Below are 101,153 nucleotides of genomic sequence, written 5' to 3' on the forward strand. Positions count from 1 at the left end.
TTCAGTTTGATAATTTTATTCTTAAATTACCTGTGGTTAAAATAGAGATATTTTACTTATCAACCTACCAAAACTACCAGCTAACTTGTATCAAAAATCAATGCAACCAGTTATGGCTGGTCTCAACATATTTAGAGAAGTAATTTAATTTAATCTTTCTTCAGTAGTTTTGGGGTTCTTCTTCAAAATCAGATGATATGGTGATATGGAAATGATGATAATAAGATTTGTGGTTTTTGAGATGATCTTATTCTTTAGTATTATAAATTTGTTTCTAATATCTTATCTAAACCTATCCTCCTTCAACTTAATTCAACTTTTCACAATTCCCCTTTGTGAAAAATTTCTCTCCAGCCTTTTTACAAGCCCCCTTCAGGTACTAGAAAGCAGCAATGATGTCTCCCTGGAGCTTCTTTTTCTCCAGGTTGAACAACCCCAGCTCTCTCATCCTGTCACCACAGAAGAAGTCTTTCATCTTTGTGATCAGTTTCATGGCTATTCTCTGGATTTGTTCCAACACAACCACATATTTCTTGTGTTGTAGACTCCAGATTTGGGCAGAGTTCTCCAGGTGGGGTCTCATGAGAGCAGTGTAAATGGGTAGAATCACCTCCTTTGACCTGCTGGTCAGGCTCCTGGATAAAACCCAAGATGTTTCTGGGTTACATGCAGGTGTTGTCCTGTCATATAAAGCTTTTTGACCACAAGCATGTCCAAGTATTTTTCTCCTGGGTGAGTCTTGATACATTCTCTGCCCTGTCTGTACTTGTGCAGGATCTGGCACTTGGCCTTGTTGAACTCCCTGAGGTTTGCATGGCCCCACCTCTCAAGCTTGTCCAGGTCCCCTGTGGATGCCATCCCTTCTCTCCCCTGTTGACTACCTCACCCAACTCAGTGCCATCAGCAAACTTGCTGAGACTGCCTTGATCCCACTGTCCACATCACTGACAAAGGTGTTAAAATGCGGTGGTCCTGATATGGACTTCTCTCCACAACACTATTGCAACTGTGCCACATTTTTTTTCTGCTGGGGAGGCTATTTCTCAAATCCACATCTCATCAGTTTACAGACAAAAACATTTTCTTCTAAAATATTTTGTTTCCAACAGTGAACACAGAATTGCAGCCAGAGGGATTAGCAGAAGAATGAAGAAATTTTACAGTATTTCCTTAAAGTGCACTTCCAAAGTCCAGCACTAAGAAACTCAAGTACTCTTTGGGCCAAAACTGTGTGTCTAGTATTAAACACCGTCAGTGGACAAGCTCATATGAACTCATACATGCTCACTGTCTGAATCTTACTGATATTCTTTATAACAAAATAAATGATAAGTTTGAGGAAAATCTAATACAAGTAAGTCGTAAAACTAAGCATAACACCCGTCAAAGTGCTGAGGACTAGTCTGCTGTTATATCCAGTCCTGTGTGTCACAGGCAGGTTTCAGCAATGGCTGTGTTTGCAAGGTTCTACCTGAGGGTTTTAATTGGATTTTCTTCACAAATTAATTTCCATTTTTAGTTGGTATAGGTAGGACATGTTTTTAGAAACCTCATGCTGTACTGCATTTCATCTGCAATAAGGAAAAACTGTGTCAGGCCTCTGACAAAAGTCCAATGAAAATGTTAAAATGTTACAGAGTGGAGGGGAAGAAACAAAAGATTGCTGCAGGTGACTTAAACTCAGTCGCTGTCACCTTCTGGCTCTCAATGGAATTGGCTTCACATTCTACACCTCTAATGTAATCAGATTAAAGTTTGTTGTGACTTTGATGTGAAGAATAGTTGAGACACTACACCAGTCAGGGGAGTAAAGGGCCAACCAGAGCTTCTGTATAAATTACTTCCTCAGTCATGAGGCCCAGGCATTCATCTGCAACTTGGTGGCTTTCAGTGTGAACATATGCTGAACCTTGCTGCAGGATTTTGTATTAAAGCACTTTAACAATTCTGACACTGTACCTTCCTACTGCATCTCTGAATTAACATATTAATTTAATAATTATGGCTATCAGCAAGACTTTTCTCTCACACTATATCGTTCACTTAATAACATTTAAGAAGCAATCAGTTAAATAAATAAGTGGATTAAATCTTATCTGTCTCTGTCAGGCAAAGGATACAGTATTCATTTAACATGATAAACAGAGCCATATCTCTTCTTCCAAAGCTGGAATCTTATAGCTTAAGTTATATTTAAGTGAGCATAAACTGTGTGCTAAATCAGTAGCACTCAGTAAGTTGTATTGCCTGACCATAAGGAAGAGACGGATCCTTTTTCTGACAAGATTGCTTATATCTCTATCCTATTCCATCACTGAAGCAAGATTCAGTCACAGACCAGGATAGGTCATGTATTGGCTGCCAATTAATAAGAGCAATGAAGATTGTAGTAGTAGTAGTAGTAAAAATAACAACAACAATAATACTAATGTCATCCTTTCCTTGAGTGCACCATGGAAAAGGAAGGAACGAGGTAAATATGTTTTCATTTGCAACATATCTTGTGAATAGTTGTTGTTAAAGTTACCAAGTTACTTAACTTTTGAGCTTAATTAGTAGCTTTACTAGTGTTTGTGCAGTTTCAGGGGAGACAAGGTTTATCGTAGGGATCACAGGCTCTCTGTGTCATGTCCTACATGGAACCAGAAACGAGAGCTGTCTGTCTGTGATTTTGATGACAATGTGCTGCTGACATCAGTACTGTAATTTTCCTCAGTGAACTATTTATGAATTTTTCTGCTACATGTAAAACAAGGAAAATTACCATAACTGGACAAGAAATATATTGCACATAGCAGTACAAGAGTGATGCACATTTTTGAAAACAAGAGCAAGAGAAACTTCAAGAGTATTTCTAATTGTAGTAAAGTATAAAAATTATCTTGGCATCATGTAAACAGTAGAAAAAAGATATCACAATTTTCATTCCACTCACTGAATCACCCAGATATGTGCACTCACAGCCCACAAAACCAACGGAATCCTGGGTTGCATCCAGGGCAGTGTGGCCAGCAAGTTGAGGGAGTGGATTCTGCCCCTCCGCTCTGCTCTGAGGTGCTCTGAAGTTGAAACCTCACCTGGAGCGCTGTGTCCAGCTGTAAGGATCCCAACATAAGAAGGACATGGAATTGGTGGAGCAAGTCAAGAGGAGGCCATAAAGCTGATAAGAGGACTGCAGCACCTCTCCTATGAGAATGAGCTGAGTAAGTTGGGGTTGTTCAGCTTGGAGAAGAGATAGTTGTGTGGAGACCTACTGGCAACCTGCCAGTATCTGAAAGGGAAGCTGGAGAGGGACACTTTGACATGAGCTACAGTGATAGGTCAGGGAACAATGGGAACAAGCTGAAAGATGGTAAATTTAGGTTAAATATATGGAAGAAATCCTTTACTGTGAGTGTGGTGGAACAAGTTACTCAGGGAGGCTGTGGATTGCCCCAGTAGTAGAAGAGTTCAAAGCCAGCTGAGCAGCCTGGTCTAGTGGGATGTGTCCCTCCCCATGGCAGAGGTGCTTGGGCCTAGATGATCTTTACAATCCATTCCAACCCTTAACATTCTATGATTCTATTCTGCATTACTGAAATAGCAGACAGTGACATCACTAAAGGTCCTGGTGAGGTATTTCAGGAGTGGAAATTATTTTAATTTGTACTGCAGTAGCTCCTAAATCATTACTCCCTTATCAATTACATGATATTTAGTCATGGTTTGTTTATTTTGCCTGTTTATAACATTTTTATAAACAGTTGCCTTAGACAAAGGACATATTAACTGTTGCTTTCTGGAATTAAGAAGTGAAAACACATAAATCAGGTAAAAGATGAATTGTGCTTCATTAAAAAATCCTAAACTTATTCCAAGATAGCTTCCAATTGGTTAAACATGAGATTCAAAAAGTTTGGGAGGTAAGGGTAACTATGAATCATAATTTATAGGTTGAAAGCAAATTAACTTTTCATATTCTATTTTTTGCTAACAATGCCATGGGAAAAACTTTTCTTTGCTTCTGTTACTTGAAGTTGCATTGAAATTGTTTCAGTCAAGGATCTTTTTCTGAAAAATATCATCAGTATCAATACATTGACTAGCTGGAGCAGAAAGTGTTTGTTGCATGTTATGCTATTCTTTCTTCAATTTAATAGGAAAATAGGAAGAATTTGGTCCCACTGTCTAATTTAACGGAGTAAATAATGATACTTGATACTTCAAAAGAAGGGTTGTTTTCATATATTAGTCTCAAGATCACTCCTTGAAACAGTTACTGTTTTTCTGAATACAGACAACAAGTTACAGGAGGGGCATGAACAAAGCTGTGCTCCTCTTTCTAAAGCTTGCCAAACTTTGGTGAACTTCATAACCTGAAATGTCTTGAATAAAGTCTTATACAAAATGTAACTATTTTTCCACATCTAAAGTGTACTTTAAAATTATTAGTACATGCTCTTCTTCATAAACCTATCTTTCATCAAACATGCTTCCTCTATATTAATTGCTTTATTCCACTGTATGAAACTAGGTGGATTCAAATACAATAAAAATCTGAAGCATTTGGTTGTTATTAGTGTGGAGATAATGGCCTCATATATACAAAATATTAAAAATACTTAGAAATGTTCAAATTTTTTTTTGTCTGGGGAGTATACAGCATGAAATCACAGCTCGTAATACAACAGATCTTTTTCTTTTTTAATTTTATTGTGCAGTACAATTTCAGGTTAATAAAACAAACAAAGACAATACTTTTATTCTCTAATCCCCACATTTTATTATTTTTATTTAAATATAACGTACTATACATTGTTGCTCAGTGATTTTTGTATCCCTTTTATTTTCTAAACCCCTCCCCCTGTTTTCCTTTTACTCAGGAGACTGTTATGCTCAGGGTGACAGAAAACAGAGCTTATGGTTGAGGACTTGGGATACTCTAATATCTGCAGTTTGTTCCCACTATAGTGGGTGTTACAGTATACCAAACACACAGGAATCATTGATTCCTTCAAGGGTTTTTTATTTTTGTTAATTTTCAGAAACCACTTGTCACATCACAAATGGCTCCTGGCTCACTTTGGGAAAGTGGTATTTCCTGATCTTGTCATTTGAGCAGCATGGTGTTTTGAGTACTATGATAATATTTATGCATAATCCTCCCCTGACCAAGTCATCTAGGTAAGTCTGTAAGAAGAGAATTTCATTTGTACCCTAAATGTTCTTAAGTCGTCATTCAATACTGCATTCATCCAAATCATACTGAAGGTTCAGTATGGGTGGCCCATTATGTCTTGTCAGTTTTAATTACTGATTACAAATTTAAACAACAGAAACTCACTTTTATCATGATAGTTAAATTTTACTGTGAGCTGCAACTACATTTAAAATCTGAAATTCTTAGGCTTCTTTCTACAAAAATGTCATTTGTGAAGAAGAAAACTGGAGATAAAGTACCATGAAAAAACACAACATCAGCTATCAACTAAAAATACGTTGTCTCTCAGTGAATTCCTAGTTTTAAAACAGCTGACTTATTTAAGGACAGGAAATATAATCTGACCATTTTGAATTTAATGGGAAAGCTTTTTTTTTTTTTTTCTTTTTTTTTTTAAACAGCTAATATTTAAATAACAGATTAAGATTGAAGTGCTGGTTAAACATTGACTTAAATAAGTTATAGAAGATTCCAACAACACCAGCCTTTATAGAGGTTAAACATTCTCAAAAAGACACATTAAGCAAGGCTCTCCTTTGTACCAAAATACAGTCTCCAAACAATAAAAATAAAACCAACTTTTTCACAATGAGAAATATTGAAGATAAACTGCAGCATCAATATAATCTTATAGTTATCAGTTAAAGTATTTAAAACAAAATAATATTATACTACTTTTGTTTCTTACTAAAGACACTGCAAAGGCTTATTTATTTATTTAGTGGAATACAATGTGAAGACAGTGGTACAAATTGTTTGATGTACTGTTTTCTATTTATCTGCTCTAACAAAATGAGTCTCAATATGGTTACACTGGTGAGCTATCCAGAGCTCTCTAAAATTACTGAGTAAAGCAAAATATAAAAGAAACCTTATGTACCTTTAATTGAACAGACTTCATATTATGCTTAACTTTATTATACTGCAGTTGCTTGAGTTAAGCCACGGGACAAGTAACACTTCATAAAATGTGCTGGATATTATGTATTTTGAGCCTTTAGTTACTGTGATGGTTATGAAAGGCATGCTAAAGCTGGAAACCAGCACAGCTTTTCAGTTGGCTCTCATATATGATATACACATGAGTAATAATCTCTGAAAAATGCATGAGCATGATTTTGGATCTCATGAGGATAATTTTGGTCTTGCAGCCCTTAGCTAGATATCACTCCCACTATATGCCTGTAATTATTCACGTTGGTACCAAAGGCAAATGGGTTGAATGAGAGTATCAATTGAAAGAGGTGTGCAGGACTGTGTTGCCTTCTTGCTTACCTTTCAGTGGCCAAACATTACACTTAGGAATTACACACTACTGTTTTATTTTAACACTCACAGTCTCAGTGGTTTTAACAGGGCTGACCACATCAGGGTTCCAGCCCAGTCTGTGTGTAGAATATCACACTGATAGCTGTGTGTTAGATCCTAGCTCCAAACTGAAATCAAAGTCAGATGAATATACACACAGATGCATTGACACCCAAGTACAGATGTGTCTCCTTCTTTCAATTTCAAAATAGTAGAAAGACCCTTTTAACAAAGTATTTCTTGCAGGTTTTTCTTGAGTGCTGATAAGTACAAAAATTTCTCCAATATAAAGACACCCAATACCATAAATCCAAGCACTGCTTGTTTGGTCTTATGCTTAAGTGCAAGACAGTTTAGGAAAAAATGGAGTATACACTCTAAATTCTGCCTTTAAAGCCTTGTCTAATTCTCTGAGTACTTCTGAGGTTCTGACATTTTAATCTATCAACCTCTGGGTGAAGTACTAAGAAAAAGGGAAAAATAAGAAAGAAGTAAATGAGGAAATATTTCAAATAAAAAAAGATATTTAACATCCTATTAAATAAATAACTTAGAGAGAAATAAAAAGAAATGAATTTAGGACATACAAGCAAACCATACTATTCATTTTGTTAGAACAGTTATACACTACTTTGCTTATCCTATCCATTCGTCCACAAGGCTTCTTCAGAAATGTCATTATTTGTGCATATGACCCAAGTGCTTCCAGTAAATGCTTGTGTGTCTAACTGTTCATAAAATCATTAGGCTTGAATGAGCAATTAAGGACTTTGAAAGAGTTAGTATTCCATAAATAGCATTCCCCATGAAGATCACGCAACAGATTGTCTTATGTCCATCAAGGTCTGTTGCAGTGATTAAAAAAAAAAAAAAGTTCACACTGGCAATAAATTCCATCCCCTTTGATCCAGCTTCATTTTGATTATAAGATATGACAACAAACTAAATAAAGGTATTTCATGTGCCAGCAATAAGTACAAAACTTTCAAAGGCTTCCCCTGCTCTCATTTCAAACATGCAGATGTCTGTGCTACTTCTCAGCATCTACCTTTTAAGAGAATTACCAAATATTCTTGACATAACAGCCTTTGGTTCAACTGCGTCAAAAAAAGTTTGTTCATCTACGACATGACTACCATAGGAAGAAAGTGAGCTGAAGTGTTTTTCCTTCTTGTTTTCTGTCCTCTCTTTGTGGTTCCCCTCCCATTCAGGGCCACAAACATTTGCCTTCCATTGTGCTTCCAATTTAAGGACGCGTATGTGTTATATCCATTTTCTTCTATTCTTTCCTTCAATTTGCAATCGCTATTAAACTCCTTCTGTTAAAAGAAGAAAAAACGCACAGATTTAGAACAAACATAATATTTCATCATACTGAAGACAAATACTTTTAAAAAATGTTTCAAAACATTGTAGTCTTTGCATGTGACACTCTTTTACAGCGTATTTAAATAAAAGTTTCACTGTGTCCACAGCAGATAAAGCTTCATCAGTTAGACTGCAAAAAGTGAAATTAACAGAATATATAATTAATAATTCAATGCATAGACATAGCAATTAAATTATATTATTCATTAAGAACTGAAAATCAAATTCCCAGTGTTGGTATACGGCAAGAATCAAGTTCTCAGTCATAAACTCAAAAACATGAGAAAGCAATCTTATAAATAAATCACATTTCAGTTCTAACAAACATAACTCTTAGATATCTAAATGAGATTATTGATACCATACATTAAACAAATATTGATGTAATAGGACTTTCTTATTTAAAGTAAGAATCTTTAGATCACACTGGTAATAAAAGGGGCTTTTTTTGGATATATGAAAATCACTTTTATGCTGCTATCACAACTGATGTGAGGCCTATTCACTTGGCTGACCTGAAAAGAAGCTTAGCCTAAAAAGGTGTTGTGTATGATCCCATATCTTATTGACTAAACAAGATTGGAACTAATATTATGGCATCAGAGATTACGGTTTTCTATTTTTAAAGGAGAACCACCTGTCAGGCTGTTAGAAGGAATCAAAAATACAAGTCAGTGGAAGAATGTAGGGTAGTCTACTCTTTTCCTGTATTGTTAAATGTAATTTTACCTAAATACACTTTTTGTATAGAAGCCAAGAATAGTTCTTTTCATAAACAAGTAATTCCTATACATAAAGCAATCAAATTTTAACAAACTACTTATATTGCATTTAGAAGGTTTTTAAGAGTTGGGTATTTGAAACATAATTAAATTAAAAATCAGCATTTTGTTCCTGCATTTCAGAAAATCAGATGTCACTGCACAGCTCGGGGAGAAACAGGTTAGAATGTCAGACTATGATATACTAACTACATGCACTATTTTTAATGTGATCATGAACAACACAAGAAAAACGTCTGAATACTAAATCAAGTTTCATGTCAATGAAATCAAGGGAAATATATTTTCCTTATCTATTAATTTAAATTAGAATTTTTATACTAGTTGATGCTAAGTACTTTGACCCAGTGAGAATTTTGTGTGAACAGTTTATGTTTCCCATAGTTGTTTCTACAACCGTTGAAGAGCTTCTTGATGGAATTGCATACATTCAAATTCAGTTTGGCTCTCAAAGTGCTCTTTAATTTCAGGATTAGTAGTTATTTGAACAATGAGCAGTGGGGAAGACACCAGCAAGGCAAGACTCTTTACAAGACCACTATTGACACTGTCTACACTCACAATGTCACCATACAGATAATTTACTAGTTATTTTCTGTAATATGTCACCTCTGGCATCAAGGTATTAAAAAATAAGGTGCTCATCAATCACATTCTAAACCACAGTAGCTTCTCCTACCTGCCAATTTGTTAAAGAAGCTTAAAGAAGCTAATTTTGTTAAAGAAACCAAAGAGTGAGTCTTTTTTTCCTCATTTTAACAAAAATAGGTCAAATAGAAAAGCATTTGATTAAACCAGAAAGAGCTTTTCTTGTTTTTCTAGATGCAGAATTGTACTCAAATCCAACTTTTACTTCTATTCTTGGATAACAGAAAAGATGATGTTTTGATGTGCTTAAGAAGTCTTACTGGCAGAAGTCTGAGTGTTATACTGGACTGTTTTGCTCATTTTAAAAAAATTTCAGCACAAGTGTTCATCAATGTCTATTGTGCATGTGCTCAAGGGTGTTTTTACAATTTTTTAGTGGTTCTGGTTTTGGTATTCATATCCATCTGCAAGCTGCCAGACTGTAGTAATATGAAGCTAACTGCAAGTCCTGGGATTATGGGAAAAATAATAACAGAAGCATTCTTGAAATTGCTAAAGTATTATGGAATAGGTTTTGATAAATCATTATGTTGTGATTTTATGATGTGAATATTGAAAAATTATCTCAGCTGGAATTAAAAAAAAGGCTTCCCACATTCGTATCTTCCTGTCAACGCTACTTCTAATACACTATGAATTACCAAATCTTATGGCAGTAATTTCCATCTATGGTATATGAAAGCTGCTTCAATGTCATTTGTACATATATTGTGTTGGGATAGACTCTAAACAGACTCTTATCACACCAGGCAAGGCTGACAACTGGGCTAAGAGTGTCTGTCTTAGGCTTTGGGATAGACCATCACAAATGACTGAAGTACACAACTGAGATGTGTGAACTGAAGGTGGTGATTTATGCTAAAACCTTCACCTACGTACAGAAGCATACCTATGATCAATGACTGTACTGCATAACTCAGTACACAGTTTTCTTTCTCAATAAACACTGATCATCCTGTATTTCTGACCAGTTAAATCTAGAAGTTAAATCTACATTTACAGGAATACAAGAAAAATGTCTTTGTTCTTGTCTTTCCTTAATGTGATTCTTTGACATTATCACAGAGTTTAGAAAACCAGAAGTATGTTGCTGAATGAGGAGTGACTAGCCACAGTGCAGGTAAGGGAGGACAGTTTATATAGTTTTCATGAACTAAACACACTCTGTAGAAATGTTTCCTTAAGAAAGAGGGCCAAATGACTAGAGGCCCCTTGAGTCTCACTTGAAATTACCATTACTTCATTGTTTTCAGCAGAAATTGGAGGCCTAGCTGCACTGCTCTACCATAAACTCAGTCCCTATATGTGACCTCCTTTCTATAAAGCATATGGATGATCTGAACATTAAGCAACCTGCAGAATGGCTCATAACCTTTCCAGAAACTGGAACAACATTGTAAAACTGCAAATCAACCAGATGTAATACCAGAACAATCTGGTGTTTGTGTAATCATAAGGATGTGTGAAGATATATTTTAGTTGTTAGATTTATAGATCATATCACTTTCTAGTAAAAATATTTGGATTGTTTCTGAGTTTCCTTGGTTTGTTTGTTTGTTTTTTTTGGGTTTTTTTTTAGCTGATTATTTTTGAGTTTTGGCATTTGGATTTTTTTCCCCTGAAAATATTTGTAACCCCAAACTTATACAAATACAAATTAAGTATATATGGACAACTTTCAAGTGTTACCTGAATTCTATTCAAATAAATCTTAGCTGCTGATTTTTCAGTTCTTGTCTCTCTCTACTGTCCATAATATTAATCAGTAGTCAATATAGTCAATTTAAAGCCTGCTAATGATTGGTGTGTTTACTCCATCAGCTCAAGTTTTCAAGATTTCAGGCACCTTTATTCCTCTCTCCCCCACCCTCAAATTTCTGCTAAGTGTGATTGCACTGTAGAAAAAAAAAAAACAAACAGGGAAAACAAGCTTTAAAGATTACATTTTGTGAGACCCTCTCTACTGAACGCTCCTTAATAAGTGTGACTGAGGCAGTAAGCATGATAGATCCCAGCAGCTATGCTGGTATGAACTTAGCAAACAACAGGACGCTTGTGGATCCTGGTTTATCAGAGGATGAAATTTGGATGAACAGCTCATTTCAGGTCTAATTACTAGCAATACACAGACAAGCAGTGTTTCAATAGGCAAGACAGGGAACTGTGCTGACTCCTGAAATCCATTTGGAATGTAAAAAGGTACTTACAGAGCCGTAGACTTTTCCTTTTTTGTTCATGGCTAAATAGTAGTTGCTCTTAATAGACTTAACTGCCACAACTCCAATTTCTACAGATGTTATCTCCAATATGCCTAAAAAATAAAAATTGAGCTATTTAATTACTTTATTACAGGATTTTCTCACTAAAGAAAAGACAACAAACCTTAAAAAAACAAAACTTGTAATATTTAGGACCAACTGACCAAAAAATTCAGAAGTATTCTTTAAACCAGTGCAAGAATATGCACAAAGATTTTTTCAATTAACATTTTTCCTAACCCTGAATTTTACACCCCAGACATACTGAAACAACTTCATTTTTCCTAGCAAAGATTTTACTATAACTTATCAGAAGAGGCATTAAAACCACAGCATCAAATTAAATATATAGCATGTGTCAGTAGAATACTGGATTTTCCCCAACCTTTAAAAACCTTGGTAAACAATTTATTCGTTGTAGAACATTTAGATAAACTAAATCTCTTGGTTACACTGAGCTGATAAATTCACTTTTGGCAAGTGTGTTGACAATGTGAGAAGTAGTAAGACCAATAATGATGGCCACACCATCTTTGTCTTCCAGATACCAGAAACACTTTGGTCTGTTTGTAATAAATATTATCCCACCCCCCCCCCTTCCCCCCTGCCTTAAAACACTCTCTTTCTGGGACACTGGATAGTTCAAGGGACCTGTATTGGGAGATACACCTTTTCACCTCTGTTTTCTGCCCAGGAACATACTGATTTGGGAGTAGGAGACTGCATGCTTGGCTCCAACATTTCTCGTGTTCTCCTGACATTTATGTAGCAATAGTTAGATCAATATCCTGGCTAACTCAGTGTGGTACACTAAAGCTGTACCAGTAGAGAAATTACATTAGGGGCAAAACTGTACTCCTTGATTAGGTTGTGATAGCTTACATATACCAGGGCCATGCCACTGATAGATCAGTGAGTCCATATTTGCAGGGCTCTAATCTGTATTATTCTTAAAATGTTGCCCATTTTCACAACAAAGAAAAGCCAAAGTTGCTTTCTTGATCTTCTGAAAGAGCATTGTTATGGAGGACTGAGCAGATCTCCCATGGAATATCTGCTCAAAATCGTGCTCAAAATCAGAATAAAGTGGACTAAGTTGTGGATAGCAAACTAATAGAGGGCAAGAATGTGATGCAAAAACTGCACAACACCATGAGTGATGCTTTTTTTTTTTGTATTTTCCATGCCAAAAAGTGATGAGAAGAATTCAGTTAATTCTTTCTATGGAATTGTATTCTGAACTGTGCCTGGGTCCATTTCTAACACCAGTAACAAGACAAAAAAACCAAACCAAACCAAAACACAAACAAAGAAGCAAGAAAAATACTGACATAACATGTGCCATTATAAATTTTGATGTTGAAAGTAATTAAACTGATTTAGATTTTGCCATACTTTCCTTGTAACAATAACATCATATTAGGCTTTTCAATTAACTATTTCACTAAGAGCTGAAAGAGAACAGTGCCTAAATGAGAAACTTCTACAGAATTAAGTGTCATGCACTTGAATGATGGACATTCATACTGCTTTTCAGAAAAATACTTAAATAAAAACAACACATGTATAATTAATGAAAATATAGTCTGTTTTTTCTGGTAAAGTTTGTTTGCAATTTCATACTCCATTATATTTCTGGTGGAGCAACTGTAAGGCGGTGATGAGGAGGAATGTTCCTACATTTATTATATCCACAAAAACTAGCTTTTAGCTGGTCAAGCTATTTAATTGTAGCCAAATACAGCAGAATTGTTCCAAATTATTATCAGGTTGATAATATTATCACTAATGATCCTGGATTTCTTCTCACTGTGTTTTGTGTACTTGAAAGTTGAAAAATGTATAATTGTCATTGACAATTTTGCATATTCTATCCTCTAAAGTATTTCATTTGGGAGACATGGATATTTTAATGGATATTTTTCTTTCAGATCAATTTAATCTTGATCTAGTTACCCTTAACCAATATGGATTTAGTTTGATACTTTACTACTCTCTGTAGTCCCCAAGAGTTACCTGCTACTTACAAGCAGAGTTACAATCCAGATTTCATCTAGATTGCAAATTATTCACTGCTCTTTACAGATCTTCCCAAGAGAAGAATTTCTAATTTGATAGAAATCTTTTGAGGGCAATAGGAGCATTTTATTGGTTTCAGTGATGTAGACAAATTTCAAACGTCAGTAGAAGATCATCTACTTGTCTGACATGAATCTGTAAGAAAGCCTAAGATTTTCTAGAACTTTGAAATAATTTAATTTGAATAAAATAAGTACAATTCATTGGATGTAAGTGTGAAAATATACATTTGATTATTCTTCAAGTGTTATTAAATTCAGCAGGATTATATTAAAAAAAATTGAGATATACAGTATGAAGCTTAAAACTACAGTATTTTCCCTTTTCCCTATCCCTTTCTTTATTTTTGTTTTAATTTCTTATTCTATTCCCATCAATATTAACTTTTCATTGAAACTCTTTTGTCTCTTCTGTCACTCTGAAACAAAAATGGCATTTCAACATGCTTCCTTGAGTGCTTCTTGTATCTGATTTTATACCTTTGCTTGGGCTTAGATATTTCCATGCCTTAAGACTTAGGTGCAAGAAGATCTGTAAAGTAAATAATTTCCATGATATAATGTGACTTGTAATTATTCTTAGTAACAACCAGTACAAAAAAAATATTGTTATTGGGGTAAAAGTGTTAGGAGTTATTTATTCTGGTTTCATGCTTCTTAGGAACTTGGAAATGAAAATGAATTAATTAAAAAAAAAAAATCAAAATGCTCTGGCCTCTGTTATTGCTTTAAACCAGACAGCATACTGTTATTTTACAGCCATAAGTTTATAAAACCTAACAATTACAACTAATCCCCATTGACCATATCCACTGTAAAATCATAGCTTTCTATACCCAAACAATTTCCAATGCATTATAATTAAAAGATTTCAAATATCAACATGAGATGTACCCTGTAGCTACGCATATGCTCTCTTTACAGGTCCCAAAGGCTATAAACATATTCCCAAAAGAATCCAAATGTATTTACCTTAAATAAACTGTATTTTTATAGTTTATAAAAGTCATCATTATATATATGACAAGGCAACAGAAACCTGGCTATTTGTCATCTTGCTTTGCACAGAGGGTCTGTAAAAACTACAAGGTAAAATTGCACTTCCTTGGTTATATGTTAATTAAAAATGTCCTATGTTTTATAAAAATGCTGACAATATGAAGCAAAAAAACTACAAAGTATCCTGGAAACAGAATGAAATTATGTCAAGCAATTCTTAGGAAGGGCAATTTGACAGAATATCAGATCTGTTGTCAAGACAGAAGTGCAGTGGATATACTCATGGTCTGCAACAAGACACGCTTGATTCTGGGACCAAGTTCAACTTTGCAGTGTGAGATAGTGGTCATTTTCCTGTAGTTGCATCATTTGTGTAAGGAGTTCCTACAAACACATTTGGAACATCTCCAACACTATTTGCAGTCATATCTATGCTGAAGAACAGAACCACCATGCATCTTCCTACACCTTTCAAAGATTCTCCTGAATATGTAGCAATCCACAAACAATCCCTCCCCACTTCAGGTTTTCTTCTGTTTACAAAAATATCATAGATGAAGAAGGAGTTCAGTTGGATAGAATGTGATAATGACTGAGAACTAGTGAAACCTTTTGATTTCCCAAATGATGACAAGAAGCTGTTGGACCCATGAAGGAAGCTGCAGCTCTTGGAAGATAGCTGGAGAAGACAGGGCTTGGTGTGACTGCAGATGAGACTAAACTGACTTTTCAGAACTTTGGCTTTTGTGGTCAACAGGGAGTTTGTCTGAAGGGGCGCCTTTGACTGCCACTGGCTTAAGTCAAAACAAGTTGATGTTCAAGCATAATGTTGAAGACGTGGTAGTTCAAAAAGCTATTCTTAGTAGGTGGCTTGAAAAAAAGTGGTTTGAAGCAAACAGATTTGTTGGATGTAGTCATGGAAGAGTGAAGTGCTAAGGTATATGAGGATACTGCCTCTGTTTCCATTCTGTTTCACTAATTACACCTGTGCAAAGCAAGATGAAAATATCCCCAAATTACAAATTATATGGATATTCCTAGATTTACCTGTATTTTGTGATAGCAGAAAAAGGAATATGTTGGATTAATAGATCAAAAGAACATAGAAAACTGAAATGGCAAGCAAGTCTTGCCTTTGAAAGCATTTTCAATTATCAAAAGTAGTTCCACTGAATGACAGTCTTACAGACTTTGTGCTTGACTTTGAAAGGGAGCTTGAAGTTTAACCAGTTTTGTGGATTTTATTAACACTTGATTTTTTTGAGTCTGCTGTCATTCCTATACTATATCAGAAGTTAAAGTACAGAAAGACCACAAAGCAATCTTCTAATGTGTCATATTTAGATCAACCATAGTGAAAAAACGTTCCATGAACTTTTCTATCCAATGCCTACATCTAATACATTTGGATAAGCCTGAGATATGTATCTAAACTTATGGAAGATTATGGTAACAAAACCTCTGAGCGTTACTATATCACCGTAGCATCAGCATGAAGTGTGACATCTCCACAGTGCATAAAAATCATATTAAAGACTAATTATTAGAGCTTGTTCTCAGATCAACATGGTCTGTACCAACTTCCTTTTCATCTTCTACCGCTTTTATGGTTTTAATTTCAGAGCAGAGCACAGATGACTCAATTAATTGTTCTCTGTAAACCAAGCAAATTGAAGGGTGGCACCTGGGATGAGAGAACTTCTTAGTGATCAATAATGAGAGCTGGTAGTTAGCAAAGGAGGAGTTTAGGTTTAGCTAAAAAATTGGCAGGAATCAATGTAGCTAGTATACATCCTGACATGTAACAGAAACAATTAATCCGGGATCAGTTAGCCTATATTTTTCCCTCAGGTCAGTGAAGACAGGCAACATCAAAGGACAGCTCTGAACACCACCACTCCCTCTATTACATTTCCAAAGCTAAATGGGTTAAACTGAAGCAAAGGAAATGCTGGAAGTGACTTTAAGGACACATCTATCTTGTCAGTTTTGATGAGCTCAGTTGTTCCCTCAAGGACACCATGTCTGTCACTTTCATCACTAACACACAAGCATGTAATCTGATTTAGCCAAAGTGCTAGGGAATATAAACATGTTTGCTTCCTTCAGATGGATTTAATTCACACTTTTGAGATGAAATGGCTGCACACAGAGCCAACAGTACCTGGTTATGTTAATCAGAACTCAGATTTCTTGAGCTCTGTGTTTTGAGCTAAGATGGGAAGACATATAAACAGCTGCATGAATGTTGATGGAAAATGTTGATGCCTGAGCATCTCAGCCTGCTTGACCCCAACACTGCAAGATTTGGTAACTTTAGATTAGACACAGACAGTGTAGGAATACATTATCTGATCTGGTTTTGGGACAGAGAAGCTATAAGTGACAACTTATACTAACCAAGAAGAGCAGTGGTTCATATGCCAAGAGAAAAAGTGGAAAACAAAACACCACAACAGTATAGTGCATATGATTAGATGCAGGGTTGCAGTTATCTGATTAGATCTCTTGACAAAGATGCCTTAAGGAGTTTCAGCCCTTCCTGGCTTCTTTTTCCTGCCTCTGTGCTGAAGTTCACCAACCCTTCAAATGTAACTGTGGAGCAGCACTATAAACAAAATCATTGGAATGATCTGGCTTGGAAAAAAACTCTCAATAGAAAACAAATCAACTTTAAACCCTAAGGACTAAACAATCCAAGTTTTTGCAGTCAGTTTTAGTAGTATATATTTTCTAGACCTTCTAGTGCTCTCTTTTTGGTCTCTTTCCAGTTGACTAATTTTTTTGAACTGAGGTGCCCAAGACTGGACCAATGTTCTAAGTAAGGCCTGATGTGTACTGACTTGAGCAGAATGACTACTTCATGTGTTTATAAGGAAACTTGGATAGTAATCCAAATCCTAATCGAAACTTGGCAGTCCATGTATGTTTCCATTTTGTAGACAGGACCAGGCACTCAGGATTTCTGCCAAATCTTAAATTTCCATGTCTCCACAGAAACATGCAAGACAATGGAAAGCTTATAAGAGAGTAGTACATTTTCTGAAGGCTGTATGGATCTGCCTGTTTCAACCTGGGTGAAATCCCAAGTGATCTTTGACATTCATGATTACTTTATTCACCTCATGCATTTTACCACTTGTATAAGATTCAAAGTTAATAATTTTAACTGGAAGAAACTGGACAGAGGTAAGGCTATTCCATTTAATGTCCATCCCAACAGATTAGGGAGGGATAATAAACAGTTGTACTGCAGAAGAAACAATCCAAATGCACGGTGACTGACAGAAGTACCTCTACATCACCTGCAATCTGTCCTTTCCCTCCTGGGGAAGGGAGGATCTTCTAGCTGGATGGAATGCATTGGCAAGAGAACTAATGGGTGGAAATCAGCTAGCAGATACAATACCTGTATTTGCAAATGGGGTGCAAATGACAATTAAATGGAGCCAAACAGTATTTAGACACTGACAAATACAAGCAGACGGAAGTGACCCAGGGTGCTAAAGCAGTCAGAGTATGTACAAACAGATGCAAAAACTCCTATGAGGCACTGACTAAGCATTGTGGACAGGAAACCCAGTGTGCTGCAGTTTTCCTCAGCAATTTGTCTACCAACAATCTTTATCCAAATGACAAGTTTGTTGTCTGCTGCTAAGACTGTCTGACACATGCTGTGGCTGTTGTTCTAGCTAAAGCTAATAGAACAACAGCTAAGTGGGACAATAGTTCTCTTTCATCAGTTTTGCTTAATTTTGGTCATCATTTGTCCTTATGGTGGATCTTGACTCCCCTTTGTGCAAGAAAACAGGACTGGAAAAATATGGTCTATTTCCCCATCTCAAACACTTACCTTGTTGTGAAAGGTAGGAGATAAAAGCACAATTACCTGCATAGCTGTCAGAAAGCTTTGCAGTGTGCACTACACTGCCTGTGGCAGGTAGGATCATCTCCTGAATCAATATGGGCGTAATAACTTAGTAATGGGGAAAAACTGAAAAAAAAAAAAATCACAAAATTCTACAGGTTCCTCTTTAAAATACCATGTCTAAGAACAGTTTCTAGCAGTATTCTGCTATTGCTATGTTTCTCTGGGAAAAAAACCCGATGTTTTAGTGTTTTCCCTTCAAATCAGAAAGTTGCCAAACGCACTAATCCACAACCTCAATTAGTTGTTGGTTCTAATGTTTTATGTCTGTCTTTGCCTAACACAGGAAAAAGGAATCCATGGTATTTTAAAATATGGGATCCACATGTTTATAATGAAAGATTACCCCTGGACAGCTATAATGATCATTATTTTTCACATAATTATATTTGGTGGTAGTTACTCATCAACACTTTCAGCAGTTTTCTTCTGCAATGCCACAAATATTCCTAAAGTTACTTGATCATAATAATCAATTTTGCAAGAAAACTTTATAAGGACTCTGGGAACAGAATGAATATCTGAGAAGTGTAGATTAGGGCAGCTGTATGGTATGGGTAATCAGTATTTAGAAGATCAATGCAAACAGTATTTCACTGTATCTAAAAATTCCCTAAAATTCACATCTGTTTTTTGTCCCTCCTGGCTTTTTTTTCTCCATTTTTTTTTTTCCTTAGCCAGTCTGGATATGATCAAATAAAAGGCAGGCCTCTGACTTTAATACTTATATTTATATAGTTTGGGACAATGTTGTATATGATTTGATGGCTGATTTTGAGTAGCTCATAACCTGGTTGGTACTTTGCAAACAAATTACTGTCTAAACATTTTCAGACAAAGTATTTATTGAAAGACACCATTGTTACAAAGCTTGTTGTTCAGCAGTATTGGAGTAAAGAAAGAGAAATTAATTGCATGTTGTTACTATATAAGAAGACCTTAAAGACATCATTTTAGCAGCTGAAAAAAAAAAAATCTGTGCTCTGAACACCAGTTTACTGTTTTATCCATTAATTGCTTCGCTTTCTCTGACATAAATAATTTTGTGCACTTATACGTCCTAAATGACAACCACTTGAAAAGACACCATTCGATAACTACTGTTCTTGTTACAATGCTATGTGACCCACTTCTCAGTATTTAATATTAGTCTTTTTCTTTGTCTTACCTATTATGTACATTTCCTTCTTCATCAAAGGTATGCAGTAAAAGCATGTAACAAGGTCTGTACTCTAGCACACATATGTAAACTATGGCCTGCTACAGTGCAACCTGATATATGTCTTTCACAGTGTTTTCATCTTTAATACATGACTGTCTCTAACCTGGTTAGACCTGGTATCTTCAGACTGCTAGTACAAACAGTTCTTTTTAAACTTTGATGAGCACTGATAAGTGCTGTCTTCTTAAGCATTCATTCAACACCTCATAAAAAAGCAGGATTACAAAATCGTCAATCTTGCACAGAAACTTAAAAGGCTGATCTGAAGAGCACAATCACTTCACACCCTTCTGCTTTTATTATCTTCAAGTCTCCTCCTATATTGTTTCCATCTTCCCTGCTGACATCTTCAGATAGCAGCTAACAAACATGTTTTACACACAGGATTATGTGATCTAATTGCACATGCTTGCAACTCACGTCTTGTCCTTTTATAAAAACTATGGTTCCCTAGTCTGGATTGCTGAAATTTTTCAGGGCTTTTTCACCTTGAACTGTGTAAGTGTGTGCACAAACGCTCACTAAACTATGTTCAGGACACTTAAAAGACAATTCACAAAGTTTGGTACGTTATTTCCAGTTTTTCTGCTCAACATTCTGTAATTTAACAGCACAAAGCACACTCAACCAACCAACCCAAATCAACCACTCAGCTGACGGTGAGTGTGATTTGTGCTGTCATACCAGCAGAAGCTGTGTCAGGAAATGTGTAGAGGGCAGGCAAAGAATGTCCCATCCTCTCTGCATATTTTTGTGTCAGGTTCAGACATACTTTTGCTTACACCACTGCCTAACACTGCAAAAAGAACCCGTCTCTAGGCCATTTGAAGAAAACTGACAATCATATTCACACCTTATGGGGTTGGTCTGGTGTGTCCCTGGTGGGCTTGGTTCAATTTTCCTCAGAATATCACCTCTAGAGACTTTACCTGTATGTCAGGCACATCTGTGGATTTTCTGTTCTGAGTGTCTAACATATTGTGAAGACTGTGTGACAGCCCACCAGTTTCTTCTTTGTGTAATCTGATGGCAAGGCCATGTAGACAGTGCTTTGCAAGGTCTGGCATCAAACTGTTAAAAACCAAAGGAACTAAGACTGGCTTGATCTTGCTTATATGGTCCCGGCAGTTAATAATATTGAAAATCTTATGGAAGTTGACCCCAGTAGAAAATAGTTCATGCCAAATAAAGCTAGGTGTGAACTAACATGTGCAGTGTAAAACAGGAGTGCTGTATCCAACAGCCATCTTGGGAAATAAGTTATTTGACAGAGTAGACCTGAAGACAGCTTTGGAGATGAGCAGCTGAAGAACAGAGCTCCCATATAATGGGATTTTGCATGTGAATGCAGAAACACCTAAGAATGTGAGATCAATGGTGAGCATGCTCCTTGTACAGCCTGGGCACAGACATTTAATGCAAAACTATCTACAATTTCCTGCGCATGACCAACTCAATAATTGCATTCCAGGTTCCATAAATTTTCTATTTTTCTATATGTTGTGTAGCTGGTGTATAGAAGACAATAAATAAACAAGTTATGGGTTAAAAATAGCGGGGGGAAGTAATTTTTCTTGGGAAAGTAATCAACAGAATCCTGGTACTTTATGTCCACAGTGTATTCATTAATGATTTACAGTAATGACATAAAAAACCCTGCTGATTATACTAAATTATTCAGGGTACTAAATCTGAAGGAATTGGGAATAATTGCAAAAGACTCTCAGAACCCAAGCTGATAAGGCAATACAATTCCAGAAAAAAATCAGTGTAGGTGCATGTTGTAAAAAGTGATGCACATAGGAAGAGTAACATTAGGTTTATAAACATGGAATGTGTTACAGAATGGCTAATGGCCCAGTTGCTAGCTCTTGGTCTTATAATAGGTACTAAAAAAATTTGGAATTTACTGGAGAAGAGTAGGGAATGTTTAGGAAATGAAAAATACAGCTGCAAAGTTTAAATCCATCCATGATTGCATTTTAAATGCAAATGCTATTGTTTTCCCTTGTTTCATAAAAGATAGAACAGAACTGGAAAAGCTACAAGAAAGAGCATGATCCGCAAAATGGTTAAATAATATTTGAGGAATAACTAAACCACTGGGCTTTCCAGGGTGGAACAGAAATGGCTTCAGTAGTGAAAATCTGTAAAACTGTAGGTAACTTCAAGAAAATGTAAAAGGAGCTACTATGCACTGAATCTTAAATGAAATTACTGGACAGAAAACAGCAATTTAATGTTTAAAACAAAAGAAGTGATGTTTTCACACTTTTTAGATTTCAGCAGCCAAGGTTAAGATGTCCTATTTATCTAAACTGATGTTAAGTTTACCTGAACTGAGAAGCAACCAGGGCAACTAATTCCAAAAATACATTCCTAAGACAAGTAAATCAATACCATCTCTGAGTTGCATACTGATGCATACTAGGGAAGTTAGCACTGTCTGCTTGTTCTTCTCCTCTTGGGGCTTCTCCTACTGCTACTGTCAGAGACAGGAAACCAGACTGACCTTTAGTCTGAAGCAGTGGAGTCACCTTTAATTCTTACATATACATTCCCCCATATAGAGAAATGAAAAAAAGCAGAGAAGCAGCCAGCAAAGACCAGTCAAGAGCCAATTCCATTAAATCTAATCTGATTTTATAACAGTGTAACATGTCACGTCATGAAAAGGGCAATGTAATTAGGCTTTTGACACAACCACTCTGAATTATCATAAATACCCTAGTTTAATATAAATTTATTTTAAGTAGGATGAAAAACAGGCTTGAAAACTGTATTTAGGGAATTGTTGCCCATGATTCACTGCAAAAGTTTGTGTTGAGGAAACACAAATACAGGAAGAAGAAGAAGAAAATTATTTTTGCAGAAAAGCTACTGATGTACAATGTGGCCTTGAAGGAGGAACATAAAAAGTTAATAACTTCCTAACACATCTAAACATGTTGAAAATGAAAAAGAAAATCTTTCCACATAATCCAGCATTTGGAAGGATTCATCTGAATTCTTTTCTTGTTTGAAGGTAGCCTTGAAAGAGGGCAACCAGCATAGTGATAGGCATAGAAAAACAAGATTTGTAATTAGAAGCTAAATAAAGTTTATGTTAGAAAGAGAAGATCTGGGAGGAAAAAGTGTAACAGTAACTTTCAATTTCTGTCAAGAGGCGGGACAACTCCGTGAAAGGGACAATAGAAATAATGGGCTCAACTACACAGAAGAGTAAGAGAAGATGTTAAGATTACTAAGATTTTAATAAGGGTGATAAAATCTCTCTTTATTCATTAAAGATACTTTGGAGTGTGTGCAGAGTTTAAGAGCAGGTGATAAAAGTGTCCAGTTGAGTTGATGATAGATATGTTGTGGGACAAGGGGATGTACCACATGATCTTTTGAGAATGCTTCCAAGCCCATAAAACTGTATTTTCACACACAGGGAGTCAATCAATTATTTCTGAATATGCTGGACTTACTACACTAAAGAGCAGTAATTTTTACAATATCTGCACTTTAATGTACTTACAATGTGCATAGTGTGCTGCTGATTTTTGGTTACAAAGGAACCAGTCATAACTACCATATGATATTTCTGGTTAGTTCACTGGAATTCCCAAAGTGCAGAGAAACTCTAAAAGACCCAGGCATTAACAGAAGATGGTTCAGATATAGTGGTAGCCCTAGGCAATAGAAGGAGTGTGATCATTCACATTATGCTCACAAAAAATTCAAGACCATTATTTTTTTGCATTGCATTGTCTTTATAGATTACATATACTTTGGATACTTGCCTCTAAATTGTGAGATTTATGTTGCTCATCCCCACGTTTTTCATTTGCTTATTTTGTGCTTATGATCTGATCAAATCCAACATTAACCATATTTTCTTTTTGCTTTATTAGACAAATAAAGACTCAAACACTGTAGTCAGTGCTGTCTATATAAGAAGCATTGATTTCTGTAAATAAGTAATAATTGACAACTGTACTAGTCCTGTTAGACTGAAATGTGAAGGGACTTCTACTTAAAAACAAAATAAAAATGTGTTTGAATACTGGTAAATCCTAGAGAACCTCTGATTCAGCACAGGAAAATTGGACTCCCAGGTGCAATTCCTACAAGAATTACTCATTTGTGGGTCTCCTTTCACAAATCAGGCTCACAGACAGCAAGTATCCTGTAAGGCAAAGCATAAAGATACCACCTATGAAAATTTGATTCTTAATGGCCATATTTTTCTGCCCACCTCTATAGAATTACTTCCTTTTTCCTATTCTTTACTTTCCATTGCCTCTTTTTATCCTCAATCCAACACTGTAATCTCCTCCCCTTTCCTTGTAGACACTAACAAAAGAACTTGATAGAAAAAGGATTAAGTTGAAACATGCGACTAAGGATCACAGTGGCTTCCTTTAATCTCTCACATATTTTGCTGTTTCAAAAATTTTGTGCCAAGATCATGCTAAGGGAACTCCTTGCTGTTTTAAAAGTAGCACAATAAACAACAATTACACTACTGCTGAATCTATTGTCATGCATCCGTTCAATCATAATTCACTTCCATGCAACTACAGAGCAATTGAACTGCCTGACCCCACTCAGTCCTACCAGTTACATTCTCAGCTACCTATGAAAACACAAAGCCTTCAGAGAGAGCAGAAGATAAAAATCTGGCAGGAAATATGGAAGAAATTTTTGCATCAGGGTAAAAATTTTATTCCAAATATTTTCTTTGTTATAACAATAGAGTTACATAATTTGAAACTATTTGTGCTGATTTTTAATTTCCAGGTCTTGTATATTTCACTTACATAGTGAGCAATAGCAAAGGTTCTGTAAAATCTTTAACAGGACAGAGATGATGAAATTCTTGTTGGCAAACCACATTTCCAGGTCTCTGGTATCAAAATGGAACAGTTCTGGTACAAAGAGATCTGGCATGCTGCCTTAAGTATCTCAAAGCTCCTAGTGTCAGTGTTAAAATATCAGCTGACAACATCCAGTGCCCACTGACCTCAGAAATCCCTTCTAATTGGTCTGACGACTTTAAATATAAATTTCTGATATTAAGAGTAACAATTCCAGTGCTAATTCACATAAAAGGGGGAAGTGTGGCCACGTTGCCAAAGAAAGGCAAGCTACACACAATCAAGAAGATGGTGGATTTCCAAAGGGTGATGTAAGTTTATGCCAGATTTACCCTTCTCCTCAAATTCCGTTTCAACAGGACATGTCAGACAAATGAGTAAGTGAACAACAGGCTGTCACTATTCTCAGATATTTCACCATTGTTTGCTCAAAAACATTTTAAGCCCAATGCTCAGAAATTGAAATATTTTAATGGGAAGTATGCTCTGTTTTAGAGTGATTTCTCTCTTAAAGGTGTAACACATTTAACCAACAATCAGTACTATCACAAATTATACTGCAATATAATTAGCAGCTGATACTTCAGCAATTCCTGATTTCTGTGCTATTTCTAACAAAACATACATAGCTTGGAAAACTATATAAAATACATTATTTCAAATCTGTAGCCTGTGGTGGATTAAAATCTACCATTTTGCTTAGTGAGGAACTAAAAATTTGTAACTTCTCAGATTTCCTGCCTAGTTTCTCATTGGAGCTACATCCTCATTTATGTGAAAACTCTGAGTTATTCATGAACAAAAGTGAATGAAAATTTCCAACATAAGTGAAAGTTATTAGGAGAAGCCAAATAAAATTTCTCTTCTTCAAGAAACCTGGCTTATGTCTCAGTAACAAGGGACTAAGTCAAATCACTGATGGATTTGTTATGGGACCACTCTAAAATATCTTCCCACTCTACTCTCATAAAAAGATTTTTATCATGTACATTAAAAACAGGCCATTACCTCTGTAAGTGTTAACAGACATGCCCCTGAATGCAATTCCACTTATTTTGCACATATTAGCATACATATTACCACACCTGGAAAGCGTGTGACCCTCATTGCAGGATCATTAGCAATCAGAGCCAGTAAGATCAGTTTGGGAAGCCTGCAAACAGTTGATTCAGAGGGTTGATTGATTTGCTGCAGTGACCTTGCAGAATAATAGCAAAACTTGAAAGAGGACTCTGCTATCCAAGATCTATGTCAGTGTTTTATCTGGTGACACTACAATAATTAAAAAAACAAATTTTCCCAATTATCTCAAATGATTTGAATATCAGTGTCCAATTCCCAGCTTAACAATTTCAGTGTTCTTGTACATAGCAGAGATTTCTAGATGCCCTTTCAATTCAGACAATTTTTCCAGGTTGAAAAAGCCTTTGAAGGTCTGCTGGTCAAAACTTCAGGGGCCAAATCCAAGAATTTCATATGTTGTTCTATTGATTTTTTTATTATCTATGCAATATCTGATGTGGCTGTCTTGAAAAAGAGTTATGTGACTCCTGTGACTGAGGGACATTGGAATCCATCTCTATTAACTACACCTTTCCAGACTGGATCTGTCATATGCAAACTGAAACCTCAGTGGATGGCACTGTGTTGAAACTGGCATCAGATTTAGAATCTGGTCCTGATTCCACTGTAAATGAATTAGAAGCATTAAGCTCAGAGAAGATCACTGACTTTTGACAAGAAGGTGGCTAATGGGGCACTTTAAAACATATGCAGAAGACAGTGACAGCTGATTCTGATTTCTCTTCCAACATGTGGATTATGTTACACTCACCCAAGCGCTAAGCTTTCATCTCAAACAGTTGTGAAGGTGAAGGTTTCTAGGGGTCTCATTCTCTAATTATGCCTGACTTAGAATTCACTTAACTTAGACTAACACAGATAGGAAGTCAAGTTCTGTTAGCTGTTCCACCTTTCACCTTACTACACATCTGGGAAATATTCAGATCAAGATCATAACCTTGCATTTTGGCATTAGCTACCTAAAAAAACATTAAGATATCACCAAGAATTTGCCTTTGACTGGGAAAATTAGAAGCATATTTGAGATGTAAACACTGTTGTGGCACTAATATTGCTGGTAATGATTAAAGGCTGCTACTTTAACTGTAATGGAATAAACCAAAACTGACAGTCTTAGTTCATGCCCATTTTCAATTTAAACAAGATAAGGAAATCCCAGTGGTATATCATATTCTGAGCAAGGAGAAAAGCTGGGAATATTTACAGATGAGTATTTTCAATGAGATCTACAAATGGAAAGAAGTATGTGTGAAGTACTGTAACAAATTTGTGGTTACAAAGCAGAAGTGAGTATAGTACCCAGCTCTTTCTGCTATAAGAGGCCTCTCTACCACTTGAACTTATAATTGTAAACAGGACCTATGCACATCCTTAGAATTGTTGCAGTAGAGGGAAACATCCATTAGCCAATTAATTTGTCAATTTATTAGAATATCCTGACCATAACTATCACTATATTTCAAGAAAAGATATCAGCATCAGAAGCTAAAAATACAGGACTTCAAGGGGAAGCATACCTGGGGCATCCTTCCACATGCAGGAATGGGGAATCTCAAATTCCCTCTCCTCTACAGTTTCCAATTCAAACTACAGAACTGGAGTCAAGAGTTGGGTCAGTGTTAGGCAGGATTTGCTCTAACAATCATAGTTGTTAACTCTGCTCACTTCAAGGATTAAATCTGTGTTGAGGCTTTGCCTAATTTAAAAAAAAGTAAAGGAAAAAAACTATGACTGCCTAATGTAAAATACTTAGAGGCTCCGCAGAGATCAAACTGTAGAAGCTGAAGTCTGGGTAATTCATTAAGAAAAAAATCACTTAAGTGAAAAATTTGGATTGGGATTTGGTATCACCTAGCAAACAAAAAAAATAAGTTTTTCTAAATATTGATGTCTAATCTAAGATGAATGCTTATCTGGCTTTATGATTAGCCATATATTACAGATGTTAAATGTGGAAATTACTATTTTGTTTTATAGTGGTAAATGCAATAGGTTGGCAATACATGAGCTGTCAGACTAGCTGCTATATATCTTTCCATACAATAAAGAACTGATTAAGACTTGGTTTATACTAGCAATTTTTTATCTACTTTTTACTTTTTTCTTTTTTTCCAACATTGCAAGATTAAAGTATAGTTCTTTAAAAAAATCAGAATTTTATACTGAAAGAAGTGGTTTTTACTCTTATCAAATTTTCAAATTAATAAGCATGAAAATGGTGATTGTGTGAAATCATGAAGCTGTATGTGCTGCTAAAGATTGTGAAACAAGATACAGCAGGCATTAACAAAAGCATCTGTCTTGCATGTTTAGTTACTTAAGCCTTTGATGTGTTTCAAATATCAGTGGAGCCTTTTCCTCATCTTCCCCATTGCAGTGCAAGTTCAAAGAAAACATATAACAAAAAAGCTGAATTGTAACAAAAGCTTTCTAGCAGCTTTGAACTGTCACATATAGTTTAGCAATTATAAGAAATGACATAATATATGAGATACGTTTATTAAACAGTAAGCTGAAAACATTAAGTATGTAATTTTTTTTTTTCAAGATAAAAATATCTATTTTATCTGTAACCAAATTTGTATATCATTGCCTGTCATGAAAGTGGTGCACAAAGCACATATATGAGGGAACTACTAAATACAGGTAGTATATATTATAAATATATATAGTATATATTATATAATATATATTATATAATATAATATTATAAATATTATAAATATAGCACTCTAGAAAGGGTAGAAATATATACAAAAATTTAAGGCAGGAGTTTGCCTTAAGAGAGAAATTAAAATACCACAGTGTAAACTGAATAGAGATCTTCTGAAACCCTCAGAATTCATCAGTGGTTATGATTAGAGAAACTTGGGTAGCATCACTTAACAGAACAATTAGAACTAAAAAGATTTTTCAAAAATTGAGGCAGTAAAGAGAATATTAAAAAAAAAAAAGATAATTTTTCTGCTTGTTGAGATATTTCAGTATCTGAGAGAGAAAACCTACTTGTGTGGCAAACTCCCATGTAGTCAAGGAGCTTGCTCTACTTAATATAAATAGTTCAACTTGAATGTAATTTAGGAGCATTACACTGTGTCTCATAAGTACCCCTTATCCCCAAAAAGCAAATAGTGTGTTTAATTTTATATGTTTTATAAAGATATGCATGCTTTTTTACCTATGTTAAATGTATTTATTACATTAATTTATGAATATTTTGTATATATGCAGAAGATTTTTTTTCAGAGGAACAGTTTCCTGTTTTGTACTTTTACTGTTTAGCATGAAGGGATTAGCACCATGGGGCATTGGAACTAGATGATCTTTAGGGTCCCCTCCAACCCTGACCATTCAATTATTTCTAAGTACTCACCATGCCACTGTGTTAGCTCTGCAGAAGGATTCAGCCCAGTGGCTTGATTGCTGTTAATTCTCAGGCTAGCTTGATTAAAGCTAATTTTAAAAGCTTTGTAATACTCTAGTGAACTATTTGGCTCTTCTCTGGACTAAGGCTCAGCCTTTCTAAATAATTCTGATTCTCTGTGCTTCTGGGCCATTGGTTCAATTGAGCAATGATGCTTCCACTTCTGTTCCTAACTTATTGTGTCTTAAATGACAGCACTTTAGACTGGCAGCTGCTGCAAAAGCTAAGTTGCCATAAAAAGTTTTATATTACTCTTTACTTAAAAGACACAAGAAAAAAAATAAGTTCAGCAATAAAACTGAACTGACAGAGATAATATCTTCAGCTATGCACCTGCAAGTGTCTAAATTCACTTGTGACAGCATCAAACTGCATGCAGGAAAAGGGATTATTTTCATATGTGTGTTTTTGCATGTGCACTAAACATACTAACATTGTGCATGGATGTACTTTATTATGTTGCTGATGTTAAAATATAGATCCTACAATATGAATGCTAGCTACTGATATACTGTTTATGAAGACATATATATACACACACATATAGTTACACACACATATTGAGCATCTCACATTTAATTCAAATATACTCCTTAGCTCTGAAGTACATTTCCCTGGATACAAAATCCCTTGTATATTTCCCAATAGAAGCCAAACTGCTACGTAGCTGTCAAATTGTTCACACTCTCAAATTGGATTGAACCTGTATAAAATGAACTAGTAATTAATATTTTTGATACAAAAAATTATGTAGAAAAAGAATGGTTAAGGGATTCTACATGCAGGCAAAATGATAGTGACATACTGCAAATATTACATGTAATCCTAGGGCACAGGGTAAATTTACTTCCCTTAAAATTTGATATATTTCAAAACAGGCATGAGGCATCATTTATCTTCCCTTCTCATATTTCTACCCACGAGACAGATGTCAATGTTGTCTAATGGATAGATCTTGTCTAAGCTATTTCCCATTTGGAAACAGGCCAAACAAAAGCAATAACAACTAGAATGAGAGAATGATATACTTCAGAACGTATTCCAAGCTTTTCACTAATTATGGACATCTTTTCAGCTTAGTTGTGTTTAGTTAACTTTTACCAAGCATCTATGAAGACCATGACTTTGTTTTTGTGACATCAGATAATACATGTGAATACACAGACCTATCCCTAAGATAATAATATCTACTACTGATAATGTTTATAAATATTAATCTCATTAATATAGGTGTTTGCATCCTTTTCCATATGACAGAAAATGTCTGCCAGATGTCCCAATGCATGATTTTTCTGCATATTATAAATAAGCAGAAACATCATTAAGCTACATAAAAGCAAATCCATGACAAAAACTGAAAGTGATGAACTCTATTCCTGTGTGTACTACAGCACAGGGCTGAAGTGTATTCACACAGGATGCTCACAGACTAACTGCAATTACATAATCAAAGCACCATCAAAAATATGTCTGGGCAAGGGACTCAGTTAATAAAGAGATGACAAAAAACTTTGGCTTTGCTATAAGGGAATTATTACATGAAGTGCAGTATCTGACAGTAGGTGCACAAAATGCCTGGATTTATTGATTTTTTTTTCCTATGAGCTGTCAACACAGATGACAAATACAGTGGTGATAGCAGTTTTAGTAGAGATGTATCAGCTATAGTCAGATATCTTTGTTCTCTGACTTCTCCACATAACATATTTACACTTGCCTGGAAGTTTTGTTAACCCTGGAAAAAATCCACTTGAAAGGAGCCTGAGGGCCCTGAGAACATAATGAGTAATTAAAAGTTTAGTGAATATTGCAGAATTATTACATAAGATAGTACACAAAACCACAATTCATACAATTTCCAAGGCAACATTATTTTGCCTTGTTTATTGCAGGAATATTTTTTTTTGTACCACTAAGGTGGGCATGTAAGATAAATGCACAATGACTTTCAAGACTGGCCTAAATCTAAAAAGTTCATTCATTGATGAGTCTGCTCCACTACAAGTACAATGATATTAATTTCAACCCTGCATCCCTCTATCTGTTTAGAATATTTTGCCTCCTGGGTATGAGCATTTGGCTCATAGGTCCATCAAGAGATACGGTGATTCTAGTAGGGTGTACAAGTCTAAATGCAACACTGGCCATTTTTGTACTGTTTTTTTTTTTTGGCTGACATAGAGTTATATTTCTTCACAGTAGCTCATATAGTGCTGTGTTTTGGGTAAGCAGTGAAAACAGTGCTGATGACATAGAGATGTTTTAGCTACTGCTGACCAGGGCTTACAAAGCCAAGGCCTTTTCCGGCCCTCACACTGCCCTGCCAGTGAGAAAACAAGGGAGAATAGGAAATTTGAAGGTGACATAGCTGAGACAGCAGACTCCAATTGATGATAAGGATATTCCACTCCATAGAGTGCCATGCACTGCAACAATAAAACTGCGCTGGGGAGGTGTTTGGCCAGGGCTGCCGTTGCTCAGGAACTGGCTGGGCGTAAGTTAGTTGGTTTTACCCTTCTGATTCTCTCCCCAGTCTCACTGGAGGAGAGAGTAATTGACTAGCTGTGTGGAGCTTTTCAATTGCCAAAGTTACTTAAGTAATTCATGGAAGTTGCTCAAGTCATCCTATGATTCTATTCTTTAATAAGTTTAGTTGAATGACACCATACTAAGACTGAAACTAAAATTGTGATATTAAATGGAGTAGTGCACTTGCTAATAAAGCTAAGTGTCAAATATTAAGTACTAAAGGAAGTTAATGAAACCTTGCATCAGAGTTTTAGCAGAGAAAATAACTTCATCGTGATTTATTCAACTTATTTGTGTCACTAAGTCATCCATTCAAAATTAGGAAGTGGTTTAGATTTTGAAAAATATTGGAATTTGTTACAGGAGAGAAATCAATGGCTAACAATAATAAATAAGGTGTCAGAAGATGAGTTCTGCTACTTAAGAAAAAAATAGGAACAATAACCAGAATCAGCTAGTTTACTCCTTTTTTCTTAATAAACTAGTTAAATTAAAGAAATTCTGACTAATTTTTATGCTTCCAACATAATGTATTTCTTGTGCCTCCAACATAATGTCATTTAATGTAATTTAACTAACAAAACAATGTTAAATTGTTGGGTTTGAATTTTTTAGCTACATGCTGATTTCTTTCCAAATGTGGCTTGACAAAAACCATACGTAAATCATTATCTTGCATATTACTAACTTATCATCCACCATTTTCTAGCAAAATCAGAAATGGAAAATTATTAATATGAGTAGCTGTTCATGAAGTCATACAAATATGCATATAAAAATCTGCAGATACTTTGTGGTTCATAAAAAGAATGTTAAACAGTACCGAACACCAAGATCAACAAAATTACTAAAACCAACAAAAGCATAATTATTATTTTTAAATTACACATTCCTGTTGGATGCTTTAAATCATATTAGTATAAAGAATTAATGGCAGCAAAGTTAAGTTACTTCTTGTATGAAGCCTTTCTATGTTTCCAAGTTATAATGAACCATAAAAATTATTGTATGCTTGGGACAGATGACAAAGCATCAAATTTCTCGCTTTGCCTTGGAGACAAGCATGGATCCTCCTGAAAAATGATCTTAGATAGCAATTTTGACATGACTTTGAACTCTTCCTTGCCAGCATCTTAATCTGAACACAGTTTTATCTCAAAGGGTCCTGCTGGACAAATGGCTGTCCTCAAAGATTTTGGTCTCTGACATCTGGAGGAATTGCAGAAATCCTTGTGTATATTAAGTTCAGATGACGCATAATTACAAGATAAGAGGAATCATTTTATCTCTTTTTTTTTTCTTCTGTTCATATATTAATCTCCTACTCATGCATTTACATTCACCCTTTGGATTGCATGAAGACAGCAAGGTTGTAATTTGACTTCCATCTGCTGATAAATGTGGACAGACTGTGACCCTTTACAGTGCCCATGTGCTTGTGTGGGACCTATTTTTTTTCCCCCAAGATGAATTTGAGCTTTTTCTTTTTTCAGAAAAGCATCACTTGGTGAGGTGCTCCAAGGACACAGGGCCTTAGAGGCAGATTTTAGTAAAAAAAGTGGCATCCTAAGACTTCTGTCCTATTGTAGCTGGCCACACCTGTCCATTACAAAATCTTTACAGAGTGGAACAAAAAAAATAAATTGAATGCTTTACCACTGGATATTGTCAAGGAAAAAACCACCCCAGCAGTGTTGGGATTTACTTCTGATTCAGGAAAAAGAAGACTACCTTAGTAATTCTGACATAATATAAAAATCATAGTATAAAGTTATTTCCTTCTATATTCACTTAAAATGCATGGAAATCAATGGAAAATGGCATAAAAATTGAACATGCTTTTTCAAAAAGAGTATAATGTGAAGGTAATCTGATAACTTTCTTTGATGACTGGTTGGTTGGGGTTTTTTGAGAGAAGGAAGATAAATGGGATGTGATCTATCTTGCTGGGCTTCAGGAAAGTTGATATATTTTCTGTGTTTTCACTAGTAACTTGGGCAAAAATGCAAATTAAATTGGCCGTGAGACATTGCAGAGTCTCAGTCATATAAAGCAGTTGTAGTATATAAGAAGCATTTTATGAGACTGAGGAGTGGAGAGGAGGGATATAATTTGATCATTTAAAGAGGATACACATTTACACATCTGGGGTACTCTAAGAAACTGTACTTAGAACAGGTATTATGCCAAGACAGCCATGCTAGAAGTTGATTTTTTTAGAGCTGCATATAAACAGAATTTTAAAGATCCCATTTAAAAGTTAAGGTAAAAAGTAGCTCTTGCAGGCAAAAGACTCTAATATCAAACCAAATAGAAGTCAGCTGTATGAAATATTTTTCCATCTCCTCACCTCACAAAGGAGCACCTGCTTTTAAATATCACATTATCAATGTAGGAACAAAGTTCTCTCACATAAAATATTGTTTTACACAGGATAATTGGAACTCAAATGTTTAAGCTATATGTTGCTATTGTCCAATTGGGGACCAAAACTACAGGGCAGTATTTCTGAGTAATCTAAGAAAATAAGGCAAATTTAATTAGAAATTCATTAGGAATCAGATTTAAAATTCATTGGAGCCAGTGGAAAAGTTTCCATGAACTTCAGTCTGGATCTTTTAGTGGCACATATCTCATTGAAGTCCATTTCCTTACAACTCAAACTCAACTCTCTATTAGATATATATTACTTTATCACAATCTGAAAATATACACACAACACAGCATATGTCTGTAAGATAAAACATAGCAAAATTATGTATTAATGTACGTTGATGATCAACTATGTCTGTGCCAAATACAACCAACAGTTGTTTTTAATCAATCTACAGTGAAGGACATACTTTTCTTCAAAGAAAAAGTATATAATCACTCTGTCAAGTACCCTTAGCAAACATATACGAGGCGACATTTCCTATTTGACATCTAAATGGGAAATATTTGAATACCCAACACAAAACAGCAAAACTTTTTACTCAAAAAGACAAGCAAAAACTGAAGTAACTCTGTAAAATAAACGCATCAAACCCTCATCTATTTGATATCAAAGCTGCTCCCTTGGAATCAGTGGACATCCTCTTTTATATCACTATGAGTTACTTCACCATTTATTAACGTTCTATGGGTAGTGTAAAAAGTTTCTTGATTATGAAGTTGTTTGGACTTTGTGACTGTGATGATGTGTAAATGCATTGGTGGTATGTAATAGCCTAATGAAGTATTTGATTTCTAGAATTTCAGTGATTTAGTGACTTTCAAATGGGGATGCTCAGAGCTTCTGTCACTTTTTTGAATATTGCTAGTAATCCACAAAGAACTAATGTCCAGAAAATATTTTTCTTTTATATTTCTGTGACACCATATTAGAGCCTACTTAAAAACACACTCACCCAAATGGCCTCAGCAACTTCAACAGTGATAAATAAGCCTGAAACCAATGTGTGCATGAACCAGTCTCAGATTTGTCAATTTGCACATTGCTACATTATTGCAGTAGCTGCTTAAAATAAAATGTCACTGTAAGATGTAAAAGTGAAGCTTTTCCTTGCTGATGAAGTCATCTCTACTGAGATCTGCTATGCACAAAGACCACCCTTGGGAATGCCTCTGTCAGTGACTACCAAGAGCACTATCTTCTCAACTGAATATTTTGTATGAGATAGAATCTCCACGACACTCTTAAGACTTGAAGGTTGTGAAAGGTAGTTCAAGTGTTGCTTTAGAAGTGCCATTCTTCTTCAGAAATCAGTGGTTTGCACTAGTGAAATGTAAACTGGCCTCAATCCCAATGAAGTCAATGGCAAAACTACAGCTTGTTTGAAAGAGAACATTATCAGGTCCTGCAATTCCTGCTGCTGTTTTATTACTGTGGTGTAATACAGCAAACAGATGCATAAAATTTGCTGAGGATATGATATTGACTTTATCTCTGTCAAAAAACTAGCTTCTGCCAATTTAGGAAAGAAAATGAAAAGAGGATATTTTGTTACTCTATCAAAGATAAGACATTGCATCAATGTGTCAGGGAAAGATATCTTTGATTTACATGACAAAGAAAACGTTTGTCTTTGGTTTAAGAAAGAGTTCTCTAGTGCTTTCCACAAAAGAAACATTCAGATTTACATTTATTGCTTTCTTTTTTAAGGTTTTTTCTGAATTTTTTTTTATAAATATAAAGCACTTAAATGCATGAACTGCTGAACTTTCTGCTTCCCTTGCAGTCAGTTGCAATATTTAATATACTGCCACTAAGTTACTCAAGCAAGCAGAGGGTCAAGGGCCCTTTTTATGGCTTTTCAGTGCTCAGATCTCTTCATTCAATCTAATTCTCTGAATATTTGTTAAGAACCAGACTCCTTTTATACCTTTCAACAAATTTGGTAAATGTGTTTGGGGCTCAGTTTACTCCACAGCATGTTGCAGTTGTTCTACTCAATCTTCTCTTACAACGCGTTACAATCTTCTCCTGCTAAACTTACAAATAGGGAATGAAATCTTTTGTTCCTAAAGCAGAAGCAAATGCTTCATTTTGTAAGGTTAAGGTCCTACAATTATGACAAGAAATCCTGAAATCCCCAGTCTTATAAGAGTTCATGACATGTCCTCTTCCTTCTTTTGTTGTCATTGCTGTTTCTAAAGACACAGGTGAAAGACTTCACTTATACTGAAAATGTGCTTTCTTAGTGCTTCTACAGCACCTCAAAAACCAGCCTTTGTGGTCCCAGAATCCAGCTTCTTCATATGAAGAAAATTGTCTCAAATCCCTAAAAAATTAAAAACCATCCTGACCTCTTTTAAGTATACTTTCAAAAATATTCAATATTTATTTTAATGAGAAGACTGAATCAGAGTAATGCTACTATAGAGGAGAACATACCTCATGTCTTTGAATTACAAACCATACAAAATTCAGTTAATTGCAGAAGCAGAAAATCAGATTATTTTACAAGTTATTTTTCTTAGGAGGAAGGAAGTTGCATGCCTAGGTGCTTAATTACATATTAGGTGGGAGGGCATGAAGGCTCTGTGGAGGGATCTGGACAGGCTGCATTGATGAGCAACGGCCTGTGGTGTGAGGTTCAACAGGGTGAGGTGCTGAGTCCTGTACTTGGGTCACAATAGCCCTGGGCAGTGCCACAGGCTTGGGAAAGAGTGGCTGAGTCCATTTACCCAGCAGAAGAAGACTTGGGGGTGTGCCCAGGTGGCCAAGAAGGCCAGTGGCATCCTGGCCTGGATCAGCAATGGTGTGGCAGCAGAACCAGGGCAGGGATTGTCCCCCTGTGCTGGGCACTGGTGAGGCCACACCTCGAGTGCTGTGTCAAATTTTGGGGTCTCATTAGAATGAATGGCACTCAAGTGCTGCAGAATGTCCAAAAGAGAGCAGGATATTTGGTGAAGAGTTTAGAAAACATGTCCTATGAGGAGCAGTCGATGGAATGGAGGTAGTTTAGTTTGAAGAAGACAAGGCTCTGAGGGGACCTCATCTCTATCTACAACTGCCTGAAAAGTGGTTGTGGCCAGAGGAGGGTTGGTCTCTTCTGCCATGTCTCAAGTGAAAGGACCTTCTATAGAGCACAAGAATGAACACCTCCAGGGGCCAGGGAATCATGCAAGGAAGGCAGGAGATTGACATGGCTGAGTAGGGAACTGGTGGTCAGACCAGAGAAAGAAGCAAATGCATAGATAGGTGAAGCCAGGACAGGTGATGCAGGGAGGATATGGATACAAATTTGATTACATAGGGATGTGGTGAGGAAAGACACAAGCTGGAACTGAGCCAGCAAGAGATGCAAGGAATAACAGGCCTTCTACAGGACTCAAAAAAAGGAGGTGAAAGAAGGTGTAACCCCCTCTGATGAACAATGCTGGAAACTGGTAAGAATGGATGAGGTGTACTCAACAAGATTTTTGCTTTGCAGTAGCACTTGTGAAGTAATAAAACACAGTGAGATTATGACGATGATGATGCAACTTTAAGCATTTAGGGGACAAGAATTCTTTGAAAGCAGTCTTAAAAGCAAAAACTCGGACGAGGTAGATGATCAGCACTGGTGTACCATTATGAGGTTTCTGCATGGATGCCAATACCTCCAACAGCTTTTATATTAAATCATCATAACAACATTGTCAAAAGCTACTGGTTTAAGAAACATTTTGGCCTATGGGTATGAAACGTCCAGTGAGCTCCATGAAATGAAGAAAAACATTTAGCAAAGCAACACTCATCATTTACTTGGGTCCCATGAGTGTGATAGGAGTGAAATAATAATGGTCTGTGCACACTGCAAGGGAAGAGGAAAGGGTCACCTGCTATCCCCACCCAGGGCACCTGCCTTTGAACCTAGCCACAGCTGAAGGTCACGGTGTGTATTAAGAGGCCTCTTTCATCCCAGGTCTCAACTGAACCATGCCTTCCTTATTCTTTTGCTTTTCCACCATGATTTAAAAACACTATTTCCTCAAAATAAGAGAATGAGCAACATTTACCAGAAATTTATCATCTAACAGAGCTAAGAGCTGTTTGTACTGAACTGGAGCCAAAAAACTTCTCAGCCCCTTGCAGCATATTAATAGCAAAAGTCAGGTACACATCTAAAATTCCTAGATTCAGCTCACAAGTTAACAACGCAAAATATGTCCCACTCAGGCTGGCTCTGGCCAATCAGCATATAATGTGAGACATTTTCAAACTGGTATTTATCAATTTTAGGCTGACCCCTTTGCACTAATATTTCTGTTCCATGAATTTCTGAGGAGTGCTGACTTCAGAGCTGACAAAGATGCCAAAAGCTGATTGCTCTCTGCCCCCCACTATGTACACAGAGCAGCGCAGCACTCTCATCTGCAGGAGTCAGCCAGAGGACTCTGTTTTTGTTGGTTCTTTGCTTTCTGCATGGCTGAGGTTTTCAACCCTCAGAGTCACCAATTTGCCTCCAGGCTGGAGCTTGTAATTAAAGTCTTGGTGCCAGGATTTTGTACATTCTATTCTGCCTCTAGTCAGGATGAGGAAACTTTCAAAATAATTATCCAATTTTAAAGACAAAGGTAACAAATGGGTATCCAAAGAGCTCTAAGGTTCAATATAGACTATTTCATCATACAGTTAATACAAACACCAGGCCTAAGTTTAGCAGTGATTAAGACTGAGAACTCTGCAGAGCAAAAAAGAAATAAATCTGTATTGAGGGAAACTGCTGTGGTGGGAAATCTGCCCTCTACACATTACCACCCACAAAGACATATGGGGATTCCATGGATAAGTATGTGACAGCTAGTTAGAGTTGGGTGGGAAACTATCTCTCTAGCCCAGGAAACATTTCCAGATTTCAAAAATGTTCCCATCCTGCACCATGGAAGCTAACCAACCTACTACTAGCACTGAAATCAGATAGGTGGGCATCTGCATCCAAAGTAAAATACATTGAAGAGCAAAATACATAGGAAAAAGGTAGGCTTCAAAATCTAGAGAGCTGGGGAAAAAATAATTAAAGATCAGACTTACTGATCCCTAGAGTCAGAGAGCAAAACTTGAATAGGGAACACGTTATTTCAGTCCTGACCGACTGGCAAAAATAGCAATACAGGAGGATGAACAAAGCCCAGAAGAACTGCAACACACTTCCCCTTTCTCTTTTCAAATACAAGTTCTTTACAGATTTTAGGATTAGGTTATTGGATTGTTTGGGACTGAATATCACTGAATAAATTCAGACCACCATAATCAAGTTGGTGGTCTATGCCTTGCTGCCTTCTTTCCTGATGACTCTGACTAAACCAACAAGAAAAACTGATTTTTCTGATGTATGCTCTTGATCAAATCACAGAAGAAATTCCATTCCTAGGTCAAAGGAATGGTGATGTGAGCTCCTTCAATGCCTCTCTACTTTTCATTAACCAAAAGTTTTCATCACTGATTATCAACTACAGCCATAGACTGTCAGTGGAGTATTCAGTACCTCATTTTACAAATGATAAACAAACTCAATTTCCTATTACCTATAAACAGGTGAATTTTCTGCATTTTAAACAGTAAAAATGGCAAAGTCTGAGATTTGGAAGGCTAAATGGTGGTAAATGATGACCACACTTACCATTATTACTTCAGCTAGTATTCAAGACTATTTCATATGAAGACATGAGAAAGCTGATTATATTATCCTGCTGCATCATATTCAAAGCACTACAGGATTTTCATTGCTTCTTGTGCTTCCAGAACATTAATTAGTTTATACTGCTCTGGCTTTGAAAATTTGAAGTACAATTGTTATATATTACTCTTTTCAACAGATTGATGAATATTAAATTTAATTTCACAGTTTTGATATTTCAAATAATAGATAAGTAAAATTCAGGATAAAGAGGGTTTTTTTACTTGTGTAATGTACCTGTTTTGTACTTTTTTGAAACCTTATACCAGGAGAAAAACAATACTTTTTCCAGTTTTTGTGATTTATATAGATAAAGAACAGTCTTCTCTAAGTATAAAAGACATTTTGGAAAGCTGTATTTGAATCTAGTGCTGCAGTATCATCTTAACTAAATGTTCCTCGTATATCTATAGGAAAAAGCTATCAAAGCATGATGATGAACTTGAGTGTCTGTTGCATACAATGCAAATATTTCAGCAGCAGTGAAACATTGTCCAGCTGTCTCTTCTAAGCTTTCAATACGGTTTAGCAGGAAGCCAAGTGGTCCTAGGCTGCTACATAAATTTGGTGACATGTGAAAGAAGTGGTGTGCTCAGTTGGACAGTCAGGTTTTGCATGGGAATATGTCACATTAGGAAAGTTATAAAGCAGCTGGAGATTTAATACGGAATCTGTGATGGATAAAATCCAGGGCTACTGGCTGTGCTACTGACTGCCCTTACTCACACCATCTCTATTCAACCAACACATGCAACATATTAACAATGAAATAATTAGTACACATTCCTGTCTGCTACTTAAAACTTCACTCCCAGATGCTGCTTTGGTCTGATCTCAGTTTTATTACCTTTGATGATTCCCTGCACTTTGTAATACCAGGCTCCATTGCTACTCATTAGACTCAACCGTGGTTAAGCAGACACTAGCTGAAGCCAGGTTTCTAAGAGAAATGCCCCTGCTTTTATTTCATGTGGCTAACTTTTTTAAATTACTGTAAATCCTTCCTCCAAATTCCCTGCAATATATGTTCATGTATATGTATATCTGGGCAAAACAACTGCAGCCAGAAAAACAAAACTAGGCAGCTAGATAACACAAATGAAGTACATAAAAAAGAAAACCAAATCCAAACAAAACTAAACTGAAATAAAAATTAAACCACCAAAAACAAACAAACAAACAAACAACCCTCACCCAGCCCAGAAAAATAAAAAAGAACCCCTTATTTTGCAGTAAACCACCCTGTGTAAAGCATTTTTCACTCCCCTCTACCCTTTTCAATTCTCTTGGCTTCTGTATACCAGTAACACCACAAGGGAACTAATGCCCTGCTGCAGCTGAGCAGTAAGATCTGGCCATCTGTATGAATACTTCTGCTAAGCAAATGTTCATGATCTGTATGGCAGCAATGATAGTTTAGTTTAAGGTATTAAGCTGTGCATGTTAACACTGATAATGACAATGTCACTGATAATTAATACTGACACTGATAATATAATGTAATTTGGACATTACATTATCAGTAGATACCCAAAGAGTTGGTTTCTAGCATAAAAGACTTTAAATTTCTTTCAATTTAAAATAAATATGAAGGGAAAGGTTTCATACAAATATAAACTGTCAAGATTTGGCTTAGATTGACCAGAAAAATAATACTTTAAAACTTCTTTACTAGCCTCTTTGCTTATTGCTGTAGCAAAATATGCTATGTTAAAAGTGAAAAACCAATTACCTAGTTTGCAACAACTGGAAATATTCACAGTAAAGCCAGAAATTTTGAGGCTTAGCAGACATTGACTTTAATGAACATCCTGGGACTGAGTTGTTGCAAGTGTTTATATAAGTAATTCAAAAAGGAACGGGGCTGGAATTTTTTGTCTGCATGGAAATCTTTTTAACATTTTTATTCAGTAAAACCCAAACTAGGAAACAAATGCCCAGAAGAAAGAGTAGTATATGTCTTGACTGACAGCACAAACCCTTTGAAAGTGCTAATGTTGATTTCCAGACAACTTTATTTCAATCTAACTTAAGTAGATTACATTTTCAAATTTTGACTGACTTTCTTTTTGCCTCAGAAAGTGTCTAAATTCACTTTCAGTTTTCAGTTATAGTCCTAACTACAATTTTATCTTTTCTTAGCTTTTTCTGACATGTATTTTACAAGAGTGTCATCTCTCACTGCACAACGAATATGAATTTAAGAATGGTGCAATGGTCAAACCTCTGTTACCTATGATGAGAAATTTTTCAACATAGACATTTCACATAATTTTATGTTCCTAGATAATGTTTTACACTTCTCTGCTTGGTGATGGGATGGAATGGAATAAACAAACAAAACCAACAAGCTACTCAAATTCTTTGGATCAGACAGTGACTAATTAAGTGTTAGTGTCCATGAAGTGTGTCAAACCAAACAGGGGACGACCGGAGCCTGTTTGCCACACTCTTAAACCTACTTATGAAACATATAACTGGTCATCTTGATAATGGAAAAATAAACAATAAACAACTCATAAAAGTTGGGGTGTGCAGATTTTGTTCAGCTGAATGTGCTTGGGCAGCTCACAAAGAAACCAAAGCTGATCCTGAAAACTCCTTCATCCAAGTGACATTCAAACTCAAGAAGATTATTGCAGTCACATTATCCAAGTGACTGCAATAGTTTAGGGTTTTGAGATAAAGACTGAGATCCATAAAATAGTACATGTACTCAAAAAACGGAAAAGGCCTTACTCACTTTGAGAATCAAGACCTCATCTGACATAAGGTAATAAGGTATGCAATATCCCATGGGCCATCTTCTAGAACCGAATATTTAATTCTCCTATTTTGGCTTACATTATGAGTTATACAGTATTTCCTCCAGTATGTGGTTATGGGACCAGCAACATCTAATGTGTCCAAAAGGGATGTTTTCTACACATGATCTTGTGGGGAATAAAAAGTCCACTTTAGACTGTTTTATTTCTAAGCAAGCACTTTGTGATTTGTCCTCTTATAAAAAATGCTGTTACAATGCAGTTAATTGCTACTTACAGGTATTATTATATCAACAGCTTAGTTGGTTTCAATTAATATGAAACAGAATTAAACTTTCGTTCTACCCAATATCCTAAAAAAATTAATATAAACTTAATTTAACAACACTCTGCCAAAATATAACAATTTCATTAACTAGACTACCTAACACTCTTTCATTACACAACATACTAAATTATATAAACATATTTTTTGGCATCTGTGTGTTTTAATTCAAAACCAGAGTTGGACAGCACAATGCAACAATTGGCAAATCACAATCTTATTATCTTGGCTTTTGTAGTAATAGTGTCCAAACAAAAGTAGACATTTACTGGCAACAGCAAACAGCAGAACTCACGTCCTTTTCTTTTCACAATTCACAGTATCATGCTGGCATTTGTTATACATTTCTAAGCACATTTTGACAGCTAAAAATGTCCCACATCATATCTCACCATAATGGCTGTTTTACATTATATTTTTGTATCTAATCCACTTAGAAAAATGATGATCCAATTATTTTTGGTACAAAAGAATTCCTTAGAAATTCTGGTAATTAAATCTAGCAACCTGGAGAATTCCTTGAGTGTCCTAGGATTTTTTTTTTCTGTGATCTCATATAGGCAAATTTGAGACAGCTCCTATGTAAGCAGTGTCCAAGTTGCTTCAAGCATACGAGCCATATCAAACAGATTTAAAAGATTATTGTGCTTCTGCTCTGAAGAAGCAGGAATGAGGTGAGACAGAAGTGAATTGCCACACTTTGAGCTCACTGGCTGACCTTCCAACCTTCCTCAACTTGTTCCTGCACACTCCAAAGCATAAAACTGCCTCCTCTCTCTTCAAAAACAGTAAAGAATATGGTGTTGGAATGTAAGAAAACATTATAACAAGAGATAAAGGGAAGCAGCTACTTGCCCTTTCATTTCTTTGTTTTGCATAGGAGATAACTGATTTTACTGGAGTTTGGTCTGAAATAATCTTAAATGAGACATGATTGTCCTAAGGACTGCATTTCTTTGAAAACCTTATGTTTCTGTTTTTAAACTAACACCTACATGGATTCCATTAAAAAGAGAGGAATGATTTATCAGGATGTTTGCACCACTTTCTTGACAACACTTTTATTTAAACAGTTTTAATATTTTCCCCAAAAACTTAGCATTCAGCTCAACAGAGAAAAGAAAATTCTTAAACTTGAAAAATATGCCTAAAGAAACTCAAAAGTTCTTGACAAGTACAATATATGCAGGTGTTCTACCAAATTTTACTACAAGGTTTTATTTAAAAGAAAAGAAAGTTTGAGTATTTTAAAATAAAAATGAAGGATTTAAAAAGGACTGTTTGGCTGTTAAATGGTTGTAGGACAGGTAGGAATTTTTTGCTTATACATATGAAGGAAATACCACACAGAGGATATGCAGCTGACTTATAAATTTATTTCTATGCATAAATGGGTCATGGAAGATGCACAAGCATTTATGAAAGCTTCAAAACGCAAGTGCAGGGGCTGGGCAAGTGCAGCACTCATGCTTTGCTAATGATAGCTTTTCCCAGATTGTTTATGTAGTGTGTTGAGAGCGTCAACTGATGTGGAGAGTACTGGAAACTTTCAGGCATAATTAACCTCTGCAGCCTCTTAATGTAGTTTCACCTATAATCCACAGGTCCATATCAGAGAAGAGCAGAGAGTTTGTTCAGGCCCAATTGAAATATTTCACAGAGAAGTGACTGATTAAAGCCAGACATACAGACAGTGAAAGAAAAGGAAAGCAGAAAAAAAAGAAAAAAAAAAGTAAAAAAAAAAAAAAGAGGGAAGAAGAAACTAAGTCATATGGTGCCCATTATCTCCATATATTAGCTGCAACACTCCACACTTCTGTGACATCCTGATGCATCAGGGGAGGACTAAGAATAGCTTGAGATGATATATCCATCTTAGAATGACAGGAACAGGTGAAATTATACCTAAAGGTTTCAGGAAATATAACTTTTTCTCACAATGGAGAAAATGTAAAGAATCACAAAATTCAACATTTTCTTCTGTCCCCTCATCAACACTTAAGCCAGAGACCTGTATGATGTCATATGCAAACACACAACCCCAGGAAACACACTGTTTCCTAAAGTGCTTTCATAAACACAAAGGTGTTTTTACCATAATAAAAGATACAAATTCATGAAAAATCATCCTGGTTGTTCAGCTTGCACTATAACAAGAACAAAAGACAGTTGTCTTGCTTCTCCTGAAAAAATGTCAGGGAAAGCAATGCTTTTCTTGGGGTGGAGTAAACAAGCATATTTCCTAATGTTTATACTAAATACATTCACTTATTAACAGGAATGAAGTAAAGATGGGCTCTGCCTGCTCCCTTCTACATGTGGGACAGAGAGAGAAAGACCCATGGGGAGGTTTCTGCAAGAAAATCAACTGTTCTGTGTAGAGTGTTAAGACAATGGGTATGTGCTGCAATTCTCTAGTATTTCTAACTCAACAGGTCCCAGCAACAGAAGCTACCTAAGCACTGGCTGGAACTGCCTCCTACTCCAGCCATACAGGCATCACTGCCTTGAACATCAAGTACTGGCTTAGACATTTTATAAACTGTGAAACTTCTTGCCTGGACCAAGAACTTGGACAGGCCTGTGCAAAGCACAACAGTCATTCTCTGCCTTTAGCATCATGTCAGCAAATAGCTTGATTATTTTGACAAAAAATACTACAACTGTCTTCTGAGCATTTATTTTTCTCTTCAATTATTTTTCTTTTTTGAATTAGTAAGCTGTACATGGAACTTTTATAAACAAACATTATTTCATTTGAAAATATCACTAAATTAATTTAATTTCTCCATAGAAGTAATGGGCTCCAAACAAATTTGCAGTTAAATTTTCAAAATACTATGATAAAATCATTTTTTATACTTATAAAAGAAACAGAAAAACATCTTGTCAGACTTATGATAGTGATAAAGAAAGTTAAATTGGACAGTTTTCATTATATATTTCTAACTAATTCCCAGCAAATGTCATGCTTCATCTAAACTGACATTAGTTCGTACTTTGATTTTGTAAGAAAATCTTTCTCAATATTTCTTATTCACTCTATTTGGAAAATCCTTTGGCATTACAACATATTTAAGAAAGTAGGGAAAATAAGTTCTTTCTCCAAAACACCCATTAACTAACATTATCCTTTCAAACTTCATGGCCTTACATGCAAATCAACGAGATTTACATTTTTGACATTACACAATCAATGCCTTAAATTCACTTTTGTCTACATCACTTGTCTGCATCACTGCATTCCAACCACCACTCTTGACAGAGTACTTAAACCTTTTCAACAGTTCGCACTGTCAAATACACTGTGAACCAGCCTAGGCTCCATGTTGTTTCCTAGTGCTAAAGCAGCCATTGCCAAGTGGCAGAAACGAGGTCTATTTCAAGGCTTACTAGTTTGGGTAATATTGGTATTCTTCATTTAGGTCTTGGACATAGTGCGCAGTTCTAGCTCAAGGCCCGGCACCTAGAAGGAGTTCTTGAAAGACAGGAAATGAAAGCATTACCTCACAAGAAAAGAACATGCCCAAACAGATCCAGGCAGAAGACCACCAAGAAATGCTTCAAATTAAACTGTCCCAGGAAAGGTATTAAACCTGGGACTGGAAAACAAGAAATCTATGTTTTTAGGGTGTGACATAGTAACTAAAATCTCCAACAAGACACATAGCTCATCAACCTATGCGAATGTAGCTACCTTGCTTTGCATTTAGAACTAACAGAAGATGACAGCATAACATAATATTCTGAGTTGGAAGGGACCCACAGGAATCATCATGTCTGTTAAGTGAATGACCCATACAGGGATTGAACCCACCCTAGTGTTATTAGCACCATGCTCTGAACCACTGAGTTAATCTCAGGGGCAAGATAGTGGGCTGTATCTTAACACACTCTTCTTTGTTTAGCAATGAACTTAGCATATCAAATTTAGCAGAAGAAAACAAAAAGGAGAGAATACTGCCTCCTATATGTGCATTGTGTAGTAAACTGTACAAAATAAAAATTTTGGGTCAGTTAAATTGGGCTGAAATAACTTAAAGGACAGCTCTGATAATCATAATATCATAGAATCATTAAGATTCAGAAAGACCTCCAAGGTCATTGAGTCCAACATTTGACTGAACACCTTTTCAACTAAACTGTAGCACTAAGTGCTACATCCAGTCATTTCCTGAACACTTCCAGAAAATTGTGAATCCACTGTCTCCTTGGGCAGCTCATTCCAATGTTTAACCAACATTTCAGAGAAGAAATTCTTCCTGATATCCTACCTGAACTCCCCCTGGTGTAGCTTGAGGACTTTTCCTCTTGTCCTGTTGACAGTACTTTGGGTGCAAGTTAGAATTATTTGTAGCCCTTCTACTGTGGGAGCACCTAGATTCAAAGAGTATGGTGAGCAAACCTATATAGAATTGACTGAATTTGTTAAACTTCTGAACAAACTTATATAATGAACACTGGTGATAACAGGAGCTGTTGTGAAGATTTCCAGGAGGTTTTCTTTGCTCCTCTTTTTCTCTAATTTGACACATTTTTAATTAAGAGACACACACTTATTAAGTATAACAAATTCCTGTACCAAGGCTGTTCCTGCAACAGGGGTCCCCAGTCATCATAAATCACAGAGCAGTGCTGTTTCCTTCCTGATCCTGGAACACAAGTCCTGCCTGGCTACTTTGAAATGATCCAACAAAGGCTGATGTTACAAGAAGTCAGGGAAAGATAAGCAAACACTGGTTTTTCATATGGTAAGTTCACTGACTACCTATTACATGGCTTTACAGAACTTCCCTATTACAGACCAAGAGCCAAAAACCACTTCCCACCTACTCACAGCTCCCAAACTGCCACAGGCACATGTTTGTCAGTAGGAGAGGCCATCTGGGAGTGCCCATTTTGAGGGTGACATGTTCTGGAAATGTGGTAAAGATATCATTGCTGCCAGGCATAGGCTGCTGCTCCACAGAAACTGCCTGCTGGAACTATCCAGTAAGAATGGTTCCAATATGGTTTTGCCTTTGAAATTTATGCAGATAATGAGAAGACAGAGTTTCTACAGTAGTTGGAAGGAACAAAAACATGAGGAGTTTATTGTAAGAATTCAGAGTGCTCCTACCTTCTCACTGCATCTTGCAGCACAATAAATTATTTTTTAATTTCCTTTTCCTTTTTATCCCACAACTGACCTTTTCCTTTGGCTATTTCAGCCTTCTACAAAGCTGACATCTGCAACCTCTTCCAGGACTGGCACAGCTGATGAAACCAACTAGTATTTACTTCTGGACTAGGTTCTAAGGTGGTATTTTAAGGTGTTGAAAGGATACTCTTGATAGAAATTGAAGTCACAGTGGGAATAAATTGACTACTTTACATTGCCAGCTTCAGAGATATACTAGAAACTTGTAACTGAAATTCTGAGATTCTGGACTGGGTCAAAACACCATCCTCTCTGTTCAGAGTGTAAATGATTTTGGTAATTTTATTTCAAATGTCACACAATTAACATTTCCTTTACTTTTTTTCCCCTTTTAAAGCATCTCACATCCCCTTTATGAATCATGCCTAAAGGAAAAAAATCTATACCATCCACTCTTTATTATATTTCTCCAGATGGAACTTCGCTGTTCTCCAAACACTCCAATGTGTTCTTGCTTTGGGTAACATAATTCAGAATGGCTGAAATCTTGTATGTATGCCAGTAAAGCTAAGATGTGTGATTTTGCTTGTGGGAAGATTTGAAATGCCAACATGAGCTGGTGAGATTTAGTAACATCCAGCTGAGGAGTAGAACAAGTTGCTAGAGGGCTTCTCCTCTACTCCTGATAATGATTCCCTGATTACAATAGTTTCTTTTCACAATTGTTTCTCCTGTCTTCCTGTAAACAATTCTCCTTGATTCCTGGGTGAATATCTTTTCTTCTATTAAATCACTCCTAAACATTAACTTATTCATACACGTTTAACAGTATGAAAAGGAGGCAATTAAAACTATGAATTTAGAATCTGTATGCAAAATCTTCTGATTTTTAGACTGCGTAATTTCAAAAAGACAGACTCTCTACAGATGGTATCTGTAGTGAATACATTAACAGCACTTTAAACATTTATCTTTCCTGATAAAACAAACTCAGCTCCCAAACTCTTCCAAAGGATACCTTATGGGTTACACGCAGCTCTGAACTTTGCTCATTAAGAACACCTCATTATCAAATATTGACAATTTTCTTTACTCCACTGTCTGATGGGCACTTTTACTAAGAGACAACATTTTCAAAAAACACCGTATTTAGATAAATTGTCTATTGTCTCTAGTTAATAGCTTTTGTAGACTTTTTCTGTTTTCTATATTTTTAATAAAATAAATTATCTTTAAATTTATCATCTAGTTTGTCACACATATACATCTATGTTAGAGAAATATTCTGCTATAAAAATTGAACAGTATTACCCTTTATTCTTCTATTCCCCTATCTATTAAGAATGAGAACATCATCCTTGTATTGTGAACACAAAATAATGAACAGAGTAGAATCATCAGTCTATGGTTTTACAGTGGAATAAGCTTATAAGCTTGAGTAAAGATAAAAGAGTGATAATCCTGATCTTTAAACTCTCTACCTCAGTCCTTGTCTCCAAAGAAGAGGAAAATATCACAGCCATATTTCAAGTTTGGATTAGGGAACGACTATATAGATGAAAAATTCTAACACTGGATGGTGGATCTAGAACATATTACTAGATTTTCTGTAACACATGAGAAGTTAAGTACTTGTTACAGTTGATTTAGCTGCAACTCAACAAACTTTCAGCTACTACTTACCAAAAGTAGCCGCAGAATTATTGTTCTGAATATCACTGCAGTAAAACAGTCTGTTAGCCTAACACAGGACTCTGTAATACTGTCTCTTTTTAAAAAACTCTTACTCAGTTGAAAAGTTCACCTTACCATATCAGTTATTTTTGTTTAGAATATATTAACTTTTTGTTCCTAATGGAAGCCAGTTAGAAAAATGAGGGTGAGAGGTTAAACATACATCTGGTCTCCCTATTTAACATAGAGGTTTATCTTTTGCATGTTGCTGATGATAATTTAGAACGGAGGGGGGCACAAAGGCAAAGCACATTTGTATATTTTTCTGTTAGGAAAACGGCAGCCTCTGTGTTTCATTTGACATATGAAATAGCTCTGCCATAAAAGCCTGTACTTTTCAGCTTTGTGTTTAATTGTTGGAGCCAAGAAAAGGAGGTGAAGAAACAAGACAGATTTTACTTGGGCTAGTAGGACATAGTCGGCGATAGCAAGCATGGCTCTCATTATGCTTAAGTGAATTAGTCTGTTTCCTTTAAAAAAAAAGAGGGGGGTAAAAAAGGAGAGATTAACAAGCCACCAAAGACCTGCTGTAAGACTTTGACACTTTTAGTGGCTTGTGACAAATGATTTGTGAGTATTAGCTCTCTTTCAGAATCAGAAAACAAATCTACCATTTGGATAAGGAATGCAAAAAAAAAAAAAAAAAAAAAAAAAAAAGCAACAGCAACAACTCTCAAACTCTGCTACATGGTCATGCTGACTAGGACTCATTACCAGTGGAAAAAGAGAGCTGAGTTAAGTTCTCTAACTGACTAAACTCTGAGATTACTTTTGGGTGTCTGGAGATCTCTAACATTTGTCATCCTTTTCTAGGTAAAGAATATGCTACAGTCCTTCTGAAGGTATTAATGTGTTCAAATATTGCAACAATGGCACTTATTTCTACTTATTCTCAAGAGGGGTTTTGGGCCTCGGATCAGCTTAGAGGCTCTCCTCTGGGCTTATTCCAAGAGCTAAATATCTTTCTTGAGCTGGGGCAAAATATAATTATGCTCTTCAGTCAGGCCTCTACAGATTCCTTGGAAGTTTCATCCTGTGTACTACATTAGCTGTACTGTCCTGCAATCTACCCTTGCATTGTCAATATATCTGAAAGGGAATTTTGCACCTAGAACTTCTGTAGCTTAGCACATAAAACACATCTATAAATGAAGAGGCTCTTTGGAAAGCAGAAACATCCTGAAACCTTCATGAAAAAATATTTAGTTGAATACCCGACATTAAGAGTACTAGAAACGCCAAACACCAAAATTTCATTCCCTTCCCCATTGTGGATTTAATGAAATCTCATCTATACCATCTTGCATAAAGTACAAGGTAATAGAAAGAATTAATGTTTTTCTCTACTCGTGTTTTTGTCTTATCATTAGATACTTTTTGAGTCTGCATTGCTGTGTGAGCACATGTATGTATATCTCATATCTGTAACTCCTGTTTAAAAAATTTTGAACTGTGATTAAGGTTTGGAGGTCCCTGGACCCCATTTCCGCAGTGGAAATTTTTGTTTTATAGCATTATTGAACTTAGTTCAGACAACACTAAAGTTCAGACAACACAAATAGTTTAGACAACACTAAAGTTCTTCATGAATATAAACACTGTTTTTCTTATTTAAAAAAAAATTCTTTTTGGTTGAAACAGTTACTGTAATTCAGTTGGTATTGAAAAGCTGTATCAGTCTTCATTATGTCCTTAGTATATTTGGAAACAAAAAGGTTATGTCTTGCTGACCTTTATGGTCCACTGTGTACATGTATAAAATAAAAAAAAAAAAACAAAAAACAAAAAACCAAAAACAGAAAAAGGAAGAGTTCCACAGAAAAATTAGTATAGATATTTTACAAGAATATTTGTCTCTAAATACTCATCTTTGCAAAATGTTTCCTGTTTCATAAGGAGAATCAGCTGTAAGCAGAGTCCACAAATGCATGTGTGGCAGAACTAAAGGAATAAAGCAAGCATGGTGAATTTTGAACAAATCTGGATAATGCTTTGAGGAATTATTTGGTGTGTGGTCTGAGGCAAGAAGCCACAGAGAGGCGGAAGTTAATCTTATGTACTCCCCAGCTGCAGATATGTCTTTTTGAGAGCTGACTGCAGCAGTAGAAACTGAAGAAATGACCAAGAGACCAGATTAATTCCACATGAGCCAAGTGTCAGCCTCATTATAAGTGTTTTCAATAAAGTTGAAAAGACTTTAACTTGGAGGGTTGTCATTTCAAAGCAAAGTTGTGACATGTAGAAGTAATTGTAATAAATTAAACTAAAAGAATAATGTCTATGACACTAAAGGGGAAGTATCAATAATTTAAAAAATGGTAGTAAATAAATAAAACCCAAATAATTCCAATAGATTGATAACATTTCAGGGAAATAAAGGCATTTCCGAAAGTACGTAATACATTAATGCTATAAATATTAGGATGATACCATGCTCAAATTTCTTTAACCGACAGGCCTGACAGTAAAGACAGTGAAAAATAACTATATTTTAACTGTTTAATCATAACAATTATACGGATCCTGAAACACCCTAAGGTTCATACCTTCTAAGGTATGAAACACCCTAAGGTTCATACCTTCTAAGCAAAAAAAAATTTAACATTGCTTGTTATTATAATGTTCATGCAGCACAACCAGATCCAATGTGTGCCTCCACTCATGCTATTTGGTTAGGGGATATTTTTGACATTAATTTTTGTTTTATGTTGTGCAAGAAATTGGTGAGTAATATTGACAGAATGCTTGCAAGAGGGGTTATATTGTAATTGGTTTTGAAACTTAAGAGTTTTCCTGTTGACAAATACCTTAGTCTGATAGAATTAAGAAGTAGCCTATTCTTCCCTGCTCTATAGGAAGACAAAACTGCCCTTACTATTCCTTATATCCAAACATTTCAGTGAAGAAGACAATTACCCTCTGGGTCGTTTGTAGTTTTTTTTTTTTCCTGGCACTCATTATGGTGTCACTGATGTGTTTCACAAATAAATGCATTTCATAACACCCTTGCTTGTGTAGGAAGTATTGCTAACTTCATTTTATAAGCAGCAAAGAGCCAAGGAAAAATTAGACTCAAATATTCACAGAAATTTTGAGGTACAATTTTATTTATCCAAAAATTATGTTGGATAACCAACAAATAAGATCTAATATTTCCAATACTTTATGGGATTCCTTATACTCAAATTTTAATTCCTACAGACCATCCTTGTGTCAAATTTTCCAGTCATCTAGCCTCTTTCTTTAAGCAGATTCCTACTCCGTGCTACTTGACAATCACCATAACGACCATTAGGATTCCCTCAGCTTCTTTATTCTCACAACACATGGTGAAGGACAATCATTCCTGCAAGCCTATATCATTACTCTGGTCTGTATCTGCTTCAGTCTTGTTTTGAGACAAAAATCTACCACAGTCATTAAGAATCTTTCTAAAGTTCAAATACCCTGAAAGCTCTTCTATAAAGAAACCTGGTATTGGACCTTTGCTTTCTCAGACAAACTCAACTGAATAGCTGTGAGGTATTTCATTCAGATGAAAAGTATTTTCTCTTCCAATGCCCTATAGCAAGGTATTTTATACCCTGTATTACTGACAGTAATCTTTCTGTCTTCCATAGAGTATTCTTAAAATGTTTTTAGTATGTCAGTGCATTCAGTCTCGTAGTTTCTTAATATATAATAATCTCCATCTTTTAAGCAATCAGCAGTTGCTGTTCTTGATTGGTTTATGTCATATGAGAAAAGGAAGTACCAACAAGTACTAATACTAATACAGAGTTGCAACATAGTTTAAATTCCATGGCAGGTACAGGCTGGGTTACAATTGCCTCTCCTCAGGTTATCCAGACACAGAAAGCTGTGAATGAAATGGTCTGTTCATAGCACCTGGACTGCTAGTTTCTTTTTAGCCTTGTCACTCTTTCTCTGTCCAGTTGTATTTCCCACTCTATATCATCTATAGGAAACATCATCATTCCCAGGGTGGATGGAATCACCAGTCTGCATGATCTCAGTGTCTTCCTCCATCATTTTTTGCCCAGAAAAATCCAAGAAAACCAGCAAAACTTCTTGTATTGAATCTACCTTTAAGTCTCAGAAAGGGCATGACTTGTATCTCCCAGTACTTGCCTTACTGAATTTTCTATTATCTGCTTAAGTGGTATAAACAAATCATTGGACTAAGAAGTGAGTCATTGCTTAAGTGTGCTCATGGCTGTGTAGAAGCAGAGGTTATGCAGCTTTATGAATAAAAGCTATCAGACATGACATTAAATGTCATTGTTCATAATAGCTGGACTTGCACATGTGTTTTCATCAGCATCTTCACTTCTAGTAAGCTGAAAAAATAATGATTTCCTCACATTTCTTACATTCTACTCACTTTCTAAGCTATTTCTGCCAGAGCCACATGAAGTAAAAATTTAAAGAGCTTGCAATGGTTTGTAGACCAGAATGCCCAGTGAAACTAGGTTTGTAATAATTTTCTGCTCCAGTTTATGTATGGTGGTGCCTTAGCTTTTCAGCCAAAGTATGAACTGTTGACCCAGATACTAAAACAGCACCAAAACTACACATCTATCTTGTATGGAAGGTTATGTTTTTGGTATCTGAAGAGACAGATTTAACCAGGCCTAGACACAGAAGCAGGCTAACAGAAAGCAGCCCCGCCTTGGGTGATGGTTAGCTCTGGACTCTTCTTCTGCATCTTTCCATGTTACCATTAGTATTGCAGTTACAGATCCTCAGTGAGCACAGAATTTCTGTGTTGCAGTTATTATCACTAGTGTTTTGACAAGGGAAAGGTGTCCTGTCATCAGAATGTGAACCACATGCACCACTATGCTTCCTCTGAGACAGGGCAGAGGGGCAGAGGCATGAGCCCAGGTTACAGTTCAGGGGAGGGTTTTCATTAGCTTGTCTCCAAGGGAAATGTGCCACAAGTACTAAAATAATTCATGAGGATAAGAGAGGTACTTCCAGATCAACTTCCAGATTGCCCTGTGCAGCATCAGAATTTGGACACAACAGCCATTGTGAGACCCTTCTGACTTGGGATATTATACAGTTCTATGGCATATTTTATACTTTTGGAGTTTACATTCAGGAAAAAAAAACAGAGAAAAAATAAGTATCTGGGAAATAAATGAAAAAAAACTTTGTACTGTTGAAGTTAAAAGACCACCTCAGAGAACATCAGAAGCTTTATCATCTCCTAAAATGTAGTAATCAACTGTGAAAAAAATATACTAAACAGCAGTCTTATGAAATATTAACCGTATTAAATGCAGTCATCTCCTATTCTATTCTAGAGCATACATTTTCCCTTGCTCACTGTAGCAACAAACTTGTAACTATATATCTGCTTCAAATCTTAATGATAAGCTTGCAAAATATGACATATTTGATAACATACTGGCAACCAAAATGCTCTATTCCATACTCCAAAAATCAATGTCCTTCAGGTATATGCTTCTCTTAACAAGTATAGTTTGTAGTATTATGATACTAAAAGTTTAAGAAAAAACAACCAAATAAAACCTCAACTATTAATGCAGAGCTTGTAGCTCTTTCAAATATTTTATTACTTTCAAGTGCCAATTCACCTAGCCTTCTGCTTGAAAATAGTGGATATTGAATTTGATATTAGGAATAAAGCAGGTTATGAATCCTCTTGAAGAGGATAAAATTAAGAAGAAAACCCTAGAGCAGCTACCAAATAGTATCTAGTATCTACAGAATAGGGTCACAGAAGACACAATGAAATTGGGAGTGGAAAGTTCATATGCTAAGACCAAGCACACATTTTTACAAATTTTAAAGGCACCTTAATTTCTTCACAGTTTCAGTCTGTGAGCAAACAGATGTTACAGTGAGATCAGACAGGACAACTCAACATCACTGGCAGTTCACAGCTGCCAAAAGGGGTAAGCCATGCTCCCCCTCTCCCCACTTCTCTCCCACTCATGACATATGCTGCCCCTATTTCTTTCTTGTCATCCTTTCTAGTACTGATCTGGTACTTGTCACACATCCCACCCACTTCCTCTGATGCAGGCACAATATCATTGATTTATACTCAGTCTCCACTTAGCACTGTGCCTTAATTCCAATTAAATAACATCCTGAATGATTCCAAAATGCTTCAGCATTCCCTCCCCAACTCCCACACATGCTGACTACAGCTGCACAGCTGTGTGTCAGGAACCTAAAAGAAAACTTGCATTTCATTTATTTCTATGCAATGTTTGAACCTCTAATATCAGTGGCAGAAGAAAGAAGGGCAGAGATTCCTCACAATTCCCCCCACCCCCTGCAACCCCCTTATTTTCACTTCTGCTCCCCACAATAGAATACGAGTCAGGAACAGTATAAAACAACTATGCCTTCACATATGTTTTCCACCATGAAAGGAGTAGGCATAATATTGCTTTCCTAAATCAAGGCTTATGAAAGATCTGATCTTCTTTATTTTTGTATAACGTTCACAATCATTCATGTTCCTACTATCCATAACCTTTTCCTCTCTTTGACAACACCAAAAATTATGGAAGAGGGGAAAAAGAAAAGAAATAAAACTATTTAGTGTAGTTTCAACATTTCCTTTTTTCTTGAAAGTCAACTTCGATGTGTGTGAAAATTCCTCTTTAACTGTAGAAGATATACACTCTGACAGATTATTTAGAGGTAAATGTGAAAGGGGACAGGCTAATAATTCTTTAGCCTAACTATAAAATAGGGGAATGCTTTACAGCTGACATTGTGAGTATATCAACCCAGTAATTGGATGCACGTGTTAGTAGCAGTAAAAAGGCACTGTCCAGTTGTCCACCTTACATGGGAATCTACTTTGAGCATATTCTTTGATTTACTGTTGCAATTAGAACTGAATGTTCAAAGACAGAACACAAGTGACCTAATTTAAAAACAGTGCCTTTAAAGTGACAATTTAGTATGAGACTTGGTTTACTTGTAACCATTTCTTTCCCCTGCAACTTCTATTTGCTGCACTGTACTCATGAAGCACCAAAATCAATTTTAATAATCTTCCCAATTAATGAATTCAGCTTTCATATCTATCCAGGGATTAATGATTTAGCCACTTCCTCCTGACTCCTGCCCTCAAAGATTTTAATTCTCTTCATAAACACAGAGAGCTTTCCCAGGCTGACTTTTCAAAACTTCATGAAACACTGTTTCCTGTCTCCTTTTTACTATGTTGTAACCAACAGAGATGTTTTACAACAAATTGGCGCAAGAACCAGAAGCAATTAGGGGAGCTAGGGAAGGATCCCCCTGGTTAACTAATGTTGGACGCACCATTAAGTACTTTTCCCTGTTAAAGTATCTGAGCAATGAAAGGATGCAAGATAGCAAAATATCACATAAAAATATATTGTCAAAGTAAAACTTGTTTGACAGGTACAAACAGACTAGTGGCACTCATACACCAACCAACTGAGAAAAAAACATGTGCTAAGATTAACTAAACCAGTCCTCCATTTCTTATCTGGTAATTTGGTATACACAGCCCACAGTGAGCAAGGGTTACTTTTTCATGCAGCCTCATCAAGCTGACACTGGTTGGCAATGCTGATAAACAAAATATTTGTGATGTTCCAAGTGACAAAGAGGTCATTAGATGATACACCCCAGAATATTAGGATAAAGTAGTTCAGTGATGCATACAACTCCAAGCAGTAGTAGCAAGTGTTTAAATGAGCAAGATGAAATTTCAGCCTGGTGCTACTTTGGGGAAAAAGAGCATAAGAGCTTGTTTTAAAAAGTTCTCCACCAAATAGAAAACAGTGTTTTGTCATGGCATATCAGTATCAAGTATGTAAGATATCCCAAACTGACCAAGTAATTTCTCTGCTTTGTTGACACTATCAGCTCAAATACTAAGCCTAGAAATAGCAATACAATATTATTTACATATATATTTTTTCCTATTTAGAATATTTCTTGTGCAATTACTTTCTCATAGGAAAAGTCAGCAATCCACATCACATGGGTTGTTGCTCTATGTTCATACATGTACCTGCAATTTTTAACTTAAGACAGAGTTTGACAAGATTTGCACATAGAAAGGTTTTTCTATTTTTTTTAATATGAGAAGTTCTGCAATAAATGAAAACTCTGCTATTGCAGGATCTGATCTGACTCTCATTTGAAGTGAAACGGCCCCTATTCACACACACAGTTCAAAGACATCTGAAAGTCATCTTAAAATGCCTTATTTCAAAACAGAGGATCTTATCCTATGAGTGAATGCATCCAAGATGTTTCAGAAGTGTAAGCACATTCTATACTGCTCACTCAGCTAATGCCATCTTCAAGGGAAGTTTTGACTGAGACACTACCTGCGAACCCTCCCATTAAATCAGATACATGACATCTATAAACCTGTATGTCCCTTGTTTTTCTTCTCAGGTTTTAGGAACAAACTTCCAGTTGTTCCTAACTCTTGGGATTTTTTTTTTCCAAGTGGCTATAAGTTAGATTTATGAAGACAAAACCACTCCTTACAACTGTGTATTTTGGAAAGATTTATGACAGGGCTGCAGTATCAGCATGGAGGGTCCACAAGGCAAGAATGCAGTAAGGGTAACAGGAGAGTGTCATGTAGACATTAAATAGTACAATTCTTTTCACATTCGTAAATCTTAAGTGCTTACGGTTTTATACTGCTGCTTATAAATTATATAACTGAGTTCTACAGACAAAAACCAAAAACCAACCAACCAAACAAAAAAAAACCACCCAAAGAACAACAACAACAAAAGAACCTGGTAGCGAGAAATCATATCCTTAAGAACAAATACATTTCACAGTAAAGAACCAAGTTTTCAAATCCACTCAATATTATTTCCTGTTTTAAGTATTTTGATTGGTAAAGCCATAAAATAGAACTCTTTGGAGAGTAAATGAGCAAAACACTAATTCTTTAGAAAAACAGTGAAAAATTCTCACATTAATTTACAAACACATATGATAGAGAGTCAATAATCCCAAACATTTAGTTTACAAAATGTTCAGTAGCAAAAGAGTGCATTTTATCAATTGTTCTAACCTGCTTGGAGCTTCATAACTAATGTTAAGGTACCTATGGCACTTTATTATTTTTTCTGCACCAGAGGTATGGTGAATAAAATAAGTATCAAATGAAGTGTACCTAATCAAAACACATTTAATGCTATTTTTCTGCATATAACCCAATCTATAACACAAATACCTATTTATATGTCATGTATATATGCACACAATTAAAATCCTCATTAGTAATGTTCAGCACTTCTAGTAGTTGAGTGGTTGTTTACAATCTTTTGGGCTAAAGAATGAGGGTCAAAACTTTCATGCTTTCACTCACTATGCAGTTAAGCTTATCCCACGCTAACCAAAGCAAAACCAAAGACTATCAGGGACTTCAAGAGTTCCTAAAGCTTAGTATAAAAGATAATTGAATACTCAGAAGAAAAGCCCGGAATAGGTTAGCTTGTGGGAAGTAGCTAATTGTTTCTTGCTAGCTCCCCTGACATACACTTTTATTCTGCAACACAGTGCCTTTTTCTTGAAATAGTCCACTTGGGTTGGTCAGAAGACAATAGAATATCTTTGCTTGGAATGGCTTTGCTTGAACTAAATTAACTTACACAGCTGAGGAGGCAGACCCTTCTTGTCCACCTCTTTGAGCAGAGGTGACACCAGGCAGTGGCTGTGCCGCCATCTACTGTAGGTTTTGCATAGCACTGCTTGGTCCAAAGCCCACAGGAATCCCTCCAGCAATCCTTCCCACTCATCTCCAGGCTCAGTGATGCAGACTGCACTCTGTGAACTTACCTAAGTAAGAGCATGATCCTGCAACCTTTGCTCAGGCAGAACACCCTCCACAGACTGCAGGTCAGCTGCTGCTAACGAAGTATTGTGTGTTTTATTATTGTTCTTCAACTAATAAGGTCTGTCCTGCAAATTTGAAGTCTGTGTAGCTTATAGTACTGTGAATGGTTGCCTTAGAAGAGAATTGAAAATTATATGGCACTGAGACATACTTTCAAGTTTTCTTGAACCAGCCTATCATATGGCATGTAGCTTTAATGCATGCCAATCACTAATCCCAGAGAGTGTCCCTATCTTAATCAAGAGAACTGTGAGTGTGGGAACAAAGTTAGAATCTGTAGACATGCAGTTTCCTCTCTTATAATACATGTCTTAAGATTCTCCTGGTGATCCCAGAGCTCAAGCTATAGTGAAAGCTTTTGTAATTGCTTTTTGGAGGATTTTTGAATTTGTCTGTCATCTAGTGTGTAAGACTCCAGAAAACACTACAGCTCTCTTTACTTGTGCTTGTGAAGGGCTCTGTCAAGAGCAGGGGCAAGGTACTTCACAGCTGTGGTGCTGCAGGACAAGGTAGTAGTTGTATTTTGAGGACTAACTTCCAGATGTAAGGAAAAATAAAGCGTCCTACATCTATCCAGTGACAGACACCTCCAGCCATGCCAAGTGCTGCAAGTTCTGCCAGTCTTCTGACAGAACAGTCAGGAACCACCTGGTACTCCACAGGTAGAGAAAGGATAATGGAAGAGTTCCAAACAATCAAGTTGGAATATAGCTGCCAGAGTAAACTTTAATTTAGTGCACGCTACACAATATTTATAGAGCTAATCTATGAACGCTGCTTGAGCTGTTTAAAGGCTGGAGACTAAATTCTGTTTTCTGAATGTTTATTCTGAATTTCTCCAACTGTTCTTTTTACTTGACAGTGCTTAATTGGCAGAGAGCCATGAAAGCTGTTGTCTAATTACCTAACATATCACGATCTTACAGACCTACTGATAAGGCTTTTCTGCAGCATAAATGGATTTTAAACACTAGCATATGAGAAAATTAGTCTCCAAATTAGAATATTTCAGTCTTTTGTGTCAATAGTCACTCTTATTTGTTTAGGAAAACATGGTTTCGGAGGGAGAAATTAATTTTAGAGATTCAATAGCCTGTAATGTTAAACAGGCTACAATTTAGTGGCCTCTCTGGCTAACTCTATGCATGGCAGAAATCTATTCACATGTAATTACTTATTTCAGACCATGTGAGAAATACCACATATTTACATGGAATCAGTCCAGCTGGGGATTATAGCAGTATTATGATAGCACTGCCATGATGCTGTGAAAAGCGTAGATTTAGTGAATTCACTTGCAACATTTGGCTACACAAACATCTTAGAATAAAGGCACAATAAATATATTTTTTAATGGTTTCAGACTATGTTTTTACAAAAAAGACAATTTCACACTGCATATTATGACGACTATTACTCAACAACTCAGAACTCTAACTTCTGTCAACAGGACAGTAATAGTTTTGAACTGAAGGACATACACTAGGTCTGCCATTGTGATGCAAGTACAGTAGGGAAGCTACAGGTTTTAAGATGATGGCAATCCTTTCTTCACAGCATGTAACCTTCAATGATAGGATGCAGTTATGTGTAATAAAGGCATTGTTTTGCTTTTACATGAGAAAAATTACGTTCTCCTCTCTTTCAGCAGATACTCTGCAGATGTGACAGTAATCATGACATCACTGAGAAGGCCAATTCTTTTTCTAGTGCACTGACTGAAAAACCAGGAGACACCATGCACATCCCATCCCACAGTTGTGGGGGGTGTAGCATGTAGCCTGAAAAGGTAGGAAGATGTATTTGTGCATTTCCGTGTAGTCTACCTCTTCTTGGCAGGATTTTGCAAAAATTCAAGCATGTAGTTAAATTTACTGCTGGCTAAGTGGGACTGCTTAGATATGTAGTTACTTGCCTGAGTACACTGCTGTCAGAGTGAGCACCTTACAGCCCTTTTCGGCAGCAGTGTGCTATACAGAATGGTTTGATGTTCTCGGAGATGCATGCAAAGCTTTCAGAATCCCATTTTAGGGGTGCTGTCCTCCAAATCCAAGGGTCATCTAAGAAACACCGTTCTAGGACCTCATTCCTCACAAATTCATCAGTTAAGCCTCTCTCACTGCTGTTTTTTAAGATTTTGCCTTTCTATGTAATACAGAAAGGGACATGGTAAGATTCAGCTGCTTTGACATCTAAAGCATTTACAAATATTAGAGTAAGTGATAAAGCATGAAGTTGCAAGGTGGAGGAAGTGAACAGCAACACATGATACTCCATCCCTTTTATCACTGTTTCTAAGGTTATATTATGGGTATTTATTAGAAATACAGCTGAATTAACAGCAGTGTCTATCATATAGCATGGCAACCTGCTGTATGTATTTTACACATTTGCAAACAAGGGATCGACTTAATTCACTTTCAGTTGTTTTAATTTAACAGCAGATTTATTCACGGGTTTATCTGGATTTACATAAAACAACACAAGAACCAAAATGTGGCTCTTTACCAGTGAAGAAAGCCTTAGAGTTTCCTTGAGTTGCGCAACAGAGCTTACTTTCTCAGCATGCTCCTATAGTGGGACATAGTTAAGATTTTAAGAGAAGACAATATATTGTGATTTAGTACAGATCAATTTGAGACTGCACAGGCAGGAAAACCAAGTAAAGGATACATTTCTAGAACTAGCAGCCAAAAATACATTACCAGAAGCATCCTATTACTATGCATCTAATTAATTCTAGAGAAAAGCTCGAAACATCAGCTATGGAGACTGCCGTATGACTTTTGCTCTGAAATAATTTATTTAAAAAAAAAAAGAAAGAAAGAAAGAAAGAAAAAAAAGGGACAATGAAACGCGTGTGAGGTCTGTGGGAAGGCAGCCCCAGATGTTTACAATGGAGCGAGTAGCGGTATAGCGGCGCTGCAGCCCGGGACCGGCGGGGCGCAGCATGGCACCGCCTCCGCCGCACCGCGGGCGGCAGCGCGGCCGCGCACCGGCTCCAGCGCCGCCGGGCACCCCCGCTGCGGAGAGTGCACCCCGGCAGACCCCGGCCGCAGGAATAAACACCCCTCTCCGGGAGCGGGGAGGAGGAGCGCGGAGCGGGCGGCTCGGGGAGAGGAGCGTGCGGGCAACCGATTAATTGTTCCAATGCAGCGCTCTCGTCAAGGCACTCTAATGACAGGGAATAATGATTTTCAGATTCAGGAGACAATGTCCCCCACACACTCCCCGCCACTTCCTTGCAAATCTTTCTAATTTGCTCTTCTGCCTGGCGAAGAAACAGACGGTGCTCAGCGAGGCCATTTGCAAAACAAATGTAACCGGAGAGACTCGCAGATACGGGCTGGCCGAGCCGAGCCCTGAGGAGCCGAGCCGAGCCCACCCAAGCCTGCCGTGCGCCCCCTCCCTCCGCGGCGCCCCCTCTCCCTTCCCCGCGCAGCCGGGGCTCGGGCGCGGGGCGCCGCGCCTCCTGCCCGGCAGCGCGGCGGCAGAGCCGTACTTACTGAACGGGCAGTTCTCCTTCTTGGTGCCGCTGACCTTGCCGTTCTTCTCGATCTTGAGAAAGTACTTGTTGTAAGAATAGAGCTTCCTCTTGCGCACGTCTCCTTGGAGGTGATTGTAGCTCCGCACGTGTCTCCCCGCACTGGAAGGAGAGGAGAAGGACGAGGGGAAGGAGGAGGATGATGAAGAAGAGGAGTTGGTGGCCTCCGGGGACAGCATGTCCTGGCCGAGGTCATGGCAGGTGACAGGCACAGAAGACACCAAGAAGAGCAGCAGCAAGCAGCAACAAGGCAGGTGGGAAAAGGCTGAGGCACCATTTGTCAGTATCCATTTGCACATTGTACTGAAACTCTGGGCGTTGGAAAATGTCTTATCAAATGAAACATACTGGAAGGGTAAAACCTGGTAAAAGGCAAGTGGAGAGACGGTGGTTGCTGCTTCTGGTTAGATTCCTCTGAGCTCTGATCTGGCCTGAAGTAAGTGCACCAACATCCATAACTCAGGGGACAAATCGCCTCAGAAGTTGCTGCCTTTTAATCCTTCGAGTCCTCCCTCAGAAAAAAAGAGCTGTTGGTTGTTGGTTTGGGTTTTTTTTGGGGTGGGGGGGTTGCTGTGGTTAATCCTCTTTTCTTTTTCCCTTCCCCACCCCCCACATGCACACACACTCCCCAACCTGGTTTGAGACTTTCCAGTAGTTATTTTGTTCTCTTCCTCACTCCTTTCTTCACCATCTTTGATGCAGAAAGGTCTGAAAAATAGATGACAGCAAAGTCAATGACAACAACAAAAAACAAGACTAAGAAAAATAATAGCCAGAGGAAAGGGGTTGCCGGAATGGACTTTTCACACATACACCTTTACACACACGCGCACTCACGTTTTGTGGCTTTGCACCTTCTTCTGATCCCCACCCTCTTGCCTTTTCCAAATCCCAAAACAGTTGCACAACTCGTCCTTTTCTCACTGACAACCCCAGAGAAGGAAGTTTCTTTGTTTTCTTTGAATTCTCCAGAACAGAATTAAAAAAAAAAAAAAAAAAAAAAAAAAAAAAAAAAGAGAAAGAGAGAAGGAGAAATCCCAACGTTTCCCCCCGCCCTTCCTTTCCTTTCCCTCCCCCTTCGGTTGTAAACAGGTTGGAAGCTCTAGCCTAAATGTCAGCGATTACAAGTTAGAGGTGGGATGTGCCTCTGGTGGTCAGCCCTTATTTGCAGGGGGTCAGGCAGTGGTGGGACATCTGAAACCTTTTTGCAGCTGGAGCGAGCAGTGCCTGCTGCGGAGGCAGCCCCGGGAGCTGCCCTCGCTTCCTCCCGGGCTGCGGCAGCCGCCGCCTTCGGCTCGCTGCTAATTGCTCCTAAAGCGTCCTTCTCCTCGGAGCGCCGGCCACCAGCATGGCTTAGAGACTCATGCTTTACTAATTTCCCTGTCTTCCAAGTTGAACCAATCCCCTCCAGCGAGGCTTCCCTCCCCCTTCACTCTTCCCCCACTCTCTCTCTCCCAACACCCCCCCCCCCCCCCAAAATAAAACCATAAAAAAACCTCAACCAACCAACCTCCTCTTTTAAAAAACCTCCCCAAACTAACAAAAACCAACCCCCAAAACCCCAACTTGTTTTCTAGTGGAGGGTTTTATTTTATTTTTTTTGGCAGTGAAGTGATTGAGAAAGCCACCTGGAGCTTGTTGCCTGCTAGATCTCCCCCTCCCCCCGACTGGAGGAGGGGTTGGGTGGAGAGGTTGGAAAGGAGTATATACTACAGGCAGACCCTGGAAAGGCAGATTATATGCTGGTCAGAGAGAGTAAAAAGGGAAGAGACATAATTAGCTCCTTTTCCTTCTTCTCTGCCAGCTTGCATGGAGGTCTTTCTCCCTCCTTCAATGAATCACTGATTTCTCGCTTCCGTTGCTGAAATAAAAAGTTCACACTTTAGCCTGTTCTTCCTTTTAAGCCTCTCAAGATTTATTGTGTCTCTTTCCCCACCCTTACTCTCCTTGTCTCAAAAGAAATAAGGGCCCTAAATGACCATTTTCTAATTGCTAACATGAGTCGTTTACTGAATCACGCGTCTGACTTCAAAGCAAAAGGGATTTTATTGGCATTGCAAAGGTTTCCCCATAAAATCTGTCTGAATACTTTTCTGTCTTTTTAAATTTTTTTTAAAACTAATGCAGTTTCCCTTGCCAGAAAGAAACAATTTTTCCATTTTCAAGGCTATTTAAAGCGATTTTTCAAGCTATTATTTTCCTGGAGGGGCATATGTTGGTTCTTCCTATGATTCCATCTCTTCCAGTGGATTTATCATTTCACATACTGAATGTTATGACACATTCACATATTGAATGTAAGAATCACATTTCTAGCCCATTACTGAACTGTCAACTTTCCCTGTAATCAACAAGCATCTTCCATATTATATACTATCTTTTAATACCGGAAAAAAGCATCAGGAACTGACAGGGTATGGGTAGCATGCAAGCTATTATATTTTAATCAGTATTTAGCACTGTTAAATAGCTGTTTTGGAACACAAGCAGATGGAACATTTGCTAAGAGAATGGAATACCAGGGACATAGGTACAGAAACACAGTGAGTAGCTCAATAAGTAAGCCCAAAACTTTTTTGAAATAGAAGCAGTTAAATAATGCAGATCAGTGGAATGCAGTGGAAAACCTCCTTTGTGATTTCATTTGGCATTTGGAGTAAATCTTACTTTAAACAACAGAAAATGCAGGAAGAACAAACAGTTCTAAAATTAGACAGATTCATTAGATTAGGATGTTAAATATATTGTTTACTTCACAACAGAAATTAGAAATTATTTTCTCCAGTTGTGGTGTTTATTCTGGAGAGAGTTGGTTCCTAAATTTATGTGTTCAGCTGCTGGGGGTGACATTTAAACAGCCTTAAAAATGAAACCATTTAATGTTAAAATCAATATGTTTTACGATGTTGTTTATGGTACTTCAGATTATTTATTCTGCATGTATTTGCACTGAGTGCAAAGCATTTCAGAAATCTTTCTTTTTACAAATCTGATTTAGGCTTTCCTTTTGCCAAAGGCTTTTCCTTTTGGTAATTAATTTTAAAAAAGTAGAGTAGCAAGACAAAATGTAAAGCAAACCTCTCCTTTCTGTGAATGCCTGACATCTTACATGTGTGTCTACAAAGCTTAGGTCAATGTTTGAGTGCTGCCAGGGTCATGAAGACATTATTTCTAAAATTGAAGTAATTTTTATTCTAACAGCTTAAATTATAAAAAATTTCTATAATATATTAAACTTTTAGATTTGAATTTGTCTTTCTTTTTTGTTTTTCTCTTTTTCATGGCAAATGTTGGAAAATAAAGTGAATTGGCATTTTAGGATCTCTGGCTGGAGTTAGAAATAATTTGGGGGTTAAACACCTATAATTAACCCTGAAAAAAATAGGTACTATATTGAATTTACTTAGGAAGAGTTTTGCTGTATTTCTAGCTCATGACTATCTATATATTGGTTGCAAGATTTTGTGCTTAAGAACAGAAAATTCAACATGCACAGAATTTCACATAAGATTTGCTTCTGGCAGGTGCAATATTCAGGGCAGTACTTTAAACTACTGCAAGGCACAGAGTCCTTTTCTAGCCTGTGTGATGACAAGGAGGGCATTTACAAAACAGAGTCCAAATGAAAAGCTGACATAGCTTTTTAGATTATATCTCATTCTTTTTTCTACCTTCTGTATAGCCTTTCTTTTATAGCACAGTTGAATCCCTAAATACCCCAGTACTTTGTATTGTCAGGTCACCTCTTAGGTTAGCCTGAGAAAGCCTGAGAAAAGTTCCACAGGAAAGATCCACTATTTAACGGAATTCAATCTGTCCCAATAGATTTGAATCACTAACATAAATGTATGAATGTAGATTATATCTCTGTAATGAGGCCTGAATCATTCTCAGTTACTTCAAAGGCCTGAAATTCAACCTTCCTTTTTAGTAGCAACAATCAGACCTTAATGGGTTTCTTTATTAATTGTTCCATTGCTAAGCTTGAAAAGCAGCTACCTTCAGTACAAGTCCTAGACCAGAAATGGTACCTGCTGCTCAAAACAGTAATTCTGTTTTGCCTTTTACCATTGTAAAATTCTGCAAAATATCTCCCGCACTGCAGTTTTATAAATTATGAATTACATTGACCCATCAAGAGTGAAAAAAAAAAAAAACACTTTCCAAAAGAAATTGTAAAAAGTAGAAAATATATAATGTAGTTGGAATAAATTTTGCCTTGCATGATTTCCCTTAGTCAAGGTCTTATCTTTTTTGGTGATGTAAATAAATTCTGTTTATGTCTTTGGGTGTTAATATAATCAACTTACTCCCAGATGTCAGTAGCCCCTCAGTTTAGATTGCTAGATTGTGATCATGAACATTTGCTGCTTTCAGTATGACGAGAGATGCACATGCATCTTCTGGTCATATCACCTAATTTTGTTTTTATTCAAGGTATTGGGAAATTTGCCAGTGATTTCATTGAGAGGGATTTCAGCCAGGATTGTCACTGCCAGAGGGGCATCTCTGTCAGAAGCAAGGTGTAGAATGCCAAATGCCATCAATGGCTCAGATGCTTTCCTCTGTATGTCAAATCCAAACTGTAGAACTTGGTATTGTAAAACACTGAATCGCAGAATCACAGATTCAATTAAGTAGGAAAAGAACTCTGAGATCATCAAGTCCAACCTGTGATTTAAGACCACCTTGTCAACCAGACCATGGCACTGAGTGCCACATACAGTCTTTCCTTAAACAGCTCCTGGTGACTCCACCACATCTCTGGGCAGCCCATTCCAATGTTTAATCACCCTTTCTGTGAAGAATTCTTCCTAATGTCCAAGCTAAGCCTCCCCTGACACAGCTTGAGGCTGTGTCTTCTCTTCCTGTTGCTGACTGCCTGGCGGAAGAGACCAACCCCATCTGGCCACAGGCTCCTTTCAGGCAGCTGTAGAGAGTGATAAGGTCTCCTCTGAGCCTCCTTTTCTCCAGGCTAAACACCCCCAGCTCCCTGAGCTGTTCCTCACAGAACTTGTGCTCCAGACCCTTCCCCAGCTCCATTGCCCTTCTCTGGGCTCACTCCAGCTCCTCAGTGTCTTTCCTGCAGTGAGGGCCAGAGCTGGACACAGCACTCGAGGTGTGGCCTCACCAGTGCCCAGCACAGGGGGACAATCCCTGTCCTGGTCCTGCTGCCACACCATTGCTGATCCAGGCCAGGATGCCATTGGCCTTCTTGGCCTCCTGGGCACACCCTGGCTCATGTTCAGCTGCTGTCACCAGCATCCCCAGGTCCTTTTCTGTTGGGACACTTTCTATTCTGTCCCAGTCTGTGGCACTGGATCTCTGAATTACAAAGAAAAGGCAGTGTCATGTAGCAGCAGCCACCAATGAGACAAGTTGTTTGATTTGAGATACAGTGCTGCTTGCTGAAATATTTATACTGTGTAGTTCATGCCCTCTAACAAAGGGACTGAATGTCATTGCATTTTATCTAACAAAATATGTCCTAAAGCTAGAGGAAAAAATATTCAGTTTTTTTTTCTTCTGAAAAATCTGCAAAATCACAATTTAATCTCTATTTGTTACCATTTCATATTTGATACTATTTCATATTTCATGACATTTAAAAAGTGACAGTATACTAATATTATTCCAATATTATGTATAGAATGTGGTATCATATAAACTGTTAAGTTGTCAAAGATCAAGCCTGCAGGTGGTGTAACTCATCAGTATGTTTGTAGCTGGAATAAGACATATAAAGCTGAACACTATTTTAACTATGTGTAGTGGGACTTGGTAGTGACAGCATACTCCTTGCTCCTCTGTGTACACTCCTTCCCAACCAATTATCCAAAAATGGAGAAGAGCTCAAGCAGAGTTTAGCAAAGGTTAATAAAATGCATGTTTTACCACTGCTTTTTTACTTCAAAACTACTTGCCTTTCTAGGTTAGACAGAGACACAGAAAATGTGTCTGAGATAACCAAAATGAAGTTCAGCCAGAGCTGGTTCCACCAGCTTGGAGTCAGTGGTGAAAATGGCCAAGTGCCCTTGAGGCAAGCTGAGTCCTCCAGAGATGAGTGAGATGCCACTCACTTTCTGACATCTGGTGGAAGAACTAAGTGTTGGCTGGGCTAGGACTACCACAGGTGATAGGTAATGATTAACTGAATATACCCTCTCCCATGTTTTTCTTTTGAGAAACACAAACAAAAGGTAAAAGCCCTTAAGACTGCACAGGTCATCATCTTGTGAATAGACATATAAATTGTGGGACCAGGAGGATTTTGCTGCATTATTTAGGTTAATAGTATGTCATGGATCCATTGGCAAAACTGCCCAAATTGCTTCAAGCAAACAATTCAGAAAGTGGTTATTCTCACTGAAATGCTAATTTTAGTTATTCTCTCAAAATACATTCATGGTTGTGTCTGACAAAAAAAATTACAAAGAGATGTATGACATTTGAAAATATCTGTATGACTTTTGTTTGGTAAATACAGCTATTAAGAGAAGAATAAGTAAGTAAAAAATGCATTCTGTGAAGGTCAGCAAGAGGAAATTACAGACCCGCACACACTGAGCTGCAGTGCCATAAGTAGCTATGTGTGTGAGTTGGACAATGACCATGTTTAGTAATGGTCTGCCGGCAGCCAGTTTTGCTTACTCTAAGGCACAAATATAATAAAAAAGGCAGTATTTTCAAGGAGGTACTTTAATCTTAAAGGATTTGTTTTTCTTTTTTCATACTGCTGGGAATGAGGACCACTTAGATTCTTCTATAAATATGCGCAATTGAGAACAAACCATCCAGAAAAAGCCAAGAAGAGGCAAATGTCCATTAGACCTTTGCAAATTATTTTCCCCTCCCACTCAGTGTCATCTAAGACTACATTTCCCGTGGACAATCCTACTAAAGCTTTGAGGAAATATTTTGTGCATTCTGACATACATTCCATGTTAACCTATATACCTGTGAGTATTCTCTGTAACGTGTAATGTCAACAGTAATTATTCCCCTTCTCCCCTTCCCTAGTAGTGTTTTATCTATTTAGACAACTTTTTCTCAAGATACACTGTAAGTATTTTCACTAGTCCAAACAGCTGGTTCCTGCTTCATCTGGAACAAGGAACAAGGTGTCATCTTGTTGGTGACACTGAAGCTTTCTTGAAGCTTTCTTTCCCTGGAAGAAACTTTCTGGAAACAGATGATATGGTACCCAAATGTCATCTTTGGGTCTTGGTTTCTGTTTACTAGAAAAAGTTGTTTGCTTTTTTTTTTTTTTTTTTTTTTTTTTTTTTTTTTTTTGGGAGGGGGGAGGAATGTAACAGATAAAAAAAATTATACTGCTTTTTCACACACAGCAGTGTTACCCTAAAAGATGCTAACTATCCAGTACTCTACCTGCATCCAATCACTATCCCTTACAGAATGGCAACAAAGCCATACTAAAACTCCACAGCTCCATCCTTCTTGAGTGCTACTGAAAGGAAGTGAATAACTCACTTCCAGGCTTTGCTCGTGGAACTATTTGAAACAAAGCTGACAGCTAGGAACATCAGCCCAACAGCTGAACACGCTTGCCTCACCACAGGCGACCAGGGTAGCCAGCTGGGCTCCCTCTGAGCTGGTTAATAGCTCACACATTGCAGGGGGAGCTCACACATTGCCTCTTCTTTGTCAGTTAATTTGTAGCAGTCACTGGGATAACTTCTGTGAGTAAGCACCTCTCAGCGCGAGGAAGGGCGATGGAAGTGAGCCCTTGGCTGACAGAGAAGCCTGAGGCATGGCCGAGAAGGAGGGGACAGCTCCCAAGTCTCCTGCTGCACAGGCAGAACTGGAGCTGCTGCTAAGCTAGGCTGGGCAGGTGTCTGCCTTCTCCAGTGTGGAATCACCCAGGAGATGTGCAGCAGAGTGTCTCTCACAGGGGATATTACACCTGCATAGCCACATAATTTTTGTGCAGGCTTGGATTCCACCCTTCCAAAGACTGTACCTTTTCACTAATATATGGCAAACATGTCTCACCAAAGATAACACTAAGGCAAGAACCTAAAGTGGAGTCAGCTGGAGCACAGAGGATTTTTTTTTCCCTAAATGCTTTGCAGCTTAGAACATACTAGTACACTTAATACTATACATAAGAACAAGATGACTCAGATATAATTGTGCAGCTAGATACACTCTTATAATTTAGGCCTGGGTTTAAAAAAATAGCCAAATTCTGCTGTTTTCTAGTCTCTGTATCAAACAACGAGTCCCCCAAAGTCAGCTTATTGCTGAGCTGTGACCTTCTAAGATGATTTTCATCTGTTACATGGTACTCTCCAGCTGTGGATTATGGTTTTGAAAATGCAGCTTAATTAGTTCTATATTTATTAGCAGATTGTTTAACTTTTTATTAAGATCAAACACAGAGAAAAAGGATAACAATACGGTATCTTCTTTCCAGCATTATTTAAAATGTTTGCAGCATGTTAAAGATTTAAGCAAACCTCTGAAGAGCAGTCACCCATTCTGCAAGGCTTAAGGAGATTACTTTTCTTTACGGCATATGGCTAACAACTGGCCACACAGATCCAAATCATTGCAGACCTTACCATGTTGCCAATTGCTGATGATAATGATTAGCTCCTAAATGCCAGATTCAGTAAAATTGACATTGCATTTCATGTATCCTACATGTAGTTCAAAGCAAGGAACTTTGTAAATGATGCACTTTTTTTTTTCCTGCATGCCAATAATTGCAAAAATACCTTCCCTGGATATTTCTAAATATGAACAATGCTGCTGAAGGTCTTGTTTTCTGTGGTGGTTTTTTTTTTTGGTTTTTTTTTTTTTTTTGGTTGGTTGGTTTTTTGTTTGTTTTATTTTGTCTGTTGTTGTTTTTGGTTGGTTTGGTTTTGGCTTTGGTGGTTTAATTTCATTTGGTTTGGTTTTGGGGTGGTTTTTTGGGGGCTTCTTTTGGTTTGTGGGTTTGTTTGTTTTTGGTGCAGCTCAGACATATGTACCTCCTAAAGCAGACTGGGATTTGTCATGCCAAGAGACATTAATCATCATAACAAGAAATAGAAGCCTGTATATATAGTAAAAGATCATTCTGACTAGCTTTCAAAAGTGTACAAGGACTTCATGCACTCAGAGAATGGAGGAGGCCAAAGAAGGAGGGTTTATATCCATTCTTTCTCATTGACCCTACTTGTGATGCTGCCTTGCCTCTGATATTCCTTCCAGCTCTGAATCATCAAGTTCTTCTATTCATGTGATTACTGTGCAGAGAATGTCCTCTTGGAGCCATTTATATCTATCTAAGTTATAGACATAAACAGGAAAGGACAAGTTATTCAGTTGTGGCAAATGTTATCTGTTGACTGCAAAAGTGCTAATTACTTTCAAAATGCTGTCTAAGCAGAGGGGAGCATATGAAAGGGCTGAATAAGTAGGATAACATATAAAATCTACAGATTCAAAATGGGTAAAAATATTTGCTTAGCTTCTGAGGTATCTAAGACCAGTGTGTTTAATGCCTTCTGCACTTCTGTGAGTCTGTTGTATAAACAATTTAACAAAAGAGTGGTTACCCTTGCTTCAGACTTCCCCAGGTCAGTTTTGCTTGTTGGTACTTTTGTCACATATACATCAAAAGGCAGAAAACCCCTCAACTAATTAAAAATTCTATTATTTATTTAGTTAGTTATCTAGAAAAGTGGCAGGTTAATATTTCCTGCAAAAAACTCTGGGCATGAGAGATACGTATCTAGAATAATCATTACTGAATGGCAATTAAAAGAATTTATAACAGCATTTAAAGACAATGTATTGATTCAAACCATACAATTTTATTACTAAACAATATTCCTATGATCATGCATATATATTTGTAGTAAATCATGTCATCAGATAAACCACTAGAAATCAGGTTTCTGAGGGAAGGGAGAAGAGGGAACTAAAGCTCATGGTTTGCTGAAATTGTGCTCCTCCAGAAGTCTAAGACAGATAGCTTGTGCACAGCTGCAGGAAAAGTTATTCCCTGATGACCTTCAGAAAAAATGTCTTGCAATTGTTTAGTATCATCAGATGGGAGCTAGGGAGTAGCCATACAGCCTCCAAAATATAAACTTATCCTTGAAAATCTGTTCAGAAACTACTGTGGACTCTTAAAACAGCCTATCCCTGACATTAAACACAGGCAGAGGAATGGAGGCTAGGATGTTGTCTCCCAGCATTTTGATTGATGAGTGACACATATAGATGTCATTTCTGAACCAAAGAAACTCCCTACTGGGAGCAGGGAGTGGCCTGCCACCAAAAATGACTACATCTAGACTGGACATCTGACGAAAGCAAACCAATCAACATCAGCTAATGTATAAAATACATTATCCTCTACAACAGAAGTAAATATACAAGTTATGTCTATGAAGAAGTCGTTACTGAGACTGGTGTCAGAGACGTAAATACAAGTCAACTCATGAAATCATGACATAGAAAACACTATTCATAAATAAATTCCTCTAAGCTGTTAGAAATCTTCAGGCAAAACTGGGCGTGGCTCTGCAGAACTTAGAGCCCTTTGCCAGTCTTCTAGAAAAATTCTTAGACAATGCAAAACTGGGAGGAGTGGCTGATGCCCTGGAGAGCTGTGCAGCCCTTCAGAGGGACCTTAACAAGTTGGAGACAGGGGCAGAGAACTGTCTGAAGCTCAACAGCGGCAAATGCAGGATCCTGCACCCCATGCCTCAGTACAGACTAGGGGCTGACCTGCTGGGAAGGTCTGCAGAGAAGGGCTTGGGGATCCTGGTGGACAACAAGCGGTGCCTGAGCCAGCAGTGTGACCTTGTGCCCAAGAAGGCCAATGTTATCCTGGGCTACATTAGGAGGAACAGTGCCAGCAGCTCAAAAATTGTCATCCTGCCCAACCCTTATGAGGCCATGTCAGGATTATTGTGTCCAGCTCTGGGCTCCTCATGACTGGAGAGACATGGAACTCCAGGAGTGAGTCGAGGGGAGACCTAAAAAGGCAATTAAGAGTCTGGAACACCTCTCTTACATGGAAAGGCTGAGGCGGCTGGTCCTGTTCAGCTTGAGGTGACTGAGAGGGGACCTCATCAATGTCTGTCAGTCTCTGCAGGGAGAGATCAGAGCAGGGACCAGGCTCTGCTTGGCAGAATCCAAGGGCACAAGGGAAAACAGACAGGAACAGATGGACAGGAAGTTCCACCTAAACATGAGGAATACATTCTTTACTGTGCAGGTGACCACACACAGGAACAGGTTGCCTGGAGAGGTTCTGGAGTCTCCCTCAGTCAAGATATTAATGATTCTCTAGACAAAATTGGAAGTAACATGTTTTAGGTGCAGGAGGGAGATTGGACCAGGTGATCCACTGTGGTCTCTTCCAACCTCACTCATTTTGTGATTCTTTGTGGTTCTTATGCTTGTGCTTAAGCAGCTGCATATTCCAATAAATTTCAACAAGACAGAACCTATGTTCAAAGCTACATGTATAGTTAAGTTCTCTTAGAGCAGATTTATTCATCATTTCCTAGTCATACTTTCAGCTTGCCCTTAAAAAAGTTTATCAGATGCTGAATTATTTTTATAGAATAGTATCAGGACTGAGATAAACTTTTAAAATAATAAAAATTTTCCAGAATATAAGACTCAGAAAATTATTTTTAAAATGCAGTTTTTCAACTCTGAAAGATACAAACACTTTCATATCTGGAAAGAATGGTACCAAAGTAGCCATTATGCTTCCTCTCCTCTCAGAACAAATTCTTTATTATGAGCTGAGTGCTTAGTTCTTTTGGTGAGCATTGCAAAGAGCCAGTAGGTTGTTTGATCATTTTCATAGGAGGTTTCAAAAGGCAGTTAGAAAGAAATTTGTTGGATTGTTCTAGGTTGACCTGTTCTGTGCAAGGGCCCGTTTAAATAATTGCTCAATTGTTTATCTATAGTTTTTCTGATTTTGAAGAAAACAAGTAGATTTGCATTAAAAGCTAAACAAAATACTTGCATTACTAAGGGACAGCTTCAGCAAAACTACAGCCCAAGCAAGAACAGAATAAGCTTTCTCATACTTTCATAGTAATTTATTTTCCATTTTTTAAAATAAGGATCCTCTCTAAAATTCTAATTCTGCTAAACTTGATGAATAAACAGGACTCAAATTTCAGTTGATTCTGGGCAGATGACTTCAACAGATTCTGTGTGGTTTTCCTGTACTGACCAAGCTGCAGAAGATGCAATAGTGTGTGGCAATTCTAGAAATTCCCTGGAAATTCCCAGCGTCAACTAAGGAAGACAGTAATTATTGCTCATTAAGTGTATGCTGATTTATTTTTCATTGGACTTCAATTTTTGCCAGTGTTTCTAATTGTCATGTGTCCACATACACTAAGAATTTGATTTAACATTTTGTTCTACACAGTGCACTGAATACCTGTGAGACAGTATGAGTGTTTGATCACATCTTAATGAAAAAGGTCAATACTGTAACAAGAAAATGCTTCTACTTTCATTTCTAGTCCTTGGTGATTTTTTCCTATCTAAGTAAGGGTTTGTTTTTTGGTTAAAAAAAAAAAAAAGGAAAAAAAGAATGCTAACAATCCATTAAATTCTGGGATATGCATTTCCGCTAGATTAAAAATGACATTTTCTTTACGTACTGTTTTTTTTCCGTAATAATTTCTGTCTGATTTTGATTTAGAAAGACAAGTCAACAACATTTAAATTGTTCAAGACTCACTATTGCATTACTGCATCATGTGAATAACTTCGCTTGTTAAGTGAACATTTGTAACCATTTAGTCTGAAGAATGCATCCTTAGAGCTGAGAAAAAGAGGACCTCATCAGACCCTTGTTCTGCTGTCTTGGGCATGGGTCTGCTATGACAGCATAGGTAGGAACTGTGTGGTGCACCAAGGTATTTAGCTGGGGATGGTGATAGCAGATCATAATAGGCAATCTGAATTCCTTTAACTCCTCTAGTACTGAGCTAGAGGAGGAATCTTTGCTGGTGGTATTATCAGCCTTCATAGAAAGGGGATAGTTAGTCATAAGATGCTATCTTACTCAGAGCAGGCTTCTTCTGTCATGCACTGTTTATTTGCCACTCTTACTTAAGGCTATGTTACCAATCCAGGTCCTGTCAGTTGTCCAAGACCAGTTCTGAAGCCTGTTTACTCATAGAACCTCTGCTGTTTTGAATTGTGTCAAAAATTTAACTGTACTCATGGTATTGAGCCAGATTTTGTGCTATTTTCTATAAAGATAATGGATATGAGAAACAGGGAATTGCACCAATATTTGGATCATCAGATATCCAGCATTTAAACAAATAATGTAGTAATAAAAACCCAGGAAGCTATAATTTATATGAAATCAAACTCTTCATAAGTGTTTGTGCATACACACACCCTCACTCCTAACTTCTCCTACAGTTGCTTTCGGCAAATTTCTAGGAATTAGCTGTAATAAATGTGACAGCAGGTTAAGATACTAAGGACCTGAATCTGACACATACAGAGTTTGACTCAGACTTGTTGTGGATTATAACTTGACTGTCAGAATCTAATTTCTTACTGGTAAATGTAAGACACCTAAACATTCATTTTTATGAGAAAATGTATACACTACAAAGTTGGAACATGTGCTGAAACACTGCAAGAACTGCCAAAAATTACTTGGTATATGGAGACATCTTCATGTCAAGAGTGAGCTCTGTTCTGTGCAGTGCAGGTACTGTGAGAATCTGTATAAAGCAATAAAGGGTTTCAGCACTTGTGATGCTCATCATCACAATCCCTAAGTATGATTGCTTGGTTCCCCTAGAAAAAGCTATAGCTTGATGTATTTAATTTGTTCTGTACAGCTAAGTGAATGACTTCTACCTAGCTACCTAAACACCAGCTGTGGTTTCCATACGGGGCAAGATCCGTTCTTCTCATTTGAATTTATAGGCATTTCAGGTAAATCTTTGCTCAAATGAACTAGGAACCAATGATTTGAAACAGATCTGAAAGCAGAAGTGGTGATCGCTTTTCACCTGCAGTTCTTCCTAATGTGATGAGACGTCTTGCTTCAAATCCTTCCTGAAGCAGATTTCAGTCTTATCTATAGTACAAAAAGAGGCTTAAGCCACGTTAGGTGAAATCTCTCTTTATCTTCTTAATCAATTCTAATGTAATTTTTCTACTTTATGTGCCTGTGTCCAGAAGAACACCAGCTGCAACTTAAGTCTAAACCTCTCTTCTAGAAGATCCAGGTTCCAGTTATTGCTCATTGTATGTTTAGGCATTTTATGACTGCCTACTGAAAAATAAATCAATGGCAGTTCAAACAGGCATTGATAATCAAGTATATCTTAATTTTCAATCAATTTGTTTGATTGTTAACACTCACTAGACTGAAACTCTCATGGAAATAAGGGGATTTAGTTTCAAAACTCCAGCAGGACATCTGCTGACACAGTGATATTATATGTATGTATGTATGATATGTATGTACTAGTGTGCTGAGTTCTTTGATCCTGTCCAGTTTTAGGTGCATTTTGACACAGTAAGTGGATCTGTAGGTGCCAATGCATCTTTGTGGAAGCCTGATGCTCCTAGGAGCATTAAACCATTTTTGAGCAAAAATTTTAATTGATAAGATGCCTAAGTCTGCCTTAAATCCCATTTTGAATTCTGCAAATAACTCTCATTTAACATTATTTGCCCAAGAGTTGCATGGTGGTGATAAGTTGTCTCCCACTTGCAATAACTATATTTTTTCTTTACAAAGGGTAAGAAGATCACATTAAAAGATATAAAAAATGCAATTTAAAAAAAAATGCAATGACAGATTACCAAGACATCACTAAATGCTTCTCAGAGGAAATCTATTAAATCTATGAAATTGAGCTGTGCCTGCTGAGGCAACTCAGAAGGCCAGTAATAGAAGCAAGAGCAAAATCTCCAGAATCTAAGTCTGCTACTTCATCTGTACAGCACAGTCTTTCTTCTCATATAGTGTACACTTGCAATAGTAAAATATCTGACAAAATAAAATCTTGCCAATCTGTATATTAATTTCCTCTTTTTTTAACTGATGTATAAAATTTTGAGAAATAAACCACTGATTTTTCTTCTCTATTTCTCAAATATGTCTTCTTAAATTACTACCAGCCTTGTAGCTCTGTAGCTTTGTACATGGTAGGCTTTCTTTAAAACATAGTAACAAATTTACATCCCTTATTGATAAAGCTTCCTTTTTTCCCCATAAATACTAGATCCAGGAGTAACAATCATTTCTATCAGGTCAATCTTATGTTTTAACATAAGTTAAAACTTAAAACTGCAGAAAGTTCCTCTTTCCTGCATTTATCTTCCACGTAATCCCTGCATCTAATAACTTGTGGTTAAAAGAAGCTTTGCAAAAGCCTCCAACAGTGGAGTTGAGTCAACACTATAAGAAAGAACATACTTGGAGTGTGACATCCACTGTCTTTTGTACTATAGAAATTTGTGAGTCTGTGCAACAGCCTTACCCCCCAAAAATGAACATTTATACAAAGAAAATATGTTCCAGTTACTTAAATTTTAAGAAATTTGTATCTAAAATCAGGAAATTTATTTTTGGATGAAATAGAGAAACTTTTAAATTTTAGCTTTTGCTGTGTTTTTTGACTTTTTAATCTTCTCTTTCAGTTAAAAAGAACAAAAACTTAGCTGAACTTGTGTTCATAACCAAAAGATGCATTCAGAAATAGATTTTATCTCTCTTTGCTCTTTGTGTACTGGAAAATGGGCTTTTCACTGATGAAAGAAAGGTTAGTTTTAATCCTGCAGAATGCTGTAGATTTTTTCAGTGAAGCTAAAGATACCAGAACTGATTCCATTGTAATTTTTGTCTTAGACTGTCAAACCTGTGGAAAATATTAATGTCAGATAAAGAGAGGTCTCACATGTCTACATCACTGGTTTTTGTGTTAGTCAAAATGTTGCAGAGAATCAGATTTTAAAATGCTGATTTTTTTTTTTTTTTTTTTTGGTATGTCATTTTCTTTGGGAAAACTTACTTGCTCCAATTTACTGGAAAAGGAAGGAAGGAAGGAAGGAAGGAAGGAAGGAAGGAAGGAAGGAAGGAAGGAAGGAAGGAAGGAAGGAAGGAAGGAAGGAAGGAAGGAAGGAAAGAACGGAGGGAGGGAGGGAGGGAGGGAGGGAGGGAGGGAGGGAGGGAGGAGGAAATAGACATTTCCAGGCTTATTGGTTCATTGGAAGCTTGAGATGCTAGACTTGGGTTTATTTTTCTTCCTATGGAAACTCTAGAGAGAAACTTTCTAAATAGTGAAAACAAGACCAAACAGTTTATCTTTATTTAAAGTTTCTTGTTGACACTTTAAATGTCAGCAAACATTAGAAATAAACCAAATATTTCAAGAAAAAATGCACCTTGTATTACTTCCTTCCTAATGCTTTTGGATGCTGTATACCAACGTGTCCCAGGAAAGTACTGCCATCATAAACTTCTTCATTTAAGTTCACACACTGAAGGAGATGGTACTCAGACAAGACTGTTTACAATTCCTGAACATAGAGCCTGTTGCATCAGGTGGAATAAGGTCTCCATATTATTTGTGTTTTCTGAATCAGGCTGTGTTAACTTGAGGTTCTGTACAAGTCTTTGCAAGAGTAGTGACCAGATTTTGGTATCCCAACCTGTTATTTGTGACAGTAAAGTAACTCTGATGGTGAGTTTTGACATTTTTCTGTACCTGTCTCAAGATTTCAGAGTTTCCAGTGTATGGCTTGCCTGCCATCCAGTCAGCCAAAGTCCCCTGTAGCTGCAAGAACAGCAGCCACAGAGCCAGGCATCTCAAAGATTTGGAGAGGAATTTGTTGTGAAGAATGTCTATTTTTTACCCTCCCACTCTCTTGTGGGTAGTTGATGACAGATCAACTACCCAGCACTTCAATAGAGGGAAATAACCTCTTTAGTTCTAGAATATTGTCCAACACATTACATTATGCTAAAAGTTCTATAAATATATACAAGAATATATACACAGCTATAATAAATGACATATACAACAATATATACAACTATAATAAATGACAGGTTCTGCCCTGCTGAGGGACTTTGATTTCCTGGGTGGTTGACAGAAGAAATTATCTTTAAAGTACTCTATCACACATCCATTTATAAAAACCCAAACTGGTAACACAAGCTGTTACAGTCAGATCTATCCCTGAAGCAGTACTGTGGCTGAAGAATCTACTGTGCACATCTTTAATGCAGAACTGTTTTAAAGAAACCTGAGACCCTGCTGATAGGCTGTCATTGTTGGACAGCACCTATAAATCTTTGGAGAGATTTAACATAACAGAGGTTGGGTATGCCACAGTATTTTCTATTTCTCTAGTATTTGTTTTGTGCTGACAGCCTAAGAATTTTTTTTTGAAACACTGCCCAAATTTCTTTGTCTTGTTGGCACAGTTTGGGTCAGAAGAGTCATGCAAGTTTGATTCTTTCCTTACGAGAAAGTTGCAGAGGTAATAGTGCAATTTTGGCTGTGACATTGGTGTCATTGTTGCCCAGAAGAGCTCTTTGAAATACCTGCTGTAACTGATTCCTATATGCTTTCTTTTATCCTAGACTCTCATAGAAACTCTTAGAATATACTGAGTTGGAAGGGACCCATTGCAATCATTGAGTCCAAATCCTGTTTCTGCACAGAATCCCACCATGTGTCTGAGAGTGTAGTCCAAAAAAATTATTGAACTCTATCAAGCTGGTTCTGTGGCCACTTTCCTGGGGAGTCTGCTCCAGTGCCCAACCACCCTCTGAGTGAGGAACGTTTTCCTTATATCCAACCTAAACCTTGCCTGACACACAATTCACACAATTTCCTCAGGTCCCATCAATGATAATCAGAGAGAAGAGACCAGTGCCTGCTCCTCCACTTCCCCTTCTGAGGAAGATGCTCTTTTCCCTTAAAATCCAGCTTTAACATGAGTGGGGCAATTTTCCTTCTGTTAGGTCAAGTGGGATTTCCTACTTAAAGCGACTGTTTTTTCTTTCCAAACAAACAAATAACTAAATAGTACCAACACAAAAGGCTGTTGAAAAACATCACATGCGTGGAGATTACTGAATGGCTATAAGACCTTTTTGATCTTTCAGCACGGATCTTTGAACCCAACAAAATAAACAGCCCAGATTATGTCCTAATTGTTCTTTGTGAGCAGAGCTGCAACACCTGGGTGTGTGGTTTCCCTTTATAAATTAAAAGGTCAAGCTCGCCCCTCCTCCCTTTAGGAAAACATCCTGTGCCTATGGGCTCAGTGGCCTTAGGCAGCTAATCAGTTTTGCGCCAGTGGGCTAGTGGTGTGTGTGAGAGTCTAGTTTGAATGTGTTATGGCCTCCTCCCCCCCACCTCTTTTAATCTCTACTTGTTGTTTCCTTTGTAAACATTCTTACTATTTAATCATTAAAGGGATGATGCTTGACAAATGAGAGCACATGCATATCAAGCCCTGAGCTCAGCAGGCATATGATATGAATGAACTGCTGTGAGCTGCATAAATAGCTACTCTAGTGTATAGAAGGGATCTTACCTCTCTAGGTCTGGAAACAGAGACTTACACAGTGGGTATGAATTCCCAATCACACCGGTATGATGTAACAGAAATAAAATAAGAAGAGAAAATAAAAGTTTCTTAGAAAATGGCAAAAATGGTCCAGGTTAGGGTGAGTATACTGGAAAACACATAATATGCTGCTACTATTTGTATTTTTTTTTATATTTATAGAGATATAAATAGGGATTAAATATTTCATACTATAGTGTTGACAGTCTGTTGCTTCACTTCTCTACACATGACATGCTGGTCTTTTTGAAAATACATTACATTTTTAAAAATAACTCTTCTTACAAAGAAGACTTCCCTTTGGGGGAAAACAAACAAACAGTCCAAGTGCTAACACAGAAAATGAGAATATTACATATATGTATTTAGTGTTTGAATCTCTACTCAGCAGAATGCTGACCTGTAGCTAAAACTCACAAAACCTTACATAATACCATCTGTAATAAGTAGATAATAGTAACATGTGGTTAAAAAAGATACTTGTACCTTGAAAGGAAATAAACTTCATATATCTTAATATATTTATGTAGACATAGAATTTTGCTACTAGGCCTTCTAAAAGAACTTTTGAGATATTTGGAGGGGATGTTATAGTGGTTGCTGAACTGTAATATTGACATAATTTTATTTCAGAAATGTGAGTCAGAATGTATATTAAGCTGTCTTGATTTTTTTTTTTTTTTTGTATAATTTTCTTCAGAAAGAAACTTTGCTGGTGTTCTCTCATAGACTGGACTCACTGGTTGTCTGAATTCAGTTACTGGGCATCTAAACTTCATGGGGTTATTTTGGTTCCAAAGATATTTGTTAAAATCTTTGTATTGTATTTTTTTTATTTGTATCCCAATAAAACTTATTTGGGGTGTGAGGAGAATTTTCCTTCATGAGCAGAATAGTATTGCAAGTTTCATCTTAATTTTAGAATTCTACAAGGGTTCCACAAAACCCTTCTCAGGGAGCATCACCACAAAAATGCACAGGAACAGGGGAAAAGAGTTGCAGGTGAAATCTGTTTAAAAGTCACCAAGGCATTATTTTTTACCATGTAGTGATTCTTCAGAGGTTTTAACTGAAAGATCTGTAATCTCATCATTTCTGTAATGCAATTAATTAATCTGCTTTATGCAATATAAAAATTATCCTTAGCTATAGAGCTAAAATGTATGGTCTATCTATCTATCTATCTATCTATCTATCTATCTATCTATCTATCTCTATCTCTATCATCTCTATCTCTATCTATCTATCTATCTATCTATCTATCTATCTATCTATCTATCTCTATCTATCTCTATATCTATATATCTATCTATATCTATCTATATCTATATCTATATCTATATCTATATCTATATCTATATCTATATCTATATCTATATCTATATCTATATCTATATCTATATCTATATCTATATCATCTATATCTATATCTATCTATCATCAGCTGTATCTATATCATCAGCTATATCTCTATCTATATCATCATCTATATAATCTATATCTATATCTACCTCTAGTGCCAATGAGCTAATGTGGTTGAACTTGCAATAATATCTCACTTCTCTCTCCCTAAGCTTCATATGCAAGAGTGTTCCCATCCTTGTTTGCACTCAAGTTCTTTCTAAAGGCTTGCTACTAACAATGACAATAATTAATGAATGAGTTTCAAGGCTCCCCAGTACATCCTGTCATTTCAGAGGCTGTCTTCTACGCTGTAGGCTCTGAGAGGCAGTATTTGTTTTCATGTTTTGTCTTATGCAATGCCAAGCAATTCATTCTGTTCAACAAACAATGAAAGTGGGTGAAATTTTACTGTTACACTTTTGCAAATCTGAAGTCTTTTAACTCCATATGGAAAGGAGAAAATGAATATGCTTCACATGTATTGTTGCATGTCAGTATGTAACTGTGCAAAACAGAAGCCTATCAGATTTCAGAATGAGAAATTAATTAATTAAACTATGAAAATCACATGTCTCTCTTAACTGGCATGAGCAAATATTTTTTGGGTCATCTGAAGTATTCTATGTATTTTATGTTTTTAAGAAATGGGAGAACATAGAATCATAAATTTTTTTAGATTAGAAAATAACTTCAGGATCATTTAGTCTGACTGTAAGCCTAACATTGCTGAGCCCACCACTAAACTGTGTCCCAGAGTGTCACATCTACAAGTCTTTTGCTCTACTCTGAACTCACTCCAGTACCTTAGTGTTTTTCTTCCAAAACTGGATACTGGATTCACTGTCCTGGTTCTGCTGGTCACAGTATTACTTATCCAAGCCAGGATATTGTTGGCCTTTTTGCCACCTGGGCACACTCTGGCTCATGTTCAGCTACTATTGACCAATTTTCCCAGGTCTTTTTCCACTGGACAGCTTTCCAGCCAATCTATCCTTGTCTGCGGCACTGCCTGGGGTGGTTGTGACCCAAGTACAGGACCTGGCACTTGGCCCTGCTGAACCTCAAATCATTGACCTCAGCCATTTGATCCAGCCTGTTCAGATCCCTGATCCAGATCCCCAGGGACTTCCTGCTCTCCAGGAGATCAACACTCCCAGCCAGATTGGATGCTGTTGAAAAATGTACTAAGGGTGCATTTGATCTTTTTATTCAAATAATTGATGAAGTTACACATTCCAGTCTAAAACACCTGACTGAGTTAAACCACAACAGGAATTTCTCTTCCACATACTTCAGAAACCTTCCAGACTGTTACCTCTCCTTTGTATTATATTTCTAGCAGAACCTGATAAGCTGAAGCCCCCCATGAGAACAAGGGCTAGTGATTGTGAGACTCCTCTGAGTGGTTTATAGAATACTTCTTTCTCTCTGTCCTGGCTGGGTGCTCCACCAGGTACCCCACCAGGATATCTGCCTTGTTGGCCTTCCCCTGATTCTTACCCATAAACACTCAACACTCAACTCTACTGCCATCATCATTAAGCTCTAGGCAATCAAAACACTTCCTAACATATAGGGCTACCCCACTGTCTCTCCATCATTGCCTATTGAGTTTAGATCTCTATTACACCACCCCAGCTGTGCAAGTCTTCACACCACCTTTTCAAGGTGTCAGCTGTGTGATCGCTTTCCTGCTGCTCTATGGCTCCTGTTGTTGCCCATGCTATGGGCACTGGTCTAGCTGCACTTCTGTTGGTTCCAGCACCTTTTTGGGTTTAGAAGCTCTAATTCCTATGTCACAATTTTCAGGTGGTTCCATGGTTTCTAATAGATCAATAACCCTTGTGTCTTTGCTGTTGCATGGATTTCCATCCCCTTCTCTCTCCACTGAAACAGCAAGACTGCAGGACTTTGCTACCACATTGTCTTCTGACATTGGCATGCCACCCTCAGGCGTACTCTAGGGAGACAGATTTTATCCCTTTCACTGTTCAAATCTACTTTAAGGCTATTTCAGTGAGCCCTACTAACTCCTACACAAAGATCCTTTTGCTCTTTGAGACAGGTATGCCCCTCCTGTTGCGATCAGGCCTGGTGCCACATGGACTGACCTGGGATCAAAATCCCTGAAATTCTGCTGATTACACTAGGCTTGGACTCTAGTATTAATCTGCTGTGTCTGACTCTTCTCTTCTCAATCCCTGAAAATGCAAGGATAGAAAAAACATTTGTTTCTGATCTCTCAGTCAGTCTTTCAAGGGCCCTGAAGTCTCTTCTGATTGGCCTCAGATTTCTTGTTGCAACTTCATTGCTTTCAACCAGAAAAATGGATAACACTCAGAGAGCAGTACCAGAGTGGGAAGATTTCTTTCACATCTTTAACCTGGGCCCCAGGCAGTCAGTAGTCTTTCCTAAGAAATATGTACAGTTTGTGTATTTGTCCTCTGTTCCCAAAAGAAAACCTTACTGTTCCTTCTTACTGTATAATCACAGTTTCACACTATGTTACACATCCATGCATTATAACCCAAAGCTGAATTAGTAAATGCAGTCCCCTTCTCCCCAGTTTCAGTTGAGCTCTTTCAAAGGCTAAAGAATTTTGTCTGACACTTTTATTGTCCAGATGGTGTGTGATGTGTACAGATGTTGTATTTGGTAATATACTGATTATCAAAACATGTCTTGTTACTCACTTAAGCATTATGACTTGATGCATAGATCTATTACAAAGATTGATAGTCTTAATAAATGTTAATCTACCAATTCTGTAAGTGCACAGAGATTTTGTTGTTGGGGTTTTTTAAAAGATGCTAGATGGCACTGCTAGTCCAGGCTTTATTTTGAACAGCTGGGTTTCATAAAGCTAATTGTGCAGTTATGAAAAGGGTATGTAAAGTATTACTTAACAGCTAGTGCATTCTGAGAAATATACACCATCATGCAAACAATAATGTTTCCACTGTAAGGGTATTCAGGTTGAGGTCTATAAACTCTAGTTAACTGCATTAAAACTTGTTTTACAAATATACTTGTGTTTGCATTTTGTCTGCTGCATTTCTTCTTCACATGCCACCTCATTTTGTAGTTGTTATGATAGCATGGAACTTGTTTCATGTTTTTTTTTTTTTATTCAAAATGTTGGCTGTGGGACTTTGAATGTTTTTTTTTTAAATTCAGGAATTACAAATCCAGCAGTGAAAAAATATACTTTTTGTTTTTTTTTTACTGGAATAATTTTTTTTTATAAATATTATGCCACCCATGTTAAAAATAATAAAATAATTACTTTGCAGTTCTGCATATTTAAGGATCTTTCTAATCATAGTTTTCTTCATTTTATTCATTTACTGTAACTACTGCTTCATCTGTAATTTATCTTTCTCTTTATGTTAGGGATTTGTTGCCATTATCTGCCAACAGGTGAGAGCTCCATTTTAGAAAAATACATGAGAAAAAAACTAAAACATGAGTATAGAGAACAAAAAAAAGCAATCTTTGCAGTAAAAAACTCCAGTAACATGCAAAGTTGCTCCTTCTGCATAAAGATTTGTGACTTGAAAAAGTTTATACAATGTTATTGACTATTCATTCTCTGTTTAGTTAGTATCAAATTCCCTTCTTTTGTTAATTGTGCAGTAAGCTTACAAAGAAACTGCAAATTCTCAGCCTTTTGGGCAGACAGTTGGATACCGTGTCTAAGTGTTTGGAGCAACCAAACGGAACCTGCACCGTTCTGACCACTGGCTGGGTCACTGGCTGGGGCTTAAAGACTCACCTGAGTAACTCGAGAAATCCCTTCAATCTCCCCTTTTGATTTGCCTTTCACACGCCAGTACTTTTTATTTCTTCTCATCTGTCTGCTATCATGTTAACAAGCAAAGGAGAATCTCGGCAGTTCATTGACAGCATAATAAAATGGGATTTAGATTTCAGTATTTGAAGAATGGCTTCCTTTTAGGGTTTTATGCTTTTGTCTTGTAGTTGTATTGCCCCAGTGATCAAAAAAGCCTCAGACCCCACAATGTACGTCATCGGCCAATGAATTGTTCACCTGAGCTGTCCAGTCATGACTGACAGAACATATAGCAAATAATGAACTCTCTACCAAATTTTTCTTATTTCTCTGTAAAACTGTATTATTAAATAATGAATATTCTGTGATGCTTTTCCCGGGCAATTATTTTGAGCTAGAAAAAGCTGAAGATGAAAATATAACTCAACACATTTGAATGATTGCCGTATAATAGAGCACCCCCAATTGTGCAATTCTTCCCATCACTTTTCATTATTGCAACTGTTTAATATTTTTCCTTTTGCACAATGAGACCTGCTTCTTTTCCATGCAATGTGTGCTGGTGTACCTGCATTTCGGTCAGGCTAATGATCCTGCCATGGTTTTGGGGTTAGAACCCTTAATGCCTATGTCAGCATTTTCAGGTGGAAAATAGCACAGTTGTAAATTAAGTGAGCTGATGAGGTGAATTTGGCCCTGTGTATCTGCTTAGGAAAACTCATACTTCCTCTTAGAAACCCAATGCAAATGGGTTTATGTAACCTAAGATTATTGTTTTGAAAATCTGTACTAGGTGATGCTCTCAAGTGCTAAATATTTCATGACTGTTGAGAGATGTTGCTTGATAATTATATGTTTAGTTCCTAGATGAAAATAAGCACTGCTTTGTAATAGGAAGGCAGGAATGAACATTGGTAGATGGTTATTTATTATTGATGGCACAGCTATAGTGCAACATAATACTGATATATTTGCAAGTTACTCTAAAATACTGCAACAAATTTTATTTCTATCAGGCTGCATTATTTCAAGTGATTCTTTTGAATATATATTTAAGTTAACACTGATATATTTTATCTGAAAAAAAGAGAAAGGAGACAGATATCAATCTGAAAGCCGAATTTATGGAAAAATTCAATTTATATGCTAAGCTTTGTGTTTTACACAAAAGTGAGTTTCACTAAGTATGCTGGCTACAAATACAGTGATGTCTATTAGGATAAGCAATTATGTGTATTAGTTTGTCAGCTGTTCCTAATTCTGCATAATTTAGATGCTTTAACAGGAGAGATGTGCATTATTTATCAATTAAGTATGTGTGGATTAGTTTCATATGAGTGAAAGCTGAGTAAAGAAAACCACTGTAATGTGCTCTATCTATTATTAATCAGTGCAACAGTATAACGCTTAAAATATCCTAGTATGCAATAAGCATCAGTAACAATTTTAGACTTGTGACTTATTAGGTACTGTTAGTGATCCTTGTTTAAATAATTGTGATGGTATTTCTAATAATCCTGTAATGTAAGATTTGATGAATTTTTAAAGAAAATAAATATTTATTCAGATGGCTGTCCTTATTTTATCTGTGTCAGCAAGGGAGAATTTCAAATTCTGAAACTCTTATATTGTGGCAAAGCAGTTGCTGAGAATTTCATAGGCTTCCATATAGCTACAGGGTAAAAGCTGCAGACTTTCAGTGCAAGGTTAGGTCTAAAATTGGCAAAGACTAGCCACATATTATGGAAACTACATTCTTCTTATCAAATGAGTACATGGAAAATAATCCAGAATTAGTATTGGTTCCATGGATGATTCCTTCCATTGGACTTGGGTGTTTTATGTATTTTAGTCAAGAGTTCAGAAAGACATCTCAATTTGAAAAGCCTGTGGAATGCCGGATGTGTGGGACACTCATGCATGGCCACCTCATGAGAGGTGGGGATGTGGGCTTGTGCTGAGAGGCGCATTTTCTGCGGAAAAGAAAGGTTGCGCTTGTTTGCTTCTGGTATCTGGGGATTTGCACACCAAGTTGCAAAAAACCTTGCTTCTCCTCGCTGTCTTCATCCAACTCAATAAATTTTGAGTTTTGTTTGTTTTGTTCCATGGAGAAGCTTCATTAAGAGGGTCTTAAACTGCCTGTTCCTTTTCTGACATGATCATCAGACTAATCAATACATGGAGGATTTTGACACAGAAAACTATTTTTTCATACTCTACATGTGTGCTCTGATCGCTTAGTGTAAAAGGGAAGGCAGTTATACCAGATATCTTTCAAATGAAAGGATTTCCTACTGCATTTTGTGAAGGTCATACTTTCACTGGTGTTCAGTAGACATGCACAGAGAATTACTGCTTGCTAACAGAGATAGGAAGCGTGACCTCAAATCTAGAGTTCTTTTACCTATCTCTAAGTATCAATATCTGAGGTAAGTGTCTCATTGACAAAAGAGTGAGTAGAATCTATTCCATCGCTCTGAGCAAACTTTGGAAGAAGTTCAGCTTTGCTTGAACTCTTTTACCTATAGTGATGTGATCTCCCGTGACCACAGAAATATTTCTGATGGCAATGTCAGAATGGAGCATCTGTATTGTAGACCCCCACAGCTTGGTGGAAGGGTCTTGGCTCCAGTCTATATCTGGCCACAGGAAAGTGGTAAGTTAAGTAAGGCTTGATATATAACATTTAAGAATGAAGCTATTTAGTCTTTATAAAGAAGCTATTGATTCTATTTAATAGATAGGTTATTTAGTAAATTATCTATCTATATTTTACATAGATATTCATAATAATAGAGGTGCTGAAAAATTTAGGAAGGTATGGAAGAAAGATTTTCAGGGCTATTACTTTGGAATTAAATGACTAAATTGTTCGCAAACTAACATCAGGCATCTAAAGCCTATTTAAAATACCATATAGTTATTCTATTGATTTCAAGATTCAAGTCTAATGCTAAAGGCCTGATCTGCCTGCCCTGGAGATAGACTTTTGCCATTACATTCAAGAGAAGCAAAACTGGCTTTCAATTCTGTCCACACATAGTAAATCTGAGGTATCAACAAGCCTTCCTGATACTACAGTACTTTTTAAAAAACTGTTTCATTTTTAACCAAGTTAATTAGTTTCCAAGTGAGTAGGATGCTTTTATACCCTCTTAATATTCTATTTGCACTGTGTTGGTTGCCTGGGGTAGAAGTGTTTTTAATTAACTATATGTGATAATGAAAACCATGAGAATGACCTTACGCAGAAGTTCTCTCTTTCTGATGTTACATATAAAACAGCGGAAGTCTTAACAATATTTAACACACAGCTTTTTCTTTCCTCCTGCTCCTTCCTCAACACCCTCCAAGCCACAGCGCAAGCTAATAATGGAAGTGTTAGACAAGGTTGTATACCAAGGTTTTAGGGTTTGTAAAGTGTATCCAAGCAGAATATCTGACTATTTTTGATGGTCAAAAGAGTCAGCACAGTATTAAAAGAGATGAAGCAACTTCAGCGAGAGCTGCTTTGTGTACTGTGGGGTCCTAGGTATGATCATATATGACAGTCAAGCACATGTATGCTTGGGGCTTTTAATGAAGCAAGTGGGATGCCCTGTTCCACTTGCACATTTCTTGTTTATTCAGCTAGCTCTTGTTGCTGTTGGATCTCTCCTACACCCTGAGGCCTGTGAGATGGATTATAACTAGCCTGTTGGGACTTAATAAGATGGCCAAATTCTAGGGGTTGAGCAAGCAGTACTGACTCTGCTCTGGAGTCTGTGATACAGGCCTCATTTTTGTGTTAATTCCATTGCAAAAATACATTTGGATATGGAAGATTCTCATGTTAAAACACACATCACAGGGTGTAGTCCCCAGTAAAGATATGAAAGAATCTGATTCTGCTCCTAGGGAAATGGGCAGGAGTTTTGCAATTTCCTTTAATTATGGAATGACAGAAATCCCTGAGAAAAGGACACAACCTTAAAAGGAAGGCATATTTTGCTCTCCCACATAAATTTAAATTTGTATTAAATAGGTGAATTACAGCCTTTGCAAATATTTAAAGGCTATTAAGTTTGTATGAAATCGAAAATCTCAGCCTCTTTCTGTGTGTCACTTGTGGGCAGAATTCTGTAGGCTCTTGGGGGCTAATGGCAATCTCCCAGCCTGCTCTGTTGTGAGTTCTGAACTCTTGACAGAAATTATTCAAACTTGCTTTGGCGGTGTAGAGGATGGCCAAAATTCCCTACAATAACACAGAAAGGCTTAAAGAATTAGAGGTCTAAAAATAATTGTGGCTCTGCTGCTGAAATATATTCAAGAGTATTAAGCTTGCTGGATATTGTTATACATTGTGTCAAGAAGACACAACACAATGTGGTTTTCTGCCCATGAGAATTATGCTGCAGACTATCACTGGAGCAGGAACTTGAACTTATGCATTATTAATTGGCATATGCTCCAGAATATGATTTGGGCATATGTTGTACAAGCTTGTGATCTATTTTTTTTTCAGGAGCAGAGCTAGGCTCAAAATGGGAGAAGAGGAATCAAGTAAAGTTGAGAATTCATTAATTCTCTATTGTGCTAAAAAACAATTTTCAAATTGAAGGAAATTTAGATCAAAACAAAACCTGTTGTAGATCATAGATATGAGCATTGCAAACTAAAGCTAAAAGTACTCTAAATATAAACTATTTTGAAGTGAAAATAATTCTACAGCAATTGAAACCTATGTATGTAGTCCTTCCAGAACCATGGTATTAGGGCTTTCAAAAATGCTGCTGTATCAGGCTAAGAATTTCTCTTTGTTTGTTAGCTTGTTAGAGTTAGGGAAACACTTTTAATACATATTTGTTAATTAATTTCCCATCATTTGGTAAACAGGTAAACATTTTCAGTGCAGGACTATATATAATCACTCTTCCTGTAGACAGAAATCAAAAAGGTATTAAATAAAGCTGAAACATCCACTGTCAACAGCAAAAGAGTAGTGAATAGTACAGTGATGAGGTACAACTGGTTCCATGCTATTAAAAAAAAAAAAAAAAAGTGTTCTCCTTATCTCATTAAAAACCTTCCTCTGAAACCACATATTTATCTGCTCCTTCACAAATTCTCTACTACAAAAGTGCTCAATTACAGGGATCAAAACTGCCTCTGAAGTAAACACCACCTAAATGTTCAAAGGAGGACCACTGGCTTTGAAAAGGTGTTTGGGATAACTGCTATATTATAGTTATTACTGTAATTTACCACAGCAATATCCTGATGGCAAACAGACACATCACAGCCTGTCACCTCTTGGCAGATAGCTTCTGGGCCATAATTTGCATCTCTACTGTGCTTGGGATTCCAGAGTATAAATTGTTGTCAAATTTCTCCATATCTGTCCAAAGAATATTGCTGTGAGAATTACTGAGAAATTCAGTAATAATTTTTGCCATTGGAAGAAAAGTAGGACATCATGCCAAATATGACTCAAAACCAATTTTCTATTTGTATTAAAATGTTAATACCCTGATACAGCTTAAAACCTCTTATTGCTTTAAACATCAAAAGTAACACTTTGTCAGATATGAGAAGTAGGAGTCAGCTTTCTACTGGCTAATTGTAAATGGCAAAACCCATATTTTAAGAACATTTGTGACTAATTTAATGTTACTTATTTGCTTAATTAGATGACCTTTAAATTCAAGCCCAAATTATTTTATAAATATTTAGTTTTCCAATAAAGCTATATCCAGACAGCAGTCATTTGATAGGAACCATCTGCAACATTTGAACTCTCTGCATGTTAAAATGCTTTTTTTTTTAAGTTCTGGAGGAAATTTGGGTTTTCTACCAATGCTGACAACACAGCAACTAAATTAGATCCCTCCTCTATGGCATGATACAGGCAAACAACTGAGACTAAAGTCAAGGCCAAGCATGGATAGCAGCTCTGAACCAGACAATTGCTGAAACTTCCTGTAACATGCAGAATTTGTAAATTGGAGAACTGTAGAAGGGAGACAAAATCACACAGACAATATAATGATTTAGAGATAATGGTACCTCTTGAACTCAAGTTTTATGCAGATAGATCTCTGTAGTACATAAAAATCTCTGTTATATTTTGAAAATTGATAACTAATCCTTTCTAAAAGTATAGTAAAGCAACTCATGATAAAAGGGTACTAATGGTAATAATTTTTTATCTGCTAATAAGTAAATAAGCATTTTGCTGGAAGCCACAGGTCCAATGCAGTAACAAGTATGTTTTTCAGTCTCTTATGACTTCTGTTCATTTACCTTTTCTCTACTGATATTCCCTTTAACTATAGCAATGACATCTGAATTTAAAATATAAACTATTAACAGAAATATTTCTTACTGTTTCACCTGTTCAAATTAGATTTAATAAACCAAAATATCCTATTATATGAGAGGAAAGGTATGGATTTCCTGACAACAATAAATGGTATGTATTTCCCAACAGTAATAATAATAAAAGGTATGTATTTCCTGACAACAGTTCAAAACGGCTTTTGTGTTTTCTTTGATGGAGTTTGTGTGTGTTGCTGTTAAGTTTTAAGATGAACATCTGCAGAGTTTTCTTGATAGTGTGATGTCAGCTGCACAGAGTAGGACTTGGTCCTGCCCAAAAAAATACCATCAGTGAAAAGTGCTTACCTATATGCCATGATTTTCAGAATCTGACCATCTCTGGTTTTTGAATAGTGAATGTAAATTATTGACCTTGTGGCATGCAGTCACTTCCTATATAACTCCTATCATGTGTGAATGATATTTTACACTAAGCAAACTACTGCCCTTAATGGAATTATTCATATTAGAAATAGAATCATTTTATGTAAAGACAAAGGTAAAAAAGCTAAAGAATCAATTGCTTTTTTTACCATCAGATACTTTTGTTGTATCTTTCAGCTGTGATATTAATATTTTGTACAAATACCAAGATATTTTATTAAAAATTGTGGTAATATCTGTGTTAGTTCATGAAATAATAATTTTTACGTTAACACAAAACCCCACATTTTCATGAGGCATGTTTGGAGATTAATTAATCCTCAGCTTTTTTGTTTGTTTGTTTGTTGGTTTGATTTTTTTGGGGTTTTTTTCTGTGTTTTGCATTTCCTTTATCTTGACTTTTTCAAAGAAACCCTTTCTGTGTCATCCTCCTTATATATGTGTTTTTCTTCTCCAGGTTGTGTTACTTGTAAATAGCTTATAATCCTCTGGTCATAATGAACGTATCTATTTAAAAAGTTGTTGAGTCTTCTGTACCTTTATAGCATTCTGTCTAAGCTTTATCTGCTTGGCAGAGGCATAACAATTGTTATTAATGCAAAAATAAGATACAAATTTCTCCAGTTTTCCCCTTACCCTGAGCACTTGAGTGGATAGGGGAAACACTATGAAGATGAAATGCTTTATTTAGCATACTCACCCTGCAGGGCAGAGTGTATGAAGATCACAATTGGCCCTACCTCTTGGATCTGGATCTTACTAGTGTCATCAAGCAGTGAATCCCCTGAGACTATAGGCTGGACTTTTCCTTCCAGGTAACAGGCCTCAGAATGAACTCAAGTTCACCAGACTTTCTGCAGCTAAGTAAACTCAGCATTACTAAGAAGTTTTCTGCAGACCCTAAGACAACAACAAACAGGATTATTGTTAATAAAACAATGTCATGGAGCTATTTGATATCTGCAAACTGACTGCAGCATGTGACTCACTTGTGGGCTGCCCCTCCTCCTGCTCATAACCTGCTCCTCCAAAAGGGAGGCAAGGTTGCTCAGGCTGCAGTCCTTAGAGGGGAGATGGATAGGTCTTCTGCTGTTTGAGCCACAGCAAGCTCTGCCTTTTTCTGCCTTTTTCTGTCTAAGTCAGAACAAGCTCTGTCCCATTTTTCATATCTTTCATGTGAGAGAGTCAAATTAGGGACCAGGGAAGAGGAATGCAAAATGCCTTTATGCAGGAACAGAATACATAAGTAAACAGCCAACCTAGAAGGAAGGAGGGTGTGGAAAAAGGACAAAACAAAATCACTCTGACCTCACCCCTTCCCCCTGCTTTCCTGATTTTGTTTCTTTCTTTCATTTGGTACTTAATAAAGAGGGTGTTCATTTTTATGAAATGTGTTCATGATAAATCTGATACTTTCCTTTTGCAGTGTATTATATTTCCTATGAAGACAGTGTAAACCTGTGAATGCAGCTTAAACAGATATCCTATTATAATAACCTGAACATGAAATGCTTGGGAAAATACCGCTTTATTTTCTACAGATTTCCATGGCTTTCATGCAATGAAAACTGGTTGTCTGTTACTAGAAGATTTTTTTCAATAACATGCAGTAGTTGTGAATGTCATGGTTAATAAGAATAATCACATTGCATGCCTATGCCAATTTTTTTCAGAATGTCATCAAATTGCTGGTAGGAATGAATGGCAAGAAGTAAATATTAAATAGACTAGCTTTTATTAGGGGTCCTGAGTGCTGCTATTTTTAAAAATATTAGACTGTAGTTTAAAAGTAAAGCTAAATACAAGAGATTAGCAACCCCAGTATATTCTGGGCTGATATGGGAGTTACAAGTTACTACAGATGGAAGTATCATCTGAAAGTTATACTACATTAAGCAAGAGCAACACCAAGGCACTAAAAGAAAAGGGGTGGAACCTTTCTCCCTCTTATTGCTGCTTTAAAGTTTTTGGAATGTAGATCTGCTTGCCTATAAAAACTCTGTTTACTTGTGAAATGGGTAATAAGAGTCAGTTGGATTCCAGAGTTTAGTTATGGCAAGATATGTAATTTATTTTAGATGAAACTGAGGTACACAGATAAAAAATGTACAAGTGTATGACTATAGTCCAAGTTTCAGGGTTCAGTTCCATAAGGAAATAGGCATCCTGTCTCAGTGAACTATTGTTCTTGGATGCTTGTACAGCAGTGATGCCTACAAAGAAAGGGGAAGAAGGTAAAGGGTACCCTACGGAGAAAGAATCATCCATATATTTTTGAAGCAGTGAGAATATTAGGGAGTAGGGTAGTATGAGTCTGATGACACACTGATGACAGAGAAAAGATTTAAAATTTTGCCTCATTAAACAATTCTTCATGCAGATATGGAGTCTTTCTTCTAAAGGACTCATGGGGCATTTCCAAATGAATCGTCTATTGATTATTTCCAATGGCTGAATTAATGTGATCCTAATTTGAAAGCAAAAAAAAGCATCTTCAAAATATATGTGAAGACCTATATGCTCTTTAACAGTAACAGTACAAGAAGCTTCATGTATGAACTGAACCAAAACAGAGTGGTTAAAACTACATTGTGACTAAGGTATCTCATGTCCTGGATTTGCTAAAGAATGGATTAATGTCACAATTTTGTCAAACAGTACAGTGCTATTTGGTGATGAAGAGTTATTTTATTAGGAAAAGAATCTGTTCACGGAATGCTGCCACCTAGCACCATATTAGGACATCAATTTGTATGGCTGAAAGAAAGAATGTGACCTATTCACCAGCCCTACTTGCCACAGAATCCTGGGCTGGAAGCCTTCCACCCAAATTTGGCTTGACTTAGCACTAAAGTGCTTGTAAAATGTCAAAGTCAGCCTAAGATGGAGGTAGTTTGTGAGGGTCTTTTAATTTCTCCCAGAAAACCTCTCTATCTGAAGTCTAATTTAGCAAAAAGGTGGTCAAGGGGAAAAGAATAAGTCTGGCACTTGTAATGCAAAAACCCGTTCAAGGTTTCAGTGGTGGGTTTTGTGGGATGTAGCATTTTGGTAAAGACTGGGTTTTTAAGACAGAAATTTTCTATTAAAATTAAGCAAGATCTGGAAGTCTGAGTTAAGTTCTGATTTGATATCCCTGAAATCAACTTCAGATATTTCAGTACTTTAGTTTTACTCAGTTAATTTATGATGTTTTTGACTTACAAGTGCTCTTGGCCTGTTCTGGATCGTGAACTTGGAAGTCTTTTAGCCACTAAGCAAAAATTTTCTCCTGGAACTGAAAGCTGCTTTCCTAGGGGGGCTTACTGGAATTGCAAGCCAGTTTACTACAGTTTTCCAGACATGACATCTGAAAAAAAAGTGAGAGAGGAAAAAAACCAAAAGTTGTAAACCACGCTTTTAGAAAAACTATGTTGCCCATCTTTTTACTTGAAAGGTCTCAGTTTTGGATTGTAGGAGATATCTCTTCTACTTGATGGAGGGAAAGGGTAAGAAAAAATATATCTGCCACCTACATTCAAAATATGGTCTCAGAAGCAGTTTAAAAATTTTTCTGAAGAATTTAAGTCTGATGTCACTGTAAGCAGATGAAGCAAGTTTATGTAAATATAACATTACATGCTGTTGATTGAGTGGAATCTTTGAAAGATATATAAATGAATTGTGAGATTTGAACCCTTGTCATCTAGAATATAATGGAAAACAATGCATGGCATCTACTTCTAATTAGATTTTAAGATACCAAATCAAAAGCCTGAATAGCAGTAAGTCAAAATTGTCAAAACCAGGTTAATTAATTTAGACTTTTATCTTGCTTTTAAGAGAGTTCCTGATAAATTTGCAGTGTCCATTTGAGTTTGCTATAATTGCTTTACAGTCTGGATACATGACAAAGAGTTTCTTCTGCTCAGCTTAGACTGTCAGGCCTGTTTTGGGTTTGCCTCCATTTGCTGGCTTTGGGCTGCAGAGCTTGGGAATATGGGATCCACAGAGCTGCAAAACAAACACTGCTCTGGTTTGAACAGATCAGAGAATGTTGGAAGGAAGAATTAAAATGGTGATAAAAATTGTTAAGAGAGTGAAGGGGAAGATTTTCAGAAATAAATTATCTTTCTCATTTTCTGTGTGAGAAGACAACAAGTACTACTGCAGATTATTTCTTTGGCTATTCTGTGGTCCTGGGGTATTATCCTTCTGATTTCCTTCAGGAAAGTGTCTTTGTTGACAGTACAGTTTGAAAGAGTACAAATGAGATGAACAAAGAGCAGAACAAAAGTTGTTCTTGTGAAATACCAGAAAAATTAGAAGACTTGCTTTTTTCTCTGTTATATATTCAACTTGTTGGACATCAGCTTCTTACACATACACACATTCAAAATGAGGAATTTTTCACCAGACCATATTTTTGTATTTTCCCCCCTCTTTTCCTTTGGAAAGATTTATCTTTTTTCTTGTTACCTTAAGATGGAAAAAAGGTAAGTAAGAAAACAAGCAGTAAGGGGATGTTGGTGTTAAAGGGACTCAGTATTCTCAAAAAGTGGTGAGATGAGTTGCTGAATCTCATGATTTGGGCAGCCTTTTGATCGGCCATCTAGATTTTTTTAAATTGTTACCAGTTTTGTACTTATTTGTGCTAAATAAAGATGCATATAGTTCTAATATACCTTCTTCTTTTATTCTTACTAATTGTGGAAGCTAAAGTTTAAATATTAAAATATGAAAATATGAAAATATGAATGGCTAGCAAGTACACGTATGATAAATTCTAGTCCCATTTATCACTGTCTTCTATAATTTTTTCTTTGAAAAGACCCTTCACATCTGTAGAAGTAAAGCATTGCACAGGCCAGGTTAATAACCACACTAAGACAAATTTGGCTTGTAGTTCTATCAGCAAAAATGCTAAGTTATGGAGTTGCCTTTCAGTAGGCAATGCACATCCTCTGAGACTTCAAAATTATTCAAATTGATGTTGTTGTTCTTGAAACATTAAAGTGAATGATGAAAATGAGGAAGCGAGTGCTGGCCAGAGGTTAGCAAGAGGCAAACAGTGTGCAGCCATGTCCTTGAAGCTATGCTGCTTTGCCTCTTGTGCTCATGACCTGCAACGCCCTAAACTCTCGAGTCCTGGATCTTTGTGGAAAAGCAGTTACAAGCTGTGCCAAACTCTGTGATGCTTTTGTGCTCTGAATACATGTCCTCCAGGGTCTAGGATGAAACCACCGCATTCATTTGCACTTGAGTAAAAACTACATTGTTTTTGCAGTCATTTGGCATCATGTTCAAAAAATATAAGGTCAAATTCGGCTCTAGTGTTGCAACTCAAATGATTTAAATGGCATTTTGCCCACCTACATCAGAGCTGGATTTGGCCCATCATCTGGATCTACTTAGTGAATACTGTGCTAAATGTTCAATGCCTTGCACAGGGTTTTAGTTATGTGCTTACCATTGAATTAAATGGGAATTGTATTCTTAGGATCTTATCCAAATTATGAGACTCTATGACTCTGAAGGGAACTTATTTTTGTTAAAGTTTGTTCAGCACCAACCACACTATAACTTAAATTACTTTTTTAAAATTAATGTATTTTAAAATTTTGCCTGGATTTATTAGTTAGTAGAGATCTGCTGTTTTGATGAGCAAGGAAACAGCACAGTAAGTCAGAAGTCTTTGGAAATAGATTCATTACTTGTCACCATCTGTTGAACCAGTGATCAACTAGTTTTGGTTATATTTGTTTTTCATACAAAATTAGGTTTTCAAATACATTTAATTTTTCAAGAAAAAACTTCCTAAAATGCCCAAATGAAAAATGAAAAAATGTTTTCATTTTTGATGCTTAGAATGTCTTTGAAAGAGCACACTCTTATTGGCTCTAACTCACCTAAACCAAGTGCTTGACATATCCTCCTCCAAGATCTTTATAAAAACAGTATGCTGATGAAATATTACAATTAAAATTTTTCCCCACTTCTAAGAAACTCATTACTTTAAGCATGAAATCTTTCTAGAAGAGAAATCAGCAGAAATTTTTGTTTTAGAGAAAGGCATCTAATTGCATATTGTCCTTCCACTCTTGGCTGATATTGTTTCAGATCTCATTAAATAAAAAAAAAACAATGATGTGATATTGCCTAGCTAAGGTGCTTAGCTCTAGATTTATCTGGTGGTTGCTTTTATATAGATATAATTTGTCAGTCCTGCCTATTTTTAAATTCATCAACGGTGACCAAATATCTTATGATTTGGGGTATTGTTTCATGATCTTGAAGTCTTTTATAAGCTCTAAGTATATGTGAAATATTTGTGCTGAGCTTTTCTTTGCCATATCTGGAAGATCAGTTGCTTACAGGCTGTTTTAGGAATAAAGGAAAAACACGGAGTGAGGTAGGAAGCACATGGTGAGCGTATCTGGAGTGAATTCTGCAGCATTCACACATACAGAATACTGATTGATTATGGAAAAACAATCCTCTGAAGTAAGTGGGACAACATATGGAAAAGTCCATCCCTACATGAGCTTTCGAAAAGCAAGTTAAATAAAGTAAAAATGCAAGTGCACAGAAATAGTGTTGAAGTGAGGCGGTGAATGCACTGATGTGAAAGTAAAATCTTTGCTCTATAAAGGAAAGCTCTGCTCCTGAGCGATATAAGGTTAAGAATACAGAGGCTAACCAAGATGTAGCCTGTAAGAACACAGGCCAAGGATCCTGGGTTCATTGTCACTTATTCTGCAAAGGTAATCACAGAACAAGAGCTGTGAAGCCATGTGAGTCAAACATCTAGAGGATGTTTTGCAAGCCAAAAGGGCAGGAAGCAGCAATTGCAACTAATTGAAATCTTGAGACATTTGATCTGGCGCAGCATTAGGGCAAGCCACAGCATGTTATGGACAGAAAGTCAGCCTGTAGGATTTTATGGAGTATTACCTAAAGATAAAAAGATTAAACTAAATAATTAGTTGATTAGACATAGTTTACAGGAATAATTATTTTAAAGTATGACCAAAACAGGAGGATGTGTTAATTCTGATCCCAAAGATAACTCAAGACTGTTGATAGCTTTCTCCTGTAGCAGACAATATAAAGCATTGGGAACAAAATATATAAAATATATTGTTCTTACTGTAATTAAAGTGAGGAAAAACTCACTGTGGAATGCACTGGATTCTTCAGAGAGCAGGAAGTCATACATCATAAGTGTTTGGGAATAAAAGATGTTCTCAACTACTTAAATTATTTCAACTCTTTATATGGAATAGAGTATAGCTTTTTGTTAGGAACTGGAAACATTCTAAAGGTATCCAAATGAATGCTTTCAATTTAGAGTTCACCATTTAACACACAAG

General features: G+C 36.8%; 1 protein-coding gene across 1 annotated transcript; it reads right to left on the bottom strand.

Annotated features, from left to right (window-relative positions):
• Positions 1-5,021: 5,021 nt before the first annotated feature.
• Positions 5,022-64,222, bottom strand: FGF10 (fibroblast growth factor 10). Its single transcript, XM_031507326.3, has 5 exons — positions 64,083-64,222; positions 63,879-63,953; positions 63,208-63,753; positions 11,514-11,617; positions 5,022-7,827 (listed from the first exon to the last, which is right to left on the bottom strand). The coding sequence occupies exons 3-5, from the start codon at positions 63,542-63,544 to the stop codon at positions 7,630-7,632; spliced, it is 639 nt and encodes a 212-aa protein (XP_031363186.1). The 5' UTR covers positions 63,545-63,753; positions 63,879-63,953; positions 64,083-64,222; the 3' UTR covers positions 5,022-7,629.
• Between the last annotated feature and the right edge of the window lie 36,931 nt (positions 64,223-101,153).

This window comes from Lonchura striata, chromosome Z, assembly GCF_050655825.1.
Source record: "Lonchura striata isolate lonStrDom1 chromosome Z, ASM5065582v1, whole genome shotgun sequence".
Taxonomy (NCBI): Eukaryota; Metazoa; Chordata; class Aves; order Passeriformes; family Estrildidae; genus Lonchura; species Lonchura striata.

What these genes read in the sequence shown, in the direction of transcription:
- FGF10 (XM_031507326.3), bottom strand. Translation starts at nt 63,544, where the DNA reads ATGTGCAAATGGATACTGACAAATGGTGCCTCAGCCTTTTCCCACCTG. An exon ending in GAAGGAGAACTGCCCGTTCA is followed by an intron (nt 11,618 to 63,207) that starts GTAAGTACGGCT and finishes TTTATTTTTTAG; the next exon opens with GCATATTGGAGATAACATCT. An exon ending in AAGGAAAAGTCTACGGCTCT is followed by an intron (nt 7,828 to 11,513) that starts GTAAGTACCTTT and finishes TTCTTTTAACAG; the next exon opens with AAGGAGTTTAATAGCGATTG.